Source organism: Hevea brasiliensis, chromosome 2, assembly GCF_030052815.1.
Source record: "Hevea brasiliensis isolate MT/VB/25A 57/8 chromosome 2, ASM3005281v1, whole genome shotgun sequence".
NCBI lineage: Eukaryota > Viridiplantae > Streptophyta > Magnoliopsida > Malpighiales > Euphorbiaceae > Hevea > Hevea brasiliensis.
This window is the reverse complement of record NC_079494.1, coordinates 123613456-123738643: the sequence shown is the minus strand read 5'-3', so window position 1 is coordinate 123738643 and position 125188 is coordinate 123613456. Positions and strand designations below refer to the sequence as shown.

Here is a 125188-nt window from a genome sequence, read left to right as displayed (position 1 = left end):
AATGGCAAAAATTGTCCATCCAACAAATGGGACGAGAATCATCATCAGCAAAACTGCTGCAAGAGCTCCAGCAAGTATAGTAAGGTTGCCAAAGATTGCACAATAAGTTGAGTTCTGAGCTCGGAGGATAAGTTCCAGCAGCAGGGCCATGACATATACGAGTGTAACAACGATGAATGTCAACATAAAGCCGTTGTGTGTATCAAATGGGGATTCCTTGGCTAACTGGTACTTGACTTGAAGCAGGCTAGCTAATGTCATAATCAGCGAAAACAAAACTCCGTGCAATCCAATGTAGAGAGTTAGGCCTAGCTCGCCACTTGCTCTGTAATCACCACAAACAATTTGGTCAAAACTAACATCCTTGATAACAGAGCCCTCAACCTCCATCCCCAAAAACAGAGGACTTTGCAGGGTACAGATTAACTACACTCCAATGGAGTACAAGGTTTGAGGCATCCAAGCACTGTCAAAATGGGATTTTTCAGTAAAATTCAGAAAGAAAGATAGAGAGAGAGAGAGAGAGAGAGAAAGTATCATCTTGAGACCTGAAGACGAATAAAGATTGCTGGTAAAAGCATACCAAGAAATGGAACAACTGAGACTTAAAAAACATGATCAAAGCGAAGCAACAGCTGCAATGGTCAATCGATAGCTGTGAATAAGGGGTTTTTCCAATTGAAACTTGAAATATAGAAACAGGGTATTCATCCTGAGAGAGGAAAACAGAAGCCTGAATTTGTGAAATCTAAAAGATGAAGAGATTTGTACTAACCTTTCAGAGCTACCGTTTGCTTCTTGTCGGAGAGGCATTCTCTTCTGAACTTGTTTTTCCCTTCTTCCCAAGCATAATATTAGACGCTCTGTTTAGATTTTATAAAGGGAGGGAAAGTATGGAATAGGACAGTTGGTTTGGCAAAGTCTTTTTCCAACTGCTGCCAGTATTTTTCTCGGAAAATGACAACAAATAAAAGACGGGTATAAAACGTCCTCGTATTTTATATGGTCAAGAAAGGAATTGGGAAGTCATGAGCTTCTACTTTTTCTTTTTCCTTCAGAAGTTGCCTTGAGGAGATGATTGTGCTGAGTATAGTTAGGACTGAGTTTTAATTTAATGATGTTTGGAGTTTTTTTACGATTGTGAAATTTTGAGAGGAAAATTATTGTTTAAATTTAATTTGTTGTGATTTTAAAATATAAATATATAAAATTTATATATTTAATAATTGAATTTTATTATGTATATTGTGTTTTGAATTTATGATAGATCAAGTTTAAGTAAGAAAAATTTATTTCATAATAATTAAATTTTATTATGCATAGCGTCTCAAGTAATAAAGTGATGAATCAAGTATCGTTCCCACGTTTCTTTGTTTGATTACTAAACTATGAATGAAGAGATTATTTGGGCTAATGATTTATGAATAAAAGGTAAATGTAAATGAGCAAGGTAAATTGATTAATCTAATTGAAATGGGTAAAGAGCAAACAAATAAATTCTAAATCTAGATCGCAATTAAACTGAAATTGACAATGTGTAATTTAAGCGAAAGTCTAATTATGGTAAAAGTGATCCCGAGTTGGGGTTTATGCATAAATTAATTGGGATTTGTCTTGGGCATTCCAATTTTAGGGAAAAATAGAGTTTGAAGGAAATTGATTCTAAATCCCTTTAATATCTTTTTCAAGCATATCAAAGTGTATTCTAAAATAACCAAACCTACTTTCGTATGTATTTGATTACTTTAAAACCCATTAAGTTTTGTAACCAATAATTAATTCCTCTTAAAGTCCTAGTTTATTTCTAAATCTAGGTGATTTTAAGTTACAATAATTTATTAACTATCAATGACATTCACCTTTCGGTCCTTCAATCAAAGATTAACACAATACCCAATGGGTACCAACATTAGGCAAGTAAATCAAGCACACAAGGAAGGAATCAAAACTCATATTCATATAAAATAAGGAAATACCCAATCCAAATCCACAAATTAATCTAAAACATATTTCCCAACTCTGAAATCTAAGGAAATTACTCACTCATTATGGTATTTACAAGAAATATAGATGGAAAAGTAAAGGAAAAAATGATAAGAGGACTGAAATAGAAAAACCGGTGGAAGAACCAAAGCCTCTGGTTTGGAGCTTCAAAGCGTCTGACTCCTTCCCAAGGAAATGGCGTCTTCTCTCTCCCTTTCTATCAGATTTTCTTTTCTTTTTGTTTTCTTCCCCTTCCTCTTGTGGCAAAAATAAGGAAATGATGAATTTATATGGTCCCTAAAAGTTACCCTAAAAGTAAATAAAAGAAAAGGAGTGGATAGAAAATGAGGTGTAAAATTATCCAAGTCGTGACACTTTCACGTTACGGGCATGCAGCAGGGTTCGGCAACCTAAGCGGCTTCTTAACAAATTTAGCCTCTGGGCCTTTATGCCTTAAGGTTAAGCGGACCTTGACAAATCTCGGCGGACTTATAGTAAAATGGACTTTTACGCTCATGCTTGACTTGTCTTGCACCTTAAGCATTGCTTTACCCTGAGCATGACCTTAAGCAAGGTCTCAAGCAAATTTCGGCTGGTTTGCTCTTTCAAGGCTTGATTTCTTCAACTTTCCTCTATGGTTAAAGGATTCCAAATTTCTTCAAATCACTTCCTAATGCACTCATTGATCCTTGATTTGCCACAAAATCCTATCAAAAACAACAAAATTACAAAAATCAAATATAAAGTATTTAAATTCAACAAATAGGCTAAAATAAAGCTAAAAACATAAAATATACTAAAATATAAGTGCAAAATGAATGCAAAACTACTCTAAAATGCCTATATGAAATGAGTGTAACAAATTCCCCCAAACTCAAACATTTGCTTGTCCTCAAGCAAATTAAAACAATTAATACAATTTGGGGTACCTTACCTTAAATTTATGAAAATTACTTATCCAAACTCTCAAGCTTACCTTTAGCCACCAACACACCATATACCCACTTTCAAGGTGCCAAGAATTTAATCCTTACCAAAGTTATCACCGCTTAGCCTTGGGTCAATTATCCATATTATCAAGCCCAAACCAATCAATCACAAAGAATAATTATGCCTAAATAGACTATAGGGTAATCCATAAGCTAAAGTGTCTCAAAACTTGATGGAAGTAAATGAATGGATTAGATATCACAATCCCATAGGCAATTTTCCTATTCAATCTCCACTAATGTAACAAAACACCATCAAAAGATCAAAAGGACTTTCAAGGGTTGTAATGGGGCTAAGGGGGTGATCATGTGGCTAACAAAAAAAGGATAAAGGTAACAAAATATGAGAATAATCAAATTATTAAAAGATCAAAACACACAAAATATTTATTTATTATTTTTTTTTGAATCAAATGGGAGAAGGAACTTTACAACTATTCACTAATGCTAGCATATGATTTTGAAGCTTTTAGAGGACTACATAAAAACATTGACTTTGAATTATAATTGTCCCTTTCAATTCACCCCCAAACTCATTTCTTTGTGTATTTGAGTGGTGAATTACTTTACATACCATAATTGAATTTGCTAGCTTTTTTTACTTTAGCCACTTCTCCCAACTAATTGTTATTATTATTATTATTTTTTTATTTTTTTATTTTTTTTTATGTGTATCTATCACTCAAAGAATTATTCTCATAGAGGGTAGGTAGGTGTTTGGGTTTATGGCTAGGTAGTAATGTGGGTTCCAAAGGAATAAGAGGGATAAATGTAGGCTCAAATTGGTTCCAAAGGGAAATTTTTAAGTGAGGTTGGCTAAGGCTAAAATATGGGTTTAAAATTCAAAGAATGCCTAGATCATTTCTTTTTCAGGTGTATGCTATGATTTCGCCTTGAAAGGTTTAGGAAGATTGTTCTAGGATTGGTGAGACATCAATTAGCTACTTCTCACCCTAGAGTTTTCTCTAAGCACTCAAAGTCAATGCAATAGATTGGGTGGCCCTTGGCTAAGAAGATATAAACTCAAGCAAGAATTTAATAACTTTGCACCTATCCAGGACTTTCAATCCATCAAACCCTTCTAAAAGAAAGCTTAATTGCTCTGCAAAGCAACTCTCAATCCTCTAAGGACAAGGTAAAAAATTATTTTTTTTATGTTATGCATGATCCTAAAATGAATGCATAAATCAAATTAAAACTAAGTGTAATCTATATGAAAACTATATGCAAATGTATGTATATGGGTATAGACATGTGTGTGGTATATGTATAAGTGTATGGATTATCTATATATGGATGAATGAAATGCAATAAATGAATGAAAGAAAATTTTTTTTTAAAAAAAATTTGCAAAAATTTTGCCTTCACCCCCAAACTCAAATGAAACATTGTCCTCAATGTTTAAAATGAATGCAAAAATGGGCAAAATTGTGAGAATTGCTAAATTATTGAAATTTATACAATTGGGGATTAATTCAATGTAAGGTCAAGAATTCCAAAATTAGCTCAAAATGATATTAACAATGAAGCTTTAGAGAGAAAAATGTGAAAAAGTATCCCAAATGTATGAATTTACACTGCTTAAGATGTTGCTTAACCTGTTGCGTAGAGTAAAGCGAAAGCATAAGCATTGGCAACATACCATAAGCATAAATGGTAAAAGGAAGGCATTACCTCCAAGCGATGTGAAACAATTGTGGCTCAAAGAAAGTTTGTGCAACTCATCAATGTCAACAAAATTAGGATTGAAGAAAAGATAAAGTGCTAAAATAATGGTCAAGAAAATGAAATAGTGTAAAGAAATAAAATGTGATTAAATCAAAAATTAAACTAAGAAACATTCACGAGTATTTATGTCCATATCGGAAGATAAAATGAAATAAAGTAAACTAAGGAAAGAAGTGCGAGATAATAATAAAAACTAAGTACCAAATATTACAACCATGACCAAAGTTTGAAAATTAAAATAAGCAGTTACAAAATAAACCTAAAGCAGAAATTAAAAGCTGCACTCTTGATCAAGTTACGCTATCAAGCCTTTGTTCTTTGCATCGAGTCTGCTGCAGTTACTGCGATAGGTTCATTATGATCGAAGCTTGAAGCGGTTTCCAAGTTTTACATTAAGTCTTTCATTTCTTGAAACATGGCTTAGCCCCAATGATATAAATTGTTGTAGGATTGGGCGGTTTGTTGTAAAGCTCGGCATTTGAAGTTGATGTTATACATTTCTTTTTAAGAGATAAAAATCTCTTTTTAAGTTTCTTTTCTAGCTTCTTCTTTTGGTTAACTTTGCTCTTGACCCATGGCTTCAATTTTGATTTCTAAGTTTTCAAGGAAGCAAGAATTTACGTGGTATCGGTGAGGAAGCGGATGGTTGGGCAGTGAAATTTGTTATCACGGATTCCAAGGATTTTAAGATGGATAACATGTCTGTGAGAAGTGTGGGGTAGAGGTTGGTTGTGGTTACTGCGGTTGCAAAAGTGGTGGGGTTTTGATGGCTGGGGTGTCGAGTCTTTCATGTGAGCATATGTGTGGCCTATTTTCTCACAAACATCCATATGCGGCAACATGGTCTTTGTCTATGTATGATTCCCAGTAGCGGCAATTTATATAGACTAGCATCAAAGCTAAATGATTTTGCTATGGCGATTATATACCCCCAAAAACAATACTACCTTTAGTATGCTTGGTGACAATTTGGTGCCAATGAGTAGCTATGAAATGGGCTGTACTTGTTTTCTCTCCTTCATGCACCACAATAGAAACAAATCCCAGCACCCACAATCATTCTGTGTCCCCTTCCTAAAGCAGTGTAAGTAATGAACCTATGGAGGTATTTCAATACATGGTCAACTATCCTAGAGGCTTTGCAGTCCTCTGTCTATAATAACCTCCAAATGGTGCAATATCTTTCGAGAATTGAGCAGGGTCATAAGCAGTTTCTTTGCCACTCAATGTTTTTATACACCGAATCCTGAAAACCAAAAATGGCATTCAAAGCACCTATGTCTAACTCCCTATCAATTCCAGCACATCTAAAATAAATCATATCTTTATGTTCAGGCACTGTTGGTTTGACACTCAACTATAGGGAACTCAAAAATTCGAGGTTAAATCCTTGTACCTGGCTCCTAATTTTAGCAAAATCAATCCGACTAATAACATCCAAATAGGCACATATAGAGTCATAAATGACTAATTCTTTCAAAATCTGCTCATCAATATACTTGTTTGCCAAAATAGTTTTAGAAAGCAATTTCTCATAGGCCTTTTTCATATCCATATCCCTAAAAGCCCAGGGTAATGGAGAAATTACCTCCTCTATAGTATCTGAAGATAGCCAGTCTTTGGAGAATGTAAGGGAGGCGGAGTTCTTGGTGTTTGGACCATTGGTCTTTGGGGTTTGCGAGGAGGACACAGTCCTTTTGCTAAGCCAGTTCGGAAGGGCCGAGGTGGAGAGTTTAAGTCGAAAGGGACGGAGAATACTCGTTTCCTTTTTCCGACAAGGGTTTCTTTGAGTCTACTGCGGCCCTTTTGTTTTCCTTTTGTTTTTGTTTGGGTAGGAGCAGTCGGGCGTTGGTTACAGGGGAATGGGTGTCGATGGTGGTATTTCATTTGGCGGCTCAGATTGCGGCGAGAGGGGAGTCGGCGGAATGAGAGGTGGTATTTGGCTTGGAGGCGGGGGCGGTGACTGAGGTGGTGGTGATTGTGGTAATGGCGGCGTTTGTGGTGGTGGGGACTGAGGTAATGGCGGACTGGGGCTGGGGTTAGGGTTTATGGGTAATGAGGATGGAGTACCCATTTTAGATTTGACAGAATGTCGAAGTACTCTGAGTTTGGGTTTGTGAGAGGACCACATTTTGGTTCTTACCATTTTAATGAAAAGGATGAAACCTTCGGCTTCTGTAAAAATTTTGCGGAAAAAATGGCGTGAGGAAGGAAGTCGGCGAGGTTTATCGGGAGTGTTAGCGAGGTTTTGGAAAATTGGCGGAAATCTTTGGGCCTTTTAAAATGTGGGGTAGACATGTGGTATTTTGGGCCATGCTTAGGGTTAGGCATAAGGTTGTGAAGTTGCTTAAGACTTTGCTTGACAAGCAATGTCATCGACAAGTTCGCGGAGTTTTAGGCAAAATTGTGGTTTTGCTTACCAAAATCGATCCAAAAGTTATGGAATGCCATTGTAACCCTCGTGATTACCAAATACACACAAACACCATAAAATTTAGGGATTTCAGTTCATCTCTCTCATAACTTACTAAGCATAGCACATGTTCATTTAGCTTTTGCAATCATTGTTCATTTTAGGCACCAATTGTGACTATCATTTTTGCACATTTAAATGAAATGGTCTCCTTTCTAAACTTACACCAAAAGCATATTTTCAGCAGCATTTCAGACAAGTTCCAATCAACCAAGAATTGCAGAAAAATGTAGAAATTGACCTTTTTAGCAGCATGAACAGTAGCATGAACAGTAGCAAAAATCTGCAGATTGCAGAAATTAGCAGCAATTCCAACAAAAGCATGCAAATTCCTATCAGACTACAAAATTATATATACACTAAAAGGTGAAACTTAACAAACATTATTTTTGCACTTTAATAAAGCTCTCATCAGTCCTAAATATCAAAATTGATCCTCATTCAAGTTGCATTTCACAGAATTTACACAAAACACAAAATCAAACATATGCTATCAAGTAGACTGTAATATCAGCAATTTAGCACAAGTTTAAAGGTGTTACTGTTCACAGGCACTGCATAAAGTGCAGAATGTTGCTTATACTTGCTTCCCTTTAATTCTTTGTTTTTGCAACAAGTGTAAACTTGCCCAATCTTTATGAATTACCTACAAAAGATAAACAAATGTCACTTTTGAGATTAATGAGGGTGAAAACTGAAAGTGAAATGAAATGGAAAATTAATGAACTATAAAAGGATACGCTTGGGTTGCCTCCCAAGAAGCGCTTGTTTAAGGTCTTAAGCTTGACCTTCCACTCCAATTCTCCTAAGTATCCCTGACTGGAGAACCAAGCCATGAAACCTCTACAAATTTTTGCGTGGGTTCTCCAACAATATAATGTTTTAATCTCTGCCCATTAACTTTGAAAGTCCCTGAGGTCTCATTGCTTATCTCATGACTCCATAGGGGTATACTTTTATAACGATGTAGGGCCCTGACCATCTTGACTTCAATTTTCCTGGAAATAACCTCAACCTAGAGTTGTATAGAAGAACAACATCACCTTCTTGAAATTCTTTCCTCCTAATATGCTTATCATGCCATCTCTTAGTTCTTTCCTTGTAAAGCTTGGCATTTTCATAAGCATCAATCTAAACTCCTCAAGTTCATTTAGTTGCGGCATTCTTTTTCTCCTGAGTTTTTAAGTCAAAGTTCGGTGTCCTTATGGCCCAATATGCTCTATGCTCCAACTCCAAAGGTAAATGACAAGCCTTCCCATAAACCAATCTAAATGGGAGTAGTTAGATAGGGTTTTAAAGGTACATTCTATAGGCCCAAAGAGCATCATCTAACTTTAGTGACCAATCTTTCCTCGAACAATTCTTTGTTTTCTCAAGAATTCTTTTGACTCTCTATTGGAAATCTCCACTTGACCACTAGTTTGTGGATGGTAGGGTGTTGCAACCTTATGCTTCACACCATATTTTTGCAATAATCTTTCAAATTGATGGTTGCAAAAATGAGAACCTCCATCACTTATAATGGCACGTGGAGTTCCAAATCTTGTAAAAATGAACTTTTTAAGGAATTTAATCACAACTCTTACATCATTAGTTGGAGATGGTATAGCTTCAACCCATTTGCTCACATAATCTACTCCAACTAAAATGTATTTGTGTCCCAAGGATGATGGAAAGGGTCCCATGAAATCAATGCCCCATACATCAAATAATTCCACTTCCAATATATTTTGGAGGGGCATTTCATCTCTCTTTGAGATATTACCCATCCTTTGACACCTATCACATGCATTTACAAACTTCCTCACATCTTTAAACATGTGTGGCCAAAAGAACCTGCTTGAAGAACTTTTTCTGCAGTCTTTGTCACACTCATATGACCCCCATAAAGTGAAGAATGGCAATCTTTGATAACATTCCCTATCTCCTCATCAGCTAAACATCTTCTAATCAGCCCATCTCCACATTTCTTGAACAAAAATGGTTCTTCCCAATCATAATCCTTCACATCAAAGAGAAATTTCTTCTTTTCTTTGCCATGTTAAATCGGTGGAAGGATTCCACACACTAGATAGTTCACAAAATCTGCATACCAAGGGGTTTTGTATTCATGATTACTAACAATTGCTCATCAGGAAAATAATCATCTATTGGGGGCTCTTTTCCCAGATTGTCTCCTTGTTCTTGCCTCAATCTAGACAGATGATCCGCTACCACATTTTCTACTCCTTTCTTATCTTTAATTTCCAAGTCAAACTCTTGAAGGAGTAATACCCACCTTATCAATCTAGGTTTAGCCTCTTTTGAAGGAGATACTTGATAGTGCATGATCTGTGTACACTATTACCTTAGACCCCACAAGATGGGACTGAATTTGTCTCTGCAAATACTCTTGCCAAAAACTCTTTCTCTGTAGTAGAGTAATTTATTTGAGCATCATCTAAGGTCCTACTTGCATAGTATATTGCATACACCTTCTTATCTTTCCTTTGTCCCAAAACAGCCCCAATGGCATAATCACTAGCATCGCACATTAACTCAAAGGTAATGACCAATCGGTGGTTGCATAATAGGAGCGGATATCAAAGCTTCCTTTATCCTGCAAAAGCATTCATACAATTAGTATCAAAATTAAATTCCACATCTTTACTCAATAAATTGGTAAGAGGTTTAGAAATCTTAGAGAAATCCTTGATGAATCTCCTGTAAAATCAGCATGCCCCAAGAAACTCCTCACTCCCTTCACAGATGTTGGGGGTGGCATTTTCTCAATAACTTCTACCTTTGATTTATCCACCTCAATACCCCTGTTTGACACAAGATGTCCCAAAACAATTCCTTCTTGTACCATAAAATGGCACTTTTCCCAATTCAAAACTAAATTGAACTCTTCACATCTCTGCAAAACCTTAGACAAGTTAGATAAGCATTCATCAAAAGATTTACCATACACAGAAAAATCATCCATGAACACTTCCATAATATCCTCAATCATGTCAGAAAATATGGACATCATACATCGTTGAAATGTAGCAGGGGCATTACATAGTCCAAATGGCATCCTTCGATATGCAAAGGTACCATAAGGACATGTGAAGGTAGTTTTATCACGATCATGCGGGTGAATAGGGATGCGAAAGAACCACTGAATAGCCATCAAATAGCAAAAATAAGAATGATGAGCTAGTCTCTCAAGCATTTGATCTATAAATGGTAATGGAAAATGGTCCTTTCTAGTTGCCTTATTCAATTTCCTATAATCTATACACATTCTCCATCCAGTTACAGTTCTTGTAGGTATTAGTTCATCATTTTCATTTTTAACTACTGTGATGCCCCCTTTCTTAGGTACAACATGAACTGGACTTACCCAATTGCTGTCAGAAACAGGGTAAATAATACCTGCATCAAGCAATTTCAAGATCTCCTTTTTCACAACCTCTTTCATGTTTGGATTCAATCTCCTTTGTGATTCTCGAGAGGCTTTATGGTCATTTTCCAACAAAATTCTATGCATGCACACAGAAGGATGTATTCCTTTAATATCATCAATGGTATAACCAATTATCCTTCTATGCTTCCTAAGAACTCTCAATAATTTTTCAACCTCACAATCAGTCAATTTAGCACTAACAATCACAGGATATGTAGAATATTGCCCTAGAAAAGCATACCTGAGATTTGTTGGAAGAGGTTTCAACTCTACCTTAGGTGCTTCACCTTTTTCAAACTTTGATGATGAAGTTGTTTCTTGCTTCAAGTTCCCAATCTTTTCAATATCGGCCATAGGCAATGGTGGATTTCCTTCCAAAATTGTAGCATATTCTGCAGCTTCCTCAATCTCATCCCCTTTTTTGATGTTATGAACCAAACAAGCTTCTAAGGGGTCTTTAGGATGTTGCTTTTTAAGCACTTCTCTAACCTCTTCATCTATCACATCAACTCTCAAGCATGAGTTTGAATCATCTTTCTTTTTCATTGCTTGAAACAAATTAAATTCAACTTTCTCTTCCCCAACTTCTAATGTAAGCCTCCCATTTTTTACATCAATCACAGCTCCAGCAGTAGCAAGGAAAGGTCTACCAAGAATAATAGGAATGTGTACATCCTCCTCCATCTCCAATACCACAAAATCCTTTGGTATGAAAAATTTCCCAACTTTGGAGGAACATTCTCAACTATCCCAATTGGAAATTTAATAGATCTATCTGCTAACTGCAGTGATATGGTAGTAGGCTTCATTTCTCCAATCTTCATTTTCTCATAGATAGACAATGGCATCAGACTAACACTGGCTCCAAGATCGCATAAAGCCTTATCTATACTGATATCCCCAATGTGACATGGTATGGAGAAACTCCCAGGATCTTTCAGTTTGGGTGGAAGCTTATTTTGCAAAATGGCACTTGCTTTCTTAGTGAGAGCTACAGTCTCAAATTCCTCCAATTTCTTCTTGTTAGATAAAATCTCCTTCAAAAATTTGGCATATGAAGGCATTTGTGCTAAGGCGTCGATGAAAGGAATAGTCACATGCAAAGACTTCAATACCTCCAAAACTTCCCAAATTGTTTATCAATTTTGCTTTGAAGAAACCTTTGTGGGAATGGTAAAGGTGGCATGTAGGCTTTAGGTGCAACATATTTGGGCTCCTCTTCTTTGCTCTCCCTCTCCTTACTTCCTTTTTCTTCCATTGAATTTTCTTTCTCAGCTTCAATTCTAACTTCAACTTGGTTTGTTCATCTCCTTCTCTGCTTTTCTTTTCTTCAACTTTCTCTTCAATATTTTTATCCCCATTCTCAATATTTTCCACTTCTCAATGTAATAGCCTTGCAATGCTCCCTTGAATTTTCTGGTTGGCTAGGAAGCTTCCCAAATGCTTTGTTACTTAAAGAGCTAGCTTGTTGAGCTATTTGATTCTCTAACATCTTGTTGTGTGTTGCCATTTGATCCACTTTAGATGCTAATTGAGAAATCATTTCTTGTTGACTTTGATGGCTCACAAGTAGAGTTTCAATCATAGATTCCAATCTAGTTTGTCTTGTCTAGTTGTGCTTGTTGTGGTAGAGGTGGAGCAGGTGCATTTTGAGGTTTAGAAATTCCGGAGGAGGCCCTCTATTCTGAAAATTCGATGTTGTTGATATCAGAAGGTTCTTTGAAAATTCTGATTTTGCCCTTGTCTACCTCCCAAGAGAAATTTGGGTGGTTTCTCCATCTTTGGATCATAAGTTGAGAAAATGGGTTACCACGATCTTTGATTGTAGTTCCCCACATAATCCACTTGCTCACTTGAAAAATCTTGATTAAGTGCGAGAAAAATCTGCTGCACAATTGACATTTGCACTCAATTTCTAGTGTATTACGGAACCTCCAGTGAAGAATCTACTTTCATACTTAACTTGTCCATCTTCTTTGTCAAAGCATCAAACTTAGCATTAATCATATTCATGGCATCAAGCTCGAACATACCGGTGGTTTCTTGATCTCATTCCTCTCACAACTCCATTGGTAGTTGTTATAAGCAATTTTATCAAGAGCGAGAAAAAGCTTCATCTTGATTTCTCCATAAGGTCACCTCGGAAGATGCATCAATTGTACTCCTAATAGCTGGTGAAACTCCATTATAAAAGTGTTGAACAAGCATCCACTTAGGAATCCCATGATGTGGACATCTCCTTTGCAAATCCTTGTACCTCTCCCATGCTTCATACAAGTTCTCATCATCTCTAGGTTTAAAAGAAGTCACTCATTTCTCGGCTTATTTGTCTTGCTTAGTGGAAAATATTGAGCCAAAAATGCTTGAGAAAGTTCATCCCATGTTGTGATAGAACCCGGTGGCAAAGAATGTAACCACTCTCTAGCTCGGTCCTTGAGAGAAAAAGGAAATAATCTGAGTCGAATTGCATCATCGAAACTCCATTTATCTTCAACATATCAGATCTCAAGAAAGTGTGCGGATGCACATGTGGACTTTCACTTGGATTTCCTCCAAATTGTGCTTGTTGTACCATTTGACAAAGTGCGAGCTTCAATTCAAAATTATTAGCTTCTACCCTTGGTCTTGTGATACTTGGCATGAAATCTCAATGTTAGGATAGGCATGATCCTTCACGAGCGGTTGTTATTGTTGTTGTTATTGTTGTCAGCCATTTCTTCTTGTACTTGCTCTTGCTCTTGTGCTCTTTCTTATTGTTGTTGAGCTTTAATTTCAGCTTTTCTCCTTTTAGATTCTGCTCTTAAAGCCTTTGCTGTCTTCTCTATTTACAGGTCAAAGAATAAATTGATTTCTTCACTTTTTGTCCTTCTCATAAAATAAAGCACGAAAAACAAAAATAAACCAATTCTCAAAGTAAAATGGTCAAAAGAAAATAAAATAAAATGCCCAAAGTAACCAAACAAACAATCGTTTAATATCACGCAAAAATCAAATCCCCGGCACCGGCGCCAAAAACTTGTTGGCGACTTATCCATAAGTATCTGGGTCGTCTCAAGTAATAAAGTGATGAATCAAGTATCGTTCCCACGGATTTGCTGTTTGATTACTAAACTATGAATGAAGCGATTATTTGGGCTAATGATTTATGAATAAAAGGTAAATGTAAATGAGCAAGGTAAATTGATTAATCTAATTGAAATGGGTAAAGAGCAAACAAATAAATTCTAAATCTAGCTCTTAATTAAACTGAAATTGACAATGGGTAATTTAAACGAAAGTCTAATTATGGTAAAAGTGATTCCAGAGTTGGGGATTTATGCATAAATTAATTGGGATTTGTCTTGGGCATTCCAATTTTTAGGGAAAAATAGAGTTTGAAGGAAATTGATTCTAAATCCCTTTAATATCTTTTTCAAGCATATCAAAGTGTATTCTAAAATAACCAAACCTACTTTCGTATGTATTTGATTACTTTAAAACCCATTAAGTTTTGTAACCAATAATTAATTCCTCTTAAAGTCCTAGTTTATTTCTAAATCTAGGTGATTTTAAGTTCCAATCCTTGATTAACTATCAATGACTTTCACCTTTCGGTCCTTCAATCAAAGATTAACACAATACCCAATGGGTACCAACATTAGGCAAGTAAATCAAGCACACAAGGAAGGAATCAAAACTCATATTCATATAAAATAAGGAAATACCCAATCCAAATCCACAAATTAATCTAAAACATATTTCCCAACTCTGAAATCTAAGGAAATTACTCACTCATTATGGTATTTACAAGAAATATAGATGGAAAAGTAAAGGAAAACATGATAAGAGGACTGAAATAGAAAAACCCAGGTGGAAGAACCAAAGCCTCTGGTTTCTGGAGCTTCAAAACTGGTGCAGCAGCTCCTTCCCCAGGGGAAATGGCGTCTCCTCTCCCTTTCTATTAAATTTTCTTTCCTTTTTGTTTTTCTCCCTCTTCCTCCTATGGCAAAAATAAGGAAATGATGAATTTATATGGTCCCTAAAAGTTACCCTAAAAGTAAATAAAAGAAAAGGAGTTGATAGAAAATGAGGTGTAAAATTATCCAAGTCGTGACACTATTCACGTTACGGGCATGCAGCAGGGTTGGCAACCTAAGCGACTTCTTAACAAATTTAGCCTCTGGGCCTTTATGCGCTTAGGTTAAGCGGACCTTGACAAATCTCGTGACTTATAGTAAAATGGACTTTTCTGCTCATGCTTGACTTGTGTTGCACCTTAAGCATTGCCGCTTTACCTGAGCATGACCTTAAGCAAGGTCTCAAGCAAATTTAATGGTTTGCTCTTTCAAGGCTTGATTTCTTCAACTTTCCTCTATGGTTAAAGGATTCCAAATTTCTTCAAATCACTTCCTAATGCACTCATTGATCCTTGATTTGCCACAAAATCCTATCAAAAACAACAAAATTACAAAAATCAAATATAAAGTATTTAAATTCAACAAATAGGCTAAAATAAAGCTAAAAACATAAAATATACTAAAATATAAGTGCAAAATGAATGCAAAACTACCCTAAAATGTCTATATGAAATGAGTGTAACATGGTCTTTAAATTAATTTTTAAAAATGATCAAAGTTTATATTTTCGGAAAATTGAACCCGATTTCTAAAATCCGAAAAAAATTTCAAATAATTTCCTAAAATTCAAATAAAATAAAATATCAATATTTACCCAAAAATAATAAATTTAAAAATTAGGGGTGTTACAACATTAATTAGTTTAGATTTATTTTTTCTTGATGCATTTATCATTTTAATTTAATTTTATTGCAAAAATATTTGAACTATTTTTTTTTTTTTTTAATGTTTCATCCTCCAGCTCTTAAAAGGAAAAGAAAGAGAAATTGATCCTAATGCCATTGCCAGCCTATTATCTAGGCCGTAAATGAATCGATTTGAATGGCTTCATTGTATTTTGACAAAATCGTTCTTGATAATATTTAAATAGAAATTAATAAATTAAATTATAAAATTACATATATTTACTTTTTACATTAAAGGGTTGAGCGTGATTTTTATTATTTTTTAATTTATTTTTTTAACACTTTTTAGATTTTCATAATTCAACTCTTTTTAAATATTTGCATATACATATTATTATATACTAATTCAAAAATAATATTAATTTAAAAAGTATTACTTAATAAAAATAAATAAAAATTAAAATTAAAATTAAAAGAAGTTAATCACATGTCATATATATATATAAATATACACATTCGGTTTGAGTTGAATTTTACTATGTCAACCTATAGGTCAAATAAAAAATTCAATTTATAATTTTTTCAAACTATAACATATATTTAAAAGTATAAAACTATTAATTTCGATTTAGATTTATTCGAATTGATCTGATTTGTTGGTTTAATGGTTTTATTGGTATGCTTATTACCATTTCACTCAAAATTTTCAAATAAGAAGATTTTTTTTTTTTTTTTTTTTTTTTTCCTTCAAGGGATGGACATTAATTTTCATAAATTTTAGGTAAAAAAGCAGAACTTTTAGAGGACAAAGAATTTTTTTTTTCTTTTAAATAGAATAATTTTGATATTTGTTTCTCCTTAAAACACATTTATATAAAAATTCTCAAATTTATATTTTTAATAAATATTAAAATTTCCCGTTTCCTCTTTAATGGGTTAAATTTTATTTATTTTTTACTACATAAATTTATTGGATGTGATTTTATACGAGTGAAAATGCAATATGAAGTGTAAATTTTTTGCTCAAAATAAAAAATCTTTATTAAAAAGAGAAAAGAGCAAATGGAGCCTGGGATAGGCATTAACATCTCAGATTGGGAACTTAAATGGACGCTAAAATTTGATCAAGAAATGTTTCAATATTCTCTCAAAATATTAAATTCATTCCTAGAATAATGGTTTTATCTTTTTTTATTTCTTTTGTTTTTTTTTTATTTTGATTTGTTATTAAATTTTAAGTAAAAAATTAAATTTATAATAATATGTTTTTAACGTATTGTTTTTAATATAATTAAATCAAAACTCATTAATTCGTGATTATATTTTCAAATAGAATAGAGGACAAACTGAGGGTAAAATTTATATTCCTATTAAAGAAGATATGGACCATGGAGGATATATAAAATTATTTCTTAAAATATTTTAATACGTAAATAATAAACTTCATGTGCATTTAGCATATTTAGTAATTGATTATGATTTGTGGTATGTATCTAACATATTTTTATTATTGATTATGATGAAATTCACATAAAATTTAATATAACCATTGTGTACTTATATAATGATTATATTCTAAATTTTTTTAGTATTGGAGGGATTTAAGCATGACCAATAATGATTAGTTTTTTAATAATTTTGATCTCATAATTTTGGTTCAATGTTGGACCGAGAATAATTTCGATTTTAATCAAACAAATAAAATAAATTTTGAATTTTTTTTAAATTATCAATTTTAATTCGATCGGATTCAAAATTTTAATGAGTATAGAATTATAAATATGAAACCTCCTCTTGATTATTGTAGAGTAGTTTAGACTCATAAACATTAAAATTATTGACCGGCTTTGATGTTAAACCAATCCTGGATCATCCCTATGTGTAAAGTCATGTCTACATATACCTATATACAAGTTGTATACAAGATTTTGACTATGTTCGATAATATTAACTGTTCTAATAGCTGTTAGTTGTTTTAGTAGTTATCAGTTGTTTTATTAACTATTAATTATTAGATATTAGCTGTTGATAGTTAGTTATTCATATATCTATTAAAGAACGAATGTTCAATAAAAATAGTCATTGGATTAGCTGTTAAATGTAAAAATAGTGATAAAATCTTATTGATACTAATCAAAATGTTTCCTCAACCTCTAAAAATTAGGAGGGATAGTTTTTCATGAACCACTCCCTAAACCTCTAAAAACTAATATAAACACTATATCACCGAACAGTATAAATAAGAGAAGTAGTGTTTTGACTTTGGTCAAAATACTAAAAGCTACTTTAAAAGCTGTTATCGAACAGGGCTTTTAATTAATTTTCATGTAAAAGAGTTTTCAATATTTTTTTTTAAAAAATATAAAATATATTATATGCACCAATTAAATATAAGATAAGTTATCAAAATTAATAAAATTCTCAAATATTTATACAAATATTCTTATAAATATTAACCAAATAATTAGCTAACAATAAATAACAGACATCTCCTAACTCAATAAAGAGGTCCATTATGGGGTAATGTACTCCCAGTAGGAATTTTACATTCAATCTTGCTTAAGTGATATGAACTCTTTTATCACTTGTACCAACCCATTAATGATAACTAGCTAGCATACATATGCACTCCATACGTGTTCTTTAATGGATCATTATCTAATCTCAAAACCTACACTTCGTTTGATAGTATTAATACAATTGTCAAATATATATAGAACTGTGCACTTACTATTTTTCTTCTTAATTCTTTCTTAATTACATCAAAATCTTCTTCTTAATTTGGCAGCAATTAAGTTTAAAATAATAGTGTTACCACACTGCATGCATCCTCATCGTTGTCCCAAGGCTAAAAAGATTATTATACTGGCAGTTGGTAACTATGCTCCATGAAGCCTCGATGCATGAGCCTATATAACATGTTTAACGTTCCAAGAACTGATCGATAGGTCAAGTGGCAGAGCTGGTGATACAGTTTTCTTAGCATTGCCAGAAAGAGGAATCCCCAGAAGATAAAAGTGAGGTACCAAAGAGGAGGGACGATCACTAACAATAGCAAAACAGAAGCAAGAGTTCCAAAGATAGCGGTTATGTGAGCTAATATTGGAATCCTGCTTTTGCAATGGTATCGGAAGATGATAATTTCGGCAACTATAGTTCCAGCATAGATAAACGTCGCTACAATAAAAGCTAGCATTGTTGCGTAATGTGTTTGAAATGGCGAGACTTGCTCATGTTCATATTTGAGATCAAGAATTCCCACCAGTAGCGTTATCAAGAAAGCAAACACCGAATGGAGCCCAGTCAAAGAATTATTAAGATGTTGCTCGCTGGCTCATGTGGTAAGGAAAACAACATTCAAAAGAAAAAGGAATAGCTTCCATTAGAATTAATTTCCAAATGGGAAACTTTTGCTTAGATCACATCAAATGTATAGTAGTTAATCCATGATAAATATGATTATTTCTGCAAGAAAAATTCTTTCTAAATTAACTAGGAAGACTTGGCTAAAATATTAAAAAAAATAATAAAAAAACTCCATTGAAATGCCAAAAGTTGATTGAATATCATATAGCTCAGGGATCTATTGAGTTAACTAATCAAGTGACTAAGTGAGACTTGTTTATGACCCAAAATTAACTTTTAATATTACTTATGGATTACTCAAAATTTCAGTATCTATGCAGAAAACATTTTCTAATTAAGCAGCTTATCTTCGGGTTTAGATTTTCATTATTGATGAAAATTATTAATAGACACATAATAAGAGCACTTGTTTTCGTCAGAAATTTTTACGTTCATCACCTTCATTATTTTCTTTTTTTTTTATGTGGAATTTCAATATTTCATAAACCTTCCAAAGGATTTTAATTAATTTCGGCCTGCATATGAAAACATAAGATCATTGAAATCTATACAGTTATAAGCAAAGGCAAAAGCATAGCAAATTAATTTAGAAAGAGATCAGAGAGAACACCAACCTCTGAGAGCTAAAATTACTTCGACTATAATGCATAGCTTTGTGAAGTAGGTCTCTGAAGGGAGTATGGGAAGAAGGAAATTAGTAAGAATCCAGAATCAGTCTGATATGATTTATATACTAAACTATAGGAAGCAAGAAAGTAACGAAGGCTTGTGAGAAGCTGTGGGAACCACAAGACTTTCAGAAAAAGAACTCGAATCTATCATGTTTCTATATCGCATATAGCAATCATGATCATATTTACTAATTATTTAATGCTTGGTGCTATTATTTGACGGCTTAAAGCAACCCTAACGTATAAATCAATTTATGGTGTGCGTGGAAAATCTATGCATCGCCAATATGTAGTGGAATCGATAGTTCAGTCCAGATGGGAAAGAATGATTAAGATGATTAACAGAACCCACCTTCTAATTACTTTTTCAGTTACTTCTTGTGCTTACTGTATGAGAGATTATTAGATGAATTGAGATTTGTAAATAGAGATGTGAAATTTTATTTAGTTAATCAATCATTTTGTAAGAATAGATATGATTTAGATATAGTAAATATATTTTATGAATCATTGTCTAAATTAGTTCATTGTAACGAAGGGATTGAATTACACTAAAAATTATGGTTGTGAAATCACATTTAACATTTTTAATATTTAGTAGTTATAACACATGTTATATTGATCTATAAATATAATTTATTAAATAGATAATTAATAATTTATTATAAAACTGAGTAATTTACAGTCTTCAGATTAATGATTTTTATTTTATCACTTCCACTCATTGGTTGCAGAATTTCTTGCACCATCTTATATACTTCTTGGGGTCATAATTATAACAGCATAAAACGTCACTATAACCGACCCAATTGACATGAATTAAATAGCATATCTTAACCAAAGATGAATTAATTCCATGGACTGAAAACTCCCTCATTAAATGCATATGATGGAACTTGTTCCCTTTCCACGTTTGAAATTGGAATTTTAATTAATTAATATATCTTTTTTTTCTTTGAAACTATGTTTATTTAGGAAATATATATGATTAGGGTTGTTGAAAGGAGAGTTGATTTTAAAGGAGTCTTGCATATATATTAGACGCGTGGAATGCAAAACTATCCTGCAAGCACTCTAAAGTCTCTTCTCTCTCTCCCCCCTCGAGTATGTATCATTTTCTTTATAAGCTGAACATTTTATTAAATTAGATCCTATAGCTAGAAAATCAGCTATAAAAACCAGATGAGAAAACAGTGAACAAAGCAATAAACCAAACCCAGCAACATGCTGCACTAATACAAAGAAAATGACCTGTAGCACAAATAAAGCAAAACAGAACAGCTAGACCAACACCAAGCTAAGAAGCCAAAGGCTACAAGACTCGAATATGTATCTTGTTTTATTATTATTCCTGAGTAGGTGTATCATTGTTCTTCCAAGCTCTCGGATCCCTCTTGTTTGGCATAATTATTTCTTTTTTGTTTTTTTATCTTTAATTTACAGAAAGAAGGAAATATGAGGAAACACGAACTTAGACTGTGGTCTCTATGAAAATAACACAAATCCAGTCGAATTATCTAGGTTCAGACAACGAAGATTTTCTTGCCAGAATTCTTGCTAATATTAAAATAAGTGAATATGGTCATTATCTTGAGGAAGCTGAAGAGACTATAACTTTTGAGAGAACATGATTCGATAGAGCAGGAAGCGCTTAAAATCACAGTCTGCTGCTCCTGGGTACGAAGATGGTGATATCTATTGTGGTATGTTGGGTGAGGGAGTAAATGTAAATCCCACAAATCTCTTTATACATAATAATTTGAAAGTAAAACCCAAATAGGAATAATTAACTACAGATAGCCATTTGACTAATAAATAATTAGCACTTAATTTCCACGCGTGTTAGAATAATAATTAGAAGAAGAGCATGAGTTTTGACTTTTGAGCCAACGCTATCTAGCTGAGGTGGTAATGGAGTAGAGGAGGAAATAGAGAGTGAAGAAGGCTGATCTTGGAGACACCGCATGTGAGGATCCATGATGCAGCTCAAAGAAAGAAATTTGTGAGTGCTTGGAGAAGAGATATCAGAGCATAGGTTTTGGTCCAACGTACGCTTATAATTTGTGAAGAAGGTCGACTTGGAGCTTTATTCAAAAAAGCTTTAATTAATTTCATGAGCCTCTTTATTTACTCTTAAGCTAGCTTTCTCGCTTGATATTAATTATAATTAAGGCCGTCACGGATATTCGTGTCAATTTACAAGTTTGCCCTTCCAACCAAAATATCAAACAAGTATCTTCTACGTCATTGCATGGATTTGTTTGGAAAGTTTAAAATTGCTAAAATTTAAAATTTTAATTAAAAAATAAATTTATATCAAAAGTGACATAATTTTACAAGAATTCAATTTATTTAACGAAAGAAATACTCAAAACACTCCTGTTTAAATTATATTTATTTTTTTTATAAATAAGGACAAAGTATAAAAAATATATTTATTTTACTTATCGATTATTGTAAATAATAGAATTAAAATGAATTCTATTATTTTAGAAAGTATTCTAAATACATAATTTGATGAACTCATTTGAATTAAATTCTTTTGATAGAATAGAATTGAATTTTATTACAAGAATCATTCCAAATGAAGCGTAAATCATTATGAAAAAATGAATTCATGTTAAAAGTAGTATGATTTTGCAAAAATTCAATTAATTTTATAAAGTTTTCTATTACATATCCAAAATACCCTTACTTAAGTTATATATTTATTTCACTTATAAATCATTCCAAACAACAGAATGAATTCTATATCCAATTGTCAAAATGTGGGTCTTTTTGTAATTCTTACGCAAATCTAAAAGGCCATCATTTAACCACTATAGCTTTTTATTATTTAAAGAAATAATTCTATTACATATTTACAAGGAAAATTTTTATTTACACTTGATCTACTATTAATTCAAAATATAATATGTATAATAAAATTCACTTATTTGTATTCTGTATTCATAATAGATTAATTTAGACAAATTTTTTTCCCTATTTGCAAATTGTGGCATAAATTAAGCGCTTGATTAAGCTCTTGTGCGAGTCATATCTAATTTTAGAATTCCAGTGTTGATAGCAATTCTAGGCATTTATTTTCCTTTCTCAATCATTTAGATGCATGAATTTCTAATTAAAGGCTTCCCCTTCAGTAATAAGATGCGGATGCTTTCCATTGAAGGCATTTTGGATTTTAAATTGTTGTTTACGTCTGGCATAGGCAAAAGTATAGAATTCAAGAAACAAAATATTCCCTAATTTGTTTTTCTACAGAACCTTCTCCAAGGCCACACTTGGAGCATACAAACGCCATTTACTCAGGAGATTCTAAGTAGATTCCTCAGAATCATCCTCTCCAAGGTTACAAAACAAAAGTCACCTACCATGAATTCTCTTAACACTCACCCACCAATAGATAGCTTGCAAGACCCACTTCAAGTACAATAACAACACCAATGAAAAGCAAGGAAAATGTCTGAGCCAAGTAAAATTAGAAATTCTCCCTCGTCCACGTACCAATTTGTGCGCACCACCATTACACAAAAAGCCAAGTGTTTATTAAGTATTAACCTTGGTCTTAGGTGTGTGTGACAATAGTAACCGAATATGCTGAGGATTTCTCTTGCTTCAACGACTCTTCAGACCTTTTCTAACAGCCACTTCATCACGCCAAGCATATGCTCTATAATATTCTAGTTATCTTTTGCTAATAAAACTCTCCATTTTTATTTTTCTTTACACTTAGGTTGCAGCAATTCTTGGGCTACCTCTTCATTTTTATTTGGTTAATTTTTTAAAGTAGAGTTGCAAATGAAGTTTGGCAAGAGATTGAAGCAACAAATACAAGAAACGTTGCCGGATTGGCGCGACAAGTTCTTGTCGTATAAAGAATTGAAGAAACTTGTACGGTTACTTTCTTCGGCTCCGCTGTTGTTGAGTGGATCAATCGAGTATGGAAAAGCAGAGGCTGAGTTTGTGTACTCGCTGAACAATGAGATCGACAAGTTCAATACTTTTTTCATGGAACAAGAGGAGGACTTCATCATCCGACATAAGGTACTTCTTCTTCTTCTTCTTTCTCTGCTTCATAGGTTTTAAACTGGATTTTTAGAAAGAAGATGAATCAGATCTCAGATCAGCCAGCGTCAAAGACTACATCTGAGCATAAGTTGAGTACATGACGAGTTAACCGAGTTAATTTACCCAATGGAGCATTTTGTAAGAGCCCCCCTCATCAACCAACAAATTAATGTGGTTCCGACATTAGAAACCCAATGCATTTCTTTGATTAGTAGTTGGGAAATAGTAAAACTAATTAATAATTTATGCATAATAATAATAATAATAATATTTACTTAACTTTTTTTTTTCTATTCTTTTTATTAAAAAGACTACGAATAACTTTATAAAAGAATTAAATATCACGTAAATATATGTCTTATCATATTCTTATTATTCTATTTACTCTCTCAAAATTTTATGATTCTTTTAAATTTATATTCTATGAATAAATGCAATATTCGAAAATCACCTTAATAATTAACAATTAATGAATATGAAACTAAAATATTATAGAACTTATGGAAAGTAGATTCTTAAACGTTGTAAAGTATATTAACATAATTAGGAGATTGAGGAGTGCCATGACCCTAAATTTATTAAAAAAAAAAAAGAAATTTATACATAATTTTTTGAATAAAAAAAATTATAAATACAAATATATACTATATATTACTTTGGCCCCTAAATTTTTGACCTAGCTCTGCCATTGATAATGTATATGAAAAGGGTTTGAGCTTAATAATGGGGAAATAAAAGCTTTTAACAAGACAAATACGCAAACGTTTCACTTTTACAAGCATTATATTATATACATTTAAAATGTAATGGTTTTGAGATTGAATCTTATATTAATAATGATGTTAATTGAAATATGATTTTGTGATAGGCTAATGAATCGATATGCCATCATCATATCATTTAGATTATAAATCGATGTTATTTCCTTAGCTTTACAACGAACGACTAAAAGCCCTGTGAGTTCAGGAATTGCAGCAGAGGATTCAGAATGTGATTGATGCCTGGGGGCCAAACGGAAGTCAGCCTTCAGAAGCAGAGTATAAAAAAGAGATGTGCAAGATTAGAAAAGATATTGTCAATTTCCATGGCGAAATGGTGCTTCTAGAAAACTACAGCAATATCAATTACACAGGTATACTTAATAATGAGCCCACTGCCCAACCATTTGAGTAAATAGAGATTCGATAATTGTGAATTTGTGATGAGAAATTAAATTCACTGTTGAATTCTATAAATCTTGCAGGATTAGCCAAGATACTGAAGAAGTATGACAAGAGAACTGGAGGATTATTGCGCTTGCCATTCATTCAGAAAGTGCTGCAACAACCCTTTTTTACAACTGATCTTATTTCTAAGCTTGTCAAGGAATGCGAAAACACCATAGATGCTGTGTTTCCTGTGGAGGAAAAAGAAAGGGCAAGAGAAGGAAGAGAAGCTATAACAATAGCAGGAGAGGGAATTTTTAGGCACACTGTTGCAGCTCTATTGACCATGCAAGAAATTAGAAGCGGCAGCTCTACTTATAGTCATTTCTCTCTACCTCCTCTCAACTTGCCAGACTCTGATCTCATTCAATCATTACAACTCAACTCTCCCATACCCAGTCTCTAATAAAACTCGAATTTAGCAAATATATAGCCATGATTATACTACATTAAGCCTTAGCTAACCGAAGATTGTCTTTGTTATGTTTTTTAATCATACAATTGTTACACTGTGAGCTATTAGCATATAGGTCGTGGATATATAATTTATGATTTTTTTTTTCATAGATTCTAATTAATGATAAATTAAAATCATAAATATATAGAATTTATATATTTAATTCATGTATTTAGTACATAGTCATACCATATATTTTGTATGGATCAAGTTTAAATAACAATTATATATATATATATATATATATCTTCTTTTTGCCCATAATAGTAAGATTATGATGTATCAAAAAAGAAAAAATTATCAGTATTATTTTGATTTCACAAATTGAAATATATATATTATTTAAATATTTATGATTAGAAATATTTTTAAATTAAATTTCACATGTGAAAATTAAATTCTTTTATTAAAGGATCTTAAAAGCGTATTCTGTTATTTAAAGAAAAAAAAAAGCGTATTCTGCTACATCACCAAATAATCCATGCAATTCAATAATCTAAACTTCATTGTCAAATAAAATAATTCTCATTCAGATTAATTAAATTAATTATATTGGATTAAATTAAAAATTATTCATTTTTGTTTACTAGACCATGCAAATTATGACATGTGTCATGTGTTTATTGCTTTTTTTTTTCAAGTACAATAAATTAAAATATAAGTTAAAAACATAGTACTGTTGCTGTGAATTTTTTTTTCATTGAGTAACCACTGTAAATTTAAAATTACAAAGAAAATGAGATCAATGACCTAATGGCAACTACTTCAATATTTAGATTAGGGAGTTTTTGGATAATTTTTAAGCAATAAATTAGTAAATATTCAAGAAAGTTAGAAAATATTTTAATAGGCACAACTGATATATTGTAGTGTTGTAGAAATTGTTAATGCCATTTTAGGGATAATACTTCTACATATATACGCTTCCTAGAATCGTGTTATTTTGTGTGAATTGAATTGTATCATATCGATGTGTTTTTTGATAAGAATCACAATATTACCTTTTATCCCCAAGCAACATCATACTAAATTCGGTTTTATTAAGCTAACATCATGTTGAACTATATTTTATCTGATCTATTATCGTTCGAGCCGCAATTTGATTAAGCGATTCGGCCAATCTCCTTGCTAGGTTATATTTGAGATTGGCTCATCAAGTTCGGATCAGTCTGATCGGATCCGACCCACACAAGATTGAACTTTAGGGGAACTATATCATAAACGGTATCGTTAACAGTTGCTGTAATTTCTTTCTTTTATTTTTTTTTTAACTTATTTTTTATTTTCCAAAATTAGTGGATCTTCATCCACCGCTCTTTTTTAGTTTTTACAAGTATTTCAGGTGGTCAAGGCGCTTATTTCCCCAGTATGCTAGAGAGAGAGAGAGAGAGAGAGAGAGAGACGTCTCAACGAGGGTAAGCCGCAATTTTTTTTATCCCCTTACGTTTATCAGTTCTTTATTGCAAAGAATTAGCGCTAAATTTCTATTGCTTGATTTGCCTTGCTTGGATATGAATAAATTTTCGAATTCTTGAATTTTCTGGAGTTTCTCATACAGCCCCAGCTCTGTAATTTGATTTTCTAGAGGGTTTCAATGCTCGAATTTTGCATTCGGTTCATGAAAACATTTGATGCCATGTGATTGTGAAAGCGTTTTCATTCATATCAGAAAATGAAATAGTTTCAATTCGATGTTCAAATGATATCTGCCATTATTTCAATAGTGCACCTGTCAAAGAGTTGAGAGTATGTGCAGATAATCTGTAAGCTAATAGAGAGTTTTCTTTGTGTAAGGTAATAAAAATGGGGCTTTGGTATAATTACAGCGTAACTGAAGTTGGTGGATCAGACATGGAGTCTGATCAGGGTTTTCCCCCCATTTTTGTGGTAAATATTGGCATTTTTAGTTTCTAATTTATGATGTAGACATTTAATAAGGTTGGTTTGTGTGAATTTGATGATACGGTAGTTCTTAAATGTTCATAATAATTAATTTTAGGTGGGTTTCTTTGATATTCATTTTAACTTAAAATGTATTTTTATCTTGTTAAACATAGCATAAAAACTGTATCTCTTCATATTTGATTTTTTTCTTCCATCTTGTTTCCCTTCAGCCTGTAACTGTTCTCTAGAACTCCCATATTTAATGGTTGCACTTTCACAGTAATTTTTTAAATTGTGATACAGCTACTTGGAGCTATTAAAATGAAGTTTTACATTCTAAATGACCACTCTAGAATACTTGTGTGTTAGATTGAAGAATATATAGTGACCTGCAGAGGAAATTCTGCAAACAAACCGTTTACCTTCCATCTTAGGGCATTTTATGATCTTATTTAACTGAGGGAAAGTCTTTTTTTTTTTATATATATATTTTTATGGCAGTTGTCATCTTACTGCTGACTTATTTATTTATTTTTCAAATTCATGTGTTTCAGTGCTTGAAAAGCAGAGCTCTTACACAAAGTTGATAAGGCTTCAATTGTTAGCTAAGCAATGATAGCACCGAGTAAATCTTCTCCCATAGTATCAAATCTTTTGGTGCCCTGCATACATCCCAAGAGTCTGAAATTCTTAAAATCCTCAAGTATACACCATGTTGTTAACTTCCCTAAAATTTGGATTAATCATACTCCTGTTTGCTGCACAAAATTAACTCCATGGGAGCCTTCACCAGTCACGTATGCTCCCACTGATGATGCTGCTGGTAGCTTCTTGGAGAAAAGTAGCAACATATTTGAAACTCTTCATTCCAATGACAGAACTGAAGCACCAACAGCCACCAGTGAAGAGTGTGCGGATACCAAGAATAAGCAATTGGTGCAGTTTCAGTTTCTTAAATGGCCTATGTGGCTCCTGGGTCCTTCTCTTCTTCTCACCACTGGCATGGTGCCCACATTATGGCTACCACTTTCTTCTATATTCCTAGGCCCCAATATAGCCAGCCTGCTTTCCTTGATTGGACTGGATTGCATCTTCAATATTGGTGCTACTCTTTTTCTTCTCATGGCTGACGCTTGTTCCCGGCCAAAAAAGATGGCACAAGCCAGCAATAGCAAGCCTCCTTTCAGTTACAAATTGTGGAACATGGTTGCATCTGTGTCTGGACTTGTCATTCCTTTGTTGATGCTGTTGGGATCCCAAAAAGGCTCCCTCCAACCACAGCTGCCTTTTATCTCGTTTACAGTTTTGTTGGGTCCCTACCTCCTGCTTCTATCTGTACAGATTCTGACTGAGATGCTGACTTGGCACTGGCAGTCACCAGTGTGGTTGGCAACTCCAGTTGTATACGAGGCATATCGTGTGTTACAGCTGATGAGGGGGTTGAAGCTTGGAGCTGAGCTCAGTGCACCGGCGTGGATGATGCATATGCTTAGGGGGCTCGTATGTTGGTGGATCCTGATCCTGGGTATTCAACTCATGAGAGTTGCTTGGTTTGCTGGTTTCACTGCTCAAGCTCGCCGGCAACTGTCTTCTGCTTCTGCAGATAGTTAATATATTACTATGGATGAAGAATCATGGCTTCAGATACAGATTATTTTATTGTACGATCAAATAATGTCTAGATTGCAGGGTTCCTAGTGTATTCACACTGTTCTTTTGGTTTCCAGTGAATTTAGAATAGGATGAAGTTTTTATGTGCGGTGATAAAAGTAATGTGCTTCATACATACCATGACATCCCATGTAATGTAACCATAGTGACGAAGTTGACAATATGTTTGAGCTTTTTAGCTAGCAGGCTTGCATTTTAATACAAATCTTCAATATTATAGATTGCTTATATATGTTTACCAAATATATGAATTATTTTGGGTTTAGTGTTTCACATGCAAGCTTTATTATTTAGTTAAACTCATCATTTAATGTGGTAATCAGAAGCCTTATTTCATCTGTGAATATTCAGAGGGAACAAGTAACATGATATATGTATATCATTATAGGGTTCTCAAGGCCGATTTGCCCTTCTGGGAACTGTCATTATCTCTAGACCATCATGTTTGAAACCAATGAATTTCACAATTAAGTTTAGAATCCACAAAATTGTTTATTTCAATTATATGAAATTTCAATAAAACTAGAAAGTGAAGTTGATTTGTTTCCACCCTTGAATTACAACAGTTGATAGTATTCTAGTTCTTTCTGCTGACACCAAAGAAGGAGAGCCTCCAGATATCAAGCCGAAACTTTATACAAGTTGACCTTTACCTGCTTCACAGTAGCAGGGATTATTAGTAGAAGAAGCTTTATGCAAGTGCGGATCGAGTAAGATTAAGCTGATTATCCTTCTTGGAAGTTTTTTAAAATCAGTCGACTATCTCATTGATTTGCTTCACAGTTGATAGTTTTTTAAAATATTATTAAAAATATTTAATTATTTAAAATTTTTATAATTAAAAATATATTAAATTTAATTTTTAATATATTTAAAAAGGTGAAAATGTTTTTTTTTAGAAATGTAATATCTAAGTTTTAGAACGGGGGATTACAAGCAACATAAGATTTTTATTTTATTTGTTCTCAAAAAAAATATTGTTTTTTATTTATAATTAAATTAAAATTGATATTTCAGATGTTATTATTTAAATATTATTATATAATAAAAAAATAATTAATGCTCAAGGTGCTCGTTCGCAGACAGTCAACACCACACTCAATAGTCAAAAGTCAAAAATAAAAAATCTCAATTATAGACTTAAGAAGACGAATATACCCAGCCGTCTCTCACAGAAGCCAAACAACAGCCGGAAAGTAAACAAACGCTAACCCGAAGTCCAAGTAAACACCAACTTAACGTCGCTGTCCACGTTGTTAATTAATTCTCTATCCGGCGCTCCATCGCCATCGTATCGGGATGAATACCGGCGACCTTCTCACCATCGAGCCTCAGGAGCTCCAATTTCCATGTAAGCCCCTGCACTACAAAGTTTTGGCTTGCTGCTGCCTGGTTCCCTCTGTTTTCAGATCCTTTTTTCGCTTTTCATGTTTCGAGTGTTCTTCTAAATTTTGTCTTCTTTTTTTTTCCTTCCCGAAAAGTTGAGTTGAGGAAGCAGATCTCTTGTTCCCTTGAGCTGTTAAATAAGAGCGACAATTATGTGGCTTTCAAGGTATTTAATCTTAGTTTTAAATTTTTCATGCATTTATTGTAATCCTCTTTTTCCGTATTTGTTTTTTGGGTGTTCTTGTGCTCTAGAACTTTGTAATTTTCATTTGATTGCTAATTTTAGGTTAAGACGACGAATCCAAAAAAGTACTATGTTAGGCCTAATACTGGAGTTGTGTCGCCAAGGTCCACATGGGATGTTACAGGTCTTTTTGCTCTCCATCTCTTCCCAATTACCTTAACGTGTTTAGTTGACATTTCTCTTTCATTAGTGTCTAATTTACTGATCAGCCATGATCTCTCTTTCTGAATTAAGTTATTTGGTGATTGATTGTCAATTTACTTAAATCAGTTACAATGCAAGCACAAAAGGAGGCGCCTCCTGATATGCAATGCAAGGACAAGTTTTTACTTCAGAGTGTAGTTGCAAGTCCTGGAGCTACAGCAAAGGATGTCAATGCAGAAATGGTAATAATTCAAGTACTCTTTTTCTTTTTCTGGGTCCAATCAACTTAGTTTATGGTTTGCACTAATGGGTTTTTTGTTATTTTATAATTCTCAGTTTAATAAGGAGGCAGGGCATCATGTTGAAGAGTGCAAATTGAGGGTTGTTTATGTTGCTCCTACTAGAACACCATCATCAGTTCGAGAAGGACCCGAGGAAGGTTCTTCTCCCAGAGCTTCTGTGTCTGACAATGGGAGTCTGAGTGCCTCTGAACGTGCTGTTGTGTGTGTTTGATCTCTTTGTTCTTGATTTCAATTATGTTATGCTTTTGATCTTTATATTTTCTCATTACATTTTAATAGATTTTCTCGTGATTTTGCAACTTGTGACTGTAGGTTTCAATACCTTATGTTGAGAGACATAAGCCTCAAGATAACACAATTGAGGTATCTTCCTTTTCTTGTTTTCCCTCCACCATCAAATTTTGCAGTCCTTTATAACTGACTGAAAAACTATTTAGGGATAAAATTGCAATGAGTTCTTGTGTGTGATTTATTGCTCATTTGTTTGATTTGACTTGTTAGTGAATTCACTTTTGGAAGCAAATATGTATTTTTCTGAATAGTTCATGGTATGATGAGTGGTATGACGAGTGATATGATTTTGTCACACACATGCACAGAAAAAGATCTCTTGTATACAGTCTTTTTGATAACATGTCTTCCCATTCACCCATTATTACAATTTACTTGAGTCTTGATAAATCTTCTGGTTTCTTTTTAAGCCCATTTCTTGGAATTTTTCAAAAATTGGTCATCTATCTCTTTACTGGTTTGGTAATTAGGTGGTCATCACATCTATTGATTTTATTACTCATTCATCGAGAATGGCATGCGTAGCCATGATCTGGCCATTAATCTGGACCTTCCATGGTTGGCATTAGTAAGGTTTGAGACCTTCAACTTTGCCACATTTTGGGGCATATCATGGATGAGTTTTGTTTCAATGATAATATGTATTTCTTTTAAGAAATTTGGCAAATGTAATCTGTCATCATATTCCTGTATAATTCTTTTCTTTTCATTGGATTACATGGAAAATAATAAATTTGTAAGACATCTTATGATCTATCTACATATCAATGCTGTCTCGCAAACATTGAATGAACTCGATTATTGTGATATTGTAGAGTAACTTGCTCTCTTACTTGGAGTAACTCTTGTATTTTCAGGAAATGGCTCTTATTTCCAAGTTGACTGCAGAGAGAAATTCTGCTATTCAGCAAAACAACAGGCTTCAACAAGAACTGGTAAGGCACTGGTTATGTCAATTCATCATGCAATGTTTTGTGCTGCAATGTTTCTAAAACAACTATTGATTTTTTACTTTTATAGATCTTTTGTTACTGGAATGAACATGTGGTATGGAAAAAGCTACAGAAATTTAACCTCTCCAAATGAACACCTTGCAACTCAGTCGGTGGAAGACAATAGTAAACATGATTTAGCAAATGCTAAAGACAAGTTTTACAGTTGTTTTGCACCAATTAAGAAACCCATGAATGGCTTTTACTTCTTTTGATTGCATGAGTTATTATTCGTTAAATAGATATTTAGGTAGAGTCTTGTAGAGAAAAAAGCTTCATAACAACTAGAGTTTGACTAACACAGTGCTTAGGTGACAAATGGCTGTTTGTGTGATATTAACATGTGCTTTTAATTCAGCATGTGGGAAGAGAGATCACTAACAGTAATGTGGCTGTTTTAATATATTATTGTATCTACTGCATTAATTTGTTGTGTATTTCTTTCAAATATGGTAAAGTTATTAAAAGATAACTGCTACGAACGAATGAGCTTTAACTCAGTGGTACTGAAGTCGTCTCTAGGGTTATGAGGTGTTAAGTTTGAGTCCTAATTGAAGCCAATTGTACCAAAACAAAAAATAGCAGCTATGATAAATTAGTTCTTACCAGTTCATCAGCAGTATTTTTACTCACACCCAAATAAATTCACTAAAATGTATAGTTGAAAAAAGAAAATTCCAATACAATTCCCATTGAAAAAAAAAAATTGGCAGCCCATTTTAAAACTGAATGCCTGCACAATTTTATGCAGGAGCTTTTGAGGCATCAATCCAGCAGAAGTCGTGGTGGTATCCCATATATGTATGTTCTTCTTATTGGTTTGATTGGCATCATTTTGGGATACCTCGTGAAAAGGACATGACCAGTCACATTGCCTGTCAATAATTCTATTTGATATCCTTGCTGAAAAATTTGGAATGTGGAATGATGAAGACGTGTGACTGATCAGTGGAGCACTTTTCTTTATTGGTCTGTAATGATCCCTAGAGAAACATGTCAAATGTAGTGACTGGTAAGATGAAATTATTGTATTACTGTTACCAGCTGTTGATGGTAAGAAGCTCGGAGGATTTAGTAGCTTCTGTAGTTGTAGGTCCAAGCAATTGTGTGACCAACTTCTTGATAGACACTCCTCGCTCAACCAAGCAATTGTGTGACCAACTTCTTGATAAACACTCCTCGCTCAACTGTCTCTCTCTCTCTCTCTGTCTCTCACATGCACATTTGTTCCCATAGATGTACATGTTCGCTATTTTTATCCTTCGCTATCATGAAGCAATTGTGTGACCAACTTCTTGATAAACACTCCTCGCTCAACTATCTCTCTCTCTCTCTCTGTCTCTCACATGCACATTTGTTCCCATAGATGTACATGTTCGCTATTTTTATCCTTCGCTATCATGTCTCAAGTTAGAATAAGCCATGTGAGAACTCTCGAAGATGGCTTATAGGGAGTCATTTTCAATGTAGATTTACAGATATGTATGCAAGATTTTGAATTGCTCGCAGAGTCACAGTCAGATCAGCCGTAGCCTTTGGGTTAAGTTGTTTGATTTTACTTGACGGACCCAAGTTATACTTTGTTCGGAAGTGCTTTTCTTGGTTCTGGAAATCATTGCTTTGAGCAGCATTTGGAAAGAGAAAATTAGATGCATGTTTGGAAAGAGTACATTCAACCGCATAGGATTATAGAGACAACAATCATTCGAAAACATTTCACGTACTAAGATTCTTCTTGGGAAATCAATATCAAAATAATTCACACAAGGATAGCAGTTTCAATTTACTTGTCCATCCTAGAAGAATCACCTCACAAAAGTAAAAACAAAGGGAACTTAGATAATGAATACCCAAAAGAGCTAGAAGAGTAATGCGGATGTCAATATGGCAGCTTCATTCTATATGAGATCCTATATTTAAGAGATGACAGTGAGACTTCTAGCACAATCAAACTTGGCAAAGAAGGCTGGCTCAATAACTCGTTTCAGGCCCCAAGAGGCCCATCGAGCAGGAATGCTAGCTACATCTGCTTTGCCTACAAGAGAGCAATGAAACGTAGAAGTCAAACAATAATTTGAAATGTAAGCAAAGACATCCTGATGTTAAATTTGGAATACTTGACAACCATGTCAAATTCCAGAATTACAACACATTCCTGGAGCAGGTTAAATTTACATTTGGCCATCAGAATTCAGACAAAACCAATCCAGAGAAATAACCATAGTTACAATAACCAAGTGTAAATACGAATAAAAAATATTAACCAAAAAAAAAAGTCATGTGACGCCATTTCCTTGCAATACCTGGAAATTGAATGCTGTTAATTGAGGTTTTATAATCATCAATAATTTTCAGAACCTCGTATCATATTGCAACGGCAAACAATCTTACGAAAATCGTCAAGATTTAGCTGCATTAAAACCAGTTACAATAGGAAAGCATAAAGGTTACTAAGTGATTAAAAAAAAATCCATACACAACATGAAAGCGTTACAAACATATTAGTGAAAAATATGAATGGAGACCATAGTCACCAGTCATCAGTTACATAGTTGTGATGAAACAACTAATAAAGAGAAGGCCCATATGGCAGCAAGCTTGGTATGATGCACATTAACGCAAAAGGTAAATCAACTCTAGAAATAAATTACTTAGAGAGATATGATCTTGGAAATATTAATTGGTTTGCTTGGCCAAACTAATGTAATAAACAGAAACGGGATAAAAGTCCAGCAAACCTTAGTTCTAGATTAAAGTAAATAGAATAAGATATGCAAATTCCTTGAAAAAAAACTTTCCAATCAAAATATCTTGAGGTCCGTCAGATATTCCTAATTAAACCACTCAGAAAGTTCCAGTCTATTTAGGAAGAGTCCTTAGTTTGCATCTTCCCACAAGTATTCATTTTTGTACCCTTTTCCAATAGATTACTAAGGCTATTTTGTAATAATATACTTGCATTATAACTAATTGATCAAATTAAGGAAAACTGAATAAAATCAGAAAGCAAGAACTGACCTTCCCATCTCCATCGCTATCAAAGCAATGTATCATATCAGTCAATTCCCAGTCTGTCCATGTAAAATCATGTGCAGTTGCTACTCTTTGTAGATCTCTTACTGTTAGCAACCCTCTTCCTGCTTCTGCATGCCAGAATCGCCCCATTTTAACAATTCCCAGACTATTAGGATGTCAAGGAATGAAAACAAATAAGATATTGCATCCAGAATACAGAACTAAAGAGGCTCGACCTACATACGCGAAAATGATAATTCTTCACCTTGAGGTGAAAGATTTTATTAAAAATTTACATACCAGAAGCTTAGTCAACATGTAAAGGAGCGAGAATGGTGTAGTCTTTTGGACCAAATCAGAGAGAAAGAACTATGAAGGGTGTTGCCTACCAAAGGTTCCCCACACAAATCGTCCCAATTTTTCGCGCCACTGAAGGATCGGGACAACCTGCCCAAGGGACAGGCCAACCTGGTGGCCACATAGCCAGCAGCATGGGCGAGGGAGCCAAGCGCGCTAGCAAAAGTCCACAGGCCTGCCAGCGCCCCGAAACGAGGTTACATGGGCCGAACCCCTCCAGCGCCTGCGAGAGCCTTGCAGCACGCTCCAGCGCGCCACAGCGCCTTCCAAAAGATTCCAGCGCCTACCAGACTCGCCCAGCACGCTCCAACACCCACAGGAAGGGCCTAGTGCGCGCCAGCGCGCCCCAGCAGACACCAGAGGCTTCCAAAATGCTCCATCATCAGCCAACCACCGCCAGGACTCTAGAAGCCTCCAACACATTTCCAGCCACAACCCCAAGCAAGTGGCTCAACTATAAATAGGTGATTAGGGCATTCATTTGGGACATGTATGAGTGTATAGACAAACCCTTCACATAGCAACCTTTGTACAGCAACTTGGTACATCTTGTAAAGCTTTGTATAGCTTCTTTTTCCCAAAGTAATACAAGTACTTAGTTAATTCTGCCCACACTTTGTCTCGTTACCATCCTTCACATTTCCATTGCTAAGTTTCTTACCTTGGGCGTATTTTGTCACCCTTGTTAGTCTATTTCTGCTAGACTAACTTAGTGGAAAGGCTGACTAGTATTCATCAAGGGGGAGCAATACTAGTTCCGCACGGTGGTTTCATCGGGCCAATTCATTACCATCGTGACAAGGGGGAGGGAGGGAGGGGAGGGTAAGGGAGGAAGATATGATACCATGTGTCCCATCATGATGCTTTTACTCACATTCCATGACACTATAATGGTGATTGGAACTATCAGATCAATTTGGAAAGGTGCCAAAGTTTGTTAAATCAGTTGAAGAAGCTGTTAGTTTGTTACCGTCAGTGTTTATCAGTTAGGAGAGTAGTTACCTTTCTCTGTGTTTATATGCAAGCTACTAAGCTTAGTTCATTCTGTAAATTCCTTCTACTTCAATAAAATTCTTTTTCTCCAAACTTTCTCAGGAACAGATAGGAAGACTCAGTAATGAATCAAAGCATACAAAAAATTGCATCTTTTTTAGCACAGGTAACATGAATACCGTTGATTCCTAAGTAAACCAATCAGAGCATACTTCTGAACTCATTTCTTATCATATAAATTTTCTCAGTTTAAAATTCAAAAGGAATTTGATTTCCTATTTAAAATGAGAATTGACAAAAAAGAAATCACTTGAATTGAATTCTTGCAAATTATAGTTTCCAAACAGGGGTGAAATTATTGGCCTCTCTCCATGATCCACAACACACGCAGAAGAGAAAGGTGCCATAAATTACCATCAAACTGAAAGAAGTGTAACACCAGTTCATCCTCAGTCATCTGCACCCGATTATTGAACTGCTGATGCCATAATAGAAAACAAAGAAGCACACCTCAAAGGAGGAACACCAAATAGAAAAACAGAACATGTCCCCACAATAAAACATCAATCCAAGCCCAAAACTGACCGATTTTTTTCTGTTCTTCCTCCTTGCACCTTCTTTAATGTTAGCATCCCTCTTTCTTTCTTTAAGGGTCGCATCTTCAGCAGAATCTTGTAATGAGAGAGCGATTGCCTGTATATAAATGCTCGACAACTAGTTAGCACTATCCAAACAAATGGAAATGGAAAAAGTACTCGACTTCTCAAAGTTTACCTTCGTTAGTTCATCATTTTCTTCATCAATGTAATCTGTGCTGCTAAAATGCTTTTGAATAGTAACTTTCTTCTTAGGTTTTGAGCATTTATTCTTAACCTGGAAAATGAAATAAGCAAAAAGAGAATGCTCATGGTCAATCAAGAGGCTTCAAAGAAAATAGTCCAAGTAAAAACCTGATTGAAAGTCAAATTAGCAATACTCAAATCTCAATTGTGAAATAAAAATTTAATCCACTCTTCAATGAAGTGTCTCAGACGACAAATTAGTAAATTACTATACCTTGTTTCTACGAGACTTTGAAGAAGATCGACTGTGAACAAAATCCTCATCATCTTCGTCCCCGCCAGAATCATCATCGTCTTTATCTTCAGCAGCATCATCATCATTGGGCCTATAATCATCGTCATCATCAGCGACCTTGCTTTTCCCTTTACGCTGAATCGATTTCCGCAGTTGATTCGACTTCTGATTGGAACCCAGCAAGGAAGAGGCCATTTTATGGAGACCCAAAGCCTCCATTCTGGCTTTGTTTTCCGCAATTCTCGATAGCCTCTGCTTTTCGTACTCCGATATCCCCTGCTTCGCCACATTCCTGGTGGGAGTCCCAGGCTCCACTTCCTCCTCCCCTTCTTCTTCATTTTCTTCTTCGGTTTCGCTCAACTTCTCTGATTCGAGTTCTGAATCTGACGCATCCTGTTTTGCCATTCAGCTTCTGCTATTAGTATTCGCGGGATTAAGGATTCGATATTGGATTAGAGACACAGCTACAAAAAGCGTCGTTTGGAGGGTTGAAGCTCAGTTGCTCATTTCTCTATGCTACACACTATTTTAATTGGCAAATTTGCCCTCTAAATATTGCCACGTAAGCAATAGAGGATAAGTCTGGTGGGCCCGGCTACCTAGTTTTCCCGCTTAACCTAACCGAGCTGCACATTCCGAACCGTACCGTACAGCGAAACACATTCGGTGTCTACAAAGTCACGCGCCCTAAGGTTGCTTGGGTGGCTGTTCTGAGCTCAACTCTCACCAAACCTTCCCTATGAAAAAACCGGTCTGCTACCCTCAAGACCGCCATAAAAACTACTGTTCTTAATAAATTGCAGAGTTTTTGCCCATCAGAATTCTCTCTGTATCCTTATAGAGGCCCTGAAATCAACATGATTTTAAATTTCAGATGACCAATTTTTTATTTTTCTTTTTTATTTTTTGCCTGCTCTCTGATTTTCCATGGCTTCTATTGTGGAAATTGAGAGGTACAATTTGATACCACTCTCAGTGACTTGTCCATGTGCCCATCCCTGCCGTCCTTTGTCGAAGAAAACCCTAATTCTCGCTCGACGGTGTTCGAAACTTAACCGTAGGCTAGTGTTGAATGGATCCAAAGCAACATGGAGCATTTCAGCGATAAGGCACTTGGTTACTGCGGTTGCCAGAGCTGAACCAGATAGGCTTGGCCAGGAAGACGTTAAAGAGGTTCTTTTAACTTCACTACTGACTAATATACCTCGCAGTTAATATATTTGGTGTTTGTTATGGTGCATATTGTGTTTTTGTTATCACAATTAAATTGCGATTGGAAATTACTTGGCATTCATGATTTAGCAATATGGAACTTGTGCTTAAAAGAGTAGGAAGATGTTCTTGCCAATTCAATGTCGATTTTGTTGAAGTGATTGATAAAGAGTGTTAACTTGGAATTTGATGGCGCCTAATAAAATTCAGTAAATGCAGTTTAGTTATGTTGTTTCATTAATTCCTTTCCGAGTATGTATTGATAATTGAATGTGATTACTGAAATTGGTTAGTTGTAGGAAGTCGATAAAGGCCATAAATTGCCAGAAGAACAGGAATCTGTTTCAGAGCCTCAACAGAAAGGGAGCCAGTTGAGAAAAAGAATTGTTTTTGGGCTTGGGATTGGAATTTCTGTTGGAGGCGTTGTCTTGGCTGGAGAGTGGGTTTTCACTGTGGCTTTGGCTGCGGCCATGTTTGTTGGTGCACGTGAGTACTTTGAATTGGTTAGAAGTCTTGGAATTGCCTCCTCCTTGTTATGCTTCACTAATTTGCTCTGTTATATGTGCTCTCATGCCTCTAATTACCTTGTAAGATTGGCAACTTGCCTTAATTTCATTTGCTAACTTGATTGAGAATGTTACTTCTTGACTATCATTTTTCTGTTTTGTTTCTTTCTTAGGTTTAAGGGTGTCTGATGTTAGTTACTGATTGGTAGATTTTAATACATGGTCAGGTATTTTGGTCAGATTGACATTCCAGTGACTTTTACTGCTTTTGTTGTTGCAATGTCATTGCTTCTCCAAAGAGGGAATCCTCGCTTTGCTCAGCTTAGTAGTACTATGTTTGGGTTATTTTATTGCTGCTATCTTCCTTGTTTCTGGGTCAAGCTTCGATGTGGGTTGGCAGTCCTAGCCTTGAACACTAGTGAGAAATTATGTTTAAGTATATTTGGTGGTAAATTGATTTCAGAATGATAAAAATAAGAAATGGATTTGCATTTGCCTAATATGGTCATGCAATAACAACCTTCTATCATTTCACTTATGGTTAGAAAATTATAATGCATGATATGCTGATGAATTTTGACCTATCTATGCATTTCATGTTTTCGTAAATGTAAAACAATAACTCTGCAGTACATATCAATGATTCCTTGGTTATGCAGAGTACGAATACAAGTCAATTGTGCATGAAATATGATATGGATTAATGTAACATTTGGAGCTTTTCAATCATAGTTTGAGCTTTTAGATTTGATGCTCTAACATGATAAGAATAACTAGTTTATAAATCCTATGCATCAGTCCCATTCGTTATACTCATCTCTTCATCAGTTTTCCTTTAGTTTCTATTGGACCTGCATATGAAGAGAGTAAGGATGAGAATCTCATGTTCTCTAAATGAATATGGTATGGTGTTAAATGATGCATGGAGATGATGGACTATATTTTCTAGCACTATTTCTTTCAAATGAAAGTCAATTTCTCCCATTTAACATTGTGTACTTTTTGTTTGGCAGGAATAGGAGCATCTTGGCCTGTTCTTTTTGGTGGCCAAGCTCATTGGACTGTGGGCCTCGTTGCATCCCTGATTGCTATTAGCAGCATCATAGCTGCTGATACATATGCTTTTATGGGTGGCAAGGTATTTGGACTTCTTAAATAGTCAGCAGATTTCTAGCTTCACTTATATAATCAGCATACTAGAAGCAATGATTATCGCATCTGGTGATATATGCGAAGGAATATCAACCAAAATCAAAAACATGTGTACATAAATGTAAACACTTTTGTGTGAACGAATATTGTCTCCTGCTTTTGTAACAATTTTTTTTTGCCAGCCATACAGTTGTAAAACGGACTAAAATTATGACTCATTCAGTATTTCTTAGCTTTTAACATATGATTCTTTACCTTTCAGAAAACTTCGGTCAAATATGTTATTCCTAAAGCCTATTACAAGTTTTTGCCCTAATTATCAAGTTTATCATTCATAATAACATTTCCATCACTGTAGTTTCCACTCTAAACAGAGGTAGTAGTATCAACAGCCAAAGTTATTTTCAGAAATATAAAGGTATGATGAAATATGATTAATGTATTGAAAAATAGAATTCCTTTATCCTTTGTCTTAAATGAAACATGCCAAGTATTTGTTAGGTTCCGGCTCATGAACCGAACTCAGCTATCAGTCTTCACTGGTAACCGAGAGCAGAAGAAGGAAGAGAAGAGAATAGAAGGAAGAGGATAGAGGAAGAAAAAGATAGAGTAGAGGTTGATAGAGTAGAGGTTAGAACAGAAGAAAGAATTGAGAGACAGAATAGAAAATAGAGAGAGAAAATGGAATTCTTTTATTCATTAATGATGTAACTGTAGAATCATACTGTACACAATTTATACAGTTGCAAACTTGCAATACATGCCTGTTATTCAGTTACAAGTATATATTACTCTTTAACTTAACTATCCAATGAATAATCTCCAACTCAGCACACTCTAACCAATTAACTGCCTACCCAGCTAACTCCATTCAACTCAGCTCATTAGCTTCCTGAGTCACAATGGCATTCAATTTACATGGTTGCTGGATTGCAGAATTAGGGAGTCTAGTTGGGATATGTTGCACCATCATTTTCTAGTTCTCATTCTTATATGTTTTCCTTTATTTTTCACTTTCATCTTCATTTTATTTTCCTGTTCATCATACACTTTGGGAGGTCACCATTAGCTAGAATTAGTCCAAAGAAGACATGGGAAGGGACTATTGCAGGCTTGGGTGGCTTTATAGCAACTTCCATGATTCTATCAAAGATTTTTTTTCCTGGCCAACATCATTGCTAAGGTATCAAATCTTCCTCTACTGTAGTCTTAAGTTATCGTAGTGCAGCCAACATCTTTGCTGAGTTATTCAACCTTTGTTGGCATGGTCCCAAGTCATTATAAAATATTTTCTCTCGCAGAGACACACACTCAAACAAACACATATTTCTTGTGGATAAATTTTTGTAGGTCAATAATTCCAGGAAGCATAAATGCAGCCCATTATTGATGCAAAATTTACAGTTCCTTAAAATATCCACTGGAATTCGATAATAATAAGAAAGTATTGCATCATGTATGTTATTAATATGCATAATTGTCTCAGTCAGTGGTGTGTCTATATGTATAAATAGGGTAACATGGCAAACCTTTTCAATGTCCATATTCTTTAAATCCTTACCAATGGGTGAAACTATGTAAAATGTTAATAAGCTAGGAGAATATTTTCGGTGGCTTTCTTGAGCATTGTGTTTCTTACTTTGTAAGGCATGCCTAATAGCTACAGGGAAAGAGTTGAATGTCAGACATGCATTTATTTTTTGTTTCTTTATGATATTTAAATACCAATTTTAATGTGGTATTATGATGTGATCATATTTTATGTTTTCACACGGATGCTTTGCATGCCAAGAATGTCCCTTAACATAGCTGCAGTCAGTTGCAGAACTAATGTGGTATTATGATTTGTTATCTTGTTTGTATGTTTCACAGAGTCAATATTGCTTCTGCATTTTCAGTTTTCACCTATTTAGAAATTAGAAGATAATCTTGGAAAGCAATATTTATTGAGTTGGTTTTATCTTCTATTTATACAACTTTAATCAACATAAAAAAGATAAGAAAAATGTGAACTTTCATCATTTATTGATTAGGAATATATCAAAGTAATTTGACATATCGTCTTCAATGATTGTAAGTGCAATAGCTTTTGGGTTTCTGAATTTCTTTGGGTCTAGCTTTGGTGATCTTACTGAATTGATGATCAAACGAGATGCAGGTGTTAAGGACTCTGGCTCTCTCATACCTGGGCATGGCAGTGACTTTCAGCTCATGTTTAACTTCTCTGATCGGACATAATCTAAAAGAAAATTTTCCCTTGTGATACTTGTTTTATTTTTCTTTTTTTGTCACAAGAGTATACAACATCATGGCTTGAGATCATTACTGACCCACATTCTTTTTCTTCTTTTTTTTGTGAGATACGTAGCTGGTTTAACATGTTGTTTGTATGCTCAAAGAAAATCATTATATTTGCTTTTTTTTTTCCATGTGATAATTTAGGTTTTCCACTACCCATGTCCGAAGAAAAAGGGAGAGCATTTTATCGTTATTCGATTAATTCGGGTTACTAGAACCCTGAATTATGTCTACGTCGCAATGTTCTTGATATACTTTCTGAATAAAATATATAACCCTAAACTTGCACCTGAAGGGCCCTGTTATATGTACTCAAATTCTATTGATGAATGAAACTCAAGACAACACAAAAAGGAATATGTCTTCAAAAGAGGACATGGAGATGAACGCTCATTCCAGGTACTTGGAAATGCAAAGATAAAGGGACATGTTAGGTTGAAGAAGAAAAAGGGAGAGCATTTGCAGTGCTACTGATTTCCTTTTCTCCAGCTCCAGTTTTTTTTTTTTTTTTTTTTTTGTATGAAAGGACTGTTGGATGTGATTGTGCCTTTGCAGCATACTTCCTATTTCTTGTTCTTAATAATGCTGCTGACAACCTCTTAATTTTCTTTTTCAAACACCTGAAAAGCAAAGATTAAAATGGAATGATCAGGTAACCTTTTTATTTGGAATCAAGTCCTGCCTGCTTGCTGCTAGTATGACCATTCTTAACATGTTAAGATAATAAGTATCAGTATTTGATTTTGCTCTTTATAAAAGCTTGTTCTTTTCCCATTTATTTGTCAGGCTGATTATGGAAGGTAAATTTAATTCATTTTAGTTTACATACATCCTTACATTTGGTCTTGTTTTATAATGTTAATTCTGCGACCTTGTGTGACCTTTGGACGATAAGTAGAGAGACAGACAAGGGCCAATACAACAATTAAATTTGGTATACTTTTGATCTTTAGATGAGTGTCCTTGTTCATCATTCGAGTTAATACCAGTTCTTTTTGTGTGTGTGTGTGTCTATATATATATATATATAATTTCTGTAAAAACTGACACTACATACAGGTGAAATACTGGACCGAGTGGACAGCTTCATTTCACGGGTTGCACTTGCATACTCATTTGTCAAAACCTTTCTGCCACTTAATGAAGTTTGACATGAAAACCTAGGATTAATAGCAAGAAAAAAAATAATAAAGACTATTGAGTTTTCCTCATTCTAGAAAGCTAGAACCCCAAAAAGGTACATGATTAAAGTCGGAGCTTCAATGGGACCGGCAGAAACGCTTTCTCCTAAGAATCTCATAGATGGGTGCTGAGGTTACATTGGCAAATCTTACTAGGTCTGCGTGATCATCAACTGTAAACGTGCAAGAGAATACCTTGCTCCTTTTACAAGTCAGGGAATTGCCTGGGGTCAATTATGCTTTTCTTTCTAGTCAGATGCGATGGGCCTCTGATATAACATGATTCATGGTGATATCTCATATCTACAGTTTGAGGTAGAGCCTTTGTTTTTGGTTGGCTGTGAACATTTTATTATTTCATGCAACAGCCAATGTCAGCTTAACAGTGTCGATTTATGCGACATTTTTCTTTTCTATCTTGGCAGTCACAAGAAGTGCTTAGTCGATTCATTTTTTGCAAATTACCTTCTCATTTCTATGCCATGATTGCTTTGCATGTCTGATTTCCAAGTGGCCATTTGGGATTGAAATTCGAAGCTGAAAAAGTTTTTTTCAGAAAAAAGCAGGCGTTGAAAAATGTTGTTCTTATAATTAAAACATGCTAAAATTAATTTAAAATTAATTTTAATATTATTTAATAAATATATTTAAAGAAGGCTTTTTTTTTTTTAAATTACAAATCCCTAATATTCGGCGGATGATAGGGGGTACAGTACTCTTAATGCTTTCGACTCTGTCCCTGTCGGTCTTGAAAGGCAAAACGAAGAGAAACAAAGGTTTGAAATGATCAGGCAGGGCAGGTATCAGAATATCATAAATTTTGCTCGGTAACTAAAGATATTTCTTTTTTCACAAAAAAAAAGGCAGATATTAGTGTGTCCGCTAAAGCGTGACTCAAAGGGTCCCTGGAAATGGTACATTTTTACTAGGGAATCTGGTGAGACTAGGCTAATTAGATGGCTTCCTAACATGAAGATTCAAATAGATAATCATTATTTTGGGATGGCTTCGTATTTGCAGCTTCTGAATGTTTATCACATGAGATGGCACTTCAATTATAATTCTGTTGTGTAATGCTTGTTGGAGTCTCAAATTATAATCATGTCATAATAATCTTGTTGGTTATGATAATCACCCGGTATACATTGCACAAATTGTCCACAAGTTCCAAGGCTAAATACAAGATGACAATGGCCCTTCCATCTCCAAGTTGACCGACAATTTTTTTTTTTTTCTGGGCTCTTTAACCCACTTAGATGATTGAAAGAAAATGGTTTTTTCCACTGTGTCAACCTTAATCCAGAAAGAAGAGGTCTACAAGCTAGAGAAATCCCACCAACCAGTGATCGTCAAGTGGTTTTCAATAGCAAAATAAAGCCATCCATCATCATATGTTTTCAACCTTTTAGTGCCGTCCAAATTATAATAAAAATTAAAAGAGAAGTCACTCTCTTATCCCATAACCGAAAGAAAGAAATTTGTAATATTCAAGAGGAAGGTTTGTGACTGTGTGATGCCCCAATTATTTCTCAAGGCAACTACCACCTAAAGACATGGTCCAGAGTAGTTAGAACTGCAAATTCTTGTAATTTCACGTGAACTTGTTTTCTTTAACTTCTCTGGTTTGTCCTTATGTTTGCATCATTCTTGATTATAATACTAATAATAACATCATTCTACACTTCTATCCAATAATTTTCACACATGGCAGTACTCCTTGAAAGTGCAACCCATGGCATGTCTTCATTGGCTTCGGAGGAGTTATAAAAACAAAAAATAATAATAATAATAAAAGACATATATGAGAATGTAGGGTTGACCTGGATGGATGAGATAAAATAGAAAAACCCTAATACAAAACCTTGGTTAGGAAACTAGGCCATGCAAAAGTGAGTGGAGCCAAATCTCCACCAAAACAGAGAGTCTTGAGGATGAAGAGCGATAGGAGAGCCAATGAGAAAATGGTTAGTCAAGTTAATGGAGGTCCTACCATAAGTGGCTTTTGACAAACATGAGTGCTTGCTTTTGGGTTTTGGCACATAAAGACAGAAAAAGCAACAAATTTTGTAATACAAAATGTATGGAATGCAAAGAATGCGTAGTTTGTAAGCTGACTAAGAAAATAGAGAGACGAAAAGAAAAGAAAAGAAAAAAATGAAGGAAACTTAAAGAAGATCGAGTTGGAGAAGATATGGTGGCCAAACGCATCCATAAAAGTATACAGCGAGAGAGAGATCGCATGAATGAACTTTTCTAATTTCTTGCACACGCACAACCATTTTTCTCAATCCATCTCACTCAATCTTTTACTTTTCTTTGCTATTTGCCTTGGATGCTCTCCAACTCCATATCCTTTTATTTTTAGCCTTCGCCCTTTTCCTGTTCTTATTCACCCTTAATTTACAAATTATTATTTCCATACATATATTTCTTTAAAAAATAATTAATATATTTTTATTTACTAATAATAATAATATATTCTTTAATTATTCTTTTATATATGTATCTATATCATTGTCATGAGATGGCTTCACTACTAAGGAAACATCAAATTTAGAAAACATACATGTGTTTGAAAATTTTACATGGATGTGAGACACCATGCAGCCAAATATGTGCCTACCAAATATAGAATTGATGGATAGATAGATGACTTATGAGGGTTCTCTAAACACGTAGAATATGATTCTTTCAATTAATTTAATTTATTAATTAAAAATATATCACTCATTTAACAGATTTAAATTTAAATCCTGAAATCCTATGCTCTAAACTGATAATTCCCGAGTCATAGGAGGCTTGCTGAAGACAAAAGTGCTTACTTACCTCAACTCCTTAATAAAAAGTTGATTATGATGATACTTTCTAAGGACGAGAAGCTATTTTTTCAGAGCTTCAAAAAAGTCTGCCACTTTTATGGGCTTCAATTCCAGATGTAGAAGATGCTCTCTTTCTTTCGTCTGTGGGGGAATCTGCTTTGGGCTGTTACTGATTGAAGTGACTAAAGCCGAAATAAACAACATTGGCAGGTCCATACAAGAGGAGGGGCCTTCGAATTTGGTTTCTTATGAGAATGATATAGGGGAAGGGGAAAGACTTTTTTTTTTTTTATGCATTAATTTGCTTATTTTCTTTCCCTTTCTTCTCTCCAAGAACCAAAAACCCTAGAAAATATCACTAGCTACTTGCGATCTCTTTCTTCCATAATTATCCCTCAACCTCATGTTATTGCTCTAAATTTACCTCTTAATTAATTAATTATGATTTTCTTTGCTTTATTATAAGTTAAAAATTATTGCCTTACCTAACTTAGCTCCATTTAGTAATCAAAACCCTTATTTTTACATGCAAATAAGGAAATTCTTTTTGTTACGAAACCCTTATAATTTTAATTTCAAATTCTCTCTATAAATAAATTTAAATTAGTAAAAAAAAAAATTCCATTGTTATTGGGTTAGATTTATCAACAAAGAAAAAAGAAAATATATAATATTTGTCAAATTGAGAAATTAGAATCTCAGAAGAGAAGTTGCAAGAAAACACACCATCTACTTGATGAAGATGGTAAAGACATGCAGAAACCAAAATGAGAATAATTAAAGGGAGCCCAATCCCTGACCAACACATGGTCACTGGTTTAGTCCAGGTCAAAACCGTCAATTTTGCTTAAAGCTCTTGGCCAATTGAAACAATTCGAATGGTCCATCTCGATTTTGGTTTTAATTTAATGATTTTAATTAAATTTAATTATTAATTTAAAAACCATTTTTTAATAAAAAAAATTAACTAACCATTTTTTAATAAAAACCATTTTATATTTATTTAAATTGTAAATTTGAAAAATAATTGCTTCAATGAGATTTATCAATTGCTTTGACTTAATTAATCTTTTTTGTAATATTTCGATCAAATTAAAAAAATATAATTAAAGATTTAAATATTCTTATCGTGTAATGTATGGGTTAAGTTTACAATTTAGATGTAAATTACTTTATGAATAATTTGATTTTTATATTAAATACATGCATATCATATTTTTCAAAAAATAAATTTTCCGTAATTATTTTTCATGGAAAATATTTGAATGTAAAATAGGCCAAAAAGTGAATTTATACAAGAGTGATTTCTATGGAACTTTGGATCCATGTATATTATCTTATTTCAATTAAAAAATTATTATATTTCAAAATTTTAAAAATAAATTTAATATTAATAAAATATCCTAAATTAAGCGAAATTATTATTTATAAAAAAAATCATTTCTTTTATTTTTTATAAATATATAATACATAACCACCCACTTTAGGCACAAGTAGTAACCGCCGGTGAGTATTCATCCAACGGTCAGGATCAGGTTTACCGCTGATCGGATTATGATCATTTTACCGTTTCGCAGGCTGGTGGAAGGGCGACCCCACCGCTGTAGAAATTTGAATAGTAATCATCCAAGTGTACGTGCAATCGTCAAGTCTTATTTTGCAGCATTCACCGTACACGTGGCACCACTCAGAAAATGACCATTCACTCTGCGTTTTGGGTCCCACTTCGTAAGTTGCTTGAGAGGCAGAAGATATGTATCTATCCACTTGTCATTTTCGATGTCGCTATCCCCAGCAATTGTATCAGATGAGACAACAGGTCTCCATCGTTGGATCGCTCCTTCGAACACTGTAATCTGAGACTTTCTCCTCTGTAATTTGGCAAGTTTCTATTAGTGGACTTCCGGTCCCACTCAGCTTCATCTCCTATCAGGACCTTCCACGTCTCAGTCACCCATTTGCACATTGCGGCTTAGCCACGCTCTTGTAAAATGTAATTAGATTGAGATTAAAACTCAATTAAAGGCAAACCAGTGTGAATATACGATCCAGCCAAGCATAAAGGTATCAATTGTCAACCAATTAAGCAACCCTACCAGCCAACAATTTTAAAAAATAGCTAAATTAAATTTAAAAATAAATTTTTAAGGTAAATTATAAATTAAATTAGACTGGCCAATCCCTCAATTTATGGGGTAGCCTCTCAATCTAGATGAAGGGGCGGTGGTTTCCATTCCAAATGGACCACTTCTCTCCTTTTTCTGCAAATCGGACCACAAGCTGCACTGCTAACAAGAGCCTATGACACAATAATGAAAATTATTAATATCCAACGAAAGCAAGATGCATTAGGATCTTTCATTGATGGGGCCGACGTTTATTGCCATCTATTGTTAGTAGGCATTAATGTATACTTAATGATATTAAAATTTGGATTATAATAAAATAAATAATTCATTTAATGGATAAAAAAAACACTTCCCTCCTAATAATATTGAGGTGGCGTTTCAATAAAAGCTAACTTAATCAAATTTATAAATTATGCGTGAATGAAGGGCTACCAAGGTGCTGAAAAAGAAAGCATTTAAGATAATCACCCAAAAGGTCCAATGATACAAGACCCATGTGATTTCATCAAGGCAGACATTAGAAAAAAAACTAATCAAACAATACAGGGTTTAGTGTATAATAATGCAAGTGTTGGGGTATATTTATCGAAAAAATTGGCCATTTGCTAATAACTAATCTGATGCACCCACCTTAACACACATTTGGTGGCTAATATAATATGCATACTCAAATTTAAATACTATAATGCATCTATTAGAGAGAATTCAGGCCAACATCCTATCATTGAGAGCTTCAATGCCCAAAATCCATGAACCTGGAACACCATGTTCTTATCATTCTTTTGCTAATTTTTGTCTGAAGGCAAACATTGACTGGGTTTTTATCTTTCAACAACCAGAAAAATGTACAATAACATTCAATAGCTGACATCGCTATGCACATTACATGTGAGGACAGGCACTTAAAATCATTTCTGAAAAGAAAAAAAAAAAAAAAAATGGGAACCCAGTTTTGCTAGTGGTATTTTAGACAAAATGTCCACTTCAACCCTCCAATACATGAAAAATACACTTTGCCTGCTGCTCTGACCTCTGATAGTGCTATCCGTGCAAAGAAGCCAGGGGAGCTAGATATTGGCATATTACACCAACTGCAATTTTTATATTGAGATGGCTACCCAAATTTTCAATTCAAAGTGGGTCTTCGCTCTTTAAGCATGTAAATATGAAAAGTTAAATCAGATTCTAATAACACCAACAAATATTATTATTGGAGAGTGGAAGTAAATTATTGAGTGGCACAGAAATAATGTCACATCGATTTGTAATTTGCAGCAGACAAAGTTCATTCAAGCATTAAGTTCTCAATGCTTTTCTAAACCAAGGCTTGGAATAATAAGCCTAGACCCGGAAATTAGAAGTACATTTATTGGGGCAATCAGATGAAGATACCTCAGCAAGAATAATAGGAAAAGCTTGGACAACATTCAAGAGAGGAAAAATTATGTAGCCAATAGGCAAAAGAGACTTAATTTTGAAAGGTTAATTCTGATTTCCACATCCTGTTTTGACAAGGGCACAAAGAGACCATCACCACCTTAAACAGGAATTGCACCACAACAGTTACAAACAATATCTGAAGTGACAGAGAACAAGAACTGTACACAACAATCCAGTTACTACTTTGGTTTCTTGAATGGAAACAATAAGCCTAGGGACACATAGAAAATTAGCATAAGAGAACCGCAGACAATAAAAATTCATTAAGATCAGAAATTAACCAGTAAGTTATGAGGAAACTCAGCAATAATGACTAATTGGTAGAAGTAGAACCAATGTCTGAAATGCTATTTCTAATTCCTCAACACGTCCAAGCTGAAGCTGAGATGAGCTCCTTTCGCTGCCAACAGAGAACCAGTGAAGACTGCCTCCTTTCAACATGAAATCCCCTAACAGGAGTTCGCTGCACCAAACACTCAGCTTGTGATTCAGCAAAGTTACTGAATTGGAATGGAGTGAACCCAGACTGCAGAAACAGACTCCTCCAAGGAGGAGTCCTATCAGGGTGGCGATGACGACCCAATACAATGTTTTCAATACCGGGTTGAACCAAGAATCTCTCAATCTTTTGCAGCGCATCAAGGTTCATATTCACAGCTTCCAAAGATTCAAGCAGGCTGGAATAAGATTGAATAGAATGATTTACATGGTGGGCGAAAGGCAGGTCAGTTCGGTCGCAGCCCTTGTCCGAAGAGACCACAACTTTAGGTGAGAGCTGCTTCACAAAGCGAAGAGCCACTGGAAGAGATGACGGGTAATTTGAAAAGGGCCCAATCGGAAGATTCACAGCAATTACTTCTGTCTCTGATACACGACGAGGCAATGACCAAGAACCAGAAGTTAAAGATTCAAGGCCTAAAATTTCAACCTCGAATGGCATGTTGATTTCACTAGCGAAAATTCTTAAATTTTCTTCAGTAAAACTGAGTTCGACCTCATCATGTGAGGAAGGAGAAGCAAAGGCAGTGATTTTAAGAGAAGGGACACCCCCGTCCCTCATAGCCAACTCTTGCATCAGAGAAGCCCATTGCCCACCAAAACCAATATCAAAATCAATAACATGAATTCTATCAAAGCCTTCGCAGGCCTCAAGGAGAGCTTGATTACAAGTAAAATTGGCAAACTGAAGAATCGGCGAGATCTCAGAGAAAGACTTGTAAGCACCAATCTTGGAAATAAGACTACAGGTGGACACACTGGATGGGTTGGTAGTGTTGTTCATGTGAAGAAGTAACTGCAAGGCCTCCTTGAAGTAAAAAGCAGCCCTCATATGAGGCTTGCCGATCGAAAGAGAGAGCTGGTGATTGAGCCGCGCCAATATCCCTTGCGCGAGAACCGGATTGCCGGTTTCGATCAGCTCTGCTGCCTGGCATATTGGGTTTAATATCGCCTGCTGAAGCTGTTGGGCCGCCAATTCATCCGTCATAATTTTTTGCTTCATCATTGCTGGTCTCTGCTGTTGGAGCATTTGAAGCTGATGTTGCTGCTGTTGCTGTCGTTGGAGAAAAAAGTCTGGCTTTGAATCGGAAAACGGAACCTTTGGCACCTCATAGTTGGCTCCAATGGGCCCTGAACTAAGCCGCTTTGTTGGCGGCGGCGATAAGAGATGAAGCTCCTGCAACTGGGCATATGACAACGGCAAGAACATAGCTGGATTCTGGCCAAACTGAGCTGGATTTTGGTCGGTTATCACCTGTGGATTGAAAATCTGCGGCTTCTCCTCTGTAGCTTCAATCGGCGGCAGCTGTTGATGTTGAAACATACCCAGCAATAGGTTGCCAGCTGAAGTAGGATTTACCAGGCTCGGGTTTTGGCTCAATACCGAACCAATCTTAGCATTGTGGCTGAGAAGAGGGAACTCGGAAGAAGTTACATGAACAGAAGGGTCAATGCTGTTCACCAAGCTGCTACTATTCATGGGCTCAAAGCCGAAACCCTGATCCACTACCCCAAAACCTTCATTGAACTCCATATCTTGCGACGCAGTTCCACTTTGCAAGAGCTTGTTCAATCCCAAAGTTGGGTCCTCAACATCACCCATAATTAGCCTCAAAATAGATTGTTCTTGACTAGGAGACCCAGGCAATATCCCCTCCCAGTCCTCCATTCCAAGCTGCCCACATTTTTCCGTTGTTGTATCTACAGAGGGATAGCCGGAAACCGCCGCTGCCGCGCTGGTGGTGTTTTCGGTGGAGGCACCGCCACCGCCGTTACTGCCGCCTTGTGAAGAAGACAGTGTTGAAGAGGATGTTGGAGGGCTCGGGCTTCTTCTAGCGTCAAGCACAGATGTGGGCTCACTGCCCACATAGCAGCAATTTTCTTTGGTGTTGCTGTTTTGCCACTTCTGTTGCTGGTGCGGTTGATTTTGTGGTGGTAGTTGAGAGAGAGAATCTGGAGAAGAAGAAGAAGAGAAATCTAACACCCCCGTCCCTTGAAAATCCTCAAAGGGTAGGGGCATGGCCTTCATCCAAGAAAATCAACAACAAGAACGTAAAGACCCAGAATCCCAAGAAACCGAAACTCTCCAGTTTCCAAAATCAAGAACCACCCACAACTCAAAGGTTTTCCTTACAAAGGCAAAATGTTTCAATATCAAAAAAAGAGAGGTTGAAGTTGGAAAATTTGGGAAAACTAAAATAAAATATTTGGGCCAGATAATTGGTTATATGCATGCAGAAGTCAGGGGGGGAAAAACCATTTAGCACACACCCTAGCTTCTTCTTTCTTGGGCGTTCTAGCTCTCTCTAATTTTTGTTGTGCATGAAGAAAAAATAAAAAAACTCATTTTGGAACAACCATCCTTATCTCCCCTTGGTACTGTGGTTTAACTTTGGTAGGTTTTCCTCTCCTTTTTTCTTTTCTCCTACTGGTTTTTTAGTACTGTCTCCGTTCTATTTCCTGCTATATGGATGCGTGCAACATATAAAAGTGGTAAAGTGCCCTCCAATCCCTCTCTCTGTCCTTTCTTTTTCTCTCTCTCTTTTCTTTTTGTTTATACTTTTTTTTTTTTTTATGTGGCTTTTGTCTACAGATGTAGTTATCTGCCCCGGTAGCGTTTCTCTGCACTCAACCTATCCCACGCTCAATTTGATCGCGCGTTGTAACAACTCTTACCTCACATGAATAAGGATACGTTTAATATTGTTATTATATGAGCTGTTAAAAAATATTTTTTTAAAATTAAAATATAGGAAAATCATTTTAAAATTAATTAATCTATTCTAATTATAAAAATTATAAAATAACTAAGTGATTCTTTAAATTTACTCTTTAATAACATTGAAAATATTTTAATAGAGTCTATAAATTCGCTGAATATATTATCTTAATTATATATTTCATACTTAATTAAAAAAAAATAAGAGGGTGACTAATTTTGTTATCAAAGATGTGTGATTGTTTTTAATTGAGAGATAATTTAATTTTTTTTATTTTTAAAATGTAAGATAATAGAGAAGTTTAAAGTTAAGTTTCTTTATTTATTTATTTATTTTAAATTTTTTATTTTTATAAAAAATGGAAAATTTTCTTTTTAAAAAAAAAATACTAATCATTTTTTAGTCAAACTTTTTTTTTACTTATTAATATTTTATTCACTCTATTTTCAACGAATAAAAAATATGTGATGTGGCTATATAGATAGATCGACGCTCCTGAGAAGCACGTGGAGATGCAATTTTGGTACACCTTGTTAAATTATTTTTCTTTTGCAGAGACCAACGAGACAGAGAAAAGGTATCGTCCTCAGATTGTTTTTGTATTTATACAAAATTCCCATAAAGCCCCTGGCATCTTTTCAAGTATTAGCAAGTGATCCATTAGTGAACGCAGGGGTATTATAGTAAAGAGAGAGAAACAGGTTCTGTTGGCCTGGATTTCGAAACTGAATCTGACGACCCGAGATAATGAGTGAAGCTTTTAGGAGTTATACAAAAATCGAGGCAGATTCAACGGTTGAGATATTTGATTTAGAAAAAGTGTGTGGCTGTGATCTACAGTCCAAAGAAAAATGAGTTTTTGGTCTAAAGAGCAAGAGCCCACTTCCAATCTTCTTGACCAATGGATTTCGGTTCGTTGGATCAACTGTCCCTTTCGCTTTCTGCACCGGGTAAAAACTATAAAGCTAAAGTAACAAGGAAAATATTTAATTTATTTCCACTTTATTAATTTTATATTTACTTTTTTACATATTAAAAAGTAAAATGAAAAATATTATTTGATCATAATATTAAAAAAAAAATAATGATAGCAATGAATATATTTGAATTTATAATAATTAAACTGTTTAATGTAGAAAAAATGGGGGTTTTAATTTTTTAAATTTGATGTTAAAATAGTATTTTACTTATTAAAATCAGTCAATAAATTAATTTAAATTTATAAATATTTAAATTTTTAAATAATTATATATTTAATTAAAATACTTATAAATTAATCAATAAACAACTAATTTGTGATAAAAAATAATTTATATATATTTATTATTAAAATAATTAAAAAGAATATTAAATAAAATTTATAATAAAATTTTAAAAATTAAATAAAGATAATGTATTAAATACTTAATCAAATTAATTTATAAACACAGAATTTATAAATATCAAAATAAAAAATTGAGTCCTTAACTTAAATTTTTTATTTTATGAATTCAAAAATTATTATAAATAAACTGATTTAATAAATTTATAAATTAAAAAAATTAATATAAATAAATAAATCAATTTATTTTTATAACTTATAAATTTATTTAATTAATTTATAAGTAAGAAAAATACTCTTTGAATGTAATAGTAGTCTAACTAAAAAATATATTTTTATTAAGTAACTTGTAAAAAATATTTTTTATAACTTTATTTTGATTAGGAAATAAATTATATTTTATAAAAAAAAAAGAAATAAATTATATATTTTATAACATATATTTTCCGCCACTGATGATAATGAAAGCGGTAATCTAGGCACCAATTAATCATTATGGAGTTGGAAGTAAGGAAATAAGATTCATGCAAGTAATATTATGGATAAATAATGATGATGGTGTTGAAAAGTGGCAGTACCAACCATGATTTAGTTTGAAATTAAATTCATCTGCTTTAAAATTAAAATTAAATTAAATTAATTTTGAGTTTATTTTATTTTAAAAATAAAATTTAATTATAATCAAATTAAAAATAAATAGAATCATAGAATCCATGCCAGCAAAATGGTATGCTGGAGTTTGGCGTTAAAGGGCAAATCCAATTGAGCACTTATCGATTATTCAAGCGGTACGAAATTTTTACTCTATATGCTTTTCATCCTTTTTTTTTTTTAAATAATCTGAATTTTGATATCACTTAAATTTTTAAATTTAATTAAAATGTAAGATTTGTGAGTTAAAAATTCTCAATTAGTATATAAGTCAAGTTGATATTAAATATTCAAGTGATGTATGTTAAAAATTATATTATATAATAATAAATTAAAATAAAAAAAGTCTTAATGAGAAAAATTTATCTCATTCATTCGATCTCAAACTCTTTTACCCTCCATTACTCCATTACCATTTCTAAATAAATGGCAAGTCACTTAGTTCATTCTACTTAAAGCTTAACAAATAGTTCTCTCTCATTTTGTTTATTTATTTATTTTTTTATGATTAGAGTTAATTTTTAATTTATATATTTAACTTTAATTTTTTTCTTTTAAATAGAAAATTGAAGTAGCAATACTTGAACTTATTTTTTATGAAATACTTAGCATTATAAATTTATTTGGTGGTATTGTGCTATTGTTATTATAATTGATGTTGAGAAAAATATTTTCTTAAATATATTAATTAAATAATATTAAAAATAATTTTGATATATTATAATTGTAAAATAATAAAATAAAATTTTTAAACTATTTTTTAATAGTTTGAAGTAGTTATTTATTTAAAAAAAAAAACACGCTTGATATCAAATAGGTCCTATATTTGGGAAAATTTTTAAAGAATGGAAAAATAAAGAAGAAAATTAAGACGGAGAGTGAGGGGATATATATATATATATATATATATATATATATATATATATATATATTATTGGTTGGATAATAGGAAAAGAAAAAAAAAAGGGAAGGATAACAAAAATCTAATAGGGATTTCTCACTTATTTATTTATTTGTTCAAAGTGTACCTAGTTCAATTAAAATGATATTTGTAGTAGGAGACCAAAAATCCAAAAGAATCCAGCTTTAGGTGGAAGAAATTAATTCAGGAGTTGTGAACCCAGTGGCCACTGAGAAACAAGAGCAAACTAGTTATAATTTGTATAACAGTTAAGAGCCAAGAGGTGCTATCGTCAGTCAAATCATATAATGAAGAAAAACAAGCATTTAAAGCGGTGGACATAACATAGACCCACATGCACTGCAGTTGCAGACTCAAATTGTTGCTCTCAATAGTTGACCATGTTTTCATTTCAATGTTGCTCTCAAAATTTCTACCTTTTCCCGTTGCATCTCTCAGATTTAAGAAGGATTCGCTCTAAATTTTGTAATTGTAAACAGCCACAGTAAATGGAGTGTTCTTTTAATATTTTCCAATGAATGGATGATGATGATGATGGAAGTGGGCATATAAATAATAGAACCCCAAGGGGGCATAACGGGGAAGTAGAAAAAGAGAGTAGTTTAATTGTCTAGACAAAATTGACGTATTTGATAATGATGTGGGAGCTGGGAAGGCAATGGACATGCTTAGAGAAGCCATGATTTGGACATGTCTGGAAGAGGCATTGTTTATCCTTTCAATCCCATGTGAACCCTAACATCAACTCTCTCTCTCTCTCTCTTTCTCTCTTATGAAGTGTAAAGTTATCCAACTCAAAGATCACTTTGCTTCCCTCCTTTGAGTTTTCTATTCAAAATTTTTAAATCCCTCTTTTTTATTATTTCTCCCCACAAATTTTGTTTCTTTCTTGCCTAAAAAAGAGTCATCCAAGTTCTTTTCTCTCTTCTCAAGACACCCTACCCTACCCTACCCCTCAAGCAACACAAACACAATTAACTCACAAGGCCACAGCCATATGAAACTAAGCTAAAAGCATTTCATGTTTTGGATTAGGTTTCTTATGATCTTCATTAGCCATTAGATAAGAAAGTCTACCCCACCCACATTCTCAAAAGCTTAGGAGGGGCTTTAATTATCTTTCAAGTTTCCAACTTTGTTTTCTGGTTAACATGCCATGATTGGAATACACTTGAAACAATAAAAACATAAGAGAAGGAATAGAGAAGGCTAATTGGTAAATTTTCCCTAACCATCACCTACAAATATATAGACCGCTGCTGGATTAAAAAGGGCAAGTCATAACTATAAAATTAGGCCCATGCATGCATGCAGTTGCAATCAATCAAACAATTGATGTGAGTTGTCCATCAATTTTTATGTTTCTTATAATTGACAACTTCTTCTATATATTTATTGTTTTTCCTAATTAATATTTTATATCCCTTTTTAAAAATATGTATTGCTTTATCAAAACTGAGCCTGATATCTTCTTCTCCTCTCTCACAATCAAGCACATTCACACTTTTCTTTCCAATCCTTCTAAGTGAAGGTTCATATTCTATATTACATGTTCATATAGATTTTAGAAATGAATGAAAAAGATATCTATAAATTAAACTGAGGCTTAGAATCAGAGATGCTATTATTAAATTTACAAAGAAATTAACACAAGAAAATATTGGTATAGATTAATAATAGAGAGGCATATGAATTCGAGATATAAAATAGTCCATTTTGGAACCCATAAAGGGAGAAACGTAAAGGGCTTCATATGAGCCTGAGCTATTTTGTTAAGCCCAAGCAATCAATGGCCACTTTGAGAGTGTTGTGGCCTATTATCGTAATCCGTATATTATTTAAAAAGCCCAAGTCCAAGTCTCATAATCCATACATATTTTTAAACAATATATTTAATTTGTTTGTTTCCAGCTAAGATAGATTGTTTGTTTCAAGTTCAACCCTGAATTTTTTTGTTTTTGACGCTTGGCCAGAGTTTGAAGGAAAATGATAAAGAGCTGCTTCAAGCTAGACTGCTAGAGGGTGATTTTGGTATATTAAGAATTTTTTTTTGGTTTGATTTTCTGATTGTAAATAATATCGTGTCTGCAGAGATTAGGAAGAAATACCCAGATAGAATTCCGGTGAGAATTGATTGTTAACTTTTGGTTTGTTACTTGATTGTAGATAAGCTCAGGGAGTTAATAGACGAATCATTCCATATTCCATCACATTGAATGATTTTGTGCTCCACTTACAGGTTGATGTTATGTTTTGGGGATGAATTGAAGTATTTTAATGCAACTAAGGTAAGATGAAGAAATGATTGTATAATGTGGTACATATATTTGTTTCATGCTTGTTTTTTGCTATGAGGAGAAACTGCCTCAATTTAAGTAGATTTTGCAAGTCACCTTTAACAAATGCTGCCTGGGCCTTTAATGGAATGCTTAGTTCTTATTTTTATCTTTTCTGGAGGAAATTTCCTGCCTGAACTAATCAGAATGAAACGTTTTGCTATCATATGTTTAGTCAACAAAAGCCTGTTGAAAAGATCTTTGTTGATAGGATTCACTAGTCTTGTATTTCGGGGTTGTAATAATGTAAGCTGGGTTATTAATTTATCCACCTTCCCCTCCGAAGAGAAGAAGAAAGAAAAACAGTAACTTTGGGTGAAGATAACCACCAGCAAGCAGTTTTTGATGTTGTAGCTAAGCCTAATTCTTTTTGCTGTTAACGTTGTGCTTAAATTGTTTGCTTGCTGGATTGCTAATGCTTGCTCAAGCTGCATGTTGTTTACTGCTGCAATTTTTCCCATCAATTTCTTGTATAATACCATGATATCGTTTTTAATCTTCCTGTGATGGATGTCAGCACTTGTCATATCTTCATTTTGACATTGGTTAAATTTTACAGATACCTAGTCCCAGCTGACCTGACTGTGGGTCAGTTTGTGTATGTAATCTGAAAGAGAATTAAACTGAGCGCGGGAAAGGCAATTAATATTTGTGGATAATGTCCTCCCACCAATAGGTAGCAATTATTCTTTCCCCTCTGGTTTGTACACATACACATATCTGCTCAAAGCTTTATAAGGGCACATTACTCTATCCCTAACCAAGGTGGGATATTAACAATGCCGTCCATGTGTTTCTCATCTTTATAATGACTAGGCAAAAGCTATGCAAGTTTTTCCTTGCCATGGTGCCCATAACATGTCTTCTATGGACACAATTATAGGTTGTATTTATTCTTTTTCTTAAAAGTAAATGATGTCAACTACTAAATAATTTAAACTCCATTAAAGAATGATTTCTTTAAATCATTCTACTTGTTTACTAAAATGAATACTAGATTTTGCTGATAGATGCTGCAGAATGATGTCGGTGCCTCTGTGTTTAGTGAAGGGGTACACAGACGTTGTATTTTTATTTATTTATTTATTTTTTAAGGCAGACTTTCATTGTGAAAGAAGGCCTGAGGCCGAGTACAAATATAGAGGATTTAACCAAATTCAAACATGCAAGCACAGTAGATCCATAGTGTAGATAAACAAAATACTAAATCCATATTACAGCTCATATTAGATACACTAGGCCTAATAAGAAAGAGCCCTATAAGTTGCTCTAACCAGAAAACCAGGGTCAGAGGCCCATAATCAGCCAACCTTAATTCTTCGATTGTCCCACATGAGTTTAAGCCAGAAATAACAGAAACGTTGCTGACGGGCAAGACGCAACCCAAGCAAGCCAATCCGAGGAGATAATGACAATGCAGAGAAAACACAAGGGAAATATAAAAAGAAAAATTAAAAAAAAAAAAACATAACCATCATCAAGAATTTCCTTTGGCAAGCATTCCTACAATTCAATCAAGTACATATACGTTGTGCTTACTCTTTACATGCAATTCTTTGAGGTTTTATTAGATGCTTTTACAGCATGTGTTTCCTTTTTCACAGTGAGACGGGACTCATATTACCTAATACATGAAATATCTATAAATTTGTAAGGGGTGCAGGTAAAATTAATGCATTGGAAACATCCTATAAATTTTCCAATTCGTTAACCCCCTAATCTGATTTATTAGTGCCATTTTTCTACCAAAGCTTGCCTTACACGAAGAAACTTATGGATAAACCAGCGTTATGCGGGGGAAAAAAAAAGAACAAACATTAAATTTTTCAAATTCCTCAACATGTTAACTTTGATTGGTGTTTTCATTATTCTTTTTTATAGATTAATTCGTTGATAATTAGTTAGTTTAATTGATAAGACTATTCTGTTTCGTACTTTTTTTTATCAATGTGAATATTCTCAGTTTTCTAATTTTTACTGCTTGAAATGTAAATATAAAAGGGAAAAAGATTCTATTAAAAATTAAATAAATGATTCATATGTGAGATTACATCGTAGACCTTGAGAGGTTAACGTGCGATGCATCAAAAATATACTCTTAAGTGATCTCTATGATAAATTATTTAAATTGTAATCTCTAGTATACATCCTGAAAATAGGACCGCTCCTATCTAACATGAGTTAACGATGTACAGACTGAGCCAGGGATGCCGTGGACACAACGGGGCGATCCCACCGAGACTGCTCGCCTTTTACAGTACACACCGAGTTGGGCCAATTGTCAGCGGCCGGATCGAATCCCCAGCTACCTTGAAAGCCTAGTCTGTCGCGCCGTTGATCATATCCACTGTACTGCACATGAGCCCATCAGCACTTGCAAAACAGAAACCTCTCAACTCTTCAAACCAACAAGCTAACAAACAACCCATTAAAGTTAAGGCTGTTTCGTGCTTCTTGTCTTCACCGCAAATAAAAGTTATAACCTTCTAAATTCTTTATAATTTCATTAGTGGTCCCCATGTACAATGTTGTTGGATCTCGGCAAATGGCATGGCTGATCTTCGGTGACTTCAACGGGACCGGTGGACCACCAATCCATCATAGAACCAAGAACATGGGTTCCGGCGGCCATAGACGGGCTCAGGTCCACGTGGCAATTGAATGAATCACATGGTGGTTTTTGCCACGTTTCAGATATGGCCGGTATTGACGGTTAGGGCACTCTCAGGTGTCCCTTGCGAAAGGAACACAGAAGAGGTGATCCATGAGGTATTGTCTCCCCCTGCCCGTGTCCCTACCCTCTACACCACTTGTAGGGTCCGTCTATGTCTGCCTGATCATGTAGGCGTCACACAACAATCATCATCAGTCGATTTTGCATGTCTTATGTTTATCAACAATAAGCTAACTACAAGATTTCCGATTGACTAATTTTTCTTATTATATATCCTGTTCGGTGTATTGATATTTCATCTCTACTTCTATTTTTTTTTTTTCTTATGTAAATTATTGTATGATATTTTGCTTAATTAATTGATGTAGCAGGTTCGATTAAGAATAGATCTCCATTATTAATAAACTTCAATTTAATAATATTGAAATTGTTTTAAAATTTTGAAGAGTTTGTTTATGTAGAAAATTTGAAAACATATCCTACTTTTGAGCAAAACTTGTAAATTCTTCATATGGGTTCAAGAATTTGATCAAACTTCTGAATACACTTGGGACAAATCAATGAATCTTGATGAATTAATATTACATTTTATTTAATGGATAAATTAACATGACTCAGAAAAATTTTAGTATGCATTTAAAGCAATAAAATAAGCCCTTGTAGACATATAATTATAATTATTATTTAAACTAAAGAGTAGTGAATTTCATGTCTTATGAGAAAAAGAGTATATACTCTAAGAATACACAACAATTTCTCTATATCTTAAGAGGGAGGCAAATGTTTCAGTTTGCATACATTTTCATTCTTATTTCCGCTCATAGGATAAAGAAACAAACCAGTTTTTATTTTATTTTATTTTATTTTATTTATAAGTACTAAACTTATGCACAACATAGGTATGATACAAAAATTATTCAAAACTTATACACTCTTACAATATAAAAATAATATCTTAAACAATGTTATGTATGTCTAGTGTCCCCCTCTTCTTTCATTCTCTTATTATTATTAACATTATTATTAAAAAATAAGATAGTATACACACGATGCAAAAAGGCATTCCACTTTTCTTTAGTAATACAATATTATATAACTCATAAAAAAAATCATGGTAAATTTTCAAGGTAAGGGCAAGAAAAAAAGGAGGCATAAGCCATGCAAGTGGTGAAAGTTTGGCAAGAAGACAAGGAATGGAGTTCCTCGATAAAAACAATGAGGATGCATAAGCTTTTCTATTTTGTTTTGCGTTTAATATTTGGTATGGTATTTTTCTTTCTTTTTTTCAAAAGAGTTCATTAGTGTATTATTTTGAGGGAAAATCTCACATTTGGACGCTCTTCTTCTCTCCTCATATATCTACACAAGGGCTCTAAGCTGCTTTCTCTCTTCCCCTGGTGGGGTTCTGTGTGTTGGGACCCAATTGATTGAAAATTTGAAAGATTAAGGACAGAGGAAACCACCCATATCTTCATATTTTCTCCTAGCTTCTCCTCACCGGCCCATACATTTGCATGTTCTGCAAATAGATAGCCTTTAATCTCCTGGGATACTTGCAATTAATGCTCTTACTACAAATACCACCATTACTACCTTAGCTACCACCACTAGTGCCACACTGCTACTACCCTCACCAAGCTACACATTTTTGTTGCTACCTTCAAACTCCTAGCTTGCTTAATATTAGACCTGTCTTTCTTAATATGTCAGTCGTATCTTGTCTTCTTCCTTTACTTCTATGTCTTTCTTTGCATGCATGTAATGCCAGAAGAATTGCTACTGCTGATCAGAAATTTCACATTTCCAATCAGGTTGGTGCAAGTAGCTAGATTTATCTTATTGAGAACTAAATCTTCTACTACTGTATATACATTTCGTTCTTCTTTTTGTCTAATTAATTACTTGGAGAACCGTCATCAATTAATTTTATTATTTAAGTCATGAGGCCTTCTAAAATTGTCTGTCTTGTACAGAATGATGAGAAGAAGGTTTCAGTCACAGTACCGATGGAGTCTTCTTCATCAAATGAACCTGCAGGAGCGGCAAAGGAAGATAGCATCGCAGAGACTCATCATCTGGATGGTTATGCTCAGAAGTTGAAGAACTCCAAGCCCAAACAGAAGCTAATGGCAGAAGAGAATGCTAAAAATTCAGGTTCTGCTGAAAAGAAGTCTCTTGTTTCAGTTCCTTGGCGTGTGCCACACAATAAACGTGGAGAGAAGCATCCCGGTTTCAACTTCGACTACTCACCACCAAAGACGCACCCACCTTCACACAACTGAAACATGCATATGCCAATGCATATACCAATTTTGCTATCTTGTAATCCTGTTTCTCCCTTGATCCTTGAGGGTATTTTTCCTTATAATCTGGAATTAAGTTTTCATCAAGTATAGAGTACCTGTAATGAAGAACTCAAAGGCTCTGTGACAACACCCCTAGGGTTCTAACGCTCACTGTCAGCATATATATATGTATGTGCGGCAACTTATTATATATATATATATAAGATCACATAACATAGGCTCGTGGGCTTAAATTTTAAAGCCAAGCCTCTCATTTATGTACTTCAAAATGTTAATTAGTCAGTTCTTCATCTTCTTATAATGAGCAGTATCATTATTTGAATGTTGTCATTTACTGATAATGTTAACTAATTACTACTTATGCTGCTCATGAATCATGAGCACTGTTGGGAGAGTGCAGAACATGGGCTCTCGTTTTGCTCCGGCTTCCATCCGGTGCAGGTTGGGTAATTGAACAAAACCTACTTGGTAGCCTTAACATTGATTATTAGTTTCTTTGTACTAAATGTCTGCCTTTCTAGCAAGGTGATCATTAACAATTACAATAATTAGCGATCGAGTATTAATTGGAAGATTGAAATATAATTAACACCGTCTCTTAGGCCTTAGCCACACTAGGGATGACTAAATAGCTTTTGACTGGTTTGGTGTAGTAGCTCAGTAGTATTAATATTATATAAGTAGAAATAGTATCGAGATTCATTTAATTAAATAGCTAGAAGGGTTCATATACGCACAAATATTAAAAAGTTTCATGCATGCTTGCCAATCTTATCTCCCAGTTTTGCCTTAGATAGAAGGCAGAGACGCTATGCGTGCAATAAGCACTGCATACATTTTGCATATATGGATTTTTTTGGCATGGATCTGTACTCAAGATATATAAGATATAGGTTTTTTCTTACTTAAATTTAGTCTATTATAGATTCAAGATATAAGATGTATAGTAAAATTTACATATTAAGTACATAGATCTCATATATTTATATTTTGCTATAAAATAAATTGAATTTAGATAAGAAAAATTCATGTATCCTCCATATATAATGGAAATCGTATTTGAGTGCAGAGAAATTATCAGGTGTACCCGGTGTACATACACCATATCTCACAATGATGTGGGACTCACTCTCTATCTTATAGAGAGGATCCACTTTTCTATGAAAGTGATAGCACTATTTTTTAGTGCTCTTGGTGTATCTAATAATTAGCCTTGAGTACTTTAATGAGATATGGGTGTAAATGCTTTGCTTGTTTGTTTGGGTAATTGATGTGGAAGTATTAACTTTGAAACAATGAAAATGAATGTATATGGTCATTTAAACAAAAAATTATTTAATTATTAGGAATTCAAAAATACAAAACTTATATATATATATATATATATATATATATATATATATATATATATATATATATATATATATATATATATATATATATATATATATATATATATATATATATATATATATATATATATTTAAAAATCATTATATTTTTATTTTAATCTCTATATTTTTATTAAGATTTCACTTAATTTCCTTTTAGTAAACCCCTTAAATTTTAACTTCTAGTGAGTATAGATAATATATATTCCCACATTTAGTATATAAAGAAGCTGAAAAGAAAAGGAATGTGCATGCATTGATGGGTTGGATTGCTCCTCATAATAAAGATCGGCCGACCATTAATATCAGTTCCCACACTTCCATGCTTGTAATTGTGGTCTCAAGAAATGGTCCAATGGAGGCAAGGCCTTCTTCAGCCTCCCTTATGTGATTTGAGAACTTCTTCCAAGCTTGATTAACCCACTGAATTGTGGCTACAATTCTGATCCTATAAATTCTTTTTACATTATTGCTCCGCTAGAAGAATGAAAATGAAGCATAAGCTAAATGTAAGATCTAGCGAACAAATACATATAAGAAGAGACATGAGATGCATCATTTCCTAGAGTGTCTCCTAAAGAGACAATAACAAATACTACCTGTAATTCAACTGCACTTTTAATCAAAATCCCAAGAGAATTGCTACACAGATCTTGCTGTAACAAAAACAAACATCCCATAGGCCACAATTCCCTTCCTAACGTAACATTTTCCCATGCAGTCCAACTGGTCCCCGCTATCCACTAGTCATCCTGTGGGACCCATCCCATGCCGTGCTCTCCCCCCAAGAATCGCAAAGATGGAAACGGCGATCGCGCGTGCGTTTTGATGAACCTCTCCCAGGCTTTACCATTCAAAAATGAAAACCCTTCCTTCCTTCCCGCCCACTAAAGTCTCCAAAAACACATCCAAGGATTTGAAGCTATTTAGAGATTCTGAAAATCAGAGATTATTGACTGAGACAGAGAGAAGATGGCAGTGAATCAAGCTGGTTCGTCGCTCGATTCTCTCATATCTTCGTTTAATACTCGAATCGCTGAGCTTCAAGAACTCGTTATCGGCCGAAACAGTAAGGCAACTCCAAAGTATAGAAATTCTGCTTTTCCTTAGTTAGAAATTAGAGGCTACAATTGAGCTATTTCTTTTCCTGTCTGCGCAGTGTATGCGGCGGGCAGCATCACTGATCTGTCGGCGGTGGATGCTGCATTGAAGGCGATGGAGCTGCAGATACAAGCTATCAAGGACCGGTTGCGTGAGGAGACTGAGGCTATTCCTAAAGCTAAGGTACTTTGATTTTCCTTTCTTGCGTGTCAATTGGACTTTGTTTTATTGCTCGTTAGTTATTGATTTTAAAATGCACTGAAGCCTTCAATTTTGGGGATTTCAAAATTTGGGGATCTAAAATGTTCAATCAAACTAAACCTTATTGGGCTTATAGGGTTTAGGTCCATTTCATTTGTGCTTTAAGTTGTGCCTCTGTTTTCGTTGCTAAAAAAATGTAGAGAATGAATAGAAATTTTCGGTTTGGGTTTCTTATTCGACTGCATAGAAAAATTTTTACTTTTCATTGTTTGGTTCCGGAGAATGTTGGGAACAATACTCATGAACACAGACATCTGCATATATGTTCCCAGAGAAATTGTGGATTCATTTCATCTCTAGAAAAATAGAACATTCATTTTTCAGTTTGCCTTGTAGAAAATATAGGACAAATATTAATTTTAATTCCCAATATGGAGCCTAACAAAATAAAATTTATGGTTAATTGAGCATAAGCAATTCTATGGAATTCTTGAACTGAGTATTTCATTATGCTACATCTGGTAGTGTAGCAATTCAAACACTGAGTTTGGCAGATTAATTCTGTTTAAGACATGTTGAAATTAGGGAGTAAACTTCTTTCCTTGATAGACTCTAATGCAATTACTGTTTCTTTGAGTTGATTAATTCTCATTATATTTTGCTGGTTGATTTTGACTAAGCTTTGTTTCACGCTTTGTTGCAGAAACTCATCAATGCATCACTGCAGCAGCAGAAGAAGTTGCAGAGTTTGTCTGTTCATATTCCCTCGCATTTGCCAGAAAGAATTACCGTATTGAATTCAGATACAAATAGAAGGTAATAGTATTTTTGTCTATCACATGGCTTTTCTTCCCCTTTTAGAAGAGGAAATTACATTTGTATTTCAATGTTGAGATGCTACTTCTGTGCATCAGTGTACATTCTGAAGCCTCTAATCTACAACCTGGGTTTGGTTCTTTGAAGACTGAGGAGGAGCCTGCAGCATTACCCAAGGTATGATCAATTTGATGAAGCATAAGCAACATTGCCCAAGGATTATAATAACAAAGTTATTTGAGATTTAATTGTTTTGTAAAATTTTATTACATGCTAGTGATTTGTGGGTGGCTTAGAAGAAGGCTCACTTTATAATTGCTCTGTGTGGTTTGATGCATCTTGCCCAAAAATAGTCTCTCATCTTTGTTGGGATGAAACATTTGTATCATGAACCTGGAAGTATAAGGTGAAGAACAAAAACGTAAACAAAGAAACTAAAAAAGTGCAAATGTTTGGCTATTGGGCAAAAATTTTCTCTTATTTCTCAAAAACTTATGTTGCAGATAAAGCATGAGCCTAAGAGGAAGTTACTTGAATCAGTTTTCTTATGTTTGTTAATTCTAGGGAAAAAAGGGCCGTGCCTCTCCACCGTTATGGTATATAACTGCTGATGAGCTAGATTCCCTGTCCTCGTGAGTTAATCTCTCATTCCTTTTCAACTGTACAATTTTTATTCTCATCCATGCTAGGATTGGTGGGCTGCTTACGAGCTAGTCAGTTACATTTCATGATTTATCCATTAGAACAACTTTATGTGGACTTGGTCTTATTTTTTTGTCAATACCAATTTATATTGAAATATCTTTCTGTAGGTTTATTGCTAAATTTACCTGTTTGAACTTTGAACCTTGGAGGACATGTACTTTTAGGACATAGGATGAACTTCTAACGGATAATTGTATACTTCTGCACGTATTTTCTCAGCAGATAGGCATAAGACAGTAACTTTTAGGGTTTTGAGACTTCAATTGGGAAATGGAGATCTAACATCATCTAAACTCTGTTTTTATCTGAATCTCCACTGATTGCAGATACATGAGAGGAAGGCTCACACTAGATAAGGTTAATGCTGCTATCAATGACATGGCAGCATATGCTGAAATGAATTCTCAGCTTATTGGAGCCTCAAAGAAAAAGGTACTTGTTCAAATTTTGATGTGACTTGCTCTCAGATTCTTAGTCTTGCACTTATTGCTAACTTTTCTTTTTCTTTCTTCTTGAAGCTGGCAGAAAATCTATGGGAAAAAGCATTGGTAAGTGAATTTAACTAACAACACAATCCAAAATTACTTCAAGCACTTGTGTTTCTTCATAGGCTGAATGCTTTTCTGGAATTGCATAAGTTTGCTGCTTTGCTGGCCACTCTGTGAGAAGCTGATGTAGATTAATACATTCATACCAAACTACTATATATAAAAGCTTGTATTCCATTTCAAACAGTTATACAAATGTGATAGTGCTAATGCCCTTCTTCTGTTTCTGTGCAAATTAACTGTTGCTTATGCAGTTGATTTTCAATACGTTTATGAAACATGCAGGAAGTAAGGGATATTGCAATGACAGAAACAATAAAGGGAAAACACTTTTTCCTTGAAACAGACATAAAAGGGCCAACATTGAAGCTTGACAACACCGGAAAAGCTATACTGACAGTAAGTCCTATTTTATTCTTCTTTTTAATCATTTATTAGGTAACAAATTTTTTGTCCCGTTAATGAATTCATTCACTAGCACCATACTTGGAATTTCAAGCTAATGTGGATTTATGGTTTAGAAGTACAAAGCTTCTTGCAAGTTGGCATAAGCTTCTTAACAATTAATTCATGTTAGAAAGAAAATGCTCCAAAAAACACAATTCTATGAAACTTATGCTGCTGTTGCCTGTTGTTTCAAGGGCTCTCAGAATGATAATATAGGATGTTTAGTAGCATTCATGTCAATTCATGAGTTTTGCATTTTGATACTTCCAGGCTCTTCGTCACCTTGGTCGCATCAGTGAGACCCGGATCGGGCATCATCGTGTGATCATTCTTTTGAAGCCCCAGTGACAAACTTGATTCACTTTTCCATTTATTAATAAAAATTTATTGGCTGTAGCTAAAGTCCAAATGGCAGAAATGTAGAAGATGAGTATATTAAACTAGGAACGTTGGACCAAAGTCACCAAAGGCTTTGTATAAACTCTGAGAATCAAAATGGAATGAATTTCTTCCAATTTCCATTTCATTTCTTTATGAACCCAACAGATCTTTAGTTCACACCTCAAATGGTGGCCTATGGAAAAGTTGGTCTTATTGTAATGATAAAGTGGCCACACGGGGGGGTGTTCCTTAAGGACTTCGTATATTGTTCTGGTACACATAATTATTCTGTTCCTCTGTCATGTGAAGCTTACTGGGATTGTTTGTACAACTTGCATAATCATTAATCTCTTACGAATTGATTTTGAATAGCTTTATTTAGGTTAAAAGTAAATTGTCTTAATTCTAATTTTAATTCATCTGCTATTGTTTGCTTGTTTCATAGATTTAGTTGGAGTTGTGACTTCCACTGAAGAAATTAATAGCCAAAAATACCATATTCATTGTATATACAATCGTTGCATGCGATGTGCTTACATGAGTTCTAAATGTTTATCCCAAACAGGCAACAATCTCCGTCTGCATAAACCGTAGCCTAGCAAATTACTTCATTGCCAATTCCAATCACCATCCCATACCCAAAAATGGCTTCCAAGGCTGTTGCAAGCACTGCCCTTTTTCTCTCCCTTAACCTTCTCTTCTTCACTTTGGTGAGCTCAACTCATCATCTTGTCCCTTGTCCATCACCAGTAGCTACGGCCACTTGCCCAAGAGACACCCCAAGGCTAGGAGTATGCTCTAAATTATTAAACGATTTGTTGCACCTTGTAGTGGGAACCCCACAAAAGAAACCATGCTGCCCTCTCATTCAAGGTCTTGCTGATCTTGAGGCCGCCGTTTGCCTTTGCACTGTCCTTAAGGCCAATGTTTTGGGCATCAATCTTAACGTTCCTATCTCATGAAGCTTGCTCTTGAATTACTGCGGAAAGGGTGTCTGCGCAGGATTCCAGTGCGCCTAGTGTTTCTAGTTTCTTAATTTCCCTGTTGTTTTACATTGTTTTCGTGGCTTGGCTTGTTTCTAGTTTGAGTGCTTTATACGTTTGCGTTTAAGGTGACGTCTCTGTCATCATATATATATATTCTTCAACCTTTTCGGGTACGTAGGAACCAGATTAATGTCTAATATTCGAATGTAACAGAATGTCTGTACCCTTAATTTCTAAATTAATAAATTACGCTTTAATAAGGATGCTTATTTTTATGATTAATTGCTGTTTTATTGTTAATATACAGTTTTGTGCATCTTGATTTAAAGTAATTAAATAATATTTAATAGTAATTAACCCTTAATATTTAGTTCTCAATTAATAGAATTATATATAAAATTTTAATTTTACTATATAGTTAATAACTTTTAAAATAGAAGTTTTTCCTTATAACCAAATGAAAGTATATTAAAAGTTAAATTTTAAAAGGCTCTGTTAAATTAATCTTAAAAATATTATAAAAGAATTGAATTCCATATATCATGTTTGTATAAAATCACCAATTTAAAATAAAATTTCTTCTAGCTAAAGATTGCTGCACATATCTCATTGTCTCTTTTATTGGTTGTTAGTTGATATGGTTGGAGGTAATGCGGATGGTCCAGGTAATTTGAAATCTCTGGTTTCGGAGATTAAGAACATTCTCGCGGGAGGTTAGACTGTTATAGTTAATCATGTCTGGAGAGAGGTCAATTTAGTACTGATTGGTTGGTCAATTTTTATTAAATTTTCAAGTGGTTGATATATTTTTAATTATTAAATAAAATAAAATTATATAGAAAAAAAAAATATATATATATATATATAAAATTGATTGGTCATTGATCTGGTAATATCAACAACACCCGCAAATATTGACCTGCAACTCCAAAATAGAGGCTCCATTCTCTGCTTTCTCGTAAGAAATAAATAAAATTTACATGATCCCTTCACTAAATAAATAATATGATTATTGCACATCATTTATTAATTTGTATAAATAATGACATCAAAGACCGATCCCACGTGATAAGATTGGCCTTTTCATGCTAACTGGCTTCAATTTTTGAATTTTTGATTTACTATGTATGTTGTTATACAATGGAATGGCAATTTTATATAAATATTTAATATCAAAGGCACTTCCGTGGGAAAATTAGTTGTCATCATATAATATATTATTATAAATTGAAGAAAAACTGCTTGTTTGAGTATTCGGATGGAAGAATACCAAATGTGTTAATGATTAGCCTAACGATTAACAAGTTTCATTAAACTGCAACTACTATTGGCTGAACCCCATCTAATCCTCCTTTGCCGTCTCAATTCGTGGCTCAAATGGAATCGTGAGGAATCGATCCAACAATTCTGATGAGTGGTCATGGCAGGCATTGCACCTTCTATAAATACCATCTTCAAGTCCCATCCCATCACATCACGCGCAACCTATGCTTCCAGAATCTAGCTACTACTTAAAGGCATGTCCTCCAATCCAATACCATTCCTTCTTTGCTCTCTTTATCAGTTGGGCTACATGGGGAAATGCACATTCAGCACCTAAAAATAATCAAGCGGCAGCCCCTGATGCCCTAACTTGGCAGTTTGGCACCTCCTCCACCAGCCAATTACAACCCAACCCTTCACATTACTTCTACTCCTACCAATCAAAATCCAAGGCTAACAGCTTTTTATACTGACTTGTATTCTTACTTCCAGCCCGGTAAACAAAAAGTTATTTTACTTTGTAACAATTCATTCTTTAAATGGCTATCAGGCAATGATCAGATAGTGTAGTAAGTTTTTGGATTAATCAACATGAGGACAATCTTTCTACCCTAATAATTGATAACAAAGAATATTCTAACCATGCCATTAAAAAGCTTCTCTGAATTTAGGAGATTTACATGTTAAAAAATAATAAAAATCCAGTCTTCTACCTTAATTTTTTTTTTGTCCATGGAGTGCAGTGGAGGGATAAGCAACTATTAGTTGCATCCTCCGATGATGCTTTTTGAGCCGGGGTTTAAGCAAACGAAATATGCAAGGAAACTGCATATGGCACATTTCAAGTACACTCATCACGGCTCAACTCATTCATTGATATGATCAAAGCCAGCACCTATGAGCTCGTGAAACTCGGTCATGTGTTGATATGAATATGAGCCAAATGAACTAAAAAATAGTTTAGGAGCTAAATATGCCAATGAGCTATCGTGCCAGTCTCCAACCTTTTTATCAACAGAATAAATATTTCATTCATGTAGGGAGAAAAAAAAGAGCGGCGATCAAATGGACTCGGTCCTAATCACATAAATCATTCCATTCATGATAGAAACAACATTAACTGTGTAACAAACACAAATTACAAGTTAGTAATACACCAGGCTTTGACTTTACACACCAAGTAAAGTTCCTAAAAAGTTTCAAAAACTAGGGGAAGGCTGAAAACTTTGAAGCCAGCACCTCAACCTAACAAATACCAGTTATTTGGTAATTTTCTATGTTCTCTTCACAACATAGCCAACCAGGATACCAAATAGACCAACCAACACCACAAGAAATAAAGAGAAGCCACCATCAGGAGTTTTGCTACCTTGTCTTCTCATCAATTCCTGTTGCAAGTAATTTGCACATAGCAAGAAGGTTAGTAAGTATAGCAGCAACAAACATCATTATACAACTAAAGCATCACACTGATCAGTATGAAAATATATATTCAAAATGTACTTGACAACACATTAATAGAAGGCATTATTAAAGGTAAAAGTAAACATATTACAACAGAGAAATATCCTTCCCACTTCTATGCCTCTGAAAATATCATCAGCAGAAGAAAGTAGACTTTCACAACATCAACTTCATGTTATAGAACAATTTTTGTATTGCATGCCCCAGGCCAAATTAAGTTAAGGCTAGCCATTTAAGAAGTCTCAGCAAAACTACCCAAGTAGAGAGGTAACAAATTTGTTAGTTGCAACAACTACAAAAAGAGTTTCCCGTCCCACCTTGCCCTATCAAATTCAAGATGGTGAAAAAAATCATACCACTTCTTGTCGTAGCTGTTGATTTTGTTGCAGCACAGAAGCTTTCTCCTCAGTCAACTTAGATATGGTAGACCATGCCTGAAAAATCCATCATAAAATTTGCTTTGAAAAATTGGATAAAAAGAAAGATAGTGTACATATAGAAAGCAACTTAAGAAAAACATTCAATTGTATAAGATGACAATAAAAGCTCTACTCATATTAACTTTTAAGAGCCTCCAAAAGTATTAGATGGCATTATATTGCTGGGCTCATAAATTGACCTCCATTATACTTGTACCCCTTAAAAGATAAAAGAGGAATTTGACATTACAAGCTCCCCCAACAGTGCAATTAGCATATGGTTCCTATAGTGATAAACATAGCTATTTGAAATATTAAGCCTGCACACTACTAGAAGCCCCTTGGAAGACAGATGAATACCTTTTTACCAAGAATAATACAGAAACCTCCAAACTAAAACAACTTCAGTTTCCATGGATAATCCTTTTGTAAGTGCAATGTTTGATTACATAAGCACACAATCTAAGACAAGTCCATTTAAGTTATAGTACAAATGAAGCAATTACATGTTCTTTAAAAAATCATACAGAATGATGACCATTAATCAGTTTTTAAAAGAACCAGTTATGTAAGAACTGAACATCAAATCTTTGTTAGGACAATAACATACTACAGTTTAAAGCATCTTGGAAGGTTGGTCATTAAAAAACAGCATTGATATTCAAGTTGATTTTATATTTCATAAGAAATTTCAATAACTAATCAAGCAAACTACAGGATTGGCCCAAAGAAATATAGTAATTAAGCAACTTGCTGAGATCTCATTAAGTAACAATGTGAAAAAGAGAAGACAATGTAAGCAAAAGTGTGATGGATGCTTTACATCCACAAGTCAAATATGTGAAACCCTCCAAAAAAGCAAGTAATACACGTTCCATAAAGTCACAATTTGTAGGACAAATTTTGCAACTACATAATTATTAGAGGTCTGTCCAACATTTAAGGCATGAAACATTTTAAAAACAGTGATGAATTTTCTTTCCTTCCTGACCAAGTACGGACTTACAAATATTGAAACCATTGAAGAAGTTGACCCACTCAGAAATAGTGAAGGAAATGCACAAAATTATCAAGTTACCAAGTTTTATGCAAAAGGGAAAAAGAAAAGTTACCTCCGAAGATTTCTCTTTAGGCTCCTCTAAAGATCTTGATACCTGAAAATTACAGCATCATATTAAGTGGTCATGGCAAACCTGATGCATTGATATGGCTATCTTAACAAACGTGCACACAGCAAAAAGAAGAAATACTTACAGCTTCAAACAACAAAGCATCTTGATTACCATTCTCAAGCACAGAAGCACTCAGAGATGATTCTTCTTCAGATTCTTCTGGGACAGGTGAGGGAGGATTAGCAGGGATGTAGACTACACGCAATTTGAACTCCTCTACATCTTTACCATTCTCCTTATTAAACTGCAAAACCAAAAGTCCAGAAAGGAAAACATGAAACTCTTGAGAAGGGGAGAGAATGGGAGGAGAAAAAAAGAGAGCTAGTGAGGAGCTATCCACTCCCACCATATCTGGAGTTATATCTTTCATGGTTGTACCATCAGGAGCAGCAACACTCTGAAGAAGGAATTTGTCCTTGCATTGCATATCATGGGGTGCCTCTTTTGGGGCTTGCATTGTAACTGCCAGGATCCACTCCAAAACAAGTTAATTTTTTATGCAAATATATGAACAACAATTACAAGAATTCAAGGAACCAAAAAAAAAAAAACGTATTTTACATTTAAAAATACCTGAAGCAATAACCTCTTTGCTACGAGAAGAGTTAGGGAATTTAACATGAATTTACAAGCAGAAATCATATCACAAGTAAGCTAATACAAGTTAAAGAGGTGAGATGCAAGAAACACATCAGCAAGCAATTTGTGACCCACGAAGAGGAAGTTTTTACTACCAATGATTACAGAATATTTACCTGTAACATTGCAAGAGGTCTGAGGCAAAATGATGCCAGTGTTGGGACGAACATAGTATTTCTTGGGATTGGTCGTTTTAACCTAGTCAATTCCAGTGTTCAAAAGCGGCATATTAACTCGTTAGCCAATGACAATCGTAATCAAACCCAATTAACGTGGACAACAAGGAGACAGAACCTACCTTAAAAGCCACATACTTATCTGACTTGTTAGTCAATTGCATAGAACATGAACTCTGCTTCTTCAATTCAACTTCGTGGCGTGCCAGCGAATCAGTAACAAAAACAGCAAATAATCACACCAAACAGACAAAGTAGGCTCTCTTGGTTGCCCAAAGAAATAAGCAAACGAAATAACCAGAAGAAAAAGGCACAGTTCAATCTAGAATACAGCATTCAATAAAAGAAATTTCAACTTGCAGTTCCCTTTTCACTTATTTTCTTTGATTTCCTCGCAAACGAACACAAATTCTCAGCCATCAGCTAATCTCAGCGGTTCCGTAGTACATTATTTTTCTATCACTAAGTTTTTTGGGAAGCAAACAAGAAGAGGAAACTTACATGGGAATTTGAGTTCCGTGGGTTGAATGTTGAGAAGATCTCCAGTGGTCATGACTTTCCGATCAGAAAAGCAGGGGTGAAATTCAAATACCATACTGTTACTAACCCTTCATACTTGAGCTATTGAGTGTGATCTAAAGATATTGTAAACAGAGTTTATCAACTTGGGTAAAAGAGGAAAAAAACAGGTTAGATTGACAAATCGACACCGTTTGAAGAAAGTGGGTCCTCGAGGATAAACCATTAATCCTCAACTTGAATGGGCTGTGATGTGGGGAACGTGAAAGTCTGTGAGGCCGCAATTAGGGCTTAATTTCAGGGTTTGTTGGGCTGAGCAGTGTGCTCTTTATTTTGATTATATTAATTAAAAATTATTTAAAATAATTTAATAAAGTCGGCTTTTCACTGTGAAAGCTAAACTTACGGCCAAGACAATAATGTTTAACTTCGATTATTACAGTTAAGGTAAAATTACCAACTTTTGCAACATTATAAAGTGGTAACTCAACAGCTGTAATAAATTGAGTGGACAAGGCAACCTTAATCCAACATCACAGCTATTGGAATGATAAGGATTAATGGTTAATTAGTGGTTAACCATCAGAAGGGAAAGAAAAGGGTTACCAAAGCAAATGGAAGTCAACTTTTCATTGATATGAAAACATAGGTGGGCCATAAATAAAGGCGGTGGGTAAATTGGATTAATCTGACAAATTTCCACATGAATATTGTTATATTAATACTACTAATTTAAGATTTAAATCATTTAATTCAGAGAAATATCCACCAGTAGCCTGACCGTTTGTGCAAATTGACGGCTAAAATTAAGATTTGGGACCAGCAGTACAAGTGGATGGCTGATATGAGACCCCAGTGAAGACCGGAACTGATACCGACGGCTGAGATAAAAGACGAGATACTTTGATAAGCGTACGTATGAGATCAAAGAGAAACCCAGGAGCATGGGTATTCCTATTGGTAACAAGATCAATGTGCTAAAAATCTGTTGCTGGACTGTGCTTTGGGCCCGCAGGGAAATTTGATGTAAAGAAGACACGCGTACGGTTAGATTTAAGAGGCGCTTGATTAAGGGACCATTTATCTGAGGAAAGTACAAAAATGTCAGAAATTAAAAAAAAAAACATCGCCGTAGCTTGTCGTGGTAGAACCCACAGACAGTTTGCCTGCGACTGCCACCCTGCCAATCATAAAACGATGTCGTTGTTTAACATGTAGCTTGAAGTTGCTCAGACCGCTGTTAGTTATAATTTCCTGGCTTCGCTATTTTGTGCATGAATGATCAATTTTCCCTGTTTAATTCTTGTGGTGCCTGAAGGGTCCAGATCTCATGTTTGGAGCTACCAGAAGATCAGTGCTATATGAACTGGAGGCCATGCATGACGTGGTAGACCCAAATCCTCCTGGGAAATTTTCTTACAGAGGAAAGTTTCAATTCGCCTGGGTATAGCCAATGTGAATGTAGTCTACAAGGACCTGGAAGATACTGATTGCCTATTCAGAGTTTTTTTTTTTTTTTTTTTTTTTATCTTTTCTTTCACGTCCTTGTTGGAACCAAATAAAATCACCGGTGATTAAAAATTCTGAAGCCGAAATTGGAGGTACGGGCAGGCAACAATTGGATGATAAGGGAAGGGTAGTTGTGGTCCCTTGGCATGAAAATGTAGCACAGCTGTAATTGAGAAGTGGTGACTACTGAATATAAAGAAGTAAGCTAAATAAGTTAAGGCAAATGCTATGTCCTGGTAGCAGAAAACCTGCATTAGCCTTCATCAATTCCTGCCACCATACTTTGTCTTCATTTCAGGTTGCCACTCAAACTATTCCTGCTTGCTCAACTACAAAATTTGAAGTCGAATTAAAGAAAATAGTTTCCATCAAGGTTCCTGTGTAATTGGGATGGATGAAGGGAAAAGTATAGAGGAAGATGCTGGATGGCTTCCTAGTCCCTTCATCGGATTTGGTCCAAGGATATCGAGTTATTTTAAGGCCTGGCTGGTCCCCCAAATCTAAATAATTAATTAAATGGTTTTCTTAAAGCCCTTATTAAATGTGATGAACTTTTATTTAATAATTACGATGCCCATATGTCATTATATCAATTTCACTATCGGAGGGTCCACATTTTCATGTAAGAGCATTATTTTCTATGCTTCTAAAATATTATATATAATTTTCCATATTAGAGCTATGAATTTAGTTCATTAAATTATTTTTTTTTTATTAACCAAAATTTTTATCAGTCTCTAAAATAATAATTAACTTAAAATTAAAAATTAAACATAATCAAAATAAAAATATTCATCGATTATCAAATAATTAATTTTATTAATTCAATTTAATAATTCAATTGTAATCGAATAACATACACCCCTCGAAAGAATTTTTTTTTTTTCTCGTAAAAGCTCATATTGACATTTCAGTTTTTTCTCATTTTGCGAGGGAAATTTCTAGTCCCACGATTGCTTTTCTCATATTAATAATTCCTGCTAAATTTAAATCTCCATGATTATTGGTGCGTGGTGTTAGCGTCTACAGTCCTAGCAGTTCTTGAGGGCTGGAATTATCACTAATATCCAATCAAATAATTTTGGTAAGGGTGAGAGCTATCTTCTTTATCAATAACTTTGTTAAATGACATTTTTAATTATTTATCTTAAATATATTAATTCGATGCAGAAAAATAAATTTTTAAAATCACTTTAAAAAAAATATTAATTATTAAATATATTATTGTGAAGAAAATATATATATATATACTATCACATGCATGATCATTTAAAAGAACTATTACATAATTAGTAACCTTTAAAAGGCAGTAGCCTTTATTTTTTCTTCTTTTTTTTTTTTTAATTTTTAGCTATATTTTCCTTAGTAATAAAGTTAATGTTTTTTTATATTCATTATTTTTTTATGAATTCGCTTAATTTTTTCTTTATTTTTGTGGAGTTGGTCTCCTATAATTTTTGATTATATATGTCCTCTTATTAGATTTATAAACTAAGAAGATTTATCTTCACAAGTTTTTGAAAATTTTTGTCACAACTTATTTACTTAGTGAATAAGAAGATTTTTAAGTAAAAATTAAAATGATCTTATAAGATTTCACTCAATTACAGATGATAAAAAAAACTTTTGAACTAATCTAATAAAAAATCAATGTATTTTTCATCTATTTACAGCATTTATGCATATAAAAGTATATATAAAAATTTTGTATTTTAATTTCCATATATTTATAAAGAATATTTTTTTTTAAATTTTTTTGTAAATATATATGTGTATGAATAAAATGATATACTTCATTTTATGAGTTTATATATATATATATATATATATATATATATATATATATATATATTCAAAAAAGAAAGCCTTAAAAGGCGTCACAAGTTCCGAATAAAATTGAAGTTTAAAGATAAAATACATATGGTCCTGAACGGACTTCTCAAATAAAGAGGACATTGGGAGAGGAGACCAATAAATAATAGAATAATTGTGTACACTGATTTTGTCTCTATTGTGTCCTGGGGATGAAGAAAAGAAACCAACAACAAAGAAATAAAAAAGGCAAGGAGAGTTAACATGCATAGGGTTTGCAATTACAAATACTGCTCATGTATGATTTAAAATTAATTTAATTTCAGTTTTTTTTTTAAGAAAAAAATAATAATTTCAATTTAAATTAAAATTAATTAATTTGATTTTAAATCAAAATAGATATTTTTTCCTTTAAAAATATAAAATAAAATTTATAGAAAAATTCAATTATTAAATTTATTTAAAATTAAATCAAAAATAAAAATAAAACTAAATTCAAAATTAAGAAGAACAATATTTGAACCATAACTAAAAAAAAAATAATCATGTTCTTATAAATATCAAATTGATGATTTTTATAGTTGGCTAAATTCAAGAAATAAAAAAAAGTCATTTGAGATTTCATATCGTCGTCAATAAAATATTTGTGTGGCTTATATAAGTTAACATATCTTGATAAAATTATTATAATTTTATTAAGAAATATATCCTATCACTGAATCATGTGTGTACATCTATTTATCTTTAAAAAAAATATTAAAATTTTTGAGAGGATGAATTCTCCCACATAGAGAATTAATTTTTTGAAATTCCATATTAATTATAGATAACGTGTATATATAATTTATATAAATTAATTTATTTTAATAAAATTATTATGATAAAATTAAAATAATTTTATTTTGTATATACATCTATCTGCTTTAAAAAAAATAAAAAATATATATATCATAAAAAAAAAAGCCTTCTATATATATTAATCGGAGTAATTTAAAAGTTAGAAAAGGTACAGATAATTTGTCAAGTCACCAATCGGGTGAAGAAAAGGCAGCAAAACACTAAAATTGAATAATTTGATTTGCCAGAACCAAACCACTAAAATTGGAGTGAGAGAGTGAGGCAGAGTTTTCATTCATTGTCCCCAAATTACCCTCCTACAAACAATAAATTACCAAATATATCTCCCCCTCCCTCACTACTCTCTCCCGCCGTTGTTCTACGCTATTCAATAGAGCGGAGCCCGGTTCGGAGTCTTCTTTCTCCGGTTCATCATACCAGCCGACATTTCGGATATCCGTGGGAATATTGGCCGGCAAGCCGACAAACTACTCCTTTTCTTTCTCACAATCTCAGTTGTAGCAGTGCAAGCAAGCGTCCTGCACCCAACCCCACCACACCCACCTGAACTAGAAGATGTCCGGGTTGAAGCGTTCGGTTCAAGCACTGAGTCTGGAGTCATCAAACCGTCGTCTGAAACCGGCTCGGATAAGGACAAAAAGTTGCAATCAAAGAGAAAACTTGAGAGCCCACTCACACCTTTTGTTTTAATGATACAATCAACCTACAGTTATTAAGAAAGAACCAGATTAGAGAAAGTGTAGAAATGATATGGGTAAGTGAGAGAATAATAATTAAGAGAAAGTTTAGCAATTAAGGGACCTTGCAGGAAAGAGAGCAGAAGAGATAAGGGTCTTGTAGACTTCTGTCACAGGTGCCGCACACGTTGCCGGAGCCTCTGAATTGTCTTGTTTGAGGCCTTGGGTTTAAAAATACCACTTTTGCGCTGTTAGTGGTGTAGGACTGGTAAGAGAAATCGATTCAGGACAATAGGTTCCAAAACAAGAAAATTCCAACGTTTAACAATTAGAAAAACAAGACTGTCTAAGATTTTCTTTTCACTGTAAAGAGTTTGCACAATTAAAATTAGCGAGAGATAAACTATAAGAAGAGTGCAATGTTAATAAGCCCTTCTCTTCAGAGTGTTTCTTTAATTTCATTACCATCTGAAAACTGAATTCACTTACTTGAACAAAGGCGCAGTCGAACAGCTTCTGAGCATCGCCCAGCCTTATTACATCGTGATAAACATACCTTCTTATCTGAAACAGAGACAAAACAACAAATAAAAGTTCACTAAAATTACATTTCAGGCATTTTGTTGTCTAGAAACAATGGATCCTCGAAGATATAAGGGTTAATTACTAGGGAAATTAACCTGCAAGAGGCGGTGAGAGTTGTGGGGAGACAAGCAGTGAGGGCATATACTGATGCAACAGTCTAAGCAGTATATGTTCTTTTCATTCTTCTTTGCTTCTTCGTGAATTATACAAGCGTTGAAGAACTTCTCTGTGAAAAGAACTTGAAGCCAGTGAGGAAGTAGATGTGAAGAAACCAGCTGTATACAAACATGAATTCAATCAAGTCTAGCAAGAAAGGCTTTTACAAAAAAAAGAAAAAAAGGAGAGAATAAAAAATCCCACCATGATTTCTTTTCGTATTTGAACTTCGATGAGAGAGACAAGTAGAATTGGGTGAGGGTTTATGAAGATAGTGGTGGAGCAACTATAATTGCAGAGAGAAAGAGAGAGGAACGGCGCCTGTCAACTGATGCTACTCGTGTGGTTTACTGTTACCAATGAAAGAACAGTAGAGACCATGCTAGAGAGTAGAGAGAAAGAGAGGGGAGGAGGCGGTTGGCCTCATTAAAGCGTGGAGAGTCCATGCTTGGTGTTTGCACACTAGACTATATATTGTGCCCTATACCGTACTGTGCGCGAGCTTGGAAAATGAAACAAAAATATTGAAAAGCAGACAAATTTTTTGATGATAAAGGAAAACTATAAAATATAAATAAACTTTCCTTTTTTATTGCCGTTCACTGTGCGCCCATCTCCCAAAAACCCTAACTATTTCCTTCTTTGTAAATGGCTGAGCCTCTCTCTCTGTGCGCTGTGAAGGGTTGACAAGATTAGAAACGGAAACAGGCACTTTTCTCAGTTCTCGGTGGAAAACGGTAAAAGGGGCGTCAATTGGGTCTTCAAAAGTCACCATTTTTATGTAGTTGAAAGATAAGTCGAAATTCTCGAGTAAATTAATAGTAGAAGAGCATTTTTAGGGTGGGAACAGAACTGTATATATTTCTGATTCCACATTTCCCTCAACTGAAGCGAGAAATCAATTATATTTTCGACAAAAAGGTTGAAGTTTTAGCTTGCGTATGCCATGAAACATCATGATCAATGTTGATTCCATTCAACTTCCTCTGTGTGCGTACAATTATTTAAAGTTGCTTCATACATATGGAATGATTCTTACCGGATTCTTCATCAGTTCATGATGTCAAACCAGGTCCATGAAAAGAAGAAAGAGAGGTGAGGAAAATTGCGTCCAGGGAACCCAGTTTTTAAATTCGATTCTTTTTGCTTGCTTCGTATGTACCTTTTCGCCATTGCAACAGTGATTTTGGTTTTGAATTAATGCTATGATCAGCAAATAAACTGAGCAATTCATTAATGGCTTGTGCTCAGTTTCATGTTTTGATAATAAAACAAACTACAGGTCAATGTGGCAAGTTCACCGATTATACATAGCATATACGATGAAGTTGTATAAAAGCTTTTCTCTTGATTAATGCCATTTAATTGAGCTGCAGTCTGAGAGTACTCTGGGCTAATAAAGAAGACACCCAAATTAATTAATGAATAAAGAACAAAGCCACTAGAAAACCAAAATAATAACTGTAGCTTAATTTCAATGGCAAAAATAAAGCTTATTTTACATTGCGCAAGTTGACAGGCCTTGGAAATTGGAACCGGAAACCAGGCAAGGGAGGTCTCTCTAATTTTTTTTTTTTTTAACGATAGTGAGTGAGGTACGCTAAGCCTGGCTGATTGAGAATGATAAATTTTACAAGGAAGAATATCCCAAGAGCTTGGTTTTGCTATTTAGTGGGAGCAAGAAAATTAATGAAAAGAACACATTTACAGACAAGGGAGTTGCAGAACCGTACGAATTAGCAAACAGTATCAGAACACAGCAGCTGTGTATAGGACAGTTCCGAGCGCAGTGCTGGGCAGCTCACATCCACGCACCCATTCCCCTCACCCCCATTAGGCCTCAGACGCTCAGGATTCACTCATATGTATGTATCCTCCTTTATTACCTTGATTGACTAATGCGTTTGTGAACTCAGTTTCCCCAATTAACTTTCTAAGTATACGCCTCTATGTGTATCTATCGAATAATTTTTTTAAAGATTAGTGGAAGGTGAAGATAGGCGAGCATTTATTCTATCAATCACAGCAAAAAGTGTGCGAAGGGATATAATTTTTGCATGGAAATTGATAAGGCATGCTTTAGATGACAATCGCCCCAAAATACAAGTTAAAAAAAAGAATACAAGTTGTGCAAAATGTAGAACTGAAAATTGTTGTATCAAAGATAACATAAGAAGGTGTATTATATATCAAGATTCATGGCTTTTCGTTTTCGTGCTCGTACCAATTACTTTTTCCGTTGTATCAAAAAAATGCTTGTACGGATAGCCAGGTGCTGCACCTACAAAACGTTAAGAATTAATAAGAAAGTGACAGAGATAGCTAAAGACAAAACATAATAACAAGCTCAGGAGCAAAAGTAACGGATGAGTCATCAGTGTCATCTTCCTTCAATGCTCCTCACCTTCCTGTACCCGATAACCACCGTCCCGCTCGACTGTTATGCAACTTATGCTATTATTTTCTCTCTCGACAAGATTGGATGGTTTCTGCTTCCTCAATCTCATTCTTGCTAACATTTTCTCCTCCTCCTCCTCCTCCTCCTCAGCAACGGAAAGCGCCTTCGAGAGAAAGGTTTGTTAGATCAAAACACGAATCATTCTCATTTTTCTTAGTGTTGGCACGATTCTTCTACTGTTCTGACTTCATACCGAACAAAATCATAGAAACCAATTCATCAATCGTTGAAAGACATGCTATTATTTCCCCAAGATAGGATTTCTTATATGAATCAGAAATTTGTAACACCACACTCATAGTCGCGCCGGTGCTTAAAGTCCAATGCTCGGCTTCTATTTCATTGCTGAACTTATCTAATCAACCTTTTACTGGGCTTTATCGCTAGGGCCCATTACTTTTGTTCTCAGGTGGTCGAGCTAAGCTCTATGTCCGACCGAACAAAAAAGCCCAGCAAGACCAAATACAAAATAATTAACTTCAGCTTTGAATTTAGAATATGAAGCCTAATTGGCAACCCAATTAAACAAAAGTGATAAACCCATGTTCTAAATTTCTTAATAGTAGCAAAGGGGGAAAAAAACTAAAAAATGCTAATGAAGACGCATAGTATGTGTTTGACTTAGGCAAAACAAAATCATGCCCCCGAAATTCACCAAACCAAAATCCTGAAGTGGGCTTTGTGTCCCAGAGTCAACTTACAATCTTAAGGAATCCAGCCTGCCTCTAAAGGGTTTTCTTGGTTGGTATTTGCAATGACTCAAACCTACCCTCTTGACACTTTTGCATAGCACGCATGGTTTTATTCAAACTCCATTTCATAAGCTACTTGAAACAAATGCATTGCCAATTTATCTGTAAAAGTATTAGAAAACTCAATTGCATATGACTTATAATTGCCAATTAGTGTTGAAATTTATCCATACATTAGCATGACTTCTTGTCTGGATGGTATAGAGGCCCAGTATCTGAGCTTGTGAAGGCTTGCTTACCACTAAAATCTGTCGGCTAAAAGCATCCCTCATGATTTAAAAGTGCATAAAGGTAGCACGATAGAGTAGTTAAACAAACATTACACTGTTCCTGAAGGCATTTAAAAGCTACTTTGAGGCAGAGTTGGCTGTTAGCTGAATACAACAGTACTATAGTCATGATTGGATCCATTAGAAAAATACCATTGCAATGCCAACAGGATATACATGTCAGGATCCCCCCATTAGAAGCATTTCTCTAATTAGGCGAAAAAAATTAGTGGGTAAGAGAGATGTGATGATGTTTGTTAAGAAATTATCATACTTTGTCTTTTTCTAGACCCAAAGGAAAGAGAAATTCAATTTAATGATGCAAATAACACAATAACAGGAGACGTATACAATACCCATTAATTGATTAGGTAGATGGATTTTATTATTTGATTTTTTTTTTAATAAAAAAAGTGGAAACTTAACTTTTCCCTCTTGTTTTTGCTGCCTAATCTCATCAACCTGATGCACACAGTATTATTGTATTATTATTATGATGAAGATATAACGAATATTAGTAGGAAAGAAGAATTAAATTGCGGAGCTACCAAAGCTCTACAAGTATTTAATTAGTGAAAAAGAAGTAGCACCAAACTCCACCCTCCACTTTAATTTAGGGCTCTGGATTCCTAATAATGATTTAAGTGGTCAACATAGTAAAACTACCACATTAATAATGCTATTATTTAAGATGATATTATTATTATTTAATCATTTTTGGGCTGTATTTGCTTAAGTTGGCACTTTTATCTCAATGTCGCAATCACAATGTTACTATACAAAAGACAAATTTAAGCCCATAAAACATAAAAGGTTATGCAGGTGAAGAGTCTATTTCTCTTCTCCTTATAACTTTTTGTCACCCAACAACTTCGATTGATTCTTGGCGTTTATATTGCTTTGCTGTATTAATTACAATTAAGTCAAGACAAATCACTGTTTTTTAACGGTCATTCATGAATTTTGGCACAGCAATTTACTTGGAATTGCATATTTAAATACTCTAATTGCCTTGCTTTTATCGTTATCATAATAAATAGCCAACCATAAAATTTGAAATTAAAGGCAACTAGTAAATACGAGTTTTTGCACTTTTATTTTTTATTTTTTATATAACATAAGCTAATTTTAAGCAGATTCCTCATCCAACTTAAATATAAAATAAGACTTTTAGCATTATTAATATACCTAGAATTTCTTTATAATATTAAACTCCATATTCATGAATGAGTATAAAAATAAAAGTCCATAAATTTGCAACCGATTATTATAGAGTTCAAGCCTATTCATTAACAGTTTTTAAGATAATATTTAGTATTTTGAATAGAGTAAAAAAATTACTCTTTATTTATATTATTTAGTTTAGTGACATAGACTTTATTTAGTAATATTAACTACCCTAATAACTATTAATTATTTAATAGTTATTAGTTGTTTTACTAAATGTTAATTATTAGATATTAATTGTTACTGATTAATTATTTATATAGCTATTAAAATATAAGTGATCGGTAAAAAATAGCTATTAGATTACTTAATAAATATAAAAATAGTGATATAATGTTGTTGATTTTAGTTAAAATTCTCTCTCAACCTCTAAAAGTTAAGAGAGGTAGTTTTTCATAAATTACTCTCTCAACCTCTAAATACTAGTATAAATATTATGCTATCAAATATTATAAATAAGAAAATTAGTGTTTTAACTCTATTCAAAATACTAAATGTTATTTTAAAAATTATTATCGAGCAAGTCATATTATTTATATTAATATTTAGAGGTTGAGTGGTTAATTCATAAAAATTTACCCCTCTTAATTTTTAGAGATTGAGGGAACCAGCGTCAATAAGATAATATAATTATTTTTACATTTAATAGTTAATTTAACATATATTTTTATCAAAAATTTCTATTTTAAAACACTATATAAATAATTAACCACTAACAATAACAGCTATAAGAATAATTAATATTATTAAATAAATATCTATTTGGTATTGAGTTTGAGAGACTAAAACTTTTTTTTTAATAAAAGTATCATTTTATATACTATTAAAATAAATTATTTTATTATTTTAATATTTTTATAATTAAAATTTATTAAATATAATTTTAAATTATTTTTTAATACCCTCTAATTAATATATTTAAAAAAATAATTTTATTAATAATAATTTCAATAGTAATATCAAATAAGCCTTAAGATTGAAGTTAAAAAAATATATTATAATTAGGATGATAACTCTAATTTAAAATTATATTAGCATAAAATTTTAAAATTATAAATTTATTATCAGAATAAATTCTTAATCACTTCTTTTGCAATGTGCATTCTCTTTCAGCCTGCACAGAATTAGCTAGCCCCAAAATGTTGTTTTTTTTTTTTTTTTTTGGGAGAACAGCTAGCTCCAATATGTTTTTTACAGAAGAGTTGAGATTTTACATACGTGATAATTAAATTATTTTCAGAGTCTCATCTAAAGAAAGAAAAAAAAAAAGAAAAAGTCTTAGCACAATTTGTTTCTAGTGCCTGTTTTGTTATAACTTTGACGCGTTTTCTGCTGAGTCACTTGATATATGTATAGAGTAACAAAAGACTGTGTCCAATAGCCATTTCCCTTATTATTACCGTTGAGCATATTGTTAAAGTCAGCTCAGCGGAACGAGGAGTTAAAAATAAAAAAATAAAATAACAAGAAAAGAAAGAAGCGCAGCAGCAGCAGCAGCGCCGGAAGGCGAAACCCACGCACAGGGAAGTACCTTCCTTCCAAGACATCCAAAGCACAACCCAGAAGAAAAAGTAACACTTCACCTCAACATTTCTTTCTTTTCATTCCTTTCCCTTTCTTTCCTTTCCTTTTACTCTCTGATCAAAAGTTGGAATTCAATCCCATTCTTAACCACCCAAAACAACAAAGGATAGCAAATTCCCTCAATTTTTCATGACACAAGTTATGGATGCCACCTCAACTACGCCCAAAGCCCCACCCATCTCTGAAATGTTCCAGAAGTTTGCCCTCGCTTTCAAGACCAAAACTTTCGAATTCTTCGCCGATGACACCGCCGCCGATGACCCCTCCGACGTCGACGGTCTTTCCCTCCTCGACTCCGCTGAAGATTTCATTCCCGATCAGAAAGTTATTATCCTCAAGCCCGATCAACCCCTCTATCAGAATTCAGTGAGCTCTCCAACTCCTTCGAGGATACCTCAACAATTATCACACCAATCGAGGATAAATAATTCCACGGACCACACCCATACCACGCCTTTAAACGCTCAGTCCGCTCATACTTTGATTTCTTCTATATTTGCGACAGTTTCTTCATTTGAAGCTTCGTATCTGCAGCTACAGATTGCCCACGTGCCTTTCAATGAAGACAGTATAAAGGCGGCGGATGAAGCTCTGGTTGCGCATCTTCAGAGTATGTCTGATTTCAAGCAGTTCTATGTGGATTTGTGTAGGAATCCCGACTTCGGGGCAGCTTTGCCTATTGGGTCTTGCTTGGAAGCTCAAGTACAGGAAAATCAAAGCAAGCTGAGAGTTCTGGGGATTGTTTCGGACCATTTACAAGCAGAGATTGATCGAAAGGATAACGAATTTTCGGCTTTAAGGAAGAAATTGGGCGACATACAAAAGTCTAATTCCAAGTTAGCAAAGAGATTATCTGGTAATTTGAATTTGCCTTCTTCTTGTGATGTTTTGTTGTCTGTTAGGGTTCTCGATTCTTTGATAAATGATGCTTGTAGAGCTACACATAAATTCACGAAGATTTTGATAGATTTAATGAGAAAAGCTGGATGGGACTTAGATTTGGCTGCGAATTCAGTTCATGCTGATATTGAATATGCAAAAACAGGGCATAATCGCTACGCTTTTCTCTCATATTTTTGTTTGGGTATGTTTCGAGGTTTTGACTTAAAGAGTTTTGGTTTGGATGAGGGTGATACTGAAATCCTTTCTAATGGGCATATTTCTGATTCTGATAAGACCCACAGTTCGTTGAAGCAGTTGCTTGAGCATGTGTCTAGCAGTCCTGTGGAGTTGCTACATAGGAATCATAACTGTGAATTTTCAAGATTTTGTGAAAAGAAGTATCAAGAGCTTGTTCATACAACAATGGAATCATCGATTTTCAGCAATTTGGATCAAAATGAAGTTGTTTTGAATTCATGGAGATCACTTAGTATATTCTATGAGTCATTTGTTAACATGGCTAGTGCAGTGTGGACGCTTCATAAGCTGGCGTTTTCATTTGATCCTGTTGTTGAGATTTTCCAGGTGGAAAGAGGGGTTGATTTTTCAGTGGTATATATGGAAGATGTAACTAGAAGATGCACCTTGCCAGCTAAAAGCCGGATGAAGGTGGGGTACACAGTAGTTCCAGGATTTAAGATTGGGAGAACAATTATTCAGTCCCAGGTCTATTTATGTGGTTTGAAATGTACAGAATAGTTGTTCATGGTTGAATCATGTAGGAAATTAGGAGTCACGCCGCCTAAGCAAAATAATTTATCTTGGTTTTGGTTTGACTCTCTGCACCACAATCATTGTGGGTAAATGACAGTAACACAGGAATATGAAGGATTTGCTTCGGTGTTTATAAGGGTGCCTCAGTTATATATGCTGATAGATGAATATGAGATATAAAAACACTTGGAGAAGCCAGATCTTTCTTTGCTGCATTGTTGCGGTGAGCACTGGGAGCAACTGCGTTATGCAGCTTATGGTTACTTTGTGATGTGTAGTTATGCTTCCATCTTGGTTGTGAAATTTACTTTTTCTTTTCTTTCTGCCAGGTGTTATGTAAAAATTGCTGTAAAGTTTTTTACGTTTTGCTTTTCTTCCTGAGAGATTTTGCTTGCAAGCTCAATTCTGACAAAAAAATACATTACCAAACTCTGGAAACTCTGTATCCACATTAGGTTCTTTTGGATACATAAAAATTCAACCTGGAATAATAGAAAGTTGTGCTATAATGATTCTCTATTTATGCAAGGTTGTGTTACAGGTATTAAACCAATGGTTTGAGTAACATTGTCTTTCCATATCAATGGTTGCATGACCTTATGTTCCTGCTTCTGGCAGAGACTGTGTCTATCTTGACAGCAATTAGCTCCAGCAGTTCTGTATCATCTATCCTGAATTCGACTGAATACATTTTTGCCAGCAAATGTTAGTCTTACTTTTTCAATGATAATTAAAAAAAAAAGAAGATGTGTCTATATCTGAAATAATTTGCAGGCAGATGTGTTTAATTTGCTTTACTTTTAAAAAGTAAAAGTGGAATATATATATAGTTCTCATAAACTTGTTCTGTTATTTTGCATGGAACAGCATTCAACGTTTTTGTAACATTTTTATATTAAAATAATTTAAATTAAATAAAAATAAAAATATACTTGAATAAAATTTATTAAATAAATTAGAAATAGATTTATTAAAATAAAAATATTTATTTTAATTCTTAATCATTTACGCTCTGTTTGGGTGGGGTGAGGAAAGGTTAAATAAAGTTAATGAGGGATAAGTAACTATTATACCCCTGTTTGGGACGAGGTGAGTTAGTAAAGGATAAAGGTAAGTAAGGTAAGGCTTACCCTCCCTTACTCCTCAAATCCCAGTTTTTTTTACACTCCAAATTGGGGTGTAAGCAGGAGGAGGTGAGAGCTGAAAATTATTTTATTTTTTATTTTTCTACTGTATCTTTAATTTTTTATTAAAAATTTAATTATACCCATTAAAAATAAACCTAGCATACCACTACAAATAAATGTCTTTTATCTCAAGTGGCCATACATGGTTTCTCTGTTTTCAATCATTTATTTTTAAATAGTTTGCTACAATTATTGTACTTCAATTATCATTTTTTTATTTATTATTTCAATAATTTGCTTTAATTATTATGCTTCCATCATCATTTTTTTTAAATAATCTATTTTTTATTCAATCTTTATTAGATTTGTGCATTATTATTTTGATTTATTAATTTTATGATTTATTTATAGTGGACCATTATTATTTGTAAATTTAAGATTTATCATAATGAGTTTACCATTTAATAAATTATCTAATAAAAATGAGTATTTTTATACTTCTAACAATTATTTATCTTTCTTTCACCTATTTTCAAACATGAAAATATACATTACCTCTCCTTATCTTTCCATTAATTCATCTTTTTCCAAATATGAGATTTTTTTTATTATAATCCTCTTCACCCTTCCCCTTACCCTTCCCCTTCCTCTTCCTCTTCCCTTCCCTTACCCTCCCTTATCCTTTCATTAATTACCTTTTTCTCATCTCATCCAAACAGAGCATTAGAGTTGTAGGAAGTGATAGGCCTAAGGGTAAGTGTTGCTCTATTGCTATGAATGAATAGTCTATTTATTGATAAAAAAAAATTATTAATTATACATACATACAATTAAAAAGTAAAAAAGTTAAAAACTACTAAATAAATTGATAATTAAATTATCAAAATTAAAAATTAATTTGATTTTTCATTTGTAACTAACAATACAAATATTCCGTCCTTGTTGTGGCGGATTTAGAAGTGAGAGCAGGCGGTCCAACTTCACTATTTGATGGGCTAATGAGATTGGCCCAGTTAAAAAATTATGCGGACTCTGAACTTGGGTTTGCGATTTCAGTTTTGATTCACTTTATTTAAGAATTAAAATTAAACTGAATTTTTTATATAATTTTAATTTAATTTTTTTATGTTTTAATTTCGATTTGGTTTCTAGTACTTTGATTGCAATTCGGATCAATCTGATTCCTATTTTGTAACAAATTTTATATAATTAGTATAATGAAAAATTTTACTTTAATTAATATTTAAATTTTAAAATTAATTACTAATACATGATAATTGTATAATATATTTTTAATTATTTTTTAATTATATAATTTTTACTATAAAATACATATATAATTAAGGATTAAGTATATTATATAATATATTATACTAATACACTTATTTTTTATGATTTAATACACTTACAATTAACAAATATATAATTTATTATATTTATAATTAAAATTATTAAGAAAAAATAGAGAAATAATATATATATTAATTTTAATTGAATATAAATGTATTAAATTATATTGAAAGTGTATAATATATTAAAAAATCATAAAAATTTGTATAAAATTGATTCTTGCTTCAGTTTCAATATGGTGATACAGTTTCAATATAATTTTGATTTAGTTTTTAATGAAAAATTAAAATATAATAAAAATAATAAAATAAAATTGTTCTGTATGACTTTTTAGTTGGATTTGAAATCCTAAAAATTATACACACCCCTAACCATCTTGCCATTATATATTTTCTATCATCTAGGTACCAAGTTAGGGATTTGCAGTGGCAGATCTGGGAAAAAAGGTTTTTTCGGGGTCAAATAAATAAGTAAATTATATAATACATTTGATGTACTAAAAAAATAGTATTGTTAATACTTATTGTGGAAATCCATATATATTTATTATTTATTATTATTTTATTTTAATTAGCTAGCAATAATTTAATATATTTATAAAAAATATATATATATATTTTATTGGATGGTCTGCTTATTTATTTTTAGATATATATATTATTCTTGAAATTAAATATATATCTGCAATCTGAATAACCCAGTTCAATAATAACTCTTATCCCATTCTACATCTAATAGAACTCTTGAAATATATATATACCCTAATCATCTCTTCTGCTAAACTTTGCTCTCAAAACCTGTTTGTCACCTCCTTTTCCTACCAAATACTCTCAACAGGTATTTTCATAATATTTTATTTATTGTTATACGTATATATATAAAATAATCTGATGTGCGCAGATAATTCTTAAATTTTTATTTCTCAATTCATCACCTTTGATTATGTTTTCAAAATAAAAAATTTTCGTTCTTTGTTCAATAATTGGTGAATTTGATTTTATTTTCTCTCCTAAAACCGTTACAACTACTCTATAAATTTATTTTTCTTCTTTTTGACTATTGGTACTGAATTGGGTTAATCATAATTACTGTGAAAAAATAATTTTAAATTTACATATTATATATATATATATATTAAAAATCATTTTATTTTACTGTTATTTGATATTTCTCTTTAATACTTTGGGTGTGTAGGAGATTCGAATATTCAATCAGCCAATTGAAATTGTCTCTCTTCCATTGAAAATAACTATTGTCTTGGAAGTTCCAAGTGAGTGGTAATTATAGTACATGGCACCGATTTAGTCCCTTTTAAAATTTCTTAGCATTAAGTTTGTTATTAAATAAAATTTTAAATTAATATTTTAATAATTATTTTATATGTGATTTTCTAGAGTTTTATTTTAATATTGAATTTTATTTCGATTTTGATTAAATAATTGATTTTGTCAACTATCTCTGCATTAGATCCATTAGGATTTAGGGAACAGGCCTTTAATGTATTTATATTGATTGATATTTGACTATAAAATTTACCGATGTGTTATTGAATTGATTTGAGATTGATTTGATTTTATTGACTCTCTGAAACTATTGAAATACACTATTAGAATTGCACTATCAGTTATTATTTGCTATCTGAAATTTTTTATTGATTTTGATTGATTTGTACAAATTGATTTTCTATTTTGAATTGGTACCTGTGCCCAGTATCTGTTTCTGTTATCTGACCTCGCCGTGTGGACTATCACGGTATTAGGTTGCATTGTCGAGTCATGCATCATTGCAGTTTATGGTTTGCATTAGTTTCATATGCATTGATATCTGTGAAGGAGGAGGAACGTATCTGATATCTGGTAACGCGTTTACCATCTGGCCTTTGGTGATGTGGGGTATCATCACCCTGGTGTACTATACCATAAAATTTTTATTGAATTAATTTATTTTATATATATGTTTTATGAAATTATTTTATTAATGATTTTGACAGCATGAGCATAATTTTATTGAATAGAAAATTTATTGTGAAATTAATCAAGCGTCTGCCTGTTCCTATTCCGTTGTGTGCTATAATTATCATTCACTGAGCATCTAGCTCAAACCACGTTTTCTCTGTTTGTTATCTGTTTCAGATCAGTAGAATTCTGCAGCTGATCCAAATATTCAGTCCATTTTCTGGAGAGGGACAACTTTGATTTGTTCTCATGGTATGCCCGAATTCATATTTTCTCGAGCTAATAATTAGTTTAGTTTATTGAACAGTTTAAGTTTTTATTGAAATCTGTAGAGACTCCGCAGTTTATCTATGGGATATTTATGATGTTTATTCAGCATTTTTGTTTATTTGGATTTTGTCTATTTTTGGGATTAGTAAGTGACAATATATTCATTCAAGATACTCTAATAAGGTTTGCATGATTTAAGAATACTTAAATTATGCGCCGGTCATGGTTCAGAATTTTGGGTCGTGACAAAGTTGGTATCAGAGCTCGGTTGAGGTCTAGTAAACTTGCGGAGCATAGGATCCTTAATGTCTTTTCAGTTTATCATTGCTTTAGATGTCTGCGTCCTTCATACCTTTTCACCTGTCTTAATTTGGCTCATATTTTGAAATTTAATGTTTGTTTATTAAAATGAATAGGTGCCTGGGTCTGTTAGACGTAAGAGGAGAACTAGGGCCAAGGGTCTTAATGGTGCAAACCTTGATCCAACAGGGGAGGTACCACCTCAAACTATTAATCAGACATCTGAACAGACGCCTATGGCTAAGACTGGGGCACAACCATTCCAATTAGCTACTGTGGCTCAAGCACCTAGGGCTGGTCAAGTTACTGTGGCAGATCTAGTAGTGGGATTGCATGCAGTAAATCGTGCTGTTAATACTATAGCTGAGTACCTTACAACTCAACCATAGCAACCAGTAGTTAGCTCTATTTCAGCACCAGCTCAGGATAGGGCTCGATTCCTTGACTCTACAGATTTTCTCAAGCTAAAACCAAAGGAGTTCACTGGAGAGGATGCATTAACTGATCTCTTAGATTTTCTAGATGACATGGAGAGGTGTTATGACACTATGGGTTGCAGTAGTGCTAGGATGGTGATGTTGGTAGGAAATCAGCTTAAGGGAGTTGCTCGTGAGTGGTATATCTCTAAGAAGAATGGGCGACTTGAAGGTTCTATCCTCTGGCCTAAGTTTCACTCTCTCTTCTTGGAGCGATTTCTCCCTCCTAGTGTTCAAGAGGCTAAGGCTTTGGAGTTTGAAACCTTGAAGCATGGTAAAATGACAGTTATAGAGTATGAGATGAAGTTTACCAAATTATCCCGTTTTGGTAAACACTTGATTCCAAATGAGGAGAAGAAGGCTCGCAGGTTTGAAAGGGGCTTACGAGACAGGCTAATTGATCGTGTAGCTCCTTTACGACTACCTAAATATGAGGAGGTGGTTGATCGGGCTAGACAGATGGAGATGTATGATGATGAACATTGGGCTAGTGAGCAGCGCAAGCGGTTTAAGAAAGATAGTCAAGGTAATCAATTTAATAGAGGACAAAGTCATCAGGGTTCTTATCAGGATAATAAGCAGGATTCTCAGTCTACAGTTGGTAATAGGGCACATCAATCTGGAGTTGGTCAGGGACGTGAGCAGAGGACACATGCAGGGAATGCTTGGTATAACCAGATTAGCACTGAGCCTATTACCACTCTTTGTCAGCATTGTGGTAAGCCACATAAGGGCACTTGTCATTGGGTCACTGGAGCATACTTTGGTTGTGGACAGCTGGGACACCGTAGACAGGACTGTCCTACTAGTGAGACAACTCAGGGTGCTGGTCAAGCAACACATTCTGCTCCCTCTCAGGTTCAACCAATTTCATAGTATAGTGGTAGAAGCCAGGGTTTTGGTGGTCGTGGACAGGGTGGTAGAGGTTCTGGTGGTAGAGGATTTGATCAAACTCAGGGACAGACATCTGGTGGTAGAGGTCAAGCTAGAGTTGTTGCTTTGACTCAGCAGGATGCTTAAGCATCTAATGCAGTAGTGACAGGTACACTTCCTATTTGCTCATTTGATGCTAGAGTACTGTTTGATCCTGGTTCCAGTCATTCCTTTGTTTCTCCATACTTTTCCATGAGATTTAGTACACCACCTACTTTGTTAGAGTATCCTTTATCTGTATCAACACCTATGGGGGATGCAATAGACACTTATATGGTGTATAGGGGATGTATAGTTCACATTGGAGATAGGGAATTAGCTGCAGATCTTGTTTCTTTGGATATGTTTGAGTTTGATGTGATTTTAGGCATGGATTGGTTAACCACTTATCACGTTTCATTGGATTGTCATAATAAAGTTGTACTCTTTAAAATTCCTGGGGAGGCAGAATTTCAATTTCAGGGAGATCGCAGTATAGCCTCTAGTAATCTTATCTCTGTAGTGAGTGCTAGACGATTATTGCGAAAGAGGTGTAAAGGGTATCTAGCTTATGTTAGAGATGTTCAGGTAGAAGGTGCAGGTTTGGAGAATGTTGCAGTGGTTAAGGAGTTTCCTGATGTGTTTCCAGAAGATTTATCAGGTTTACCCCTGGAGCGAGAGGTAGAGTTTGGTATAGACTTAGTTCCTGGAACTGAGCCCATATCTATGCCACCTTATCGTATGGCACCCGCAGAACTTAAGGAGTTGAAGGAGCAACTACAGGACCTATTAGATAAAGGGTTTATTCGCTCTAGTGTTTCTCCATGGGGTGCTCCTGTGTTATTTGTATGGAAGAAGGATGGGTCTTTGAGAATGTGCATTGATTATAGGCAATTGAATAAGGTAACTGTGCGTAATAAGTATCCTCTTCCACGCATAGATGACCTGTTTGACCAACTTCAAGGTGCAAAGTATTTTTCCAAGATTGATCTTCGATCTGGGTATCATCAATTGAGGGTCAAGAAAGAAGACATACTCAAGACGGCCTTTAGGACTAGGTATGGACACTATGAATTTCTTGTAATGTCTTTTGGTCTTACCAATGCTCCGGCCGCTTTTATGGATCTCATGAACAGAGTTTTCAAGCCTTTCTTAGATCAATTTGTTATAGTGTTCATCGATGACATTCTAGTGTACTCAAAGAGTAAGGAGGAGCATGAACAACATTTGAGAATTGTCCTTCAGACCTTACGAGAACACAAGCTATATGCCAAGTTCTCAAAATGTGAGTTTTGGTTAGATAGTGTGGCTTTCCTAGGCCATACAGTATCTAAGGATGGTGTGTGCATTGATAAGAAGAAAGTTGAGGCAGTGCTACATTGGCCTAGACCCACTACTGTGTCAGAGATTTGTAGTTTCTTGGGTTTAGCAGGGTATTATAGACAGTTTGTTCAAGACTTCTCTCGTATTGCAGCACTTTTAACTAAGTTGATACAGAAGAATGTGAAATTTCAGTGGTCTGAGGCTTGTGAGAAAAGTTTTCAGGAGCTTAAGATTCGTTTAACTACAGCACCAGTGTTAGCCCTTCCATCTGGATCCGAGGGTTATGTAGTATATTGTGATGCTTCTAGGATTGGTTTAGGATGTGTTTTGATGCAACATGGACGGGTTATTACATATGCTTCTTGTCAGTTGAAAAGGCACAAACAGAATTATCCAACTCATGATTTGGAAATGGCTGCAGTAATTTTTGCTTTGAAAATCTGGAAGCACTATCTGTATGGTGAGACTTGTGAAATCTTCACTGACCACAAAAGTCTCAAATACATATTTGACCAACGTGATCTTAATCTTAGGCAAAGGAGATGGGTAGAATTGCTGAAGGATTATGACTGCACTATACAGTATCATTCTGGAAAAGCTAATGTAGTGGCTGATGCTCTAAGCAGGAAGTCTTTTGGTAGTTTAGCCCATATATCTACCAAGATGAGGCCTCTGATTGGTGAATTACATGGGTTGCTAGATAAGGGAGTAGAGTTTGAAATCATAGCTAGATCATTCTTAGCACATTTTCGAGTTAGTCCTATCTTGATTGATAGAATTAAGGCTACTCAAAAGAGGGACTCTCAGCTATGTGTGATTATAGATAGTATTCATCAAAGCCAAGCTCAAGGGTTCATGTTAAATGATGATGGAGTTCTTCGTTATGGCACTAGACTTTGTGTCCCCAATGTTGATGAGTTGAGAAGAAAAAAAAAATGGAGGAGGCACACCATTCTGCTTACACAGTACACCCAGGTTCAACTAAGATGTATCGTGATTTAAGGGAGCATTATTGGTGGGGTGGCATGAAGAGGGATATTGCAGACTTTGTTGCTAAATGTTTGACTTGTCAGCAGGTTAAGGCAGAACATCAGAGACCATCTGGGTTACTTTAGCCGTTGCCTATCCCTGAGTGGAAGTGGGAGCATATTGCCATGGACTTTGTTGTGGGTTTACCTAGTACACGACGTGGTTACAATGCAATCTGGGTGATAATGGATGGATTGACAAAATCTGCTCATTTTCTTCCGGTGAAGACTACATATGACTTTGCTAAACTTACACAGTTGTATATAAACAAGATTGTTAGTCTTCATGGAGTTCCAGTTTTCATTGTCTCTGATCGTGGTACTCAGTTTACTTCTCGATTTTGGAAGAAATTCCAAGAAGCTTTAAGAACACGAGTAGACTTTAGTACTGCTTTTCACCCTCAGATGGATGGACAGTCAGAAAGGACCATACAGACATTAGAGGACATGCTTCGTGCATGCGTTATGGATTTTGGTGGCTGTTGGGATCATCATTTGCCTTTAGTGGAGTTTGCTTATAATAACAGTTATCAGGCAAGTATAGAGATGGCTCCATATGAGGCATTATATGGTCGAAAGTGTAGGTTACCGGTTTGTTGGGATGAAGTTGGAGAAAGAAGGCTTACTAGACCAGAGTTGATACAATTAACTTCAGAGAAGGTTCGACTAATTCGTGATCGACTTTTGACTGCTCAAAGTCGACAGAGAAGTTATGCTGACCCTAAGCGTAAAGATGTAGAATTTATGATTGGTGATCATGTATTTCTGAGAGTTTCCCTTATGAAAGCAATCATGAGGTTTGGCAAGAAAGGGAAGCTTAGCCCTCATTTTGTTGGTCCATTTGAAATTTTGGAGAGAATTGGAGCAGTTGCTTACCGTTTAGCCCTTCCACCTAGTTTTGCACATGTACATCCAGTTTTCCATATTTCTATACTTAGGAAGTATGTACCAGATCCATCTCATGTTTTACAACCTCAAACCATGCAATTTAGGGATGATATGTCATATGAGGAGCAACCAGTAAAGATTTTAGATCGACAAATTAGGAAACTCTGGTCTAAAGAAGTGGCTTTGATCAAAGTCTTGTGGCATAATCACTTAAGTAGTGAGGCCACATGGGAGGCAGAATCTGAAATGCGAGCCAAATATCCTTACTTATTTGATTCTTCAGGTTAGAATTTTGTCTATTCAAATTCGAGGACCGAATTTTTTTTAAGAGGGGAAGTATGTGGAAACCCATATATATTTATTATTTATTATTTTTTTATTTTAATTAGCTAACAATAATTTAATATATTTATAAAATATATATATATATTTTATTGGATGGTCTGCTTATTTATTTTTAGATATATATATATATATATATATTATTCTTGAAATTAAATATATATCTACAATCTGAACAACCCAGTTCAATAATAACTCTTATCCTATTCTACACCTAATATAACTCTTGAAATATATATATACCCTAATCATCTCTTCTGCTAAACTTTGCTCTCAAAACCTGTTTGTCACCTGTTTTTCCTACCAAATACTCTTAACAGGTATTTTCATAATCTTTTATTTATTGTTATATGTATATATATAAAATAATCTGATGTGCACAGATAATTCTTAAATTTTTATTTCTCAATTCATCACATTTGATTATATTTTCAAAATAAAAAATTCTCGTTCTTTGTTCAATAATTGGTGAATTTAATTTTATTTTCTCTCCTTAAACCGTTACAACTACTCTATAAATTTATTTTTCTTCTCTTTGACTATTGGTACTGAATTGGGTTAATCATAATTACTGTGAAACAATAATTTTAAATTTACATATTATATATATATATATATATATATATATATATATATATATATTAGAAGCATTTTATTTTACTGTTATTTGATATTTCTCTTTAATACTTTGGGTATGTAGGAGATTCGAATATTCAATCAGCCAATTGAAATTGTCTCTCTTCCATTGAAAATAGCTATTGTCTTGGAAGTTTCAGGTGAGTGGTAATTATAGTACATGGCACCGATTTAGTCCCTTTTAAAATTTCTTAGCATTAAGTTTGTTATTAAATAAAATTTTAAATTAATATTTAACAATTATTTTATATGTGATTTTCTAGAGTTTTATTTTAATATTGAATTTTATTTCGATTTTGATTAAATAATTGATTTTGTCAACTATCTCTGCATTAGACCCATTAGGATTAGAAATGTGCCTTTAATGTATTTATATTGATTGATATTTGACTATAAAATTTACCGATGTGTTACTGAATTGATTTGAGATTGATTTGATTTTATTGACTCTCTGAAACTATTGACATACACTATTGGAATTGCACTATCAGTTATTATTTGCTATCTAAAATTTTTTATTGATTTTGATTGATTTGTACAAATTGATTTTCTATTTTGAATTGGTACCTGTGCCCAGTATCTGTTTCTGTTATCTGGCCCCGTCGTGTGGACTATCACGGTATTAGGTTGCATTGTCGAGTTATGCATCATTGCAGTTTATGGTTTGCATTAGTTTCATATGCATTGATGTCTGTGAAGGAGGAGGAAGGTATCTGATATCTGGTAGCGCGTTTACCATATGGCCTTTGGTGATGTGGGGTATCATCACCCTGGTGCACTATACTATAAAATTTTTATTGAATTAATTTATTTTATATATATGTTTTATGAAATTATTTTATTAATGATTTTGACAGCATGAGCATAATTTTATTGAATAGAAAATTTATTGTGAAATTAATCCAGCGTCTGCTTGTTCCTATTCCGTTGTGTGCTATAATTATCATTCACTGAGCATTTAGCTCAAACCATGTTTTCTCTATCTGTTATCTGTTTCAGATCAGTAGAATTCTGCAGCTGATCCAAATATTCAGTCCATTTTCTGGAGAGGGACAACTTTGATTTGTTCTTATGGTATGCCCGAATTTATATTTTCTCGGGCTAATAATTAGTTTAGTTTATTGAACAGTTTAAGTTTTTATTGAAATCTGTAGAGACTCCGCAGTTTACCTATGGGATATTTATAATGTTTATTCAGCATTTTGTTTATTTGGATTTTGTCTATTTTTGGGATTAGTAAGTGACAATATATTCATTCAAGATACTCTGATAAGGCTTGCATGATTTAAGAATACTTAAATTATGCGCCGATCACGGTTCAGAATTTTGGGTTGTGACACTTATATAAAAACAGTAAAGTCTTAAATATAGAAAGATAAAATCCATAGCTTTGTGAGTGAAGGTGTACACAATAATTTACTCAATATATAAGGCTTAATTAATATTCTATAAATAAAATATATTTTCTATTAAAAAAGATAATTTAATACGTAAGTTTACGAGGAGTCAATTTAAGCAAATATATAAATATGTAATAACAAGTTAAGAAAAAAGATGAATCAATTGATCCTCATTTATTAGAGTGAATCCACCTCTCGGAATTTTGAGAAATTTATCAATAAAAATTATATTCACTTTTCATGATTTATGAAAGGACTCGTATTTATGAGGGATTGCTTTATTGTCTATGCTTTTAGTCCCTTTGTTTTGTTTGTAGTACTTTTTGCGGCCTGACGTTGAGTTTTGATGTTTTGAGGTTGTGGGAAACATTTTTAGATCAAACTTGGGATGCTTTGGTCCAAATTTTCTAGGTTGGGTGTGTCAGAGTTGCTTGTATGGATTAGTTTGATGCTTTTAGTGAAATTATTAATAAAATATTTACTTATCAAAAAATATTTATGCAGAGTCTCGGGTGGGTGCACTAATGAGATCTCAAACGCGACTTCACCATATATATCATCGATGCCAATTACTTCTGATTAGTTAAGCGAAATACATGAGGCTCCTGCTTTTGGATTTTCCAGCTTTATAAACGGGAAAGGCTTATTAATTTACACTCGGGTGAACAAAACTTGATAAATAAATGATTTAATAGGAGAATATATTGAGCGAATCCTTGTTTAATTTTCGTTGCCAGGATAGAAAAGTTTCAAATATAAAGCTTTATTTACAAAAAATCCACGTTAATGGGATTCGAGTTGTAAAAGAAAAGAAAAGAAGAGAAAAAGATTACAGCGTATGCATGAGTTACAGGCTTGACAAAAATTTCAGACTTGAAAAATCACCCACAACAAGAAACTTTCGCAGTCTTCTTTAAAGCCTGCGGAAGTTATACCTATAAAATCTAGCTAACCATTCCATATTCCATTTCTGGAAATTATAATTAACTTACCAATAGCTTCAAAACCTGTAATTCTATTTTCATTAAGTGGCGCGTGATTCTTCATAAAATATATATAATTAAATGTAATGAGAGACTGAATAATTAGATGGGAGGATTCATTATCAGTAGTAACGATGTTCTAAAAATTCCAAAGTGCCCACATTAGAGAACTTCATTTTCTTACAGTTAAAGAGAGAATATCAGTTAATGAAACTTGAAAAATCCTCTCCGAAACACCATTACTAACACAATCCAACCAATAATTACCCATGGTCTTTAGTAGTCTCCTGGGAAGAAAGCTTAAAACAAGTCGCCTAATAATTAACAGTTGAAGAGAAGAGAAGAGAAGAGAAGAGAAGACAAAGAGAGGTGCAAAAGAAGCCCTAATAGTTGTGCTTATTAGTAGGGTGCAACACCCAGATTGGAAGGAGCAAAAAGCCCATCTTTCATGAGAACTTCATCTCCTTCCTATACAAACCAAGACAGCCAGTGTTAATGGATGCCAAATTGCCAATCTGAAAAGAATTTAGCTTTTAGGGTTTAAAAGTGAGTACGTACCTGTTGGCGCACATTGGTTTTCTTCACGGGTTGATCAGGCATGAGTCCGAATTGGATGTGTGGGAAGTGGGCCCACTGAAACAAACAGACAAATGTATATATATTAAGCTATTTTATTTATTTATTTATTTATATCATATCATAGCTAATTTAGTTGCCCAATTTATTGAATGGAACCCTAGTCGAATTTTCTTGGATCTCACATTTTTTGCAGCTGCACTAAAGGCCTCTCTGTGGCTTATATCAGGATTTCCAGCTTTGATGCGTTGGATCTCGTCCCTGCAGATTGGTAGATATGTCAAGTTCAAGCATATTCTTCATACAAACATACAAATTCCTCACTTTAGTTCATTAATTAACACAAGAAAACAGAGATTTTATGTAATTAATTCAAGCTTTAATTCTTCTATCTTTTGTATTAAGTTAAAGATTTGCTTACTTGATAAAGCGGTTGTAGGCTGATGGGACTCTCTGTCTCTTCTCCGGAGCTGGACATGGAACGCGCAGACATAACAAAGGCGAACAAACGGACAGAGACATTAAAATCAATTCGCTGACTTTGTGAAAGATTTCTAATTTCATTCTCTCTCTCTCTCTCTATCATTACTTCATCATCATCTCTATCTATCTAGCAATCCATAAATTCCCTATCTATATTTCCGGGGGAAAAAACTTTCTTTCATTTACATACATACAAATAGACAAAATTATCAAAGAGAAGCAACATTACGATTTTTGATAATGAAATTTATGACAGGAATTCAAGAACCCCATTTGATAAGTTAGCATAAAGGATCTTTTTGAGCTTCGATCTTCGTAAATTTGGGGCTTAGTAAAAACAAACGAAGAAACTAGAAAGTGTTAAACAGAAAACGGTGCATAGCGGGAGCAGCTGGGGTCTTAAAAGTAATGTGATCAGCTATACCGGCAGATCTGAAGTAGGCGTTCTGGTAGTATCATATTAATGTGGAATAACATGAAGAAGAAAGTAAGGCATGAAACAAGTGTCCGGAATATTCTTGCTTCTTGGCCCAAACCAAGAAATCTCAGGCACTGTCGATTATATGCGCCCTATAGAAGCTTTTTTCTCAACTAGTTAAGCGACTATTAGAGAATACTGCGCCTAGCAAAGGCTAGAAACAGTCAAAGGTGTTGACTAACTTTCGCTTCTTCTTCAACAAGACAAAGGTCGACCATTGACCTGAAAATGTTGAAAAAAAGTAATAAAAAATATATATATGTAAAATCTCACGTCTGTTAACCGCGGGTTGCTTAGGGAGCTCCTCCATTCCTCCTCTCACTGGGATAAATGGCTCATTAGGATTGGGTTGATTTATCAGCATATTCTGTGGTGCCGCGCTCCTGATCTCCTCCTGGCATCACCCAGTAACCGTGAGAATTAAAAGTGGAATTTACTTTTATACAGACATAATTTAGAATTCCTTTCATAGAATTTTAACCTTTTTTTTTTTGGTTGCTTGGAAACCCTAATTTTTGAAGTCTATTCTCACCCCACAATTGTTTGTGTTAGCTTCTGTTTCCTTTCGTTTATAACACCAAAAAAAAATTGATCAATCATTATTATAGTCTGTTTGAAACCCTAAATTCTTGATATACCAGGATGTTCTGCGGATTGAAGAAAGCATGACCAAGGTGCAGCTGGTTAGCCGAAGGAAGAAGCAGGCTACGCATGTTCACGGTCAAAAGGTTGGTGCAGTGGCCGCATCGAACCGTGACAGTCTTGAACAAGCTAGAGCAAGGCACGCTCACCTAAGACACAAAAAAATACAATTGGAACCCTTATGAATGCCATCGAAGAAGAAGAATAAGAGTGCAAAGGCACATATGGAATAGGGATAAGATCATAAACGACAAAAGACAGAAAGAAAATTATACCGCGAGGACAGTGTCACAAAAGTTGCAATGGACGTAACAGAGCTGGTCGGAGGGAGAGAGGTGGTCCGGTGAAAAAGCAGCTGATGAGGAGGACATCTTTTTGATTCTTTTGGGATTTTGATTCTTGATTTGATTGATGGAGTGACTGATCAGTGGATATTTTGATAGACGGGTAATCCTCTTCTTGGATCTGATCTTCTTGATTATTGAGTTGTTACTACAGGATATAAAGGGAGAAGAGAGACAGAGATAGAGGAAAGAGAAAGAGAAACGGGGAAATACCACTAATGTAGTAGGAGATTGAGCAGAAGCAGAAAGTGTTTCCCTTCGCTCTCCGCTTCTTGTTATAGTATTTTATTGTTTATATATATATATATATATATACATGTTTTGTAATTTGTACATTTTGTTGATGTATCATAAACAGGGAGACAGTGGGGAGAGAGAGAGAGAGAGATGGAGAGAGAGGGGGTGGGGGTAAGTCATAAACGGCTGAGGTTGAATAGAGGAAGCAAATGAATGGTCGGCATTCCCAATGGATTTGTGCGTATAGAAGGAGATAGAGAGAGCAGAGGCGGCAGAGGTGGGGGAGAGGGAGGGAACTGAGAAAGGGACGTTTGCATGGGCTTTGGCTCATTCACCTGTTGTTTTCACAGTTAAGACGGGGTGTGTGGAACCCTTTTCTTGGTTCTCTACAATTCCATCCATGCCTCTCCCACAACCCACAACCCTTCTTAGTTAACTTTCTTTTGATTAAATAAAAGCCCTAAGTAGCGGGCACCTATCCTCTATAACACCTCTTTTTTTTGACTTGTAGCTCTTTGTCAGCTCCTATACTGTCCCAAGCCCAATCTGCTATGGTTTCATCTGTCTTTTCACTGTTGTCTTGTGTTGTAGCCCACAAGTCGCCTTGATTTCATTGGCGACTGTTTCATAAAGCTGCTAAGACTAAGTGCATTGCTAAACCTTTGTATATATTATCCCTCAGTTCTGACTCTTCTCTTGCTCTGGTTAACATTCAACTGTCCTGAATGATTAAATAGTCCTAAACCCTTACTGCCACCTAATAAAAATTCACCTCCCGAAAGAAATGATTTAGATAAAGAAAAAAGGCACATGGTTGGACAAGGCCGAGAGCAGGTCACAGTTTTTCTAATGTAGCTTCAACTTAAACACTTAAGGCATACAGTTTTCACATTAATTATGTGCATAGCTATATGTACATGTATGTGGTGATGTTAAGCACCGCAAGAAAGCAGAGTTGCAGAAATAACCGACCCCCACATATACCTCTCCGTATCCCTTTTGAGGGATTCACCACCAAATTATTGTTACAATTATAAGAAAATCAAACAAAAAATATCGAGGCTTCGTTTGGAGAAAAATCATTTGCAAAAGTGGAATTCAATTGAATTCTCACAAAATAATATTTAATTTCTAAAGTCACTTACATCTGTCTTTTCTCTTGTCTTGCTAGGGTGAGGAATCGAATGTAGCTGAGTTGAAAGCAATTCTTAAGTCTTTAAATTTGTTTGTTGCCCACCCTCAGTTATTCTCTGATGCTTCTTTTATTTTCATTGAGTCAGATTCCAAGAATGCCATAGATTAGGTAACTAATCTAGTAAGAGTTCCTTGGCAGATGAATGTCATTCTCAACAAAATCTCCAATTGTCTTCTTTCATTGCCCTCAATTTCATTTATCCACATTTTTGTTGGGAACTTAGAAGTGTTTTTACAAAATTCAAACACTGAAAGATAACAGATAAGCACACAAGTTTTCTGCTAGAAACTTCTCTCTGCTATATCTTTATTTGATACCAAGACTGCCTATTAAATAGGCAAAAAAAGATAACAATAACAAACTAATTCAGAAAAATAAGGAATCACTTAACATCATGCGCATGACTCAAATAACAAAAAAGAAAACATAGAACACAGCAGGAAAATAGGAACAGAAAAAACTGAAGTTTGAATCAGTTCTCAACACCCCCCCTTGATTCAAACTTGCAGACTCCAATCTAAGCTCTTAAGTATTCATGCTTGCTTATGGAAAGTGACTTTGTAAGAATATCAGCTGCTTGCTCATTTGTACTGCAATACTTTAAGGCTATTACTCCATCTTTTACAAGATCACGAATAAAGTGAGCCCGAATGTCGATATGCTTCATTCTTCCATGATGGACTGGATCTTTTGACATTGCAATTGCAGCCTTGTTGTCACAAAAAATTTCGGTTGCTTCTTTTTGTTCTTGACCAAGATCTGATAAAAGTCGTCTCAACCAGATTGCTTGACATGCTGATGAAGTTGCAGCCACGTATTCAGCTTCTAAGGATGATAGTGCAGTGGTTGCTTATTTTTTTTGAGCTCCACGAAATTGCTCCTGATCCAAGAATGAAAATGTACCTTGAAGTGCTTTTCCTATCGTCCATGCAGCCTGCCCAATCACTGTCAGTAAACCCAAGTAATTTGTGATTTGATTCATAACCATACCATATTCCAAAGTCAATTGTTCCTGCTACATAACGCAGAATTCTTTTTGCTGCTCCAAAATGATGCTTTGAAGGAAAGTGCATGAATCTTGAGATCACTCCCACTGAGAATGCAATGTCTGGTCTTGTGTGTCAAGTAGATTAGTCCACCAACCAAACTCTTAAAGATTTTTTCATTCATTGATCCAGTTCCATCATCAACTTGTAACTTTTCATTCACATTCATGGGTGTGGCTACCGTTTTACAATTTTCCATGATGAATCGTTTAAGAAGATCTGCAGCATATTTTCTTTGTGAGATGAACACTCCTCCTTCAGCCTATTTCACTTCAATTTCAAGAAAGTAATGCAATAGACCCAAATCTGACATTTCAAATTCCTTCTTCATGTATAGTCGAAATTCATCAATGAGAGAGGGAGATGAACCCAAATATATTATGTCATCAACATAGAGACAAACGAAAAGGAAATTTTTATCTTGCATTTTTGTATAGAGGGTGGGTTCATTCTTACTTCTTTTAAAGCCATTCAGCAAGAAATATGAATCAATTTTTGCATACCAAGCCCGAGGTGCTTGATTTAGGCCATATAAGGCTTTCCTCAACTTGTAAACCTGTTCTTCTTTTCCAGAAACAATGAAGTCTTCTGGTTGTGAAACATAAACTTTTTCTTCTAATTCTCCATTTAAAAAAGCAGATTTAACATCAAACTGATAAATAGGCCAATTTAATTTAGCAGCTAAGGCAAGTAAGGTTCTTACAGTCTCAAACTGAGCAACAGGAGAAAATGTATCTTCATAATCCACACCTTGTTGCTATGAGTATCCCTTTGCTACCAATCGTGCGTTGTGATTCTGTATACTCCCTTCTGCATGAAACTTTGTTATGAAAATCCATTTTACACCAATGGCCTTCTTGCCTTTGAGAAGATCCATCAACTCCCAAGTCTTATTGTTTTGAATTGCTGCAAGTTCTACATTCATTGCTTTTGTCCATTATTCTTTCTCTGTTGCTTCTTCAAAGGTAGTTGGATCAGCCACATACATAGCTTGTGTTGTTGTATAGATTTCTCTTAGAGACCTTGTCTTTGTGGAGGAGTATCATGGACTTGTCAAGGCTGACATGCTGGGGGAAGCTAAAGTTGAGGGAGATCTTGGAGGTGTTTGCAATTGTCTTTCATTTAAATGAGCCTCCATGCTTGTTGGAACTTCAAATTGCACTCCATTTTCACTTTCATGCCATTCCCATCTTGCTTTTTCATCAAAGATAACATCCCTGCTAATGATTACTGTACTATTGATAGGATTGTATAGTCTATAGGCTTTGGTGTTAGAACAGTAACCCATAAAAATGCATTTGACGGATTTCTCATCAAGCTTACTGCGTTTATGGGAGTCAACCAATGCATATGCAATGCAACCAAAGATTCTTAGATGACTTACCCAAGGTCTCTTTCTTGTCCAGGCTTCATATGGTGTTTGATTTGGTACTGCTCTTGTTGGGGACAAATTTAATATATAAACTGCTGTAGCCACCGCTTCTCCCCAAAATTGATTCTGTAATCCTTTTGCTTGTAACATGCTTCTTGCCATCTCAACTACCGTACGATTCTTTTGTTCTGCCACCCCGTTTTGCTCAGGTGTATATGGTGCTGTCAGCTCCCTATGTATCCCATACTCATCACAGAAATCATTGAAATCTTTGGAGGTAAATTCGCCACCTCTATCAGTTCGTAGCACCTTGATACACTTGCCACTTTGCTTCTCTACTAGCGCTTTAAACCTCTTGAATGCTCCAAAAGCTTCAGATTTGAGTTGAAGAAAATACACCCAGCTCATTCTGCTATAGTCATCTGTAAACAACAAGAAATACCAACTTCCTCCAAAGGATTCAGTTTTCATAGGGCCACATAGATCAGCATACATAAGTTCTAGACTACTTGAAGCTCTCCATGATCTACCAATAGGAAATGGTTTTTTACTTTGTTTCCCATATACACTTGCTTCACACAAATCTACCAATTCAACGTTAGGTAACCCAGCCACCATTTCTTTTTGATGTAGCAATTTTAAACCTTTCATGTTCAAGTGCCCATATCTTAAATGCCACAATTTAGATTCATTTTTTCCTTTAACAGCTAAAGCATGCTTTTCAATACAAGAGATTTCAAGAGGAAACAGCTTGTTTTGAGTCATGCATACCTCAACTACAATCTGGTTTGTTTTCTGATCATTGATCACGCATGAAGAGTTTTCGAACTGTATTAAGAAGCTGTTGGCCACCAATTGTCCTACGCTCAATAAATTATGTGTTAGATTGGGAACAAAAAACACGTTGTGTAGAAGTTTTGTATCTCCACCGCTACTAACTGCTACAATGCCTCTTCCTTCCACTTGCATTTGTTTATCATCTCCAAGCCTCACCTTGATCTTATAAGATTCATCTAGCTCTTTAAACAACGAACACAGACCTGTCATATGGTTAGAACAACCACTATCCAAAAACCAAATGTTAATTGAAACTTCTGTTTTTTCAAGTTTAGCCATAAAAAGCTTGAATTCCTCCTCTTCTTTCTCCTCCTCTGCATAATTCACTTGTTGATCTTTGTACCAACAATAAGCTTTTATATGACCATATCTCTTGCAGTGATAACATTGAATGCCATTCTTGTTATTTCTTTGCTCATTGGACTGCCTTTGTTGCCTGTCAAATTGACCTCTGCCTCTTCCTTTGCCATGGCCACGATCACGGAATCCTCCTCTTCCACGGGTCCAAGGCTGTTCGTCATACTGATTGAAGTCTTCTTGTTTGTTTGAAGATTCTCCCTTCACATGAAAAGCCTTCTCTTCACTTTGTTACATTGTGCTGTTCAATCTTGCTTCATGTGCTTGTAAGGATCCCATCAATTCTTCAAATGAAAATACAGACATATCCTTGGATTCCTCTATGGCAGTGATGATGTGATCAAATTTTGGGGTCAGACTCCTTAGAACCTTTGCAACAATTGTTTGATCCTCAATTGTCTCACCAAAGGATCTCATTTTGCTAACAATTGCAGAGACCCTAGAAAGGAAGTCCTGCACTGACTCTTCTTTCTTCATGATTGATGTCTCAAAATCTCGACGAAGACACTGCAATTTTATAGCAATAACTTTTGCATCCCCTTGAAACTCCTTTTGCAAAATTCTCCAAGCTTCCTTTGCTGTAGTTGCTGCCATAATCCTTGAAAATATGTTCTCATGTACTACTTGTTGAATAAAGAATAGGGCCTTCGAATCCCTCTTCTTGTTCTCTTTCAGCTGAGCTTCATCATCTGGATCAGTGTATCCATTCTCAACCAAATCCCAAAGGTCTTGAGATTTAAACAAAGTCTTCATCTTAGTACTCCAGAATTTGTAGTTCTCTCCATTGAAGACAGGTATAAGAGGCTGAGAGGAAGAGATAGTGTTTGCTGCCATTGCTTAATCTCTCATATTTCTCTCGTAACTCACTTTTCTCAATCGCCTAGTGCAAGACCCATCCAGGCTCTGATACCACTTTTGTTGGGAACTTAGAAGAGTTTTTACAAAATTCAAACACTGAAAGATAACAGATAAGCACACAAGTTTTCTGCTAGAAACTTCTCTCTGCTATATCTTTATTTGATACCAAGACTGCCTATTAAATAGGCAAAAAAAGATAACAATAACAAACTAATTCAGAAAAATAAGGAATCACTTAACATCATACGCATGACTCAAAAAACAAGAAAGAAAACATGGAACACAGCAGGAAAATAGGAACAGAAAAAACTGAAGTTTGAATCAGTTCTCAACAATTTTGAGATAGGCAAATGGTGTGACAGATTGTTTGGCTAAACAAGAACTGCCTAAAATTTTATTACTTTCTTGTGAAATGATTGGTTGACTGTGTTTGTTGCTACGTTTAAATCCAGTGAATCAAGGTCGGAGGTTCATCGCCACTCTTCAAGCACCCTTTTGTTTTATCTCTTTAGCACATGGAAATTTATGTTTAATTATATCTTTGTTTTCTTATTTTCTTTTGTAACAATAGCATGGTGGTTTCTTATTGTCTATATTTTAGTGGTTTTCTTGGTTGTGTTAACTCATATTGTTGTATCTGTAGCCTGCTCTTGGTTGTCCTTTTGTACCAGGTTTTTTCACTTAGCATGCCAGATTGTTTGGCTAAGCAAGGGCTGTCTAGATCCCAGAATTTTATTACTTTCTTGTAAAATAATTGGTTAGCTATGTTTATTGCTATGTCTAAATCTGGTGAATCAAGGTCAGAGGTTCATCGCCACTTTTCGAGCCCCCTTTTGTTTTGTCTCTCTAGCACATGGAAATTTATGTTCAATTATACCTTTGTTTTTTATTTTCTTTTGTAACAATAATTTGGTGGTCTCTTATTGCCTATGTTTTAGTAGTTCTCTTGGTTTTGTTAATGTACTCATATTGCCGTATCTCTAGTCTACTCTTGGTTATCTTTTTGTACTAGATTTTTTCACTTAGCATGCTAGATTTTAAGTCTGAATGTATAGGGTTGATTTGTTAACTAGGGTATAGTTGGATCTGCCCATGCTAAGTTTTTCATGATTTTATTCTATTAATAAAAATTTTCAGCTTATAAAAAAAATACTTTATTTATATTTCTTTTAAAATAAAGTTTTTTTTTAATTAAAAAAAATTAAAATTTTTTGTTCCAAACGTGAGATAAAGCTTTGTATTGTAACGATTTTAATTACTCCTCATAGATACAAGGTACGGGGAGTGACACCAGAAGACACAGATCCTTTAATTAAATTTAATTGTATTTTTCCTTGTATAATTAGATTGCTAGAATATAACTTCAGGGCTACTCTTAGCTTATTTAGTTAGGGCTCTACCAACATTATATGAGCTCTCAGTAGAGCGTTTACTCCCCCATTGCAACAAGTTGCAAAGTAACCCCTATATATGTTTGCTGAAAATGATGCCTGTTGTTTCTCTCGCATTTTTGAAAACTATTACCATCCGCCCTTTTTTGTGCAAACGCTCAGAATTTCCTCACTCTGGTTCAATAATTAATTTTGTAGACTACCATTGTTGATGCAAAATTATCCAGTGCACTATGTTATAGTACACTGGATGTATCTTAAAATTTACCCAAAAACAGAGAGAAGACTTGTTCAGATTTACAAATGCTGGATAGAGAAGGGACTTCCTCCATCCAAAAAGAGCTTATCTCCTACCATTAATCCTACAAGTGTATATTACCTCTACACATTAATCCTAATCATATTTCCAACTTATTCTTTATGAATTTTCTGCCGATTATTCATCTAAAAAAAAAAAACGATTATTTCCCTAAAAAAAATCGTATAAAAAAAGGCTATGCCGATTCTCCTAAAAAAATTCTAACCCATTCTTTTGTTTCTAAACTCTAATTATTAATACAATATAATATCATTTCATTTCTTTTTTTTTTATTATTCTTAAATACTTTTTGTAAATCATTGCATACATCGTGATAAATTTTAGATTTTTATACACAAAAATAATTACAAATATATTTATATTGTGTATGTCCAACAATTATATTTATTATTTTATATTAAAGTACTATGCGATATACTATAAATTTTAAAAATTTTATATGATTATAAATAATATAAACCATGCGATTGTCAAACGTGTATAGAGGTAATTATATATATATATATATATATAATCTCTTACATGAGATTTTCTTTTTATTTTGATTAAAAAAGATAAGAATTTTTTTTTAATACAATTGTGTTTAGGGCGGATGGTAATAATAATTTTTCAAAAATGTCCATTTCCCAAATAGAGTGTTCCTGAATTCCCCCTTCCCTTTTGAAATAATTTGATTAGTTCAGAATTAGGTATCTGAAAGAACGTATTGTATTGTTAATTAATTTGTTTTTATTTGTTAGATGATTGCTTATAAGATTGTTTTAATTAAAAAAATAAAAACAAATAGAAATAGAGAAAGGCAGCTTTCTTTCCAGGTTGGGAGTAGTTGATTCAATAAATAGGAGTGGCAGCAATCAATGAGTTTTCGTTTAGTAGTATTAGAGTTGTCAAATCTTGAATTCGAATTTTAATCAGAATCATTTGTATAAAACAAAAAAAACAAATGGAAACACTTGACATTGAACAATCTGCCATTACACCCCACCTGTGACAAAAGATAAACATTAAATGAAAGAAACATCTTCATACAATAGCCTCTTCGTATATTCTTTTCCTTTCTGGGGCATTTAGATGGAGATTAGACTTGACTATACATTTATATACATGTACATACGCATATTCTGATAAGAGTTACTTTTCATTTGAGAACACCTCTTATAATTTGAATTATTTAACTGAATATATCATATTGATACGAGGAATATATATTTTTAAAATATATTAAAAAAAAATAATTTTAACACACGAAAAACTAATCTGGAAAAAATTTCAGTCGATGCTCATTAATTGGTTTTGGGGGTGCGGGTGAGAAAAGCCCTGCGAGAGTCAATTGGTTTTTTTATATGACTCTGAATGAGAAGGGGTTATAAAAGTTTTTATTAATTTTGCATAAAACATTATCTGAATATTATGTTCCTCACGATATGTCCAATTAAAGAATGTAAAACAAATAAAATTAATGAGAGGTATTAACTAGCATACCGCTAGGACTTTTGTTCCTTTTAAGGGTCGAGCAAAAAAGAGAAGTTTGTAAATTTGGGGCAATGGTCTGTGCTTCCATCGATGGCAGCCCCAACAATCAGTCAATTTGCTTTTTTCTGTGTGTGTGTGTTCATGTTTTGTCAATAATTATGGGTTTAACTGCATTTTTCATAGTATTTTATGGTTATTTGATCTACCTTTCAATTGTATAAGGCTTGAGAGATACAACAACAATAATAGTTTTCCTTAGGGTTTTTTTTATTTTTTTATTTTTTTTATACAAGAGTATAGTTTTCCTTTGTGTTCTTGGTTCGGTTTACATAATTAAGAGATTTTTGGCATTAAAATCTCAAGTCAATAGACCTCTTAATACACCTTACTTAAAATGCGGCATGTTAAGTGATAATTCTCTTAAATTACTAACTATTAGCTATATAAGTCCTTTGTTATTAGTATTTATATTCGTTTCTTTCGCGGAAAATATTTTCCTAAAAAATATATTTTGTATTTTTTAACTTTAGGGTATTAAAAAAATAGATCAACAAAACCTGGTCATTAAAATGTGAGAACATATATTTATATATATATATATATATATGATATAAATATATTTTATTAATTTAATATTATAATAAAATAACAAAAAATATTTTTATAAAAATAAATTTTTAAAAAATATTTTTTATATAAATTATTTTTTGAAACAAACGCACTTTTATTAAAAGGTTAGATAGTAAAGCCTTTTTTATTTATATATTTAGCTTCATTATATGTTAAAATATAATCTCTTTCTCTTGAAAGAATAAATAAATAAGATTTTGCCCCTAAGGGCTTGTGTTGGTGTATTGCAGCTATATGCAGGTAGCGTAAATATAGAAGTGTACTATGAGGTAACTTGACAGTGACTTGAGCTGCTTTATATGTTTTTTTACAACAAGGCAGCACACCTAATTAGAGAAATTATTTAATATAATAATTATGGATAAAATTTTATCCCAATCATTATAATTAATAATTATAATATATAATTATTATAAATACAATAATTATATTTAAAATTTCACTCATTTACTAAGCAAATATCTCATATTTTTTTAAAAAAAAAAAGAAAAAAATTAGAAAATTTACCACTGTAAGCACTAAGAAGTAAGAACACACACTCTCTCTCTCTCTCTGACTGTGTCTTTCTCCCCTTATCAGTGCGGATGGGGTAGAAATTCACAATAAAGAAGATATTTATGGAGCTGTGCGGTTTCTTTGGCATCTCAAGGTCTGAGTAGTAGCTAGGGTTTGTGTGTTAGAGCACGATTTTTACTGTGACACGAAGTACGTGGTGAGTTGAGAGGTAAAGCTAAGTAAGCCAGTGTTACACATAGATGGGCATGAGACCCCTTGGCTCTTTCTCAAGTTGCAACTTGCAAAAGGCATGAAAGTAAGATCCATTTCTTGTTTGTTTTTGTACAGCCCTGCTGCGTTTTCTGATTCCCCATAAATGGAATAAATTCATCTGCCTATGCAGCCAAGTCCTACCAATACAAATGCCTGTATATATTGTCACACTATATACCTATAAAATCCTTTTTTTTTTTTCGTTTTATAAAATAAAATTAGGATAAATTTTATATGTAGGTACTTAACTTTGTTAATTATTTTATTTTAGTAATCGTTTTATCTACATATTATACTAATTATTTATTATTATATTTTAATAATATAATTTATTTTTTATTTTCAAAATCATACTATTAAGTTGTTAATGGTAAAATTTTTAATTAATTATAATTTTATCTCAAATATTATGAATACATTTTTAAATAGTAACTGAAATAATAATTTTATATTTAATAAATATACATCATTTCATTTTAAATTTTAAAAAAAATTTATTAATAAATTATTTTTTAAATTAATTGATATATACCAATAAAAAATAAAGAAAGTAAAAAAAATGATAATTTTTGAAATATTATAAATAAAATTGTTGGATTTTAAATATAAAAAATATTTTTAAAAATAAATATGCTCAATGGGATAATTGCAATCATTTTAACATCTGCCTCTAGTCTGCAATCATTTTTATTTTTATTTTTTAATCTAATATAGCAACCACATAATTTTTTATAATTTAAAACTATGTAAAATACTCCATATGAGAGTTTTATCAGTAATTTACTTTGTAAAAAATAAAATTATAATAGATTTGAAACTTCTGCTTGCCTACTTACAGGTATGAAACTAAGAGACAAGCGATCTAAGGACTTTTGAGTGTATGTGCATCGGCGACATGATCAACCATGTCCCTTCCATTTTCAAATTGAATGATCAACATTAGATTTGACATATATTTGATCAACGGCTATCATCTCTCTTAGAGCTTGAAAGAGGGACCACAGTTTTTTTCCCACTATAAGGAGCATTAATGCGCAAAGGCCGGGAGTTCAACTTCAGGCACGCCATTGCCTAAATTGCATGAAGTTTGACGTGGCGATTTTGAGTTCCTTTCTAACTTCTAACCCTCAGGCGGGCCTTCTAAATGATAAAAATGATGTAGGTTAGGGCTTGATTAACTTGAGGCAGCTCATGAGGCGGCTAAGAAAAGTCCTTTTAAATGTTACCTTATGCGAGAAAAACATGTTTATCCAGTGTGTTGGCTTCAACCTTCATGAAATGCTTCGTTTGCAACTCGCAAGAAGCAATTCCAAAACAAGCAAAAACAGGCTAGACAGCAAGAACTACGGATCCAGCCCTGTATTAGGGTGGCATTGCCGTTGACGCTAGAGTGGGCGTGGGCACCAGATTTGGACCTGAATCAGACCGAAATTGGTCTGATTAAAATTGAACTGAAATCAATTAAATCCAGATTTTATCAAAATAATTTTGAATCAGACCGAAGTCAAATGAGGTTGATATTGATTGGTTCAATCCAATTTCGAGTTAAAACTGAATTTTTCACCATTAAATTTGATAAAAATTTAAAAATAACTAAACATTTTTTAATAATATCTAAAATATTACTTTTTAAGTTTTTTTTTTTTTACCTCTAATCACAATATCAAACATAACCTTAATTCTTCTGCACTTATCGTAGCTATGCACAACCCACGAGGATAAATGTTGCAGTTTTATTAAACTTACCTTAGAGATTGACTTGATAAAAGAATTGAGTGAATAAATTAGTGATTCAATCAGTGTATCATTAAAATTAATTAAATATAATAACTATTATTATAAATAAGTATAATTAATTAAATTTTAATTATTTAAATGAAACTTTAATATTTATTAAGTTACATTTAATAAATATTAATAGTATTTTTAAATTTTATATAAAAGTATTAAGTAATATAATGTATAAAAATTTATATAGATGTAAAATTCTCTTTTTAATATTTATAAAATATTAAGTATATATTAAAAAATAAATATCTTAAAGAAAAAAAAAACAAGTAACTATAAGCTAGTTTTGATTCTAAGGACTTTTTACAAGGCTTTGAATTCAATTTTCTATACTAATACTCTAAAAAAGAAAAAGATTCCATTGAAAAATTGAACCAATCAAGCCATCTAGATCACACCGATTTACTAATTCAATCGTCAGGTTAATCGAATCACACTAAATTGCTTTCTTGTTTAGTTTAATTATAAACTCAGACTGATTTAAGAATTGATTCACTGATTCAAACCATTGATTTGAGTTTAATAACTATGTAACTAAGTATAACCAATTGGAACATTTGGCCGACCTATCCACACAAATGGACTTTTGAGAAATATGCGAGGTGAGTAAATTTAAGAGTTAAAATTAGGTAGCAAGAACAGGCTTTAAACAGCTAGGACAAGTCAGGAAGAAAGTTTGCTTGATGGTGGCCTTACGTGGAGTAGTGGCATCTCAGCTTGGACCACAACCTGGATAGACAACTCCATTTTGAGAAAACAAGGGACACTCCTAGCGAAGCAAAATGCTTAGCACTCACATGCACCATCCAGCGAAACAAATGGCCATTGACTATGCCGCAGGAAAAATGGGTCATTGCACTTCTCACATGCTAATCTTTAAACTCTATTTGTTCATACCCTAGACAACAAGGCTACGCAACCATAAGAGAATTTAGGCTTTAAGAGGACATTAAAACGAACCACCCATATGACTCGTAACTCAGGCACAACCACAACCCATAGTGACACTTTTTCTGATAATATCCGAATCTTTTGTTGGCTAAACACTCTGCATTGGAAATATCCATATTCGGCCAAGTATTAGCAACAAAAATTTCATTAAAAAAAATGATATGCTTGTTGCATAACGCCACCGTGATGGCACCACAGGTTTTGGTACAGAGAACCTGATCCATCCTAACATATTACAGAAAAAAATTCCTTTGAAGACTATCATTTTGTAATTTCTGTCACAATAAATCACAGGTCATTTTGAGAGCCAGTAGATAATAAGAAACAACGTACAAGCTGCAATGACAGCAGAGAGAATGAGGGTGTCTCTTGATCTCCGTCTCCTGATAGAACCTAAAATGAAAAAGATGCACTGCATTACTAATGATTATGAACAACATCGAGAAATAAACTCAGTAATAATCATTTCATCAAGTACCAAGCAGGCCACGGATAATAGGAAACTTTTCACTTAGAAGCTTCACTTTTCCTTGAACATCTCCAAACAAAGCCCTTTGAGAACCTAAGACAGCTCTTGTTGTTTGAGCTTGAGTGATGACATCATCTATCTGCAAAAAGGCAACTCTAACATTGACAATTGGCTAGCAATTAGAGAAACCGTTGCTAACCAAGGTTCAAAATAAATCTTTCTCCTTAAGTTAGCCCTTAAATGAACTGTTTTATTTAACAGAAATTTAGACCATAACAAATCAAAGCACAGTAAACTAGCATCTAAAACTCTAGGGCGCTTGAATAATGCCACGCACCCATTTTACACCCAGAAGTGAAAAATGTCAAAATTCAATTTCAGGATCACATCCAAACAATGTTAGGTCAAAATTCATCATTTACAAAAACAAACTTCAGAAATATATGCAACATAAATACATGATGCCTTTCATTTTACTAAAATAAACTTCAGAAAGCCTTTAACCACCACCTCAATTTACAACAAGAAACACAAAACAATTTTCTGCTTTTTTGCACTCAGCACTACCCAAGGCCAGATAAGCAATGAACTCAGTCCATTGCAAAATTTTCTACTGGACTGACATCCATTTTGTGCTTCTACTTCTTGTAGCACCTTGAACTTAATCAAGACTTCTATTTGTCCTCTCCAAATTTTGCCGTCTTTATGTCTTCACTGACAAAAAAATTTCCTTTATTCTATACCTCCTAACCATCCTTCCTCATTTCTTTATCCATTGAGAATATGATTGCAACAAATGAATTTTGAAAAAACTCCTCCCTGAAGCATCAGACACGAAATGTGAAAAAAAAAAAAGAAAGCAGCAAACTCTTACATGGGCAATGCTTCCATGTATGGCAGCTCTCTCCCGAAGTAACTGCATTCTTGGAGACATACTACCAGATGCCTGTATTTAGGTAGACAGCATAACCTCGACTTTTGAGAAACAAGAATAAAATATAAAGTCAAATGACATTATCTAAGAATTGAACTATGCTCACCTTGTACTCGCTAATATCATCTCTGACTGAACTCAAAAGTTCTGCATGTTCCCTCATTGAGTTTATGTTTCCCTTGATTCGTCTAAACTCCTAAAGTAACAAATTATATTTTCAATGAGGTAGCATTGATATAACCATTCTCAATGCAGCAGTCATAATGCTAATGCCTAGCAAAATACTGAGCAATCATATGAAGGGGAAAAATGTTAAAATGAAAACTATACGAAAATTCCTACTATGACTAGCATCTGCCTGGGCTTGCTAATAATCTTCAAACATATTCTTACTATGACTAGCCTGCATAAAATACAAAGTGAAATAAGTGTTCGCAAATTCAATGACAAATCGCAAAAGAACTTGTGATAATCCATTGAGAAGTTAATGAAAACGTAAAAGGAAAAAAAAAAAATCCAAATAGGCAAATTCAAGAAAGTGACTATCCACAAAGATAATAAATTACTGGTTTTACAACTTTGTTATGTATCAGATTGAATGCTAAATGTAGTTGGTACGATACCCTATGCTGTCTAGTTTGTGGACTAGCAACTACAGTAACATAGACAAAACATAACTCAAAGTCACAGTAATGCAAGGTAATAGAACTCAAAGGCAACTAGAAGCAGAAAATGCTAGAAATTGAACTCATAGCAATTCATGGGAAACCTGGGTGAAATCATGAAGTATGTCTCTGTGCCTTGCTAGCTTTTGAGTAACTGAGGTAGTTGGTGCAGCAGAAGCAGCACATCTACTCATAGCGTCATTTGTATCAAGTAGCTTTTCAAGCAATGAGTGGATTTCCATTTCCATGGACTTCCATGACCTGCTGGATCCAACAGTTGGTGAACCACTATCTACATAACCTGAACCCAAAGCATACGTCATGAGGAACTAAGACAGCTTTATCAAGTTACTTGCAGTAAAACCATGAAAGTGCAACAAGTGAAAGCTAAAACAAGAAGATTGAGATGACATATCAGTTAAGCAGTAACACAACTGTAACAGTGAAGTCCTTACAATTATACATTGGAAACCAAAACCTTCACCCTTCCCACATCAGCTAATATAATAAACTCGTAATGGAGAAAAGAATCAGATAAACATGTTACATTCGTGCATGAATTTACATTCATGTAAAGACATGTCCTCACTGCTTCTGTAGTAGTATATGGAATTATTGCAGTCTCAGCAGTAATGTAAGAACATGTCAACCAATAATATGATATAGGCATTTCCAAAGATATTTACGCATACAAAATAAACTTAGTAATGTGAGGACAACAGCAATATGCATGTTGAAGAAGTTAACGAGAAATGAAAGTGGAACTAAAAACTTGATCTTTCATTAATCAATCATCCGTTATATACAAGTCAGTAACTAACTACTTGATTACACGGGCAAAGCTAACTTGAAAAATAACTAACAGAATCTAAAACTAATTAACAGAATAAGTTAAACTTCAACTCCTTCACTCCACGTCAGCTCAGTTCAACTCTCCTTCATGGTTCTTCTTTATATCCGATAATACCCTCCCGCAAGCTAGAGAATGTATGTCTATCATTCCCAGCTTGGACTGAAGATGATGAAATGGGGCAATGGGTAGAGGCTTTGTGAAGATGTCGGCAATTTGAGCTGCTGAAGAGACAGGTAAGAGCTTGATGATGCCTAACTGACTTTTCTCCCTAACAATGTGACAATCAAGCTCAATGTGCTTGGTTCTCTCATGGAAGGTAGGATTGGTGGCTATATGTATGGCGGATTGGTTATCACAATAAACCAAGGCTGGTTTCTTATAAGCAACTTGAAAATCATCAAGTAAAAATGCTAACCATTGAAGCTCACAAGTCACAGAAGCAAGAGTACGATACTCAGCTTCAGAAGATGACCGCGACACAGTGCTTTGCTTCTTTGATTACCAGGAAATTAAAGAATCACCTAAGTAAATGGTGAAGCCAGTGACTGATCTCCTAGTATCGACACAACCTGCCCAATCAGAGTAACTAAAGCTTTTTGATTGAAGAGAAGAAGTAGCTGGAAAAAATAAGCCTTTTCCTGGAGAATTCTTAATGTATCTGAGCACTCGGTGGGCTGCCTGTTGATGAGCAGAGGTGGGATGTGCAATAAAGTGACTGAGTTGTTGTACAGCAAATGCCAAATCTGGTCTAGTGGTGGTTAAGTACAAGAGCCGGCCAATTAACCTTCTATAAGCTATCAAAGAGAGATTCACCTATGTGTTGCTGAAGTTTAGTTGAAGCATCCATTGGTGATTTTGCTGGCTTAGAAGCTAAGAGTCCAGCATCAGATAAAATCTCTAAGGCATACTTTCTTTGATCCACAACAATGCCCTTAGATGATCTTGCAATTTCTAAACCCAAGAAAAACTTTAGATCACCCAAGTCTTTTATGCAAAAAGAATTATTAAGAAATTGTTTAACAAAGTCAATTTCTAACATATATCTCCAGCTAGAATGACATCATCCACGTATACTAAAAGAGCAGTAAAATAAGTGGATGTCTACTTAACAAACAAAGAATAATCTGACTTTGATTGTGTGTAACCAATAGACACCAAGGCTGTTGAAAGTTTAGAAAACCACTGCCTGCGAGCTCATTTTAAACCATATATGGACTTGAGTAATTTGCACACTTGGTTAGGTTCAACAAGTAATCCAGAATTCAGTTGCCTTTCTTGTTGAATCACTAAGGAAAACACCATATTAATTGAAGGTAGGGACTCTAGCAACATAATCTGTGATTTGACTGTAGTAAACTGATCATTCAGTCCTTTTAGAAACCTAATGACATAATCATTGTGTCTATAGGTTTTGACAGTAGTAAGAGCACCACAGGAACAATGAGTGTGGCAAGAACATTGTGGAATTGGCCTGAAATTCTCTAATTCATCCCACAGAATCTTTAATTGAGTGAAATAATCTGTGACAGAAAGATCACCTTGTTTAAAGGCATAAATTTCTTCTTGAAGATCAGATATGCGAAAAATATCTCCTTGAGAGAATCTGTCTCAGAGATCCTTCGAAACTTCTACAGCAGTATCAATCCACAAGATGCTTTGTGCAATAGAATGTGATAAATAATGAGTTATCCTAATACCATAGTGTTGCATCTTTCCCAGGCTGAGAACAATGGATCAGTGCTTGCTGGCATTCTCAATGTTCCATTGATGAATTTCACTTTATTCTTAGATTGCAATGCCATTTTCATAGCTTTTGCCCAGGAATGATAATTGGAACCAGTAAGAACTGGTGAAACAAGCACCAAAGCTGGATTTTCATTGGGATGAAGAAAGAAAGGATTTGATGGCTTGGTCAGGTGATCAGGAACTTGATTTTGTGAAGGAATGGTGGATTCAATAGCCATAGCAGAGAAGATCAGATGAACAAAGTAACTGATATCAACAAAGAAAAGAAAAATAACCGTCAAAGAATAGATCTGAGATCTGTGAATAAAGAAGAATTGAGAGAACACCAGCTATTGCTCTGATACCATAACAAGAAATAAAAGTGGAACTGAAAACTTGATTTTTCATTAATCAATCATCTGTTATATACAAGTCAGTAACTAACTACTTGATTACACGGGCAAAGCTAACTTGAAAACTAACAGAATCTAAAACTAATTAACAGAATAAGTTAAACTTCAACTCCTTCACTCCATGTCAGCTCAGCTCAGCTCTCCTTCATGGTTCTTCTTTATATCCGATAATAGAAGTTTCGACAGTTCAGTGCCGAACAAAATAATGATGCTGAATGGCCAGTAATTTTGTTCTGTTACTGCCTTACCGAGAGAAATGATAAATGGAGCCAGATAAGGTTCCAATATCACTGTAAGTAACTTCAGAATTAGTAACACAGCCAGGTTTGTGGTGACAGTAACAAAGGAAAACGTTGCAAACTCTATAGGAGTATGGAGTTGTAAGACATCAATTCTTTTTAGAACCCAAATTCGTTTTTCCTTTCCAGTTTCCACACTCAGTTCTGAGCAACTTCTCCCTTCAAATTCAACTAAGCAGTAAACAGTATCACGCCACCATGCCTGGGGCGCCATAAAACAAACCAACCCAGTAATTTACTTTGATAGGAAACTAAAGAAATTTCCAATATCTTAACAACACAAATAAAATGATAAAACTTGGCAAAGAATAATGCAGAATTAGAGAAACCCACACAGCTTTAGAAGAAGAAGAAGGAGAAGAAGAAAAGTCCAAATTTCTGAAATGTAAGTTGAAATGAAAGATATTCTTTGAGACAGTAATTTAATTCTAGCTCCAAAAATCGTTAATGTGGAACAAAATAGATCACACACATTTAAATCATGATTAATTTGGGATTCTCAAATCCAAAACTACCAAATACTATGAAAATCACCAATTCTAGTCCTAGAATTGATAATAACCAAAATGCAAAAGTCAAATTAGCAGAGGATAAAATTGAACCTCCTTGGTTGAACCTAGCTCCAAGCTTGGCATAAGAGGAGAGCTTAACGTCCAGATCTCCTTCGAGCTTCCTAGCCTCTCTCCTCAATTCCTCCCAACCTGACTCCTGCAACTCCAGACTGGGATCCGTCATTTCGGATCTCCAACAAATTGAAATCCAGATTCTGATCTGAGATGGTTATTGACACCGTTGATCTCGTAAGTGGCCACTGGGTTCGATGTAGACGGTAGTATCTATCACCTTCTTCTCTCCTGTCATTCGCTTCGTTTCACGATCACATGAATGAAGGTGCAATGTCCAGTTCTCATTGGGCCTTAAAATTTTCACGAATGATGCGAGTAGCCCATATAGGGGCTTAAGGCCGAATCTTATCTGTGGTAAGCTCAGTTTGACCTTAGCCAAGGCCTAGCACGACGAAAAGTGCTTGAACCTGTGAAAAACAACGGCCCAGCTTAGCATTGCCTGTGAAAATTCCAAGCCACTCTCCAGACTGGAGAATCTCAACTCTCAACAGTCAACACCTACCAAATGGTTTCTTCTACTGCAAAACAACAAATTTGAAGGTCAGAGGTTGATGATCCAAGGTACATTTTACCAAATCCAGTTAACGTTCATTATAGTAGCATCAAGTTGCTCCTTAAAAGGCGATAAAGGGCTTTTTTTTGGGGGAGTTAAGTTCTTTGTCCGTACAGATAACAAGTATAATGTTAATCTATGAAATTAACAACTAAACAAATTTATTAATTATTACTTTATTACTCAATTGACAATTCCATCATTGACCTAATTGGCGTGGAAAAGTTTTGAAAGTGAGAGATTAGGATAAGAATGGAAGATGACACGCCATTATATATATATATATATATATATATATATACACACACATTCAAGCTGTATATTAAGAATATATTGAAAAATAATAAAACCAATTTTTATGTGTATATTTGAAATTATATTTTCTTAATTATTATATGAAATTCATGCTCAAATGAATTATTAAAATTGATATTCATTAATTTTACTACTCATGGAATGATTAACACAATGAGAATAATTAAATTAATATTTATCCAAGGCAAAGGACAA

At 34.0% G+C, this 125188-nt stretch overlaps 13 protein-coding genes, 1 long non-coding RNA gene and 1 other non-coding gene across 25 annotated transcripts; 9 read left to right on the top strand and 6 right to left on the bottom strand.

Moving 5' to 3' along the window:
- Positions 1–12824: 12824 nt before the first annotated feature.
- On the top strand, positions 12825–12929 carry LOC131178008 (small nucleolar RNA R71). Its single transcript, XR_009147140.1, has one exon. It is a non-coding gene; the product is annotated as a small nucleolar RNA R71 (small nucleolar RNA).
- Positions 12930–23020: 10091 nt separating this feature from the next.
- Positions 23021–25219, top strand: LOC110663031 (SPX domain-containing protein 3). 2 transcript variants are annotated; one of them, XM_021822229.2, is made up of 3 exons: positions 23021–23428; positions 24428–24584; positions 24696–25219. In XM_021822229.2, exons 1-3 carry the CDS (start codon positions 23183–23185, stop codon positions 25061–25063), a joined length of 771 nt encoding a protein of 256 aa, XP_021677921.2. In that variant the 5' UTR covers positions 23021–23182; the 3' UTR covers positions 25064–25219. The 2 variants fall into 2 exon arrangements, with proteins under 2 accessions (XP_021677921.2, XP_021677920.2); XM_021822228.2 differs by having other exon boundaries at positions 23039–23428; positions 24419–24584.
- Positions 25220–26039: 820 nt separating this feature from the next.
- LOC110663030 (uncharacterized) lies at positions 26040–28897 on the top strand. 4 transcript variants are annotated; one of them, XM_058142960.1, is made up of 4 exons: positions 26040–26338; positions 26439–26529; positions 26909–27001; positions 27553–28897. In XM_058142960.1, exon 4 carries the CDS (start codon positions 27611–27613, stop codon positions 28607–28609), a length of 999 nt encoding a protein of 332 aa, XP_057998943.1. In that variant the 5' UTR covers positions 26040–26338; positions 26439–26529; positions 26909–27001; positions 27553–27610; the 3' UTR covers positions 28610–28897. The 4 variants fall into 4 exon arrangements, with proteins under 4 accessions (XP_057998943.1, XP_021677916.1, XP_021677918.1 ...); XM_021822224.2 differs by lacking the exon at positions 26909–27001 and having other exon boundaries at positions 26042–26338; XM_021822226.2 differs by lacking the exon at positions 26040–26338 and having other exon boundaries at positions 26350–26529.
- A 933-nt stretch (positions 28898–29830) lies between these two features.
- LOC110663029 (vesicle-associated protein 1-2) lies at positions 29831–33201 on the top strand. Of its 2 annotated transcripts, none has more exons than XM_021822220.2 (8): positions 29831–30020; positions 30151–30221; positions 30342–30423; positions 30570–30685; positions 30780–30944; positions 31058–31108; positions 31894–31971; positions 32780–33201. In XM_021822220.2, exons 1-8 carry the CDS (start codon positions 29969–29971, stop codon positions 32888–32890), a joined length of 726 nt encoding a protein of 241 aa, XP_021677912.2. In that variant the 5' UTR covers positions 29831–29968; the 3' UTR covers positions 32891–33201. The 2 variants fall into 2 exon arrangements, with proteins under 2 accessions (XP_021677912.2, XP_021677913.2); XM_021822221.2 differs by lacking the exon at positions 32780–33201 and adding an exon at positions 32057–32454.
- Positions 33202–33732: 531 nt separating this feature from the next.
- Positions 33733–38002, bottom strand: LOC110663028 (uncharacterized). Of its 4 annotated transcripts, XM_021822215.2 has the most exons (7): positions 37450–37999; positions 37168–37266; positions 36979–37086; positions 36808–36871; positions 35047–35171; positions 34332–34438; positions 33733–34063 (listed from the first exon to the last, which is right to left on the bottom strand). In XM_021822215.2, the coding sequence occupies exons 1-6, from the start codon at positions 37873–37875 to the stop codon at positions 34370–34372; spliced, it is 891 nt and encodes a 296-aa protein (XP_021677907.2). In that variant the 5' UTR covers positions 37876–37999; the 3' UTR covers positions 33733–34063; positions 34332–34369. The 4 variants fall into 4 exon arrangements, with proteins under 4 accessions (XP_021677907.2, XP_021677910.2, XP_057998941.1 ...); XM_021822218.2 differs by lacking the exon at positions 34332–34438 and having other exon boundaries at positions 37450–38000; XM_058142958.1 differs by having other exon boundaries at positions 33733–34438; positions 36808–36868; positions 37450–37998.
- A 96-nt stretch (positions 38003–38098) lies between these two features.
- LOC110663027 (phosphatidate cytidylyltransferase 5, chloroplastic) lies at positions 38099–42492 on the top strand. Its single transcript, XM_058142959.1, is given in 7 exon segments — positions 38099–38643; positions 38976–39202; positions 39204–39269; positions 39416–39606; positions 40202–40328; positions 41390–41492; positions 41495–42492. Coding segments are annotated over 7 exon segments (1029 nt in total). The 5' UTR covers positions 38099–38397; the 3' UTR covers positions 41564–42492.
- Positions 42493–50209: 7717 nt separating this feature from the next.
- Positions 50210–53217, bottom strand: LOC110663026 (scarecrow-like protein 6). The gene has a single exon (XM_021822213.2). The coding sequence runs from the start codon at positions 52732–52734 to the stop codon at positions 50569–50571; it is 2166 nt and encodes a 721-aa protein (XP_021677905.1). The 5' UTR covers positions 52735–53217; the 3' UTR covers positions 50210–50568.
- A 5026-nt stretch (positions 53218–58243) lies between these two features.
- Positions 58244–59666, top strand: LOC110662989 (uncharacterized). The gene is made up of 3 exons (XR_002496419.2): positions 58244–58442; positions 58559–58607; positions 59215–59666. It is a non-coding gene; the product is annotated as an uncharacterized LOC110662989 (long non-coding RNA).
- A 3021-nt stretch (positions 59667–62687) lies between these two features.
- LOC110663056 (root meristem growth factor 10) lies at positions 62688–63904 on the top strand. Its single transcript, XM_058130505.1, has 2 exons — positions 62688–63140; positions 63303–63904. Exons 1-2 carry the CDS (start codon positions 63033–63035, stop codon positions 63609–63611), a joined length of 417 nt encoding a protein of 138 aa, XP_057986488.1. The 5' UTR covers positions 62688–63032; the 3' UTR covers positions 63612–63904.
- A 1758-nt stretch (positions 63905–65662) lies between these two features.
- LOC110663023 (spindle and kinetochore-associated protein 1 homolog) lies at positions 65663–70471 on the top strand. Of its 3 annotated transcripts, none has more exons than XM_058142955.1 (9): positions 65663–66095; positions 66186–66310; positions 67032–67144; positions 67243–67321; positions 67709–67776; positions 68176–68281; positions 68368–68397; positions 68683–68796; positions 69791–70044. In XM_058142955.1, exons 1-9 carry the CDS (start codon positions 65999–66001, stop codon positions 69914–69916), a joined length of 858 nt encoding a protein of 285 aa, XP_057998938.1. In that variant the 5' UTR covers positions 65663–65998; the 3' UTR covers positions 69917–70044. The 3 variants fall into 3 exon arrangements, with proteins under 3 accessions (XP_057998938.1, XP_021677903.2, XP_057998939.1); XM_021822211.2 differs by lacking the exon at positions 69791–70044 and adding an exon at positions 69115–69370 and having other exon boundaries at positions 65683–66095; XM_058142956.1 differs by lacking the exons at positions 65663–66095; positions 66186–66310; positions 67032–67144; ... (2 more) ...; positions 68176–68281; positions 68368–68397 and having other exon boundaries at positions 69791–70471.
- Positions 70472–72552: 2081 nt separating this feature from the next.
- On the bottom strand, positions 72553–76013 carry LOC110663022 (vesicle-associated protein 1-3). The gene is made up of 8 exons (XM_021822210.2): positions 75846–76013; positions 75467–75537; positions 75285–75366; positions 74876–74991; positions 74612–74773; positions 74470–74511; positions 73295–73372; positions 72553–72862 (listed from the first exon to the last, which is right to left on the bottom strand). The coding sequence occupies exons 1-8, from the start codon at positions 75937–75939 to the stop codon at positions 72749–72751; spliced, it is 759 nt and encodes a 252-aa protein (XP_021677902.2). The 5' UTR covers positions 75940–76013; the 3' UTR covers positions 72553–72748.
- A 4208-nt stretch (positions 76014–80221) lies between these two features.
- LOC110662988 (protein RGF1 INDUCIBLE TRANSCRIPTION FACTOR 1) lies at positions 80222–81898 on the bottom strand. The gene is made up of 5 exons (XM_021822168.2): positions 81665–81898; positions 81400–81579; positions 81209–81283; positions 80844–80984; positions 80222–80745 (listed from the first exon to the last, which is right to left on the bottom strand). Exons 1-5 carry the CDS (start codon positions 81665–81667, stop codon positions 80410–80412), a joined length of 735 nt encoding a protein of 244 aa, XP_021677860.1. The 5' UTR covers positions 81668–81898; the 3' UTR covers positions 80222–80409.
- A 5653-nt stretch (positions 81899–87551) lies between these two features.
- Positions 87552–89915, top strand: LOC110663021 (protein GRAVITROPIC IN THE LIGHT 1). Its single transcript, XM_058142954.1, has one exon. The coding sequence runs from the start codon at positions 87880–87882 to the stop codon at positions 89389–89391; it is 1512 nt and encodes a 503-aa protein (XP_057998937.1). The 5' UTR covers positions 87552–87879; the 3' UTR covers positions 89392–89915.
- A 12618-nt stretch (positions 89916–102533) lies between these two features.
- Positions 102534–105278, bottom strand: LOC110663020 (axial regulator YABBY 1). The gene is made up of 7 exons (XM_021822208.2): positions 104851–105278; positions 104572–104724; positions 104207–104327; positions 103394–103442; positions 103158–103233; positions 102955–103029; positions 102534–102864 (listed from the first exon to the last, which is right to left on the bottom strand). The coding sequence occupies exons 1-7, from the start codon at positions 104944–104946 to the stop codon at positions 102796–102798; spliced, it is 639 nt and encodes a 212-aa protein (XP_021677900.1). The 5' UTR covers positions 104947–105278; the 3' UTR covers positions 102534–102795.
- A 12990-nt stretch (positions 105279–118268) lies between these two features.
- On the bottom strand, positions 118269–124423 carry LOC110663019 (Golgi SNAP receptor complex member 1-2). Its single transcript, XM_021822207.2, has 6 exons — positions 124102–124423; positions 120314–120510; positions 119651–119740; positions 119485–119556; positions 118620–118749; positions 118269–118534 (listed from the first exon to the last, which is right to left on the bottom strand). The coding sequence occupies exons 1-6, from the start codon at positions 124232–124234 to the stop codon at positions 118437–118439; spliced, it is 720 nt and encodes a 239-aa protein (XP_021677899.1). The 5' UTR covers positions 124235–124423; the 3' UTR covers positions 118269–118436.
- Positions 124424–125188: the final 765 nt, after the last annotated feature.

Bases quoted from the DNA above. Each gene is read 5' to 3' on its own strand.
- LOC110663056 (XM_058130505.1), top strand. From the start codon at position 63,033: ATGTCAGTCGTATCTTGTCTTCTTCCTTTACTTCTATGTCTTTCTTTG. The intron at 63,141-63,302 runs GTTGGTGCAAGT...TGTCTTGTACAG, and splicing joins AATTTCACATTTCCAATCAG to AATGATGAGAAGAAGGTTTC.
- LOC110663031 (XM_021822228.2), top strand. From the start codon at position 23,183: ATGAAGTTTGGCAAGAGATTGAAGCAACAAATACAAGAAACGTTGCCG. The intron at 23,429-24,418 runs GTACTTCTTCTT...CTGTGAGTTCAG, and splicing joins ACTTCATCATCCGACATAAG to GAATTGCAGCAGAGGATTCA. The intron at 24,585-24,695 runs GTATACTTAATA...TAAATCTTGCAG, and splicing joins CAGCAATATCAATTACACAG to GATTAGCCAAGATACTGAAG.
- LOC110662988 (XM_021822168.2), bottom strand. The intron at 81,284-81,399 runs GTTAATTTCCCT...TCTCTGTTTCAG, and splicing joins ACTCTCACCGCCTCTTGCAG to ATAAGAAGGTATGTTTATCA. The intron at 80,985-81,208 runs GTAAGTGAATTC...TTCTCTTACCAG, and splicing joins TCGACTGCGCCTTTGTTCAA to TCCTACACCACTAACAGCGC.
- LOC110663028 (XM_021822215.2), bottom strand. From the start codon at position 37,875: ATGGCAAAACAGGATGCGTCAGATTCAGAACTCGAATCAGAGAAGTTG. The intron at 37,087-37,167 runs GTAAACTTTGAG...ATTTATATACAG, and splicing joins AAAATGATGAACTAACGAAG to GCAATCGCTCTCTCATTACA. The intron at 35,172-36,807 runs GTAATTTATGGC...TCTGGCATGCAG, and splicing joins ACACTTCTTTCAGTTTGATG to AAGCAGGAAGAGGGTTGCTA.
- LOC110663026 (XM_021822213.2), bottom strand. From the start codon at position 52,734: ATGAAGGCCATGCCCCTACCCTTTGAGGATTTTCAAGGGACGGGGGTG.
- LOC110663020 (XM_021822208.2), bottom strand. From the start codon at position 104,946: ATGTCCTCCTCATCAGCTGCTTTTTCACCGGACCACCTCTCTCCCTCC. The intron at 103,443-104,206 runs GTGAGATTTTAC...TTCCATGTCCAG, and splicing joins GCAACCCGCGGTTAACAGAC to CTCCGGAGAAGAGACAGAGA. The intron at 103,234-103,393 runs GTAAGCAAATCT...ACCAATCTGCAG, and splicing joins GCCTACAACCGCTTTATCAA to GGACGAGATCCAACGCATCA.
- LOC110663030 (XM_058142960.1), top strand. From the start codon at position 27,611: ATGATAGCACCGAGTAAATCTTCTCCCATAGTATCAAATCTTTTGGTG.
- LOC110663029 (XM_021822220.2), top strand. From the start codon at position 29,969: ATGAATACCGGCGACCTTCTCACCATCGAGCCTCAGGAGCTCCAATTT. The intron at 30,424-30,569 runs GTCTTTTTGCTC...TACTTAAATCAG, and splicing joins GTCCACATGGGATGTTACAG to TTACAATGCAAGCACAAAAG. The intron at 31,972-32,779 runs GTAAGGCACTGG...AATTTTATGCAG, and splicing joins ACAGGCTTCAACAAGAACTG to GAGCTTTTGAGGCATCAATC.
- LOC110663022 (XM_021822210.2), bottom strand. From the start codon at position 75,939: ATGGTATTTGAATTTCACCCCTGCTTTTCTGATCGGAAAGTCATGACC. The intron at 73,373-74,469 runs GTAACTTTTCTT...TGGATTTTTCAG, and splicing joins CTAAAGAGAAATCTTCGGAG to GCATGGTCTACCATATCTAA. The intron at 72,863-73,294 runs GTATGATTTTTT...TACTTGCAACAG, and splicing joins AACAGCTACGACAAGAAGTG to GAATTGATGAGAAGACAAGG.
- LOC110663021 (XM_058142954.1), top strand. From the start codon at position 87,880: ATGACACAAGTTATGGATGCCACCTCAACTACGCCCAAAGCCCCACCC.
- LOC110663019 (XM_021822207.2), bottom strand. From the start codon at position 124,234: ATGACGGATCCCAGTCTGGAGTTGCAGGAGTCAGGTTGGGAGGAATTG. The intron at 119,741-120,313 runs GTTTCCCATGAA...TTGTTACTTTAG, and splicing joins TACTTCATGATTTCACCCAG to GAGTTTAGACGAATCAAGGG. The intron at 118,535-118,619 runs GTACTTGATGAA...TTTTCATTTTAG, and splicing joins TATTATCCGTGGCCTGCTTG to GTTCTATCAGGAGACGGAGA.
- LOC110663023 (XM_058142955.1), top strand. From the start codon at position 65,999: ATGGCAGTGAATCAAGCTGGTTCGTCGCTCGATTCTCTCATATCTTCG. The intron at 66,311-67,031 runs GTACTTTGATTT...GCTTTGTTGCAG, and splicing joins AGGCTATTCCTAAAGCTAAG to AAACTCATCAATGCATCACT. The intron at 67,322-67,708 runs GTATGATCAATT...TGTTAATTCTAG, and splicing joins AGCCTGCAGCATTACCCAAG to GGAAAAAAGGGCCGTGCCTC.